This window comes from Bos indicus, chromosome 21, assembly GCF_029378745.1.
Source record: "Bos indicus isolate NIAB-ARS_2022 breed Sahiwal x Tharparkar chromosome 21, NIAB-ARS_B.indTharparkar_mat_pri_1.0, whole genome shotgun sequence".
NCBI lineage: Eukaryota > Metazoa > Chordata > Mammalia > Artiodactyla > Bovidae > Bos > Bos indicus.
Window position 1 is genome coordinate 68,711,136 of NC_091780.1, and position 137,157 is coordinate 68,848,292.

The following is a 137,157-nucleotide window of genomic DNA, read 5'->3' on the forward strand; positions in this document are numbered from 1 at the left end:
TGGAGCCTGCAGCCTCCCTGCTGGGCGAGTCCCTGGTGGCCAGCAGCTGCTCCCCCAGTCAGTGGGCTCAGCGAGGAGCAGGGAGGCGCTGGGGTGCAGAGCCAGCATTCAGAGAGGCGAGGCTGAGCCAGGACCAGAGGCCTGCCCCGGGGTGGACTGAGGGGTGGTGCCATCTGCCCCCGGAAAGCCAGCTGCCCTGGGGCCACGGCTGTCTCCCAGCCTCTCCCCACCCCTCAGGGGACATCAGTGTGAGGGTGAGACGGCCCGATCACATTCACTTAGGAGAACAGCCGAATCCTGGTTTGCTGACCTCTGGCCTGTGCCCGTGGTCCGCAGACTTGTGCCGGCATTCCCGACCCCTACAATCAGTGCGCGGACTGTCGGGGCCCCTTCCCGGGATTTCTGAGACAGGCGTCTGGGAAGCTTGCGTTCCCGGGGTCCAGGAGAGGCTCTAGGCCTGGACCGCGCTGGGAGAATGCTCTGGAAGAGCCTACGAGAGTGGAGGGGGCGGGAGCGGGTCAACCGGGTGGTGGGGGCCCTGGGCGGGGCACACAGGGCTTTCAGGTCTCACGGCACCCTCCCCCAGCTGGCATGCTGGGCAAGGGGGAGGGCATGTAAGGGGTGAGCTCCTGTGAGTGAAGGGTGAGCGGGGTGCTTGTGTCGTGAGGCGTGTCTGGGGGGAGCCCTGTGGGCATCTGATGAGTCACCGTGTGATAAGACAGACAGATGGCGCGTGGCAAGGCGGGGTAGGGTGAAGGGATAGGTGTGTGGTGGGATGGACATGCAGCAGCCAGAAAAAAAGAAATAACCATAAAGGAAATCAGTCCTGAATATTCATTGGAAGGACTGATGCTGAAGCTGAAACTCCAATACTTTGGCCACCTGATGCAAAGAACTGACTCATTGGAAAAGACCCTGATGCTGGGAAAGACTGAAGGAAAGAGGAGAAGGGGACGACAGAGGATGAGATGGTTGGATGGCATCACCGACTCGATGGACATGAGTTTGACCAAGCTTCAGGGGTTGGTGATGGACGGGAGGCCTGGCATGCTGCAGTCCCTGGGGTCACAAAGAGTCGGACATGACTGAGTGACTGAACTGAACTGAGGATGGGTCCTAATGCAGTCTGTGTATTTTTTAATGTTATTTGTTTATTTTGGGCTGTGCATGGTCTTCACTGCTGCTGGGGCTGGTTTCGGAGCACAGGCGTCTCATCACAGTGGCTGCTCTTCTCGCAGAGCGCCGGTCTAGGCGTGCGGGCTTCGGTGGCTGGGGCTCCTGGTCTCCAGAGCGCAGACCTGGCAGCCGCAGTGCACACACTTAGGTGCTCTGTGGCAGGTAGGAGCCTCCCAAATCAGGATCAAACCCACGTTTCCTGCCTTGACTGGTGGATTCTTGATCACTGAGCCACCAGGGAAACCCCTGACTGGCATGTCCTTAAGAAGAGGAAGTTTATGCGCACAGAAGGAAAAAAGAGATGCGTGTGCACAGAGACCCTCCTGAAGTCTACCACCGTCCCTCATGTCTCCCCTAAACTGGGGAGACGGTCATTCAGACCTGAGATTTGATTCTTACATGTATCATAAGATGAATTATGTTAGAAGAGGAATCAGGTATAAAAACCCAATATTCAATATCATAACACCAGTATCATAATACCAGTGCCCCCGCGGGAAGCAGTTAGAGCGCATTTAGGGCCACTTGCTTCTATACAATGGATTTTCTCATCGTGAAGACTTCTGAACCAGACAAGCTAATGGTGTGATTATTGTCATTCAAAGCTTGCTGAGTAAATTTTGTTAAAGCCCCTGTGGTTAATCAACCTTGAATATTCAGTGGAAGGACTAATGTTGAATCTGAAGCTCCAGTACTCTGGCCACCTGATATGAAGAGCTGACTCATTGGAAAAGACCCTGATGCTGGGAAAGATTGAAGGTGGGAGGAGAAGGGGACGACAGAGGATGAGATGGTTGGATGGCATCACCGACACAATGGACATGAGTCTGAGCAAATCCGGGAGATGGTGAAGGACAGGGAAGCCCGGAGTGCTGCAGTCCACAGGGTCGCAAAGGGTCAGACACGACTGAGCGACTGAGCAAAATGCCAAGTGAAGGAACGAAAACTGCCACCTAATGGTCATACCATGGGAAAACCGATTAAGCCCAGTGTGCTCACATTACAGGCAGATTGGCAGGGACTGATTCCAAAACTACCCATAGGTGACCTTGAACCCGAGGGAGAAATACATCTGGTTCCTAAGCAAAAGTGTGAACAATAATCAAAGTAACCGGTACACACGCCTGGTTGAGCGTCATGGGCCAGGTCTCCACTTCAGGTGTTGCTGTCTTCTCGTCCTGGTCTGGAGGCGCCGGTCCTGGTTAGTTGAAGTGGGGCGTCAGAAACAGGAGTTGCGGTTCATTCAAGAGAGGAAGACGGGTAGATTCCTTCCAACCTGGCGCCTTTGTCTGATGCCTTTTCCAGCAAGCATCATCTCCTGATTGCAGGTCATAGGGCCTCTAGACTTCATCCAAAGATAGACTGCTGTGGCATGCTTCATGTATTTTTATTTATTTACTTGGCTGCTCTGGATCTCAGCTGCAGCACACGGGGTCGTTACTTGCAGCACGGGAACTCTTAGTTGTGGCATGAAGGATCTAGTTCCTTGGTCAGGAATTGAACCTGGGCCCCCTGCACTGGGAGTGTGCAGTCTTGGCCACTGGGCCACCAGGAAAGTCCCCTGATTGGCAAATTTAAGAACATCATGTAGAACCTAATTTCTTTCCTCAATAGGATACATGACCAGTCCAGTGAACAAAAATATCTTTAGCTTTTCTGTAGTAAGAAGATAAGAGTGGGTAAACTTAGACTTATTATCAATGAATGTTCCAGTATCTTGTTTAGAAATTATATTCAATGAATTCCCACCGTTTATCTTAATTTAGCAGTTTCGAGTTACCAACAATCTGGAGGAACTATTTTTGATCGTCCGTTATGTTATTTTTCTTGCTGTCAAATTTTGCAACAGGAATAAAATCTTCATTGATTTTTAGGTATAATAAAAGTTTTATACTTAATGTTGATGACCCTAAAGATATGCCTGTATTAATTATACCAACAAGCCTAAACTTGGTTTCATTCATTAAAAATCAATCCTGGATAATTGCGACGGTTGGACGGCATCACTGGCTCAGTGCACGTGAGTCTGAGCACATCCGGAGATGGAGAGGGACGGGGAAGCCTGGCGTGCTGCAGTCCGTGGGGTCGCAGCGCCGGACACAGCCCTGTGACCCAACAGCAGTGCGTGTGATCCTGAAGTGCACTTGAGCTTGGTTTCTATTTCTGAGCACTTGCAGAGCTGCTCGATTCCCTTGAAGTCACTTAAACACAGTGCTCTTACGGGCTGGGCTCGGCAGTACCGCGCACCGACAGCACACACACGCATACGGAGACAACACGCAGACACAGACCCTCAGCTCCCATTCCAGAACGGCAGCCGTGAACCAGGCGCAGCAGTACGAGATCCCACAAGTACGCACAATACAGGGAATACAGCCGACATTTTATAATGACTGGCAGTCAAAAAATAATCAGTCGATCTAGGAAAGAAAAGAAATTTTTCTTCAAGCCAAATTTAAGGATTATAACTCAGGAAGAGCATTTCAGAGAGCTCTGCGCGCTGTTCCTCCCGGTTAGAAGCCAAGGCACAGAAATAGAAACTGTTTGAGACAGAAGTTGTTGTTCAGTCACTCAGTCGTTGTTGTCTGAGTCTTTGCGATCCCATGGACACCAGGCACGCCAGGCTTCCTGGTCCTTCACCAGAAGGCTGTACGTCAAATGATGTATTATTGAAACAGTTTACAGTATCCTATCTAGGCATCATCCTGATGGGTGGCATGACCCCCCCTTACAAGATCAAGAAGGAATGAAATCATTTAAGGAGTTGTCTTGCTGATGCAATATCACGGTAATCCAAGTCTATGCCCCAGCCAGTAATGCTGAAAAAGCTGAAGTTGAACAGTTCTATGAAGACCTACAAGACCTTTTAGAACTAACACCCCCCAAAAGATGTCCTTTTCCTTATAGGGGACTGGAATTCAAAAGTAGGAAGTCAAGAAACACCTGGGGTAACAAGCAAATTTGGCCTTGGAGTACACAATGAAGCAAGGCAAAGGCTAATAGAGTTTTGCCAAGAGAACACACTGGTCATAGCAAACACCCTCTTCCAACAACACAAGAGAGACTCTGCACATGGACATCACCAGATGGTCAACACCGAAATCAGATTGATTATATTCTTTGCAGCTGAAGATGGAGAAGCTCTATACAATCAGCAAAAACAAGACTGGGAGCTGACTGTGGCTCAGACCATGAACTCCTTATTGCCAAATTCAGACTTAAATTGAAGAAAGTGGGGAAAACCACTAGACCATTCAGGTATGACCTAAATCAAATCCCTTATGATTATACAGTGGAAGTGACAAATAGATTGAAGGGACTAGATCTGATAGATAGAGTGCCTGATGAACTATGGATGGAGGTTCGTGACATTATACAGGAAACAGGGATCAAGACCATCCCCGTGGAAAAGAAATGCAGAAAAGCAAAATGGCTGGCTGGGGAGGGCTTACAAATAGCTGTGAAAAGAAGAGAAGCGAAAAACAAAGGAGAAAAGGAAAGATATAGGCATCTGAATGCAGAGTTCCAAAGAATAGCAAGGAGAGATAAGAAAGCCTTCCTCAGCAATCAATGCAAAGAAATAGAGGAAAACAATAGAATGGGGAAGACTAGAGATTTCTTCCAGAAAATTAGAGATACCAAGGGAACATTTCACACAAAGATGGGCTAAATAAAGGACAGAAATGGTATGGATCTAACAGAAGCAGAAGATATTAAGAAGAGGTGGCAAGAATACACAGAAGAGCTGTACAAAAAAGATCTTCATGACCCAGATAATCAAGATGGTGTGATCACTCACCTAGAGCCAGACATTCAGGAGTGTGAAGGCAAGTGGGCCTTAGGAAGTATCACCAGGAACAAAGCTAGTGGAAGTGATGGAATTCCAGTTGAGCTATTTCAAATCCTGAAAGCTGATGCTGTGAAAGTGCTGCACTCAATATGCCAGCAAATTTGGAAAACTCAGCAGTGGCCACAGGACTGGAAAAGGTCAGTTTTCATTCCAATCCCAAAGAAAGGCAATGCCAAAGAATGCTCAAACTACTGCACAATTGCACTCATCTCACATGCTAGTAAAGTAATGCTCAAAATTCTCCAAAAAAAAAAAAAAAAAAAAAAGCCAGGCTTCAGCAATACGTGAACCGTGAACTTCCAGACATTCAAGCTTGTTTTAGAAAAGGCAGAGGAACCAGAGATCAAATTGCCAACATCCGCTGGATCATCAAAAAAACAAGAGTTCCAGAAAAACATCTATTTCTGCTTTATTGACTATGCCAAAGCCTTTGACTGTGTGGATCACAAGAAACTGTGGAAAATTCTGAAAGAGATGGGAATACCAGACCACCTGACCTGCCTCTTGAGAAACCTATATGCAGGTCAGGAAGCAACAGTTAGAACTGGACATGGAACAACAGACTGGTTCCAAATAGGAAAAGGAGTTCGTCAAGGCTGTATATTGTCACCCTGCTTATTTAACTTATATGCAGAGTACATCATGAGAAACGCTGGGCTGGAAGAAACACAAGCTGGAATCAAGATTGCCGGGAGAAATATCAATAACCTCAGATATGCAGATGACACCACCCTTATGGCAGAAAGTGAAGAAGAACTAAAAATCCTCTTGATGAAAATGAAAGAGGAGAGTGAAAAAGTTGGCTTAAAGCTCAACATTCAGAAAACGAAGATCATGGCATCCGGTCCCATTACTTCATGGCAAATAGATGGGGAAACAGTGGAAACAGTGGCTGACTTTATTTTGGGGGGCTCCAAAATCACTGCAGATTGGTGATTGCAGCCATGAAATTAAAAGACGCTTACTCCTTGGAAGGAAAGTTATGACCAACCTAAACAGCATATGAAAAAGCAGAGACATTACTTTGCTAACAAAGGTCCATCTAGTCAAGGCTATGGTTTTTCCAGTAGTCATGTATGGATGTGAGAGTTGGACTATAAAGAAAGCTGAGTGCCGAAGAATTGATGCTTTTGAACTGTGCTGTTGGAGAAGACTCTTGAGAGTCCCTTGGACTGCAAGGAGATCCAACCAGTCCATCCTGAAGGAGATCAGTCCTGGGTATTCATTGGAAGGACTGATCCTAAAGCTGAAACTCCAATACTTTGGCCACCTGATGGGAAGAGCTGACTCATTTGAAAAGACCCTGATGCTGGGAAAGATTGAGGGCAGGAGGAGAAGGGGACAACAGAGGATGAGATGGTTGGATGGCTTCACCGACTCAATGGACATGAGTTTGGGTGGACTCTGGGAGTTGGTGATGGACAGGGAGGCCTGGCGTGCTGCAGCCCATGGGGTCCAAAGAGTCGGACACGACTGAATGACTGAATGAACTGAACTTGTTGATGCTGGGAGGACGTTGGTCTTCCTGCCATGGCAGAAGTCTTGATGCCCAGCAGGGCCCTCTGGGGCTCCCAGGCTCAGAGGCCTTTTTGTCCCCCATTTCTTACAGGCAAGACTCCAGCTTCCCTGACCTTCCCTTTGTTCCAAACAGCAGATTCTAATAGTTGCTAATCAGGGAAGGAGCAGCCATGAAACCACCTGCTGCTGCTGCTGCTGCTGAGTCACTTCAGTCGTGTCCGACTCTGTGTGACCCTATAGACGGCAGCCCACCAGACTCCCCTGTCCCTGGGATTCTCCAGGCAAGAACACTGGAGTGGGTTGCCATTTCCTTCTCCAATGCATGAAAGTGAAAAGTGAAAGTGAACTTGCTCAGTCGTGTCCGACTCCTCGCGACCCCATGGACTGCAGCCTACCAGGCTCCTCTGTCCATGGGATTTTCCACCTGAGGCAAGATTAAAGGGCCAGAGAAGTTCATTCAGATTAGGAGACTCACCACCTGAGACCTTGCACACACCTTGTCAGCAACCCGACCCTTCTGAAGCTTTGCAGAAGGAAGAATGAAGACTGTTACCGCCTTGATCCTCGTCACATACCCCTTTGTTGCTGTTAATGCTATGTCCTGTTAGACTCTTCGCAACCCACTGCACTGCAGCCTTCCAGGCTCCCCTGGCCTTCACTATCTCCATGGGTTTGCTCACACTCATGTTCATAGAGTCAGTGATGCCATCCAACCATCTCATCCTCTGTCGTCCCCTTCTCCTCCTGCCCTCACTCTTTCCCAGCATCAGGGTCTTTTCCAATGAGTCAGGTGGAAAAACTATTAGAGCTTCACATCAGGTGGCCAAAGTATTAGAGCTTCAGCTTCAGCATCAGTCCTTCCAATGAATATTCAGGGTTGATTTCCTTCAGGATAGACTGATTTGATCTCCTTGCTGTCCAAGGGACTCTCAAGAGTCTTCTCCAGCACCACAATTTGAAAACACCAATTCTTCAGCACTCGGCCTTCTTTATGGTCCAACTCACATCCATACATGACTACTAGAAAAACCATAGTTTTGACTGACTATCGGTACCTTTGTCAGCAAAGTGATGGCTCTGCTTCTTAATATGCTGTCTAGGTTTGTCATAGCTTTTCTTTCAAGGAACAGCATCTTTTAATTTCCTGGCTGCAGTCACCATCTGCAGTGATTTTGTTGTTTTTGTTCAGTTCATCAGTCGTGTCCGACTCTCTGCGATCTCATGGACTGCAGCGTTCTAGGCTTCCCTGTCCTTCATCTCCCAGAGGAGTTTGTTCAAACTCGTGTCCATTGAATCAGTGATGCCATCCTACCATCTCATCCTCTGTTGCCCCCTTCTCCTCTTGCCTTCACTCTTTCCCAGCATCAGGGTCTTTTCCAATGAGTTTGCTCTTCACAAACTCATTGGCCATCTCTGATGGCCAGCGTATTGGAGCTTCATTTTGGAGTCCAAGAAAATAAACTCTGTCACTGCTTCCACTTTTTCTCCTTCTATTTGCCATGAAGTGATGTGATAGGATAGGATGCCAAGATCTTAGTTTTCTTAAAGTTGAGTTTCAAGACGGCTTTTTCACTCTCCTTTTTTACCCTCATCAAGAGGCTCTTTAGTTCCTCTTCACTTTCTGCCTTAAGGGTGGTGCATACATAAGATAAAGACAAAGTTGCCCACCCCCAAAACCTGTCAGTTACAAGAGGGATTGGATTTAAACTGGGGTTCTGGCAGATGGAACAAGTCAACATCACTTGTTTAGATGGTTAGGCCCTTTTTGCTATTATACAGGGAGAAGACACTTAAGATTTGTATTTGTCTGTGGTTCAGAAGGCAAGAAGCAACTCACTGCAGTACTCTCGCCTGGAAAATCCCATGCACGGAGGAGCCTGGTAGGCTGCAGTCCATGGGGTTGCTAAGAGTCGGACGCGACTGAGCGACTTCACTTTCACTTTTCACTTTCATGCATTGGAGAAGGAAATGGCAACCCACTCCAGTGTTCTTGCCTGGAGAATCCCAGGGACAGAGGAGCCTGGTGGGCTGCGGTCTATGGGGTTGCACAGAGTCAGACACGACTGAATCGACTTAGCAGTAGCAGCTGTAGCAGTGGTTCAGACGGTAAAGAATCTGCCTCTAGTGCAGGAGACGGGGCTCAATCCCTGGGTTGGGAAGATCCCCCGGAGAAGGGAATGGCAACCCACTCCAGTATTCTTGCCTGGAGAATTCCACGGACAGAGGAGCCTGGTGGTCTATAGTCCTATGCGTTGCAAAGAATCAGACCTGAATGACTAATGCTGACAAGTCAAGTTCCAAATTAACCAAACTTTTGTTTTGTCTTAGGATAGGAGTTGGGCTTCCCTGGTGGCTCAGAATCTGCCTGCAATCCAGGAGACCAGAGTTCAATCCCTGAATGGGAAGATCCCCTGGAGAAGGGAAGGGTGGAATTTGCATTTTTAAAAGAGGGCCTAGATAAGGGTTCCTAGAACGGACCAAGTAGAACATTTACATCTGAAAGACAGAGGAGGAGAAAAGCAAGACTCTCCCAAGAAGACTTTGATCCCTTAAGGCCAGACTTTTTTTTCCTCACTCTGTCTGGCCATAAAATAGAAATTTTATCTCATCACTTCCAGGAATCAGAATCAAATCCAGAAGGGCTCTCTCTGGAGAGGAATCAGTTTTCCACCAAACCACGCTGTGGTTCTCCGCCCCTGTGTGGGTCCCCCACAGGCCTTGGTGTGCTGCCCCCAGGGAGGGCTACACAGACTGACTCCACCTGCGGAGAGTTCTTCCTGATTCTCCCTATCCTCCTCCTCCATCTCCTGGACCAAAAGGCTAGTGTGTGTGTGAGTGTGTGTGTGTGTGTGTGAGTGTGAGTGTGTGTGTGTGTGTTCACACTCCGTTGTGTCTGACTCTTTGCAACCCCCAGGACTGTAGCCCGCCAGACTCCTCTGTCCTCGGGATTTCCCAGGCAAGAATAATGGAGCAGGTTGCCATTTCCTTCTCCAGGGGATCTTCCCAACTCAGGGATGAAACCCATGACTCTGGAGATTCCAGCCTTGGCAGGCAAGTTCTTTACCACCAGCGCCCCCTGGGAAGCTGGGACTGCGAAGGGTGGGCTCTATTTAGCCCTGGAGGGGGTCCCCTCGGGCTTCTGGACAGTGTGAGTGGACCAGCTGGGGTCTCTGCCTGCCCTGCCTTCCAGGGCAGAAGACCCCAGGCATGGTCTACGGTGCTGGGTCGGGGGAGCGCCAGGGCCTGTGGGGAGGACTACCCGCCCTCCGCTCGGGGGTCCTCGGGCGCCACCGTCGGTGAGGCCCATGGCCTTCGTGCCACAAGCTACAGCGACTCAAAACGCCCCGGGCCACTGGGGCCGCTGGGACCTGTCCCCAGTACCTCCCCCTTGGGGGCCTGCCCCGCCACTCCCCTGCGGGGACAGGTACAGGCCCGACCCTGCGGCGAGTGCCCGCCCCCCAGGCCCCGCCCCGCCGGCCCGCCAGTCCCCTCGGAGCCTGGGTGGCGGGCATGGCGCGCGCGGCGGGGCCGGAGCGGCGGCTCCTGGCCGTCTACACCGGCGGCACCATCGGCATGCGGAGCGAGCGCGGCGGTGAGTGGGGCGGGCGCCCGGCTCGGGGTGGGGGGCGAGGTGGGGGTCGTGCTCCCGCCGGCCGGCATTTGACCCGTCCTGACCCCCGCTCCGGTGGGCACCCAGCGCCTCCCCCTCGCTGCCGCCGGCTCCTCTCTGCCCGAGCCTGGGGGGCGTCGCTCCTGTCGGACCCTGTCCCTGCACAGATGGGCTGGTGGGCAGGTGTTCAAGGGCTGTCCGGGCCTCTCACTCCGGACACCAGGGGCTGCAGGGCGACCCCGGCCACTCCCTGCTGTCCCTGGCCGGCCTGCCGGCTCTGGGCAGTGCTCACTGGCACCAGGAGACCTGGCGGAGACCTGGGGGTCGCGTTCCCTCTCCCCTACCCTGGGGCTCTGACAGGATTTGGGTCAGGGAGGGGTGACTGCTGGGCGGGGGAGGGCCTGAGTGGGGGGGCGCCGGGCCTGCATGACCCGGGGGCAGGGGTGCCCCCAGGCCGGGCAGAGCGCCCAGGGAGCCTGCAGGGGTGGGCAGGGCACCGCACTCACCCCTGGAGTGTTGTAGCGTGGCCTCCACGTGGGCCCCGGGTCCTGGCTGTGGGGGTGCTTTCCCTCCAGGAGGGGCCCAGACAGCCCTTCAGCCTCAGCCTGGAACCTTGCCCCGCACTCTGGAGCGGGGGCGCTGGCCCTCTTCCGCCTACGTCCCGCGGGCCCCCTCCCCAGCCCTCGGCTGCTCCCTGTGCCCCCAGGTCCCCCGCGGGCCTCACTCCTGGGGCCGCCCCACCCTGCCCTGGGGTGTCCTCCTACTTGGAGCTCTCCCAGCTCCCCAGGGCCCTCCCCTTCCCTCAGAACCAGCTGTGCCCCGCCACAACCCCCAGGGCCAACAGAGCATCCTCCGTGCCCCCCACCCCCGCCACCACGCAGTTCCCCTGAAGCAGCTACTCAGATGCCACGGGCAACTGCTTCCCGTCCTCTGTCCCTGTTAATGCCTCCCTCCCCAAGCCCCGCCAGTTCACAGATGGTTCCAGGCACCATCTATGCTGGGCCCCAGGGCTCAGACCCCCAGAGAGCCCTGTCCAGGGGGGCTTTCCACATCCCTCCGTACCCTGGGGGTCACTCCTCCTGGGCTGCAGGGCTGGGGCAGAGAGAGGGGAGCGGGCAGGCTCTGCCGGCGTCCTCAGATGGCCCTGACCCATCCAGGTCGCTGCCCAACCCCCCAGGCTTGGCACTTGGCCAGCTGTGATGCCTGTGATCCCATTGAGCTCAGCTCATGGGTGTCGAGGGTCCGGGTTGAAGGGACTAGGGGGACTCTGCCCGTGACCCCATCTGCACTGCGTTCTGTGCCCCCCATCACCGCCCCCGCCACCCGGACGCCCACGGCTCACTCCCACAGGCCCTGCATTTGCCAAAGAGCTGACAAATCCCCTTGTCTGGAAGGGGCTCTAGAAAAATGGAGTGTGGTGGCAGTGACTTCCAGGCAAGCCCGTCTCCCAAGATCCCGCAGGGCAGCGCCCCCGAGCCGGGAAGGAGCTGGTGGGGGAAGAAGGGCAAAGGGGGCGCGTGGAGGACGCAGGCCTGGGGCGTGGGGACCCCGCTCCGAGCCCCGCTGGAGGCCGGGCGCCCAGCTGCTCCAGGCCCTGCCTGCCTGGGGATTCCGGTTGGGTTGCGGGGTCAATAATTAACCCGCCTGGCTCTGCGGGTGCGGGCCACCGGCTCCTGTGGCTGTTTGGATTCTCACTGTTGGGAGCATTTCAAGCGCCTGCTGGTAAACAGTGGCCTGCCAGGCACGCGAGCCCTGCCAAAGGTCAGGATGCTGAGGGGAGGGCAAGGCCGCGGCGGCTGGGGACAGCCCTCACCCTCCCCCTCTCTGAGATCAGAGATGATGTCACTGGTCAAGGGGCATCGTGAACCTGAGATCAGTTGATGAGGCAAGCCCAGGGTCAGCAGCACCCCGGCCGGAGACCCCGACGCCCCGGGCACCCTCTGTGGGCCCGGCTCCTGGCGGGCGGAGCCTCGGGGTCTGCGGGGGCCAGGACGTCCAGGAGGCCACAGGAGGAGGCCAGCCTGATCCTGAGAGGCAGTGCCCACGGCTTCTCCTGCCCTTGGCCTGGACGCCCTTCCCGGAACAGGCTGCCGTGCGCCTGTCCTTGGGGCAGACCGGCCCTTACGGGGGAACCTGTCTGTGGGGCCGCTGCCCGTGACCAGCTCCCCGCCTGTACAGCAGGGAGACGAGGCCCAGTGCGGCTGCTTCTGCTTGCGGAGGGCCTGAAGCTTGGGGGCCCTTGTTAAGAAAAAGAATCTGAATCAGAATTAGATGTGAAAGCAGGTGTTTGCTTACTAGTTGTTTTGTTTTTGCTGCGCTGCGCGGCAGATGGGATCTTAGTCCCCTGACCAGGAATCGAACCTGCGCCCCCTGCGGGGGAAGTCTTAACCTTTGGACAGCCAGGGAAGTCTCCCAACACCCAACCCCCTCCCCGCTTTTTTTTTTTTTTTGGTAACAGGTGTTTACTTCGATTGATGAAGGAAATAATTTCCCGTTCTTAAAAGCCAATAATATTACAAAATCCAAAAATATATTTTTTATTTGTTGACTTCCTGACACTCTCACCGCTGTTTCCCCCACACCTTTGGCTGCTTTGTATGATGATGTGTCCGCAGAGTTTTGCCCCGGGAGAATAGAATGGAAGCAGAGGATGGCCTCCTCTCGGGCCATCCCGCTGGCCCTGGGGTGGGGTGTTCCCAGAAGTCAGGGCCCCCCGCGCCCACCCCCGCCCACTGCTGGCCCTGGAGTGGGATGTTCCCGGAAGTCAGGGCCCCCTCCCTCCCCCGCGCCCACCCCCGCCGAGTCCGCCCGCAATGGCCTGGCCCTGGAGTGGGATGTTCCCGGAAGTCAGGGCCCCCCGCGCCCACCCCCCCGAGTCCGCCAGCAGTGGCCTGGCTCTGGGGTGGTAGTGACCATGCGCACCACCCGCCCCATTCGTGGATCCTCAGATTTCCACGGCCATCCCCAAAGGCCACCCACTGCAGAGGAGCTGGCACAGACAGTGGTGGGGGAGCTTCCTGCACCTGCCCTGACCCGAGACCCCAAACCAGGGCCTCAGACAGCAGGAGGGCCCTCTGGAGACCTCCCCAATCCAGGCCAGCTCTGCTCTATCCTTCCTCCGCCCTCCCCTCTGGGCGTCAAGCCCTCTCACAAGGACGCAGGTGGAGGCCAGGAGCCAGCATCATCTCCTGAACTCACGCCCACAGAGGGTTGTCTCTCGGTCCTGGGGCTCAGGTGGGGACATCCACGGACCATCTTGTCCCCTGCTGCAGGGGGGTAGGCAGCCCTGGGCCTCCCTCAACGCCCAGGTCTGAAGTCGGGGCCTCCCCCCAGCAGCAGGGCCGGTGAGTCCAGAGCTTTGTGCAGCAGCTGCGTGTCCCGGCCAGCCTCCAGCATCTTGGGAGGGTGGCTGGCCGGCGGTCTCACACTGATGTTCCCTGAGCCACGTTGCTTCTGCAGCAAAGTGTATGGAGCCCCCACGGGGGCTTCCTGGGTGGAAGACGGGGTGGCTATTCCAGGTGCCCCTTCCCCAAGGTATCCTTCTCTGGCTGGGGAGACAGCACCCTGAACTCTGAGGCCGTGCTCCCTGCGGGGCTGGCAGGAGCTGGGCCTGGGGTTTAGCAGGTGGACGTGTGGAGAGGGCGCTGGGGCAGGAAGCCCAGCCCAGAGTCTGTGGCTTCTGGCCCCCAAACATTGCTGGTTTGGTTCCCTGGGTTTGTTCAGATTTGTTCCTCGGTGGGCGAGGCCAGGGAAGCCGAGCCCTGCCCCGAGCTGCAGGGTGGGGACCGGGCATCAGTGAGCTGGGGGCGGGGTGGGGGGGCGGGTCTGATGCTGGGCCCACGACCCCAAGGAAAGGAGCGCATGGCCGGACTCACATCTGGGGAGAGATCCTGGCCGCCAGCCTGAGGAGGAGACACATGCCCAAGAAGGGGCTGGGGTGGGTGGGTGGGGTGAGGGTGGGGGGTGCGGGCGGGGCAGCTGTCGGGCTCCGCAGAGGGGAAGAGGCACAGGCCAGGTCAGAGAGATTCAGTGTCAGGACCCACCGGCCGTTGCGGGGTCCCCCAGCCGGGGGTATGGGCTGGGAAGGCTCCTGGTTGTTACTGGCATGAACTTGAGTTCTGCCAGCCGCCGGGTGAGCCTGGACCAGACCTGCTCCAGCACCTCCAGGAAGATCACAACCCCCAACCCCCGAACTCACCCCACACCCCACCTCCAGACTGAGATAATGAAGGGTGCTGTTTAAGCTGCTAAGCTTGGGGCACTTGTTGCACAGCAGCAGGAGGCCGATACACCTGGCAGAGGGCGGAGGCTGGGAGCCAGGTCTCCACCACCGTGCCCGTTGCCCCTGGTCCTGGAGGTCTTAGGCGTTTCAGCCAAAGAAGCTTTTCTGGAGTGGGCGGGGGGCGGGGGGCGTGTTGTCCTTGCTGCTGCGTCCGGGTGTCCAGCACGGCCAGGCATGTGGGCGATGCCCAGCAGAACCTCAGTGAGGAGGACTCAGCCTACCTGCCCCAGGTCGCAGAGCTTGCAGGGAGCAGGATGGGACAAGAGGCCAGGGCCTGGATGCAAATATTCCTTTGGGAGCCTCTGCTGAGGAAGAGGTTTGTTTCCAGGAGACACTTGGGGCTTCTTAGGCTTTTCTTAGGACATGTGCCGTTTCTGCCCAGTGCCTCCTTAGACGCGTGCTTCTGGCCAGGGAAGGAGAAGGGGTAACCTGGGTGAGTGTGGCAAGGGAGCCAGGACCTGGACATCAAGGAGGGCTTCCTGGAGGTGGTGCCCTGTGCCTGGAGGCGGAGCATCTGCAGGGTGAGAAGGGGTGCGGAGCAGAGGCAGAAGCCTGTGTCCTGGGCAGAATGGTGCGGATATTCTGGGAAGTCGGGGAGAGGGGTGCTGTGTGTGTGTGTGTTGTGAGCCTCGCTGGGGCCTTGGGCTCGTCTGGAGGTGGAGGTGTTAGCCAGGACGCGGCCGGAGCCCCTGGCGGACCCCTGGGCTGTCTGGGGGAGAGCGGTGGCCCAGGCTCCGGGCAGTGGTCCGTACTTGCCAGGGCCCTGGGACGGCTGCAGCCTGAGCCCCCAGTCTGACTCCCTCAGGGCCAGAGCTCACCCGCAGCGCCCAGCCCCCGTCCTGCTCGGCGCCTGGCCCCCAGCGAGGAGCAGCTGGGGGGCCCTGGTGGTGGCTGCCAGCCCCTGACCCCCACCCGCCTCCCTGCAGTGCTCGTCCCCGGGAGGGGCCTGGCCGCAGTTCTGAAGATGCTGCCCATGTTCCATGACGAGGAGCACGCCCGGGCCCGCGGCCTCCCCGAGGACACCCTGGTGCTGCCGTGAGTGGGCGCTCCCCTGGGTCCTGGGCACGGACGACAGCCAGCTGTCATGGGGTGGGGGGGTCACCCTGAGCCTGGCCCCTACCAGGCCGGCTTAGCAGGCTGTGGCTTCTTGGGGTGTCCACAGCGAGTTGCTGGAGGGCACAGCCCCGCTTTGGTGGCTTTAGAACTGACTGCAGTCCCCTTTAAAGTCCCTCAGGGGAGGCAGGGGCTGGCCCTGGGGTCCCCCCACCCCCAGAAAGGTCCTGCTTCCCAGGTCAGGGCCCAGCCTGCCCGGTGCTCTTCCCTGCTGGGTGCTGACCCCTCCTGCCAGTGGCCCTGCTCCTGGGGGTGTCCTGGTTCACTTCCTGCCTTGGAGCAGCCCTTCCCGGGGACCATAGTCCTTGTTCCTGCAGCCTCAGGCGGAAGCAGGGGCCGTGGAGGTGCAGGGCCCAAGGCCACGGCCCTGGGTGCCCGACTGGGCGGAGGGAACTGGGCTGCCGATGGAGGGGGTGCTGAGTGAGAGCCTGCCGTCCGCACCCCCTCAGGCCGGCCAGCCCCGACCAGAGGGTCATCTACACAGTGCTGGAGTGCCAGCCCCTCTTTGACTCCAGTGACATGACCATCACCGAGTGGGTGCAGATCGCCCAGACCATCGAGGTGACCAGGGAGTGTGGGGAGGGCTGGGGGGAGGGAGCGGGGGCCTGGCAGTGAAGGTGGGTCTGGGAGGAGGCGCATGGGGGGTCCCACCTCAGCGGTGCAGCCCCACGACCCTCTTTCCTGCACCCTGGAGGGGCGCGTCGAGGCCCACGCCCACCTGTCCGTTGAGGAAGTGGCCCAGGTGGCTCTCAATTTGAAAACGTAGCTTGTCCCAGTCTGTGTCCTGCGCGGAGACGTGAGACACCTCTGCGGACTGACAGCTCCATGCCTGGCCCACTCTGCTCTGTCTGCCCCAAGCCCACCCTGGAGTGCAGTCTTAGTGGGTTTAGGGCTCATGGTTTAGAGCACCGAGCAGACATCTTACCTGCAGAGTGTCCCACCCGCATCAGCTCTCCTCTCCATCCTCCCACCCCACCAGCGCCAGCCCCAGCTACTGCCTCCCGGGGTGGGGGCCCTCCTGGCCCATTTCTTACCTTCCCCCCTTAAGAAACCCTGCTCCCCAGAGAGAGGCTTGTCACTGAGGCACCCTTCCTGGCAGCCGGGGGCTGGCCCCAGGGGCGCCAGGCCTGGCCCCTGTCTCTGGATGTTTGCAGCTGTGTCTGGGGCAGTCTCCCTGGTCTCTGGCCAGCAGCACCCACAGTTGGGGCCTGATGGCTTTTCTGAGCATCTAGGACTGCTGTTCAGTTCAGTTCAGTTCAGTCGTTCAGTCGTGTCCGACTCTTTGTGACCCCATGAACCGCAGCACACCAGGCCTCCCTGTCCTTCACCAACTCCCGGAGTTCACGCAAACCCATGTCCATCAAGTCGGTGATGCCATCCAACCATCTCATCCTCTGTCGTCCCCTTCTCCTCCCGCCTTCAATCTTTTCCAGCATCAGGGTCTTTTCCAATGAGTCAGTTCTTCGCATCAGGTGGGCAAAGTGTTGGAGTTTCAGCTTCAGCATCAGTCCCTGCAGTGAATTTTCAGCACTGATTCCTTTAGGATGAACTGGTTGGACCTCCTTGCAGTCCAAGGGACTCTCAAGAGTCTTTTCCAACCACTGTTCAAAAGCAGCAATTCTTCGTCCTGCTGTCCAGCCACACGCAATTTCCTGGTCTGGCCAGCAGAGGGCGGGCCAGTCCACCACGTGTCTCTGCTCCCATGCAGCTCCGAGCCCCGCCTGGCTTGGTCTCTTGATGGGCTTCAAGAGAGGTCCCGGGGCCCCATGGTTCCGGGTGCTGTGCTCCTCGCAACCACAGCCCAGGCCAACTGCCTCCTGAGGCCTTGGCTGCTCCCACGGAGGTGGTGGCTGGGGGGTGTCCCTGCAGAGCTGGCCTGCGTGCCAGGGGGGCCTTCTGACTCCCTGGAGGGGCTGTGCCCATGCCTGCTGTCCGCACCCTGCCCACCTCCGACATCTCATCTTCCAGTGCGGGCTGTGCCTTGTGTCTGTTGCTTGTGCGCATGGCCTGGCCCTCCCACTGGACCGAGAGGCTGGTGGGCTTCCTCGCCCCACAGCCCCTGCTGCCCTCAGGGGCAGTGGTCATTCAGCAAGGGGCCCTCCGGAGCACTGAGCTGGGCCCGGCACTTTCGTCCAGCTGACGGTGTGCTCAGGAGCCCAGGTCGGGCATTGCTCGGGGAATCTTTCCACCCCGGCATCAACGTGCCTGGAGACCCCCGCCAAGATCTCTCGGGGCCAAGGGGTGTCACTAGGAGACCCCCAGGGGTTCAGGGGAGGAGGCTGTCCTGGAAGAGAGCAGAGCACAGGGCAGGGGCTCCGTTCCCTGTGGGCCTCCCCGGCTGGCAGTGACTGGGGCCCGCCCGCGCGTCCCTGAGTTCCGCCAGCTGTGTGTGGGGGCACCAGCACCTGCTCCCAGGAGCTGGGCCGCCTGAGCTGGCCGCCGCCCCTGCAGAGCCACTACGCGCGGTACGACGGCTTTGTGGTCATCCACGGCACTGACACCATGGCCTTCGCCGCCTCCGTGCTCTCCTTCGTGCTGGAGAACCTGCAGAAAACCGTCATCCTCACCGGGGCCCAGGTACCTCCCCGGGCGCCCGCTGGGCAGAGGCCGCGTGGATCGGGGCCTTCCCAGGCCACAGGGTCATTGAGAGGGCAGGTGGGTCCCTGGCTCCATGCCCGGTCCTGCGGGTCCTGGTGGTTCCGCTTGGCCAGTGCCCAATCAGCGCCGGGCTCCTGCCTGCTGCCAGCCTGCGGCCCTGCTTTGTCTTCTCCTCCCCCCACTCTGGCCCCGGTGGGACGCTCCTGCTATCGCCAGGGCAGATGAGGCGCAGAAGCCGGGCAGCCGGCCCACGTCCACAGGCCCTATGAGCACCCAGGACAGTGGCTCAGCCCAGGGTGGTTCCATTGGAGGCCTTGGGGGCCCCTCCCCAGCCGACCCCTCTGCCCATGCCGTGGCAGTCCAGCCCTTTTCTGCCTTCCTGGTAGATGTGGGGGAGCTGGGTACAGGCCAGCCACTGCTGGGGCACCGGCCCCACAGCAGATCTGGGGCAGGTCTGTGACCCGGTGCTTGGAGGCCCCGCCTGAAGCTGCTTGCCCTCGCCTGCACCTGCGGTCAGCCCCCAGCTCCCCTCTGCCTGCCCGGCCCAGGCACTGGCTTGGGCAGTGTGAGGGCCTGGCCTCGGTGCCCTGGGGGCCAGGGGGCTGGGCTGAGCAGTGACGGGTCCCAGGGCATCGTGTGCTGCCTGAGCCTGGGGACTGGCCAGCACCCGGCAGGGGGCACGGGGGTCTGGGGGGAGCAGAGGGGGCTGGGCCGGGCTGGAGGAGCACGGTCAGCAGGTGCAGCCCCTAGGGGCAGCACCCGCCGGCCTGAGCCTGCCCCAGCCTCTCCCCAGGTGCCCATCCACGCCCTGTGGAATGACGGCCGGGAGAACCTGCTGGGCGCCCTGCTGCTGGCCGGCCAGTACGTGATCCCCGAGGTACCGCCTCCTCCTGTGGGCGGGGCGGGGTCTGGGGTGCAGCGCGGGGTGGGGGCTGGCGCCTGCCCTGGGGGATGCAGGTGAGGGGGCCGGCAGGGCTAAAGCTCCGTGTTTCACCTTGAGCATGAGCTACACCCTCACCATAGAGAAAATGGGAAAGCAGCGGGCAGCGGGAGCCTGTGCCCGCGCCCCACCCCAGACACCTGCGGCTGGCGGCGCGGGGGGCTTTCCTGGGCTCTGCGTGTGTGTGATGTACGTCTATCTAACCTGTCCCGTGCTGAGGACGTGGTGTATGTGTCCATCTACATCACGTACACGTGAACGTGTGTGAGCTTCCGTAGAAACAGGCCATTCGGGGCGTGGTTTTGGGACCCCCTCTGGTGCCTCTGCACCTTGCTCTGCCACAGACACATTTCCCAGACCCTCCCTCACGTCTCAGGGGAGGGGAGGAACCTGGGAGGCGGGCCGCTGTGGGGAGGAGCTTCACGAGTACCATTCAGAGGCCCCGCCCCGGAACAGCTCCAGAGTTGGGTGGGGGTGCCTGGTGGGTGAGGCGAAGCTTGGGGGCGGCCCGGGCTCCCCGTGCTGAGCTGCGGCCCCTCCCGCCCCGCAGGTCTGCCTGTTCTTCCAGAATCAGCTGTTTCGGGGCAACCGGGTGACCAAAGTGGACGCGCGCAGGTTCGCGGCCTTCTGCTCCCCCAACCTGCCGCCTCTGGCCACCGTGGGCGCTGACGTCACGAGTAAGCAAGCAGGGCCCACAGCGGGGCGTCCGCCTGGGGTCGTGTCCTGCCGTAGCTGCTGTGGGGCCTGTGGGCGGCCCTGGGTTGGGGAGCGCAGCCCTCAACTCTGTGGAGAACCCGGGGTGGGGGGCCGCTCAGAATAGGGACATCCCCAGGTCACCCTGGCTCAGAGCCAGGCTGTGTGGGGGCCAGCCTCTTGGGTGCCCCGCCCCAGCCACGGGGCCCCAGGCCCAGGAGTCCCTCAGTGGCCTCGTGGGGACGTGGTTCCAGTGGAGTGACCGCATCCTGGGGACTTTCAGGGGAGTCTCTGCCCCAGCACCCCCTCCTGGGACTGTCTGATGCCTCCAGCTGTGGGTGGGTCCTGAGAACTCCCCCTGAGGCCCCCACGCTTGCCCTGGGGAGGAGAGGATCTCTGCCAGGTGGCTGTGGGCCACAGCGGGTGGGGCGGGGAGACCACTGGGTCAGAACCGCACACCGAGAAGGAAGGGACATGCCGGGAGGGGTTGCGGCCCGAGTCCTGAGTCCATTCCGGGGTCTTAGCCTGCATTTCCCTCCCCCTGCCCACCCACCCTGCTTGTCCGCATGCCCTGGGGGTTGGGGAGGCCCAGAACACGTCTGTGTGTCTGAGGTGTGTGTAGCGTGGCTGGGGTCTGGGGGTCAGGCAGGGGGCACGTGCTTGCTGAGGGGGAGAGTCAGGAAGGCTTCCTGGAGGAGGTGGCGCGTGGGCTAGTGCTGGTGCATGGATCCGCCTCCGGGCTGTGCTGAGTGGTGGCGCTCAGCCCCTCCTGCCTCAGTGCCAACCAGCTGAGGAAGGAAGAATGGGCACGAAGGTGGGGCGGCCGCTGTGCAGGCCTGCCTGCCCCGTGGGGCTGAGTCACTCCTGGTCTGGGGCTCAGAGGGGAGCTTCCGGGACGTGGCCCGCTAAAGGGTGCAGAGGAGTTCACCCTGGATCCTGGGCCTTTGCTGGGGCCACGCCAAGCCCACGCCGGCCTCGAAGCACAGGGCACGCTGGTGCAAGTGGCTGGGTAGGTGAGTGGCTGATGCTGGCCCTGAGGGGTGAGACGTGGACCCCCCACGCCTGTGATCCCGGGAGGAGCGTGTCCTCCGGCCCGGTGCAAGGGTGCCCATGTGGTGTCAAGGGCCCCAGGCCAGTCCCAGTACAGGTGCTGAGAAACGCCAGGCTTTGCCCAGGCCAGGCCCGGTGGAGCCCCTCACTGCTTCCTGCTGCATTTCCCGGCCCTCTGTGAGGCCAGGGCTCAGGAGGGGCTGAGCTGTGCCGGGAGGGGAGCACGGGGTTCTTTCCCCACGCTGGTCCCGACACCCCCCCGCCAAGTGGCCACGGCACATGTGGTCACCCGGGTCTCCAGGAGCCCTAGGTCCTCTCAGAGCAGAAACCCCGGCCCTGAGGAGGGGGAGTCAGGCCTCCAGGCTGTGGCCAGTGGGGCCCCGGTGGCTGCAGGGGACTCGGAACCACCGTCCCCCAGTACACCGGGTTTGGCCGCATCGACCTGAGGCCACGGTCAGGACTGAGCGGGACCCCGCCCGGCCGCGGTGGGCCTCACACCGCCTCCCTTCCCTCTCGGCCCCTCTGCACGTGGGGCAGCGTCCCTCGGTGTTTGGCAGGCCCAAGTGGAAGGACTCGGGGTCCCGTGGGCTCTCAGGGTATGGGCTAGTCGCGTGGTGGGTGTGGGCCCTCTTTGTCTCCGCAAACCCTCCTCTGCAGCCAGAACTCCTGGGCCCGGCCCTAAAGTAAAGGACAGCACTCCCTGCTGCTGCCGCCGCCACCCTTCTTCTGAGCCCCCCCCCCAGCCCCCCCCAACACTCAGCTCCCTCCTCTCCCACCCCCAGCCCCCCCAACACTCAGCTCCCTCCTCTCCCACCCCCAGCCCCCCCAACACTCAGCTCCCTCCTCTCCCACCCCCAGCTCCCCCAACACTCAGCTCCCTCCTCTCCCACCCCCAGCTCCCCCCCACTCCCAGCTCTCTGTGAAAGGGCAGCGTGTCTCTGGAATATTCCTTGGTTTATTATCACCTATTACTTTTGATTTGCAAAGATGGGCACAATAAAGGACAGAAATGGTATGGACCTAACAGAAGCAGAAGATATTAAGAGGTGGCAAGAATACACAGAAGAACTCTACACGACCCAGATAATCACGATGGTGTGATCGTCCACCTAGAGCCAGACATCCTGGAAGGTGAAGTCAAGTGGGCCTTAGGAAGCATCACTATGAACAAAGCTAGTGGAGGTGATGGCATTCCAGTTGAGCTATTTCAAATCCTAAAAGATGATGATGTTAAAATGTTACACTCAATATGTTAGCAATTTTGGAAAATTCAGCAGTGGCCACAGGACTGGAAAAGGTCAGTTTTCATTCCAATCCCAAAGAAAAGCAATGCCAAAGAATGATCAAACTACCGCACAATTGCACTCATCTCACACGCTAGCAAAGTAATGCTCAAAATTCTCCAAGTCAGCCTTCAACAGTACATGAACCAAGAACTTTCACAGGTTCAAGCTGGATTTAGAAAAGGCAGAGGAACTAGAGATCAAATTGCCAACATCTGGTGGATCATTGAAAAGGTAAGAGAGTTCCAGAAAAACATCTACTTCTGCTTTATTGACTATGCTGAAGCCTTTGACTGTGTGGGTCACAATAAACTGTGGAAAATTCTGAAAGAGATGGGAATACCAGAACACCTGACCTGCCTCTTGAGAAATCTGTATGCAGGTCAAGAAGCAACAGAACCGGACATGGAACAACGGACTGGTTGTTCCCCATTGGTTCCAAGTGGGGAAAGGAGTTCGTCAAGGCTGTCTATTGTCACCCTGCTTATTTAACTTCTATGCAGAGCACATCATGTGAAATGCTTATTTAACTTCTATGCAGAGTACATCATGTGAAATGCTGGGCTGGCTGAAGCACAGGCTGGAATCAAGATTGCCGGGAGAAATATCAATAACCTCAGATATGCAGATGACACCACCCTTATGGCAGAGATTGAAGAGGAACTAAAGAGCCTCTTGAAGAAAGTGAAAGAGGAGAGTGAAAAAGCTGGCTTAAAACTCAACATTCAAAAAACAAGGATCATGGCATCCAGTCCCAATCCCTCCATGGCAAATAGATGGCGAAACAATGGAAACAGTGACAGACTTTATTTTGGGGGGCTCCAAAATCACTGCAGATGGTGACTGCAGCCATGAAATTAAAAGATGCTTGCTCCTTGGAAGGAAAGTTATGACCAACCTAGGTAACATATTAAAAAGCAGAGACATTACTTTGCCAACAAAGGTCCATCTAGTCAAAGCTATGGTTTTTCCAGTAGTCATATATGGGTTGGAGAGTTGGACTATAAAGAAAGCTGAGCACCGATGAATTGATGCTTTCGAGCTGTGGTGTTGGGAGAAGACTCTTGAGGGTCCCTTGGACTGCAAGGAGACCCAACCAGTCCATCCTAAAGGAAATCAGTCCTGAATGTTCATTGGAAGCACTGATACTGAAGCTGAAACTCCAATACTTCGGCCACCTGAAGCGAAGAACCGACTCATTGGGAAAGACCCTGATGCTGGGAAAGACTGAAGGCGGGAGGAGAAGGGGACGACAGAGGATGAGATGGTTGGATGGCATCACCGACTCGATGGACACGAGTTTGAGCAAATCCGGGAGTAGTTGGTGATGGACAGGGAGGCCTGGCGTGCTGCAGTCTATGGGGTGGCAAAGAGTCGGACACGACTGAGCGACTGAACTGACTGAGCATTCCTCTGGTGGAAACAGCAGGAGGCAGGCAGGCTTACACCTGCCACAGGACGGGCTGTTGGAGGAGCCCTGGTGGGGGTCCTGGAGCCCCTATTCCCCTCTGAGTTCTGCACCTGACTCTGGGCAGCCTCTCAAGCCCCTTCCCGCTCTGGGCCTGGTTTCCCTGGGCTGGATGAAGGGGTCTCCTTGGCACCTGCTTCCTCCACAGCCTCTCGAGGGGTCTTGGCACCCACCCTCTGCCTGCTTGAGGGGCCAAGAGGATGGATGGGACTCGGGCTCAATGCCATGCTCCTGAGGGTCAGAGGCCAGGCCTGCTGCCCAGACCTCCGCCCCTGTGCCCCGCCCGTGGGCGCAGCAGGAGGGCGGGGCGGCTCCGGCGATGTGGCCCCTACAGAGCTGCCGTCTCTAGGTCCATGGCGAGCCTGAAGGCCTGGGGGTTCTCTGGGTGGCGGGCACTGACCCCCAGGCACTGCTGCTCCACTCTCCTCGGGGCTCAGGAGCCGGAAACCTGCCCTGGGTGTGGGGAGCGGGCCGGGCTCAGGTTACTCCTGAGACTTTGGGGTGAATGAGATGGAGGTTTCCCCAGAGGTTTGGGATCCTGAAGACTCACTCGTTCATTCATGGACCTGCTGGGCTCCGGGCCCAGCGGGCGCCCTGCAAGGGGCCCGTGAGTTTGGCTGGTCAGAGGCTGCTGCCCAGACTGCTCGTGGGACCTGGGACCCCGGATCCTGGGGCCCCGCGCCCTGCCCGCTTGCCATTGCAGCAGCCGTGCCCTCGTCTGGGAGGCCCTACCCCCGAGCCACCCCCCCAACTCCCCTGCAGGGTCCTCCTGCCCCCTGGATCCCATCCCATCCCTGGGCTGGCTCAGGCTGGGTTGCGCCCATTGGCTGAGCGAGCTGAAGGGGGGCAGGGGAGGGGGCTTCAGAGGCGCCCGGGGGAGGCGGGGCCTGGCTGTGGCCCCAGATAGCCTAATTCTACTCTTGGTCCGTCTGTCCCCGCAGTCAGCCAGGAGCTGGTGCGCAGAGTCCGCGGGCAGGGCCGGCTGGTGGTGCACAGCAGCATGGAGCGGAACGTGGGCCTGCTGCGCCTCTACCCCGGGATCCCCGCCTCCCTGGTAGGGACCCCGCCTCCCTGGTGGCACCCCAGCGCTTCACTCCATGGGGGCTATTGGGCCGTCAGGGCAGGAACAGCATCGTCCAGCAGTGGGCCCCAGACTCCAGTCTGCTGGTTCCTGGGAGCTGCCAGGAATAGGTGAACTTTTACCTTTGGCTTCTACCTGGAGAGGAGGCGGGAGCTGATGGTGGTTCTGATGAGGGCTGAAGGCTCTGGGAAGACCCTTCAGAGTCCCTTGGACAGCAAGGAGATCCAACCAGTACATCCTCAAGGAAATCAGTTCTGAATATTCATTGGAAGGACTGCTGCTGAAGCTGAAACTCCAATATCTTGGCCACCTGATGTGAAGAGCTGACTCATTGGAAAAGGCCCTGATGCTGGGAAAGATTGAAGGCGGGAGGAGACGGGGACGATAGAGGATGAGATAGCTGAATGGCATCACTGACTCGATGGACATGAGTTTGAACAAGCTCCAGGAGTTGGTGAAGGACTGGGAGGCCTGGTGTGCTGCAGTCCATGGGGTCGCAAAGAATCGGACATGATTGAGCGACTGGGCTGAACTGAAGGCTCTGATGGGGACACAGCCAGGGGGCTGGACCCTTAGCACAGGCCAACAGCTCAGCCTCAGCGTGCCCTGAGCTCAGTGTGTCCAGCTGCAGCGCCCGTCCCCGCCCGCCGGCTTGCTGGGAGCATCACCTGTCGTGTGTCAGAGCTTCGGGCCGGATGGAGGGCCAGGAGGGCGGTGGGTGGCCCAGCTGGGGTGGGATCCCTGCCCTCGTTGGGGCCCTTGACGGCCCCTTCTCATGTCCGGCCGGCTCCCTGTGACCTCTGACCTGTCTCCACAGTGTTCATGGCCCTAATGCTCAGGAGGGGACGGGGGTCACTCAGGGAAGATGTGAAGGGGAGCGAGGTGGACAGCCCCCGCTGCCCGTGTTTGGTGGAAGCGAGTCCCCGCCTCCCGCCCCCACAGGTCCGGGCCTTCCTGCAGCCCCCCATGAAGGGCATGGTCATGGAGACCTTCGGCTCCGGGAACGGGCCCACCAAGCCCGACCTGCTTCAGGAGCTGCGGGCGGCGGCCGAGCGTGGCCTGATCATCGTCAACTGCACCCACTGCCTCCAGGGTGCCGTCACCTCCGACTACGGAGCCGGCATGGTGGGCGCAGGGGGTGCCAGGGCCTGGGGCGGGGGCAGGGGCGAGCCCTGGCCACCCGCCTCCTTCACGGTCCACCCGCACCCCCGCCCCTCCAGGCCTTGAGCGGCTCTGGGACCGTGTCAGGCTTCGACATGACGTCTGAGGCAGCACTGGCCAAGCTGTCCTATGTGCTGGGCCTGCCGGGGCTGAGCCTGGATGGCAGGAAGGAGGTGTGTGTGCCTCCAGCGGGGACCGCGCCCCTCGGCTCGAGTGTGGTGGGTGGGCCCAGCCCGGGGAGTATGTGCCTGGGCTTTGCGGGGGGCTGGAAGTGGCCTCCCCGTCACCTCCCCCAAGCCCCACACCGCCCCACACTCTCTTGGGGAGCCCCACACCCCACACTCTTTCTTGGGGAGCCCCAGGTCCGCCCTGCTTTCAGGGTATCCCCACCCCAGTGCTTCCCCGGCTGGCCCCTCCGGCTGGGCAGAGGCCACCAGGGCCCAGGGAGACCCTAAGCTGGAGGCTGGAGGGTGGGCTGAGCTGCTGTGGGGACCTGGCTGGGTCAGGCTCTGGGCCCCAGGACGGAGCCTGATGGAGGCATTTCAGGTCTGGGGGCACCCTCTGCTGGGGGCTGGGGGTGCCTGGCCCGCCTGGTGGGTCTGGACTGCTGGGTCCAGGCTCTGGTGAGCTGCCCGGCTCTTTCTGTGTGTATCCCCCTTCCCCGCCCCATGTGCCCCAGCTGCTGGCCAGGGACCTGCGTGGGGAGATGACGCCGCCCACTGTGGACGAGCCCCGGCCCTCTCTGCGGGGTGGTGTGCTGGGGCGCGGGGTCGCCCAGCTCCTCAGTCTGAGACAGGTGCAGCGTGGGTAGGGGCCCCGGGGGACGGGAGTGGAACAACCCCAGGCACAGCCTGCTTCTGAGCCAAGGGCGGGGGGCAGGCAGGGCTCAGGGCAGCAGCCAGGGAGGCTGGCAGGGATTCGCCGGCGGGCATCCAGAGGGGTCTGGAAGGGGCTGGGTGGTCCAGAGGGGCGCTTGCAGCGTGTACGCAGCGTGCAGACCATGGCGCTCACCTGGTGGAACAGCCCAGGGCCGGCAGGGTCAGCTGGGGCGAGAGGGCGGTCTGCTCCAAGGTCTCCCCAGAGGAGGGGCCAGACCGGGGCCCCTTCCCTTCTCCGCCAGGGTGCCTGGGCCTGGGAAGGAGCTGAGGGCTGGCTTTTGGGCCTGGGTTGTGGGACTCAAGCTGAGCCAGGCTCCCGGCGGTGACTGGGACCTCCTGGTGACCCCCCTCACCGCCCTGCCTCTGGGCAAAGTGTACAGACCCGGTACGGGGGCGCCGCATCTGGTTGCTGCCCCGGGGCCCACCGTGGGCCTCAGTGTCCCCCCTGTGGAGTGAGCGTGGGGACAGGACTGTCCGGGAGGGCGGTGGGGGAATGGGCAGCAGCCACGTGTGTACGGCGGGGGCCTCGGGGAGGGGGCAGGGGTCCGAGGTGCTGCTGCCTGCCTCTGCAGGAGGCCGATGAGGTGTGGGACGCCCTGGTGCCCAGCCTGGCCTGTGCCGCGGCCTACGTGGGTGACCTGGAGGCCCTGCAGGTGCTGGTAGAGCTGGTGAGTCTCTCATCCACCCTTGGGGACCAGCCTGGCCACACAGGGCCCGGGGGTGGGCTGGATCTCCTTTCCCGGGGTCTGCTCCCCTTACTGCAGTCGACGGGGCCTCGTGGCTCTGCTGGGATGTCCCTTCCCCGTGGCCTTTCCTCGGTGGGTGACGGGCCCCTATGTCCCCCCAGGGCAGTGACCGGAGCCTGGAGGACTTCAGTGGCCAAACCCCACTGCATGCGGCCGCCCGGGCTGGCCAGGCTGGGGCCGTCACCATGCTGCTGCAGAGAGGGCTGGACGTGAACGCCCGGGACAAGGGCGGCCTCAGCCCCCTGCTGCTGGCCGTGGGGGGCAGGTATTTGACGGCGGGCACTGTGGTGGGGGTGCAGGCACGGGCGCTGCCCGGGGCCTGGCCTGGACAGAGCTGCCTCCGGGGGGCCTTCGGTGTGCCCGTGGTCACATGGCTTCCCCAGGCAGAGCCGGGGGGCACCGAAGACACCTGCTTCCCGGAGCCTCACCCCTTCCGGCCTGGGCCCTCGGTACCAACAGTGACCCTGCCAGTCGTGGGCAGGGCCCAGACTGGGAGGACTCCTCGGGGCAGGGTGGTTAGGGAGGGCTTCCTGGAGGTGACTTCTGAGCTGAGCACTCCAGGTCCAGCAAGACCCTGGCAGGGAATTTCTAACAAGAAAAGCAGAAGAGGCCTCGTGTGTTCCCTGCACCCTCTGCCTGAAGGGCTGGCACAAGGGCGAAGGGGGAAGCCCTCCGCCCAGCACTGGGGCGAAGCAGGCTGCAGAGCAGCTTGCATAGTGCCAGGTGGGCAGGGTGGGCACAGGTGCCCTAGGGAGTGAACTCAGCATGCCTGATATTCGGGGGGTGGTCCCCCAAGCTGGCCCTGTCTGACAAACCCTGGCTTTTTAAGGCAGGTCCCCAACCTGAGTGTTTCTGGGGAGGTTTCCCACCTCCCCTCCACAGGTAGAGACTTGCCGAGCCGAGTCCTTACTGAGGCCCTGGCGCCCTGAGCAGTGGGTTTGGGCACTTGATGCCCAGTTCCTTCTGAGGGTCAGAGGGCACCAAGGCCAGAGGCCAGGGCCACCCGGAGGGGTCACACGTGCTGCGGGATGGCCCCTGGCAGGGCTGGTTGTGTGAGGATTGGCACGAGCTGGAGGTCACCCCTCAGGAGCCAGGGCCTTGGGCACTGAGCCCAGCCCATGGGGCAGGCAGGGGCCAGCATGAGGGCGGAGGTGTGGGCATCCGGCTGGCGGACACACGTCCTGTGTCCTCTGCTGGGGTGGGGGTCTCCTCCCCTCCGCCCAGGCCCTCCTGGCCTCTCTCCGAGGGTCAGCCTCACCTGCTCTGCTGGCCCATGGGGACTCGCAGCGGCCGGGCACGTGGGGGGCCTGGAGGCCGCCTGGCCTCTCCCTCTAGGGGCTTAGGTCCCTCAGAGGCCGGGCAGTGCTGCCCTGCCCTCCCCTCCCTCTGTCCAGCCGCCCAGAGCTGTCACGCACATGATGCTGAACGCCTGTGTGAGTGTGCGTCTGGGAACTTTCCTTCCCGGCGTCTTTGCTGTTGAGTCGCTCAGTCGTGCCCGACTCTTGGCGACCCCATGGACTGCATGCCCGCCTTCCCTGTCCTTCACCCCCATCCTGCTTAGTCTGCCCCTGCTGATAGCTGAGCTCTGTGTGGCGTCTGTGGCAGGCCCCGCGCCCCTCCCCAGGGGCTCTCAGCCTGTGGGAACCCGGCTTGTTGCTGGGGATTTTCTGAGTCTCATGGAGACTCCAAGCCACCAACCTCTTCAGGTTGGCCCTGGGCTGGGGCGCCTTGTAGCAGCCCCCGCTTCCTGGGGGCATCAAAGGTTCTCAGAACAGGCCTGGCAGTGGGCAGAGGGGTGGGGTGCCTGTGGGGTGTGCCCGCGGCACCCAGGCCAGGCTGATTTGGCTGCAGACTCCAGGCTGCCCGTCCTGGGGTGTGGGTGGGTAGTGCGGTGAGCTCACCCCATCGTGGCCCCACCCCCTCGTCCCGGCCGCTGTCACAACACCTCCCCCACTTCCCAAACCGGTCTCACCCCCAAGAGGGCCCTGCTGTGCCCTGGGGTGGGGGGTGGCCCCACCCTGGAAGGTTCTGGGCTGGAGGGGGGGTGCCAAGCCTGTGGGACTCCCCCTCCTCCCCAGGATCCCCAGAAGTGGGGTGACTGCAGTTGATGGTCCTCCCCCGGCCCCGGCTCTCTGTTCTCCTGCCTCACTGAGCTTCACCCCCACCCTGCGAGCCCCATGGAGGCTCACCCCGCACGCGGGGCTCAGGCTAGGTGCCCCTGGACGCCTGCAGTCATCTGGGCCCCGCTGCGGGCCAGCCTGTCCCCGCGTTCTCTGTTGGTATCTCCTCACCACCCCACCCTCAAGGGCAGAGCGCGGGCCCAGTGGACTCAGTCTCTGCAGACTCCCCGAGCGTGTGCGAGCTCCACAGGGCGGTCTCCCAGGCTGGGCCTTCCCGGTACCCACAGCCGTGCCCTCGGGTGGGCCTGGGCCTTGAGCTGCTCGGCCTGGGCTGAGCCCCAGCGTGGTTCTGAGTGCGTCCCGTGAGGGTGGGCTCCCGGTCCTGGCCTGCTGGCATCTGGCAGATGCTGCCTTGGGCAGGCGGTCACCCCGCTGTTTCTCACGGCAGGCATAGGGATGTCATTGGGCTGCTGCGGGCAGCTGGGGCCTGCCTGTCCCCCCAGGAGCTGGAGGACTCGGGGACGGAGCTGTGCCGGTGAGGCTCGCAGGCGCACCTGTGCTTCCTGGGACGTGATGGGGCCTGGGGCTCCGAGGTGGAAACCAAGCACTGGGGAGGGATGGCGGGCTTGGAGGGGGAGCTTCACACGGGGAGAGCCCGCCCTGCCCTCCGTCTGCACCAGCTGGGCCCTTGGAGCCCTTGGGGGTAGGGGGTGGGCAGGCGGCAGCCCAAGGTCCTCTGCCCCCCAGGCCCTCCCTGTGGGGTGGCCTCCCCAGTGCCCACCAGCTCCTCCCACGTCCAGCCTGGGGTGCGGCGGGCCAGGCCGGAGGCCTCTAGGTAGGGAGGAAGCAAGGAGGGTCTTGGGGAAAAGGAGGTGGAGGCAGGAGAGGCCGGAGCACCAGCAGAAGCCAGGTCGGGAGGCTGGGAGCGGCACTGAAGTCAGAGCCCCCAGGGTGGGTGACCAGGGTTGCGTCTCAGGCTGAGTAGGTGGTTGGTGGAGGGTGGCTGCCTGCTCACCAGGACGAGGACCTGAAGCTCTGGCCCCCTGGGTCCCTGCAAGCCAGCCTCTCCCCAGCCCCCCTGCCTTGGTTCCAGCGAGGTCTCACCCAGCCCAGGGGGTCCCCATCCTGTACAGAGTGGGGTGCACAGACCCCACGGGTCCCCAGTCTCGGCCCCTCCCCCCTGGAGTTCAGTGTCCCCGAGTGGATGGATCCTGCTGACTTTTCAGCGATGACAGGGCTGGGGGGAGGGGGGTGTGACCTGCGGTGACGGGACCCAGGCAGGAAGGGCTTGGCTCTGGAGGGACTCCTGGGTTGACCCGGCTCAGGTGGGCCTTGACGACTCCTCAATTGACAGCCGGGGAGGCAGGTGGAGGGGCAGGGACAGGTCCCATGGGAGCAGATCATCCAACCTGAGCTGCTTGGCTGGCTTGAGGGGGCCCTTGACCAGCTCCCCAAGAAGCAACTGTGTGGGAACCAGTGCGAGAGGCCTGGGGCCAGGTCCGAGGGCTGCTGGCGGTGCGTCAGCGTGATTCACCTTAGAGACGACCCCGTGCCCTGTGGGGGAGCGCTGCTGCTGTGGGCTCCTGACTCAGAGGAAGTACTGGGGGTCGGCCCTGCCCTCCCCGCAGCCAGCTGGCACCCCTGGCGTGGCCCCCTCCCCGTGGCTCCCGGTCCTAGGCTGGGGGGGTGGTGCCTCTGAGAGCAGGGGGAAGGGAGAGGGCCGCCCCTCGGTGCCCCCACCTCTCCAGGGCAGGCAGGCCCAGATCCGCTCCTGGCCAGCCCGCTGGTCCAGAGCCCCCCACCCCGGGCCCCCATGTGACGCTCTTTCCACCACTGGGCTGCCTCTGACTTTCCTCCCGCCCCCACAGGCCCCGCCCGGGGAGAGCTATGTTGTGAAAGATGAAACTGGCAGGCGGTGCTCAGCGTGTGTGCACGTGCACCCGTGTGTGTGTGTGTGTGTGTGTGTGTGTGTGTGTGTGTGTGTGTGTACCCTCGACCTGAGTCACAGCCACCCCCACAGGTGTAGACACCAGAGTCCAGGCTGCTGGCCGGCCCCGGGGACCCTGGTCACTGCTGGGTCAGCTGTTCAGGGCTGGCTTTGCAAGAGAGCCGGTGGGCAGGTGGCCGGGCACCCAGGAGTCCGCAACGGCTCCCCCTCCTCCCCTCCCCCTCCCAGGCTGGCGTCCAGGGCAGACTGCGAGGGCCTGCGGGCGTGGGGGCAGGCAGGGGCCGACCTGAGGCAGCCCGGGTATGATGGGCGCAGCGCGCTGCACGTCGTGAGTGCCCCCGGTGCCCTCTCTGGGACCACCTCCTCCAGGAAGCCCTCCCTGACTGCGCCACCGGCTCCCCCTTCCCAAAATGCCCAACCCCTGCCCTCCTTGCAGAGGCATTCCGTATGCGGGAACCGTGGGTTGGGGAGGGGGCTATCCCTTCTCTTGTCCCAGGCCCCCCCCACCCACCAGGGTCCAGAGCTGTGGGAACAAGGAGGGGTGGAGGAGACACGGGGTCCTCGATGCATGGGTGGGAGCCCCCCCGGTGCAGGGGTGTTCAGGACCAGCCTGCTGGTCCACCCGCCTGAGGCAGCCCCCCAACACACCCCACAGGCAGAGGTAGCTGGGAACCTGGAAGTGGTGGCCCTCCTGCAGAACCTTCGGGGTGGGGCTGGTGACCAGGCTCCAGGCCCAGTAAGTCCCCTACTCGCTGTGGTCAGGTGCTGGTGGGGACGGTGTCCTGGGGGCAGGGCTCACCCTATGAGGGGAGCTGCAGTCTCTGGACGGAGGGCTTCCCAGAGGGATGGCCAAGCTCAGACCCACACTCCATCCGGCCAGGCCACCCCACAGGGCAGCTGGCCACAGCCCTGGAGGCCCGGCCATGGCCAGGAATCTCCCAAGCCTGGAGGGACCCTGCTGGGCCCGTCCTGCCCAACCTGCACCCGCCCGGACCCCAGCACCCACTGGGCCGGGTGGACGGCGCTCCCGGCTGGCTCCCTGCCCCCACCCCATCAGCTGGCCTACTGGAAGATTCTCCCTCTGGTTGGCTTTGCTCAGGTCCTTGGGTCCCTCCCTCGTGAAAGGCTGGGCCCCACTGACAGGTGCCCAGGCTTGTCTGTCTGCCCTGCCCCCATGCAGTACCTGGGCCTCCACTCCTTCTCCAGAGACCTACCTTTTCCAGGAAGTGCTGCCTGGTGTCTAACCTGAAGCTCTCCTGCTGCGGCGTGAGCTGTTCCTTCCTGTTGAGACCTGCTGGAGGGACGGAGCCACCCGGCACCCCCGGCCCTGACCCCATGCTGTACACCCCCAGCCTCTGCCCCCCGCCCCCCACCCTGCTGTGGAAACTGCTTCCCATTCTGTGTCCAGGACACAGCCTGAAGGACGTCGTTGGGGAGAGTGGCCATAAAGTCCTTCTGAGGACCGTTCTCCCCCACCAGCCTGGCTCCAGTGGGTCTGTCTGGTCCCGGGACCGTGGGGTTTTGTGTGGGGTGTCAGGCCTCAGGCTCTGCGTCAAAGGGCAGTGTTTTCGGCACCCTGGGGTGAGGGAACCACTGCCAATCCTGCCCGAGGAGGTGGCAGGGTGAGCGAGTATTGGGCCCCCACGAGGGGTGGGCAGGCCAGGCCCTCTGGCCCACACAGCCTCTGCCCCAGGCCCTCCCCTCCCAGTCCTCGTCTGGGAGCTTGGGGTCACCCCTACAGGCACACCCCACCCACGTCCGCTCTGCCAAGCACACCACACAGAGACTATCTCTCTGGTCCTCCCCGGCCCTCCTGTCTGGCTTTCACGGGGGCTTCTGCCGCCCACGGGCCCCTTGGCTGCGCTCACTCCAGGCCCACCCCAGGGAGGCAGAGAGGGCGGCCTGCGCCGGTCCTCGCTGTGACAGCCTGGGTGGGAGGCAGCTCCAAGCCTGTGGGCCAGGCGGGGCAGGCCACGGTGGGGTGCGGCTCTCCGAGGCCCGGCCAGGGCTGAAGTCAGGTGTCTGGACCCCAGGCCTCCTCTCTGGCCCTCGGTCTGGTGGGACAAGGATGCACCCTTGATCCTGGGCCGGCCCAAGGTCTCACTTCCCCATTCCAGCCCCTGAGCCCCTCCTGCTGAGCCTGAGGAACCATGGAGGCCACCCCTGGCCCGCTCTAAGCACCCACATTGTCTGTGTGGGCCCTGGGCTAGGGGCTCAGGAAGCCGCTGAGCCCAGCCCGTGGTCATGTGCTCTGTAGTTTTGGGGTAAAAGTGTGACCCCAAAGGGCTTTCCCTTGGCACCCACCACGCAGCCTTCTCTCGGTGGGGCCGGGCTGGGGGCGGCTCCACCCGCACCCCCAGGCTTCTCAGCCCGGTTCCCAGGCCCGGGCTGGCACCACGGCTGGCACCATTCCAGATCTCGCCCAGACACGGGTGTGCCTGAGCCTTGCACAACCAGGTGACACCACATGGGGAGTGTGGTGGGGCCGGGGAGCCTCTGCCCCACACTTGGCGAAGGCCGGGGGCGGGGCTTCGGGGGGCTTGGGGGGCCCTGCAGTGGCCCGGGGGCTGGAACCCCCAGAAGGCTGGGGGTGGGCAGCAGGACCACTGCACAAGAGCTTGGAGGCCCCCTTCCATGTCCCAGGGCTGGTGGCGCCCGGCACACAGCCGCTTTGACTGCTTCCAAGGGGATGGGAACAGCTCAGAGCCTTTGCTTCTCCCAGGCCCCGAGGAGCTGGGCTGTGAGAGCTGTGGTTGGATCCCCTGGTGCCTCGGTCCCTGAGCGGGAGCCGCCCTGCCCCCTAGAAATGCCCACGGAGCCTGGGGCCCCAGGGGGAGCCGCTGCGCGGGCTTCTCGACAGGTGGGTCACTGAGGGCCGGGGAGAGGCTTCCGCCTGCTGGGAGGCTGCCCACCGCTCTGCACTCCCGGTCCTGTGGGACGAGGGGGTTGCCCTGAGGGTCACCTGCCTGGGGGCACTGGCCCACCTTCCCTATTTACAGCAAGAAAGCAAGGCCCAGGCCTGTGCTCAGGGTCCCAGGCTGGCACGTGGCAGAGCTGGGCTATGAGCTTGCTGGCACCTCTTGTGGGTGGTGGGAGGTGAGGGAGGGCGGGGTACCCGTGGGAGGCGCCGGAGCCCCTCGGGGTCTCAGAGCTGCATGGCTCACGTCTGTGATTTCACTGGTGGGGCTCCAGCTCCTGACAGCGCTTCCCCAGTCACTGCGATCTCAGCGTTATCGCTGGCCAACATCTCGCTCTCATTTAGGCCATTATCCACATTTACCCAGCATCTGCCATCCTAAAATCAGGCAGGAAGTACACCCTCCCCTTTGCGGCTCACACCTCAACACCTCCTGCCGCAGGTGGGGGTCTCAGGCTGCCGCTTGTCACCGCTTCCTCCTCCGCACGCACTCATACCGGCCCCCTCTGGTGCTGCAGCAGGTGGACGGAGGGGTCCGCCCTGGACCGGGCTGGTCCCAAGCTCCTCGTCTGGGTCACACGCACGTCTCTGCCCCCAGGTTCCGCACACCCCACCCCGGTAACTGACACTCAGGCCTGTGGACTCAGCAGAGATGCCAGATGTGGAGTCCCAGCTCCACTGGGACTTCTCCGCTCTGAGATGTCAGGGCCTCTCTCTGAGCCTGGGTTTCCCCAACTGCAAATGGAAACAGTGAAACCTTGGCTGCTCCCTTCACAGGGCAGTGGTGCAGGAAAACACACACACAGCCTGTGTGAGAACGCCTGCAGGGCCCGGCCCAGCTTGGCATCTGTGTCCCGGCCTGGGACCAGTGTCCGGCTGGTAGTGTGGCCGTGGGGGCTGCCCTGGACTCAGCCCAAAGAGGATGACCACCCTCTGCCTCCCACCCATCCTGAGGACTTCAGGGGTCACCTCCCGATTTTCTCTTTCCTAAAGCTTAAGCTCCACCACTAGCTCCCAATGGACAGCTCTGCTGTAAGGGAGTCTCTGGAGGCTGGCTAACCCCAACCTCCCCAGGTAACTCAAGTGGTCAGGCCTGAGCGCAGCGGGGAGGGGGGTGATAGGGGGAGGGGCAGTGCTGGGGTGGGGAGGGGGGCGATGGGGGGAGGGGCAGTGCTGGGGTGGGGTTGGGGGTGGAGCGGTGTGTGCCGGCTCTTGGCGGGTGTGGAGCAGAGCAGAGCAGAGCGAGGACTGTGCCCCACACCCCCCCGCACAGGGTGGGGTGTGTGGCGTCAGGATGAGGCCCCCCGACGTGAGCTTGGAGGAGGGCGGGGCTCTGGGAGGAGACCCACGGGGTCTGAGAACCAGAAACCTGCCTGCGCGTCCTCGCCCGCCCTCTGGTTTCACTTTCCTTTCGTTCGCCTCCTCCCCCTCCCACGACGCTCGCTTTGAAGTGAGAGGGACACTGTTGGGCGTGTCCAGCCCGGCCCTCCCGCCACCCATGAGCCGGACCGGCCGGGACCTCTGGCGGCTCCAGTCCTCACCTGGGCGCCAACTCGGCCCAGGGTCTCCCCACCCTCCCCGCCGTGAGCCGAGCGCCCCGGGTCCCTGGCAGGACGGTGCCGCTGTGGGCTCCCCCCACCTCGGCCCGGGCGGAGCGCGGACCCCAGGAACGCCGGGGGCGCCGGGCGGGGCCGGGAGGCCGGTGAGTCAGGGCCACCCCCGCGTGGGCGCGCCGAGCAGGTACCCGCGCCGCGGACGACCAGCAGCGCGACCTGCGGGCCCAGGAGCCGCCCCGCCCGGAAAAACCGGTCGGGCCGGCGCGGCGCGAGCGCATTCCGGCGGCGGGGGAGGGCGGCTGCCCCGCTTAAAAGGCGCCGCCGCGCTGGCCGCCGCCACACGGACGCACCGCCGGGCTTCGTGGAGGGGGCGCGCCGCCGGGACGGCTGGGCTCGCGGGGCTCGGCGGCCGCGGGCGGGCGGGGGGCTGGGTCCGGCGGCCGCGCTTCCCCGGCACGTCGTGGCTCGGGACCGAGCTCCGGGGCGGCGGGGCTCCTGTCTACAGAGCGCGGCGGACGAGGATCGCGCGCTGGGTCCAGTGGTTCTTAACAGTTCAACAGTTCTGTAGCGCAATTGTGAAATGTTTAGGACCACTAGACCCGGCGGGCCTGGCGCCGGCGACAACGACGGGGCGCCCCACGCGCGGCCCGGGAGCGCGGGCATGGGCAGGGCCGCGCCGGGACTGCCGAGGAGGAGCCCGCGGACCCGGCGCCGCGCACCTCGGGCCGGCCGTTCCCTGCGCGCCGCGCCCCGCAGACCCCGAGGCCGGGCCCCGGGCCGACAGCCGCAGGAGGCGGCCGGGCGCGGCGGCGCCGAGCGCAGGGGACGGCCGGGATGGGCTCGGGTGCGGGGAACGCCAGGCCCACGCTCCTGGCGCGTTGCCGGCGCAGAGACGCCACCACCGCCCGCCAGTGCCCCGGGGGCTCCCACCCTCTCGAAACTCCGCCGGCTTCCCAGGGCGGCCCTGGCGGTGGCCCCGCGGGATGGAGGCGCGCTCCTCGCCTCGGGCCTCCCGGGAGTTGGTGATGCGGCGGCCGCGCCCTCGGGCTGGGGGCAGAGGGTCGTGGGCTCGCGAGGGGAGAGCTGGAGCCTTCGCTTCGCAGGGGACCGTGGGGGTCGAGCGCAGGGGCCGATGAGACCGTGGGGAATGAATGAAGGACCCCGCCGAGGAACTCGGGCTCGCTGGGGTTGGGGGGAAGCTGGGAGCCCGCGCTCCAGGTAGGGGTCAGGCCCGCGGACTCGATGGGCCGGGCTGCCCGGGCCACAGCGTCACCCCCGCAGCCTCAGGCTCCGCTCTGCAGTGGGACCCGGGAGCGCCGCCCGTGATCCCCGGGGGCGGGGGCGCTGGGAGGGGCTCAGGGAAGTGCCGTCCATTCCCACCTCGCGCCAAGGGCGACGCTGCTCCTCCCCAGGATGACTGACCTGCTCCGGAGCCTGCCTGGCCCGGGTCTGGCCACACCCTCTGGGAAGGAAAGGTCCCTGCCGCCCGGCCCCCTTGGAGGGGAAACGCCGCAGGGCGGCCTGGCTGCTGGGTCCCACAGGCCTGGGTTTGGGGCCAGCGTCGCACCGAGCTGCCAGGTAGCTTAAGGGCCAGTCACGGCTCATGAGTCTGGTGGTGGCTAGGGGGCGGTCGGCCGGAGAGGCGGTGCGGAGGGAGAGAGTGGGCTGCGAAGGATGCGGCCCCAGCCCGGGCGGTGGACCCCTCGGCGGCCTGGGGGAGGGGGCCGTGTTCCCTGGAGGCGTGTCCAGCTGCCAGAGGGCTCCTTCCCCCTTTTACCCAGCAACCCCCGCTGCAACCGCCGCTGGGCCGGGTCGGGTGCTCCAGGCTCTGAGGGGCCCAGAGGGTTTGGGCCGCGGTCCTGCCGCAGCCCTCAGGCCGCCAGCGCCGCTCTGCGGTGGTTCCCTTCCACCATGCTCCTGGGCGGTCCACGCCACCCCCCAGCAGCCCAGGGACAGCGCCCCCCGCGCCTCCCCGAGCTGGGCTTCCCCAGTCTGTGGCTTGGCATCATTTTGTACAATGTGAACATGTATGCATCGCAGATCGATGACAATAAACTTTTGTCCTAAAGCGTCCCCGTGTCCGGCCGTCCTCTCTCCCCCGCTGCTCACTCATCTCAGCCTCCCCGTCTTCCTTCCGACCCCAGAGGAGGAGGAAGGGGGACAGTCCCCTTGGGCCTGGCTGCCAGCCTCTCCTTGCCTCAGACACTGCTGTCTCATCCAGCCCCTCTTGGGGGGGCGGGGAGAAGGGCCACCTCCTGAAACCTTCCCCTGCCCCCCTGCCCCACCTTCTGCCATCTCAGGGAGCAGGCTGGGGAGAGGACTTGGTCTTGGGGCCCAGGTTTCGGGTGCTTCCAGCTCACCCCATCCTGGCCCCCTGGCCAGCGGCTGCCATGCCCAGCCTGGCCGGGCTCCTGCTCTGGGGAGGGGCAAGCTTGGGGGGCTTAGGGGCTGAAGTGATGGAAGCCCCTCCTCTGCTGTCCCCTGCATCCCGGCCCAGACTGAGAATCGGCCATGGTACAGCCTATAGCTGTACAGCAAGACTCAGCCCTGCCGCCCATGAGCAAGGGACCCTGGCACGCCCTCTTCCCCTCAGGGAGCCCATTTCTTCCTCTTGCAGAGGGGGGTCTAGTACTCACCTCGCAGGGGCTTGCTGGAGGGGCCGTGCCCCGAGCGGTGATGCGGGCCAGTTAGACCTCATCCCAGGACCTGTAATACCTGGTTGGTGGCGGGGAGGAGCTGGGGGAGGATGTAGGTGGCAGTGGGGTGGGTCTCATCACAGGCCCCCTCAGCCCCTGGGCTTCCTGAGGACAGGCTCCTCCTCGTGACAAGCCTGTCCTTGCCGGCAGACGGTTCCCCCACCCCATGCCCGGGTCAGGCCTCTCCTCTCTGGCTGCTGTCTCTGGCGAGTGGCGCTCAGGGGCCCCAGGACCCATTCTCTTTAGCAGAGGAAACCCCTGGCTGCATGGGGCCCCTGAGCTGCTAGTGGGGGCTCTGGCCTGCCCCTACTCTTTCCCACTTCCAGTGGAACCAGCCCTCCAAGGTGCTGAGCCCACCCTGGCCTTGCAGGCAGGACCACCTGGGCCAGAGCAGAGCATCCTGGATGAGGCTGGCCAACCTGTCAAGGTTTGCCTGGGACTGTCCAGTTTTAACACTAGAAATCTCATGTTCTGGGAACCCTCTTTGTTCCGGGCAAACTGGGACCTGATCACCCTACCCTGGACTGGCTCAGGGGACCTGCCACCCTGGGTCCTTGGACCACGTATCAACTTTTCTTTCCCACAAGAGAAATTAACCTTCTGTCTTTTTAAAGCTGCTGTTCTTTTGGTCTCTATTAAAGTAGCTAAACCGATCTTCTGAGTGAGTGGTTCTCCAGGTTGCCCTGTGGCTGTCACCAGGAGGGGTGGCAAAGACCCCCAGACCAGGCTCAGAGGGGTGGGGTGGGCACCTCGCGTCACCCTGGCCAAGCCCCCAGCCAATTCTGATCCCGGCCCGAGGCTGAGGATCACCAGCTTAGGTGGTAGATCTCGGCAAGAGAAAAGAAGTGAGCGGAGACAGACCCCTGAACCTGTGGCTTTTGGCGATGTCTGGAGCCTCTAATCCCCAGGGCAGCAAGAGCCCAGAATAGGCACAGCCTGTCAGCCCCTCTGTCCCCAGCGTCCCTACTGCACTGGCAACCTCCTGGGGGCCTCCCACCAGGCTGCAAGAGTCTAACTCCAAGTGCCTGTGAGGTTGAGAGGGGGAGGGACACTTTACACGCTTGGTGACTTGGTGAATGTCCACTCTGGGAGGACTTGGGGGCCGCTGTGACGGGCTGTCAGAGCACCTGCTGGGGTCTGTAGAGGCTTCGGGGGGCACGGATGGGGCACGTGTCCAAGTGAGTTTTCTTCAAGCCCTCCAGTTGTGGATCACCCTCTCTTTCACTTCTCCAGTTTTTAGAGGTATACTTAAGGTATAGTAAAAAGTGCAACAGGTGTTTAAAGTGCACAATCTGATGACTTCTGCCATATGCCTACATCCGTGAAACCCTCACCCTTAACAAGATAAGGAGCAGACCCACCACCCAACGGGTTTTGCCTGGCCCTTAGCAATTCCTTCCTCCCTTCCCCAGCATCCCTAAGCCCCCTCTCTCACCCCAGCCCGCTCTGACGTTTTCTTTCTTGGAAGGTGTTCAAATGCAAATGCAGTATCTTTAATGGACATAAGACTATTCAGGTTATCTGTTTCTTCTGGAGTGAGTTTTATCAGTTTGTATCTTTCAAGAAATCTGCTTATTTAATCTAAGTTGTCAGATTTTTTGGTGTAAAGTTAAGTGTGACGCTCCATTATTATTCTTTCGGCATCTGTAGAATCTGTAGCAAAGTTCCATCTTCCCTTCTTTTCAAAAAATTTTTTTAAATTTATCTTTTGGCCATGCCTTGTGGCATGTGAGATCTCAGTTCTCTGACCGGGGATGGAACCCAAGCCCTCTGCAGTGGCGCTTCAGAGTCCTAACCACAGGACCACCAGGGAAGCAGCCCCTCTCCTCCTAATATCGATGATTTGTGTTCTCTCGGTCTGCTAGAGCTTTGTTGTTATATTGATCGTCTCGAAGAAGCCATTTGTCCCCGCTTCTATTTGCTGTAGGTTTCGTTTGTTCTGCTTTTCTCGCTTCTTAAGGTGGTGTCTATAGGCCACTCTTAGGATGATCCAAAGTTGCCTGAGACTCCGCTCACCGTTCAGTCTTATTTTCTTGGTTTCATTTTGGGTAGTTTCTATTTCTAGCTAAATATTGTTTCTTCTGAACCGTCCAATTGGCTGTTAATTCTGTCAGTGTAATTGTCATCCTAGTTAGTCAGTTCAGTCGCTCAGTCGTGTCCAACTCTGTGACCCCATCAACTGCAGCACACAGGCCTCCCTGTCCATCACCGTCTCCTGGAGCTTGCTCAGACTCATGTCCATTGAGTCAGTGATGCCATCCAACCAGCTCATCCTCTGTCATCCCCTTCTCCTCCTGCCCTCAATGTTTCCCAACACCTGGGTCTTTTCCAATGAGCCAGTTCTTGGCATCAGGTGGCCAAAGTATTGGAGTTTGAGCTTCAGCATCAGTCCTTCCAATGAACACCCAGGACTGATCTCTAGGATGGACTGGTTGGATCTCCTTGCAGTCCAAGGGACTCTCAAGAGTCTTCTCCAACACCACAGTTCAAAAGCATCAGTTCTTCGGCGCTCATCTTTCTTTATAGTCCAACCTCACATCCATACACGACCACTGGAAAAACCATAGCCTTGATAAGACAGACCTTTGTTGGCAAAGTGATGTCTCTGCTTTTTAATGTTTGTCATCCTGGACGTTAGATTCTCCATCTGTGGAGTTTGATGGAGTCTGTTTAATAGTGTCCATATTGCTGCTTAATGCATTCAAGCATTCCTAGATCTTCTTGAACATATTGAAATAAAGTTACAAAAATAGTTTTAAAGTTCTTGTCAACGGATTTTATCATCTGCATCATTGCTGAGTCTGTTTCTTTTTGTGTTTGTGTGGTATTTATTGGGCTTCCCTGGTGGCTCAGATGGTAAAGAATCTGCCTGCAATACTGGAGATTTATTTATTGAAGTAGAGTTGATTTGCAGTATTGTGTTAGTTTCAGGTGTACAGTAAAGTGATTCAGTTTATATATATATATATATATATATATATATTCTTTTCCAGATTCTTTTGGATTATATATAGGTTATTACAAGAGATATTAAATATAGTTCCCCGTATCATACAATAAATCCTTGTTGTTTATCTATTCCATACAGAATGTATCTGTTAATCCTAAACTTCTCGTTTATCCCCACTTTCTCCTTTGTAACCATGAGTTTGTTTTCTATGTCTGTGAGTCTGTGTCTGCTTTCTAAATAAGTTAACTTGTACTCTTTTTTTCAGATTTAAGATTTTGGATACCACACTTACGTGATATCATATAATATCTATCTTTGTCTGACATACTTCACTTAGTATGACAATCTCAAGGCCCATCTATGTTGCTGCAGATGCTACTCTTTTATTCTTCTTTATGGCTGAGTAGTATCCCTTTATATATATTATGTATAACACACACACACATCTTAATCCAGCCATTTGTCGATAGGTACATTGCCTCCATGTCTTGGCTACTGTGAATAGGCTTCTGTGAACATTTGGGTGCGTGTATCTTTTCAAATTAGAGTTTTCACCTTTTCCGGATATATGCCCAGGAGCGTGATTGCGGGATCATATGATGTTGGGTTGGCCAAAAGTTCGTTTGTAAGATGTTACAGAAAAACCCAAATGAACTTTTTGGCCAACCCAATAGCTTTAGTTTTAGTTTTTTAAAGGAACTCCATAGCGGCTGCATCGGTTTACATTCCATAGACGGTGTAGGAGGGTTCTCTGGGCCTGTTTCTACTGACTGATTTTTCTCCTCATTTTACAGTTTTCTATTTCTTTTCAAGCCTGGTCATTTTTGATTGGCTGCCAAACATCGTGGCTTTCACGGTTGGGTGCTGGATGGGTTTGTAACTTACAGAAGTTGTGAGCCTTGTTTGGGGATGCGGTTGAGCTACTAGTAGAGAGCTCTGATTCTTCCGAGTGTGGCTTTCAGTTTTGTAGGTAGGATCCGTTAAACGTTTATTCTGTCTCCCCAGCAGTGAAGCAACCCCCTTCTGAGTCCTCTGCTGCGCGTCTTGCAAATGACTGAGGCTGTTCATTCTGCTTGGTGGGAACGCACACCATTTCCAGCATATTTAAAAGACTTTTTTTTTTTTTAATTATGGGAAAATATACAATAAGTAAAGTTTATTCCTTTAACCATTTTTTAAACATATAGTTCTGTGGCATTAAGTACACTCACGTGACTGTGGAAACATCACTGTCCTCCATCTCCAGAACCTTTTCATCTTGTAAAGCTGAGACTCTGTCTCTGTCAAACAACAGTGTCCTGTCTCCCCTCCTCCCAGCACTCAGCACCACCCTTCTTCTTTCTGTCTGTAAGAACTACGACAGTTACCCCAAATGAGCAGAACTGTACAGTATTTCTCTCTTCTGTGACTGGCTTATTTCACTGAACAAAAGTCCTCAAGGTTCATCCGTATTACAGCAGGTGCCAGAATGTCCTTCATTTATTTAAGGCTGAACAATGCTCCTCTGGGGCTTCCCATGTGGCGAAATGGTGAAGAGTCCACCTGCCAGTGGGCTCGATCCCTGGGTCCGGAAGATCTCCTGGAGGAGGACACGGCAACCCACTCCAATATTCTTGCCTGGAAAATCCCATGGACTGGCGGGCGACAGTCCGTGGGTTGCAAAGAGTCCAACATGACTGAGAGACTGGGCACACGTGCATGCGCGTGTGTGCGCGTGCACACACACACACACACACACACACGGGGTTCCACTGTGTGACTGGACCACAGCCTGCTGATCCGTTCCTCCCGGCCACTGTGAGCGACGCTGCTGTGGACGCGATTCGCATGTGTCTGTTTCAGCTTTAGGCCGTCCTTTCTTGCACGCAATGAGGGGCTCTTGGCTAGAGGCTCAGGGGTCTCCGTTGCCCACCAGGGCCATGGAGGTTCTGGCAGCTCTCCTCTCCGAGACTCTGCCCTGTAGCCTTGACTTCCCCAGGCTTCCGACAGGACCCCTCTTTCCAGCGATGCCCGGGAGCTCCTCCTGGGCCTTCTTCCTGTGCGGATGCCAGTCAGCCCTTGCTGGGCAGTGGGCGGGGCCGGGGCAGGTCCAGGGATCCCTGTCCTGGCGAGCCTGAGACAACATGTCCCGTGAACTGTTGTTTCATCTATGTTCTCCCTTTAAGGACGTTTCTTGTGGAGGTGTGAATCTGGTCCCTGATGCTTTATCTTGGCTCAAAATTACCCCCTCCTCTGGTTTCCCCAAGAACACCAGCTCAAATCTCCCCCTGCAACTGCTGACACTCTGCCACGGTCCTTTCCCAAAAATGCTTCTGGCTGTCCCTGAGGGATGACAGGTTATTTCAGACACACCCCAGCGGTCTCCAACCTGCCCTCACCTGGAGCTCCATCTCTTCTGGGCTCCTCCTGCTGACCACCCCCGATGCTGGATTCTGCCGGCTCAGGCTGGAGCCTGGAGGACTCCATCACAGATAACCTAAATCCACATGTGGGTCATCACACATACACACAACTTCTCTGAGGGCCTGACCTCAGCAGAAGCATGTGAGATGGCCACCCCCAGGAGTAGCTCCTTGGGGGTGAGGCTGTCTAAGTGGCAGAGCCAGCTCAGTCCTGGGAGAGGGGACTCTCCAGGTACTTGGTTTTCCTCCCTCCAAGATTCAGCCTTTCTTTAGCTCTGGGCTAAATCTCCACCATGCCTGAAGAGTGCCTTGGGAGGACACCCCAGCATACAGGCCCAAGTGACATGCCATGGGCAAGGTGACACTTGGCCATTTTGCAAAAGCTTTTATTTGTTTGTTTGGCCACGCAGTGCAGCATGCAGAACCTAAGTTACCTGACCAGGGACCAAACCCATGCCACCTGCGTTGAGAACGTGGAGCCTTAACCGCGGGACCACCAGGCAAGCACCTTCCTCGTTTTGGACACATTCAGATAAGGACTTAAGCTTCTTTGACGTCCCTTTGGCCTCAGCCCACGGGTGGTGACAGAAAGCCCTCCACTGCTTTCGGTGTAGTTTCCTTTGGGGTTTTCCTCTAGAGTTGTTCAGAAGTGTGTTTTCACTTCCATTTACATTTCTAAATTAGAAATGAACCTCAAGCATTTATATAATTTAAAAAGTCAAATAATAATTATCAATGTAAAGCTTGTTAGGAAAAAACAGGAGCCTCCTAACCTACATATTCTTTCCCCACGTTAACATGCTGTTGCCCAGTCACTCATTCATGTCTGACTCCTTGGCATGGTATGCACCGTGCCAGGCTCCTCTGTCTGTGGGATTTCCCAGCAAGAAAACGGGGTGGGTTACCATTTCCTTCTCCAGGGGTTCGTCCCAAGCCAGGGATCAAACCCCTGTCTTCTACTTGGCAGGTGGGTTCTTTACCACTGAACCACCTTGGAGGTCCCAAGTTAGCATGCTATGTCACCATTCCTTTCTGCTACAGCTTTCTAATTAAAAATAATTGCCTCTTTTATTATTATTATTTCCTCATTTTTAAAATTTGCATAGTTTTCTATGCAATAGTGAATAACTCCATCCTCTGTGATGAAAGTTTAAATCTTTCCTAAATGTGTCCAAATACATTACATAATTTATTTCCCTCCCTCCCTCCATTCTCTTTAAGGCCTTCTTGTAGATGCTGTGAATGCCTGCTCCAATCTGGATCCTCACGACTCAACTGACACCTGTAAACCTCTGTTCACCATCCTGGAAATGCCTTTTATCTCTTTCCTGGGTTGGGGTCCCACTTCCCTGATCCTATGTTCCCTTTATCCTTAGTTTAGCTCCTTATTTGTGGGGGAGTCCATCTGCCGGGAACTTGAGAAAGGGGAAAATCAAGTTTTTTTTTGTTTTTATTCTACTTTTTCTGGGGTCTTTATTCTACTTTTCCTCTCAGTTGATAGTTTAGCTGGGTATAGAAATCTATATAGGGAATTATCTTTCCTCAGAGTTTTGGAAACTTTGCTCCATTCTCTCTGGATTTCCACTGCTGCTGCTGAGAAGTTGGAGGCCAATCTGCAACTTGTTTGCCGTGTGGGTCCCTCCCACAAGCTTTTAGTATCTTGTGGTTTTTCCTGGTGTTGTTTTGAAATTTCACAAAGATGTTGATCTTTCTTTCTTTCTATCTTGGAAGCCATCAAATCCTCAGTCTTTAGTTCTGTTTTTCGTTTTTCATTATTTCCTTACCATACTTTTTCTGTTCTTTTTCCCCCTGCAATTACTATTATTCAGACATTGAACTTCTCACCTCAACCCTGAAATTTTTTTCTTTTTCCCCACTCTTATTTTTCTATTTCTTTTCCCTCTACTTTCTGGGCTGTTTCCTTGACTTTATCTTTCAGTCTTTCTTTTGAATTTTGTCTCATATTCTTATTTTCCAAGTGCTTCATTTTCTGTTATCTGAATTTCATCTGTACTTTAGCTCATGGAACTTGGCGTCTTTTCTGCTTTCTCTGAGGAACCCCCATGCCACACCCAGGTGGGCCGTGGGGATGGGGCTCCTGAGGCATGCACTTGACGTGGTCCGTGGTGCTGCCTGGACCCCAGGGTCTGGGGGTACGCTCCTTCAGTGTCCCTGTCTTTATTCATTCAGCACACCAGCTCGTGATGTTTTCATTCCCAGTATATGTGATACATCCCACTGTACACACACACACACACACACACACAGCCTGTACTCACAAGGCCACCACCTTTGTGTCCAGTCCTGGTTTCTACAGATCCAGTGCTGAGCTGGACTCTGCCCAGGTGATGTCCCAGGGCTCTTTGTGTGGGACAGTCACCCAGACGGGTTCCTCAGGAAGCAGCAAGCCCTTTTCTGGCACGTCGGCACAGCGGGGATTCGCCTGCACTAGGGGGTTCCCAGAGCTTTGCGGCTTTCACCCTGACCCCCGGGTCCCTCTGCCTCGGTCATTGCCTGCCCTCGAGCTAGAGGCTGAGCCCGGGTCTCTGCGGGTTGGGGGGAGAGGGAGCAAGAACTGGGGGAGGGGGAAGAGAGAGTTGGGGGTTGGGGGAGGCCTGGGGGGTTGGCAGGTCTTAGTGGGCAGGCCTTAGTGAGCAGCAGGTGGGCAGGGGACACCAGAAGGCACCCGGAGGGGAGGGCTCGGGACTGGCATCTCTCACTCTCTGGGATGCTGCGGCTCCTCTTGGGGCCTCAGTTATCCCGTCTGCGTAAGAGGGAAACCAGTTTCTTAAATGCAAGTCTTTTTCATCAGAGACTGTGGCCAAGGGGCGCCATCTGCTGGCCATAAGTGGTAGTGTCCCTGTTGCATCCGTGGCTGTGCCTTCGCAGGGGATTCCCAGAGTCCCTTGGTTTCCCAGAGTTCTGCTTTCTCCTGTCTGACCCCACCAACCCAGGGAGCCCGGGAAGCGGGGCTCTGCTCCTGCTACCTGGTGACCTTTCGGGCTGATTTCCCGTCTCCCTTACACATTCACTGACACCCGGGAGTCGGTGACACTTGTGCCGCGGGTGGCAGGAATGCCAGGACTGGGCCTGCCTAGGCTGGAAGCCTTCCTGGAAGAGGTGGCATCTGCTTGTGACCCGAAGCTGGAGTTGGCCAGCTGTGAAGGGGAAATCTAGGCAAAGAGGACAAAAGAAGCAAAGGAGCTGAGCCCCGAAGAGGAGGAGGAGGTCCTGGCTGGGTGCCTGTGGGCTCACTGGCTGAGGGGCTGCCACTTTAAGGGGGGCACCGTGGAAGGGCTCAGGATTTCTAGCAGGGCTGGGAGCCCTGGCTGGCTGGGATGGTGGGCCAGAGTGCACCTGTCACAGTGAGGCCACTGGTTACAGGTTTTAGGGACCACTCAGTGTCACGCACACCCCCTCTCAGGAGCTGGAGAGGTGCAGACAGATCAGAAAGGCTTCCATCTGGGCCAGGATGTGCCCTCAGGCTGGTCAACTCAGGGCTGGGCTGGGTGGGTCTGGTCAAATCATCCCAGGGTCAGTGTCTGGCCCTGTGGCCTTGTTCTGGATGGGGTGGGAGGGAGGGAGGAGCCAGTGAGGGGCCAGTGAGGAGGCCAGAGCAGGCATGCAGGCAGGGAGCTGGCAGGGGCTGCAGCTAGGTGGGGGTGGATTGTTGTTCAGTTGCTCAGTCATGTCTGACTCCTTGTGACCCCATGGACTGCAGCACGCCAGGCTTCCCCATCCTTCACTGTCTCCTGGAGCTTGCTCAAACTCATGTCCACTGAGTCGGTGATGCCATCCAACCATTTCATCCTCTGTCGTCCTCTTCTCCTCCTGTCCTCCTCTTTCCCAGCATCAGGGTCTTTTCCGATGAGTCGGCTCTTTGCATCAGGTGGCCCAAGTGTTGGAGCTTCAGTGTGAGTCCTTCCAATGAATCTAATGGGGATTATAGGCCATAAACAAAATAAACAAGAAACATTCACAGTAAGCACGGTAGGTGCTGAGGAGGAAAATTAGAGCACTGGAGTGCTGGGGAAAGCTGGGAGGGGTTGGGGATTTAGGTAGGGTGGGTAAGGAGGGTTTTGCTGTGAAGATGACCTTCCAGAAAAGAGAGAGAGCAGAGTGGATGTCTGGGGACCAGTGTCCCCTGTGGCAGGAACAGCAGAGTGAGCCCCAGAAGGGGTGTGCCCAGTGACAGCCAGGAGTCTGTGGGATGCGGGGGCTCCCGGAGCACGGGAAGGAAGCAAAGGTTGTGAGCAGAGGCAGTGTGAGCTCACTCACCTGCTAAAAGCCCCTCCTGGCTGCTGAGTTGAGACCAGATCCAAGGGGATGGCAGTGGTCACAGAGCCTCCAGAGAGAGGCCTCTGCAATAAACGTGAGCGTGGCTGAGAGGGGGCCTGGGCAGCGCAGGCTGGGAAAAGCAGTCCGACTCTGGACATTCTGTCAAGGGGGCAGGAAGAGGAAATGCTGATGGATAGGACCCAAGGGTGGTGAGAGCCAGCAAGAGTCAAGGACAGCTCCAGGGTGATTGAACCGAGTGAATGAATGAGCAGGTGGGGATGGAAACCAACACCCAGGACCCCACCCCCACCCCCCCGCCTTGTCTGCTGCCCTTCCCTGAGCCCACCCCACCTGACTTGTAGAGAGAGTGGAGGGGCGGTTCTGGGTCAGCTGGAGCCTCTCTGCTGGTGCTGGCCGAGGTGCTGAACCCACCGTGCCGGAGGGGGTCCCTTTGCTCTGGGCCCGAGGCTCCTCCTGGCCTGGGGTGCTGGGCAGGGGTGCAGGGCGGAGGGTGGGCAGGGGGCAGGGGCTGGCCCCTGTGAGGGTCCTTGTTCTTCAGGGAGCCAGCCTCACCCTGCTGTTCTCGCTCTCCTACTGCTTGACTGCCTTATCCTGCCGTCCACTCTGGCGGGGTGCGGGTGGGGTGGGAGAGGTGACCACCCTCACCTCCTCTTCTGACCGCAGGAGGGGAGCCCCCAGGCCAAGGTCCTGTCCTGCCCCACACAGCGGCACTACTGAGGCCGGGCCCCAGGGGGAAGAGGTTCCCTGAACACATTCTCAATCCAGACTACCTGAGGCCAGGCCCCAAGGGAAGGGGTTCCCTGAACACAATCTCAATCCAGACTACCTGGGATGCATTCTGGCAACTTCACGCTCTGCCTGTTTCCTCTCCTGCGTGGTAGGGGTTGAAACAACGCCCGCTTCTAGAGTTGTTGTGAGAATAAGATGAGTGCCTCCCCCCTCACCCCGAACCCTGTCACACACTCAGCCACCCCAGGAGAACTGGCAAAAAGGCTGACTTGCTCCCAACCCGAAGCCTACCCCACCCAACCCCGGGAGCTGAGGAGGAGGAGGAGGGGCAAAGCCTGGCCAGGGGCCCCTGTCCTGAGCTGAGGTGGGCTTCTCTCACGGACACAATGGGGCTGTCATCATGAGCTGTCCCCTGGAGGCAAAGTTCCCGCTCCAGACACGAGCCCAGCCTTCTGGAGGGGCGCTGACGGGGAGCCTGGGGAGCTGACCAGACGTGGGGAGGCTAGGAGGGTTGCAAGCCCCCTTTTCCTCCCCCACCTTGCCCGTGGAAGGGGGAGGAGGGGCTGCTCCGTGCTGAGTGTGGTTCTAGGTCTCAGACCTCAGAGCATTTTATGTCTGGCAGCGTAGGCACTCCAGCCCCTCCTGACCTCTTGATTAAATACCCAAACTCATGGCTAAAAACTGGATGAGAGTTAAGGCCACATGACCTCTCCCTGGCCCACCCTCTCCTCCGCACTGAAGCAGCAACTCCCACCTGTGTGCAGCATCTCCCCCAGGAAAGGCCCGGGCTTTTATGGGTGCTGGCACACGGGGCATCTTTCCAGGAGCCCCGGTCTCTGACCTGTGTCCACTTTCACCAGGGATCAGCTGTTAGGGTTTGTTGCCCACTGCCCCACTGGTCCAGTTTCCCACCATCACAGAGAAGCGGCTGCAGGTGTTCATCTTCTGAAGTGCAATGTGGATGCTGGGCAGGGTGCCTGCCCAGCTCTCAGATTGCTGGCTGGAAGGGCTTGGCCCCTCTTTGAAAGGCTGGCTGGGGGTGGACTGGAAACCCCTGGCAGGAGCTTGGGTGGCATGTGCGCTGTGTGTGTGTATGGGGGGGTTCCAATGTCCCCAGCAGCTCATGGTGGCAGTGGTATGGTGAGCTTGGGTTCCCCATATCCAGTTCAGGAATCTGACCACTGCAGCCTCGTGTCCTCCCGCCTTCCTGAAATATTGCCACGTGGGGTCTGATTGGAAGCTGAGTCCCGCAATTAATCCTGTCAGAGCTCTGCTCAATTGCAGGGGTTTTTCTCTTTTGCTCCCTTGGCCTAGATTTCCCTGGGGACAGCTCTGACTGGCCGCGGCGTGCTTGGTAAATTAAATGTTAAAAAAATCCCCAAGATGGCTTTAATCAATCCGCCGAGGTGGTGGTGGCCGCCTCCCAGAAGAGCAGGGCTCACTGGAGGAAGCCCCCTCAGGCTCAGGGTGCTGGAGGACAGGGGAGGCCGGACAGTCCTCTGCAGAGCCTGTCCGAGTGGGAGGGAGGAGGCTGGGAGGTCCCTGGGGTGGCCTTCTGGAGCAGAGAGGAGGGGACTGAGGGGGCTGAGGGGGGAGAGTAGGGGGAGAGGGGGGATAGTGGCCCCCTTTCCGGCTTGTCCCGATCTCTGCCCCAGGCCAGGGTTGGCCTCAAGGACAGGGAGGCGGGCAGCTCCCCCTGGGGGTCTCGCCTGACCCGAGGCCCCAGTGGGGCAGAGCAGTGGTCATGCAGTCCTGTGTCCGGCAGATAAGGCGTTTATGGCAAGCCCATCGGTGTAGTCAGGTGGAGATAAAGTCTTCCGTCTGCCACTAGGAATGTCAGCGGTGGAACTCCGGGAAGCAGGAGGGTCTCCTGGCAGAGGAAGAGTGGGGGGTGAGAGATTCATGGTCCTTCCCAGGGCACAGAGGGGGCTGCGAGGCTGGCCGGGCGACACGTCAGGCCCACAGCACGTCTGCGCCTCTGGAAGGTCCCGGCGCTGAGACCTCCAGGCCCTCGGCGCTTCGTTCCTCTCTCTGCGCCTGCTTATCTTCCAGGTCCTGTTCAGGTTCATCTCCCCCTGGCGGGGTCCCTAATACCCCCCTCCCTTGCCTTAACTCCCAAAGACCTCCCCGTGGGCCTAACTTATTTAGTCTACCCTGTCCCTGGGACGCCATCCTCCCCAGGCAGGTGTCCCGCAGCCCGGCCTGCACCCCTAGGGGCTGCCCCGCCAGCTTGCGAGGCTGGGGGCTGCGCATAGTAGGAGCGCGGGATTCGGCCCGAGTTGTATCCCGGTAGAATCCACCCCCTGCTCCCAGAGGGTCCTGCTACTGACTCCGACCCTTGGTCGCGCCCGGCGAAGAGCAGGGATCCTCCAGCCAGTGGTGAGTCTCAGGATCGGCCGGAGGGGCCCAGGTCAAGGGCAGAGAAGGCTGCAGATGGGTGCGGAATCAGGATCCCTGGAGTGGAGGCACTCTGGGGTCCTGGCGGGGCGGGCTTTAGGAGTCCGTAGGCTCAGGCTGGGGTGTGGGATGGAGGGCTTCCAAGGAGGGACCCCGGACAGGGTAGCTGTGGGCAGAGGAGGGGTCGCAAGGTCACTGGGCTCCCTACACGTGGCCAAGGACTGGGGACCCAAGGTGCGGGGTCCCCTGGGCGGATTGGAGGTCGGTTTGGCGGAATCCCGCTTGGCGCGGCCTCGCGGTCGCTGTGCTTCGCAGTCAGAGCAGCGGGTAGGAGGCGCGTGAAGCAGAGGGGTGCAGACCCAGGCCAGGTCCTGGCCCCCATCCTCCGCCCCATGGCCTGCAGGGTTTTCGCCCCCCGCCCGGCTCCTCGAGTCTGCGTGTCCGGGAGTCTAGCTCGCCGCGCGGGCGAAGGGGGCGCTGTCGGTGCGGGCGGGAGGGGCCGGAGCGCGGGGGCGCGCGGCACGGAGCGAGCGCAGGGGCGGCGGGCGCGGGCCGCCGAGGACTGGGGACACGGCGGGCGGTCCCGTGCGGAGCGCGGCGGCGGCGGGAGCGCGGCTAGTGAGCGCGCGGGCGGGGAGGAGGCGGCGGCTGCAGCCGCGGGAGGAGCTCGGGCCAGCTCCCCGCGCTGCGCTCCCCGCGCTCGGCTCCTCCATGGCGCTGCCGGGGCCGCCCGAGCCGCCCCGCGGCGCGCCCCGCAAGGTGCCCAGCCTGCTGGAGATGGGGGCGCTCTGCCTGGACTCGGAGATCATCCTGGGGTTCACCAGCCACCTCCTGCGGCGCCGAACCAAGGTGAGGGCCAGGCGGCGGACCCCCGCTAGCGGCAGCGGCGCCGTCCCGCGACTTCGCGGCCCGGCTCCCGCGGCTCGCGGTGCTGGAAAGAGGTGGCAGGTTCTGAGCAGCGTCCAGCAGGCCGGGCTGCACTTTCCCGCGTCAGGGCTGATCTGTCTCCGCTCAGCGGGACCGTCGGCGTCCCACCGCGCGCCTTGCTGGGGAGGGCGAGGCAGAGGGCCGGGAGTCTCGTGGCTGATCCTGAGTCCCGAGGTGGTCCAGATTCCTCGGGGCTGAGTCTGATCACTCCTGAGAACCCGCGTGCAGGGTGCGAGCGTGTGCTTCTGGAAGCGTCGCAACCGTGCGGACAAAGTTGCGGGCGTGGCCGGTCCCGGACACAGGACCGGGGCTCCTGCGCCGACGTGTTTCTGGAGGAGCAGGTGGGGAGTGTGCCCGTAGGTGTGCTACGGACAGCCGCGCTTCCCGGGCCTGCGTGTGTGTGTGTCCGTGTCCCGGAGCAGTTGCGGGGCGGGGGATGCGGACGGGGTGCTGACGCCCCTTGTCCTTTACGAGGCTTAGAGGATCTGGGAAAGGGGATCTTCCGCCGCCAGGCAGGGTGGAAACGGGCTGGACGGCGTGGGACCGTGGAGTGAGAGTGGGGAGCCTCTGTCCACTTTGTGCGCCCCCCACCGCGTTGCAGGCCATTAAAGACTCGGAGAGGCGGGAGGGGCATGATCACCGCGCTCCTCTATTTTGGGGGAGTGAGGCCCGTTCAAGCGACAGGGAGGGTGGGGGCAAAACATAAAGGAGGAGTCGCTTTGAGAGGCTCAGGAGAGGCGGGGAGCGGGTGGAATCTGTGTGATAGTCTCCCTGCGTGCCCGTCAGCGCGCAGCGGCTGGGGTCTCCACCAGGACCACGGTTTTCCTAGGGGCGCCTCTCCGCCCGGGACGCGTGGCGCGCGGTCGGTCTCCCCGGAGCCTGGCGGCGGAGGTGGCGCGGCGACCAGCAGGGGGCGCCCGCGTCACGAGCAGCCGGGCGGCGACGCCCGCCGACCCGGACCCCGGGCTTCGGGCGGATCCAGACCCCGGACGCCGCGCAGCCCGCCGTCTCGGAGAGCGGCGACCCCGAGGCCCGAGCCAGAGCGGGAGCAACTGGTCGCCGGAGCAGGGCGGGGGGTGGGGGGCGACCTCCCAGCCGGAGACAAACAGGCAATTAATTCCGCAGCTAAGTTCCCATCTGCCAGGCCGGCTGACAACAGGTCCCGCGCGCACCCCCGGGGCCACCTCCTCCCGCTTCCCGGGCGCACGGCGCGCACACTAGCCTTCTTGCACGCGCGCGGCTGCGAAGCCCCGCGTGCTCTCTGCCGACACGCCTAGACACAGCAGATGCACCGGCGTGAGCGGCGCATGTTCCGGGGCGCAGACCGCGGCGACCCTCACCCACGCGCGACAGACCCAGACGCAGAGTGCCCTGGATTTTCGGGGGAAAGCGATCGGGAGTCCGGGAGCCGGGGCTTGTCCCCTTCCACTTCGATGTGTGACCTTGGGCAAGATTTTCCCCACGGCGGTCTCAGTTTCCCCGCTTGTAAAGTGATGAGTGGGTTGGTGTCTCCCAAGGAGACCCCAGTGTCCTGGGAGCCGAACGGCCAGGCGCGCGCGCGCGCGTATACCGGGTATCTCACCGCGGGCCCCCAGCGCCCCTCCCTGGGACTGAGACTCGCCTAACAGGTTGAGGGGCCTCGGAGCGGGTGGGGCCGCGCCGTGATGCGGGACCCCTTCCCCCACGCGCTGCGGAGCGAAAGCCTGAGCGGCGGGGGCGGAGGCGGGGGGGGGGTCGCGCTCCCGGAGCCCCGCCCCTCCCCGCCCCGGAGTCCCCGGCCCCGCCCCGGCCCCGCCCTCGCCTCCGTGCGCGCCCGCCGCCGCCGCATCTGCGGAGCTCTGTTCTCCACTCGCCCGCGCCGCGAACTTCGGAGCCACCGGACGGGCCATGGGGGCATCTCTGGGCCGGATCACGTAGCCGCGGCGCCCCTGGAGAGCCGGGGTGGCCCCGAAGCGCCCGCCCAGCCCTTCCTGCGTCCGGGCCATGGGCAGCCGCGGCGGCCCCCTGTGCGCTGCGCAACCCGCGGTACGCGCTGAGGGCCCGAGAGGAAGGCGGGCGACTGCGGGCCTCCGGGCGGTGCGGGACCGATCTCGGGACCCCGAGGATGCTGGCGGGCGGGCGGGCGGGGGGCGCGCGGCGTCCCCTGGGGGCGGGGCCTGGAGCACGGCGCGGGTGGCGCCGGGCCTCCTGCTGGCTTGGGGGCAGCCCCATCAGGACTTCCTGGGATGGAAGAACGCGGTGGGCTGCAGGTCGGCGCCCAGCGCTCCTAACTTTTGTCGAGCGCGTCGCTCTCGGGCTGGGGCGCTCTGAGGTCTGGAGTTACCGGGCCTGGGTCCTTGGGGTGGCCCCGCCCAGCGGCTCAGCTCACTGTCCCCTTTCCCCCCCGCAGGTGGCCGAGGGCGGCCCGGCCCGCGAGCCTCTGCAGCTGCTGGAAGTGTCCCCCCGCAAGAGGCTGACCGCCGGGCCGGAGCAGGACCCATGCGGCAGCCGCCCTGCGCCCGAGGGCGCCGGGCCGGGCGCAGAGCAAGGCCACTCGGCCGGTGGAGGCGGATGGTGCCGTCACTGCCACACGAAGCTCGCCGAGCTCAAGCGACAGGCCTGGAAGCTGGTCAGCGGGCCTGGGACACCCCTCCGGGTAAGTGACTCTTCCTCGGGCCGGTCCCCAGGGCAGGGCCCATGCTGGAACTTGGGAGACTCGCGTGCTGGAGGCAGGCGCAAAGCTTCACCGTGGATTTTTGGCCAATCTCCTGCCTCCTCGGTTTCCGTCTGTAACACCCCTGGGGGGCTTCATCCTCAGAGGGTCCTACGGTCTGATTGGAGGGGGCTTGGGCCGGGTTCCCGCTGCAGACAGGCAGCTGGAACCGTCTGTGTGTGGGAGGGGGAGGGGAGAGAGGGAGGTGGCGAGGCCTCCACCCTGGGCGGGACAGCTCCTGCCCTGCCTGCAGAAGAGGTCACCCCGTGCGTTGTTGCCCTTGGGGCACCTGGGCCCCCAGCCAAGTGTCTGGAAACTGCACACCTGGGGCAGGAGGGCTTGGAAGGCCGGGGGTGGGCCCCCCGCTGTGAGGGGGGCCGACGCTGCTCCTTTCCTGCTTCGTGGGTGAGAGCCGTGTGAGGGACACACTCTGGGCCGCTGCCACTGGAGGCCATGGTCAACCGAGTGCTCCCCCAGTCTCCGGTCCAGCTGCCAAGGTGTTTGCCAGGGGCCTGGGCCCTGCTGAGATCTGCAGCCAATGGGCTCGCCCTGGTCTTGGAAGGAACGGGGACCATTGTTCCAGGAACAATGCGCCCTGGAAGTTTCCACAGCCTGGGAAGGTGGGGGGGTGGGGGTCTCCAGAGGAAGCCCTTCCCGCCTGACCTGCAGCCTTTCTGAAAGCTGTCCTGGGAAGTAAGGCCGAATAATCCCCATTGAATCTAAATATAGTTCTCCAAGGAGGCCCTTCGGTCTTGGGCGAGACCCTGGCCTCCTGGAGTCCAACTGTGTTCCCTGTAGTGTGGGCGTGGGCAGGGGGCAGGAGGGGAACGTGAGTCTGGTGTGTGTCCGGGGCACCCTTTCTCGGTGGTCAGGGGAGGGAGGGGCCTGTGGCCTGGCCTGGGTTGGGGCTGGAACCTCCCACGTCTGCTGCTCTGAGCTGGGGGTACAGTCTAGCCAAGTTCTGTGCCCCGGATGGCCTGAGTTTGCTTAAGAACACACCACCTTCAGGCCCCAGGAGAGCATGTTTGCGGATATACGCTGGGGGCCTGTCAGAGCCACAGGGCCATCTTGCTCCCCCATTAGGGGCAGACGAGGCCATAGAGAGGAGGGGCTTTATTGACGGAGCCGGGCTTTGCCTGGTGGTGCTGGACGTGCGGCTGGCAGGTTGCAGGTGGGCAGCTGATCCTGGTGGCGAGAGCTCCAAGTCACACCAGTCGCTGGTGGACTCAGGGTCCCTCACCTGGGAGCCTCAGCGGTCTCTTCCTGCAGACGAGCTCATCAGGAAAGGCCCCAATCACCCGGAGTGCTCACTTCCACCTCCCGTGGCCTCTCTAAGTTTGAGTTTGGCGACAGGTACCCCTCAGTGCCAGCTGAGGGCTCACCCACTTCCCCAGCTGTCCCTGGCAGCCAGCAGACCGAGGTCCTAAGCTCGGTTCCTCTCTATGGCCCCCTCCCCCCCATTTCCTCCTTTGTCAGATGGGGGTAGCCTCCAGCGGCCTTTCTTGGGGTGCTGTTCAATCTGGGGGTGCTGTGCCCGGGGGAGGGAAGGCCCTGTTGTTCTCTGTTTCTCTGGAGGGTTTGCAGGTGGGCCCAAGGGGGCTGCAGGCTCTCCAGCGGAGCCTCCCGGGCCCAGCGACGGGCGGTTGGGTCTCGGCGGGTGTCCTTGTCCTGGGTGAACAGGCCTCTCCTGGCCTGCCCAGAGCTTCCCTTGGGGCAGCGGGGCAGGTGGTGCCTGGATGGCTGCATCCGCTTTCGGCGTGGGAGGGATGGCGGGCATCCCTGGGTGATGGCTGGGCGGCTGGAGGGCTGGGTGACCGGCTCTGGCTGAGCACCTGTGGGTCCTCCCAGGAGTCTGGCCCCAGGGTCCAGGGGCACTGAGCTCTGCTCAGAAGCTGAGGCGCTGGAATGCAGAGGTGGTTCCTAGAATTCTCCTGGGGGGCCCTTTCTTGCTTCTGGTCGTGAGGAGTTGAGCTTTGTGGGGACAGCGCTCAGCAGTTCACAGAGAGCTTTGTTGGCTGTCATCTCACCCAGTCTCACGCTCGGGGCATCTGGGGATGCCCAGGGCAGGAGGTGGCTTGCTGGGCTGCCGGGGCAGGGGGTCAGTGAGGGTGCAGCTGGGACCCCCACCTGGCCCAGAGGCCCTCGCCTCAGGGGTCCCTGCTGGGTCTCAGGTGTGGACAGAGGCTGATCTTTCCGCCAGCCCGCAGCCACCCCATCCTCTGCCCTCGGAATCCCGGCCAGGGCTTGACCCCTCGCTGGCTTCTCATACACCCTCCTGCCAGTAGACGGACCGCTCCCTGCTGTGGGACTTCGGGCAGGTTCCCTGAGAGCTCATGGCCTCAATTTCCCTCTCTGTACCGGGACCGATACTTTGGCCACCTGATGCAAAGACCTGACTCATTGGGAAAGACCCTGATGCTGGGAAAGATAGAAGGAGGGAGGAGAAGGCGGAGGCAGAAGATGAGATGGTTGGATGACATCACCGACTCAATGGACATGAGTTTGAGCAAGCTCCGGGAGATGGTGAGGGACAGGGAGGGCTGGCATGCTGCAGTCCATGGGGTTGCAAAGAGTCGGACACGACTGAGCGACTGAAGAACAGTGCCCAGGACCACCTTTACACCCCTTCCCCAGGTGTGAGGGGCCATATCTGGCATACGTGTGCCCGCATGCCTTGGCCCTGGCTGCTCTTCCTGGGATGTGGGCTCAGGGTCATTCTGTGTCCGGGTCTTTGGTGCCCACTGGAGGTGGGTGGCGGTTGAGGCCTGCCCAGCTGTTGGGTGCCCTGGGTGGAGAGCTCGCGTCTCCCTGGCTGCCTGTGCCCCCTTCTCCTCTGCGTGCCTCAGTTTCTCCATCTGGGCAGTGACTGTAACTGAGGTTCCCGTCCAGGGACCTCCTCCCCAGGGTGGATAGGACGTGTCTCCTGTCCCCTCTGAGCCTCAGTGCCCCTGAGGACACAGGGGAGGGAACACTCTCTGCCTGCCCAGGTTGGAGCCCACCCAGAGGCTGTCCCGCCTGAACCCAGACGGGAGGCGGGCCTGGCGGGAAGGGGCGAGGCTGGGGCCCCTGGGCCTCTACGGAGGCGCCTCTCCTCTCACAGGTCCCAGGCCTCGTTTCTGAGTGACCCCTGGGGCCCTGCAGGGCCCAGAGCCTGTGGTTTGGATTGGACTGTCCCGTGGTCTCCCTGGGCTGCTCCTCCCCAGTGCCCCCACCTCCCTGGGCACTGCTCTGTTCTCCCTGCCCCTGCCTCTGAGTGGCCTCTGCTGGGGGCTCCCAGCGCCCCCCGCCCTGCAACCAGGGCCCGAAGCTGGGCCTTCCTCCTCAGCTGCAGCCTCGTGCCCTCCAGCTTAGCACTGGCCGCTCTGTGTCCGGGTCAGAACCGAGGCCCCGTCCTCCCTGGCAAATTGGTCCCTGGGTTCCCGCAGACCACTTTCATCATCCCTGCTTCCCACCACCCCCCTTTCCTTCGCGTGGCCGCTGTGTGGTCTCTGCGGCCAGTGTCGCTTTCCCAGGCCGGGCGCTGTGTCAGAGCAGGCACGGGGCCGGGTCCCCCAGAGAAGTTTGCTGAATGACGGAGGGCCCCGACTGTCCCTCCCACGCCAGCTCGGTTCGCCTGGAGGGCTGCTGAGCTGGACTCTGGGCCCGGCCCCGCCCCGATGAGCGCCCCAGGGAGGACAGCAGGCCCCGGCTGCTGGGGGGGCAGGGCTCCTGCTGCCACCCAGATGCGCCATGCCGAGGGGACGACTCGGGAACCATGACTTCCATGTGTCAGTATCGGCGCTGAATGGATTATCGCCCCGATGGGGGAAAGGGATCAACCCTCCTTTCATGCTCGTGACTCTCTCACTCACCCGGGCAGGGGGGTTCTTGTCCTCCCCGGCCCTGTGAATTCCAGAACCACCGCCCAGCCCTGCGGGCCCAGCAGTGCTTCATGTTTTCCCCGAGCTGGACGTCGAGTCTGAAGGCTGCCAAAGAGGCTGTGGGCTCTCCCGTGCACGGCCCGGGGTGACGTGGCCAGGTTTCTAAGATTGGTGGCCGGGAGACCCTTCCACCTCTGTCCGGGAAGACCCATCCACCCTGGACAGCGTTCCATGCTGGCTTGGGGGTGGCGGGCCTCTGTGTGCCCTGTCCCCATGGCCCCAGCTGTGACCACGCTGACGTCTGGTGGTGGGCTCCGAAGCGGGCCGGGGCTAGGCCGAGCTGATGCTGAGTGTCTGTGGTCAGATCCCTGGATCCGGCCCCCCGTGCTGTCTGAAGCCTGCGGAGCCCCACCAGCTTCCAGGGGCTCCCCGGGGCGGGGCGCCTGCTGTCAGCAGCTGAACCGGGTGTTGGCAGGCCCCAGAGCAGCGGGGCGGTGCTCCCTGGGGGTGGCGGCCGGGCATCCTCCCAGCTGGCAAGGGCCTGGTGATTCAGCTGGGGAGGGCGCAGGCCGTGGGACCTGGAGGCTCCTGGCCACTCCGGGGCCCGAGCCTGGGCCGCCCCTGCTCCCTGGATGAATGGCAGTCTGGCTGGTGTCTCCTGCTGTCTCTGGGGGCTTCCTTGGGCCCCATGATGGAATGACGGGCTCCGTGTGTCCGTCCTTTGTCCTTGCTGGTCTGGGGTTAGGGGGTGAGGCCAGGCTGTGGGGGGAGGGACTGAGCTTTGGGTCATGAGCACCTGCCCTCTGAAGCAGGGATGGGGCTTCGGGGCTGGGGTCTGGTGAGGTGGCTTTGCGTCTTGCAGGAGGGAGCTTCCTGAGGAGAGTCCAGCTGCGGTCAGTGGTGGGGCAGCAGGGGAGTGTGTGGTGGTGACTCACTGCCCCTCTGCTGAGCCGGGGAGCCAGGGGTCAGCCCGGCCTCTCAGCTGCTCAGAGCCTCGCTGGGGGCTTGTGTTGGTCTGAGATGGGGATCGGGGTGAGTGTATTCTTGCCCACAGAATTTCATGGACAGAGGGGCCAGGCAGGCTACAGTCCACAGGGTCACAAAGAGTGGGGCACGGCTTGGGGGCTGACACTGTCACTGGGGCCTCTTCAAGGCCCCATCAGATGTCCTGAAGGAATCTTGAATCTGGAAGTCAGAAGAGCTGGTTCTTGTCTTAAATGGTGAGCGAAATCTGGTTTTCTTTTTCCTTTGCCTGCCAGGAAGCTCACAGCAATGTCCTCTTCAGCTTCTGCCCGTCACGTGGGCTCTTTCTTACTTGTCTGTCAGAACCGGTCGCTCCTGCTTGTTCTAACATGAATGGTCATTAGCCACGTGGTTTTTCTTCCAATTCATGCCGAGTAGTTCCTGGAAGCCACTGCAGTTTGTGTGGAAGGAGAAGCAGGGTGTGAGTAAATAAACAGGATAGGAGCGGGGGGCCCGGCGTCCCTCAGGGGGTGCCGGCCCAGTGTCCCTCAGGTAGGAGCGGGCCCGGCGTCCCTCAGGTAGGAGCAGGCCTGGCAGATGCCCACCCGGTGTCCACTCATCTGTTCCCTGGGGCCGGGGACCTTGGGCGGTGGTGGTCAGGGCCAGGTGGGCTCCTGTCAAGCTTCTGGAAGCAGCCAGGCTGGGAGGCCTGGCCTCCGGGAGCTGCCCCCGGCGTCCACCCCAGAGCCCTGACCTCCGTGGTTCCCCTTCCTGCTGGGTGGACGCGGGGCTGACGAGACACTTTCCTGGTCTGTGGTGTGGCTGCTCCCGGGCAGGCCCTCCCCGTCTGGGGACAGCGTCCTTGGCCGAGGAGCCCTCTGGCCCCTCCGGGTGAGGGGGCGATTTTGCTTCTGGTCTTGTGCCCGAGGGATCGTGTGGACTGGGGGGTTCCTGGCCCTTTGGGGGCTCCCTGGCCTCATCTGGTCTGGTCCCTGCCCCGGGTAGCTTCCCTGGCTTCAGCCGTGGGGGCTGGACTGGCCCAGGGATGGTGGACTTAGAGTCCTCCACGGCACAGTGCCCGCTGCCCAGCACCTGCCGCGCCCGCCTCGGGAGGGGGCTGTCCCGGCCCTGCCATGCCCACTCCCCTCTGACCCCACGTGATGGGTGCGGGCCTGCGCTGTTTCTGGGTGGAGCCTGCCAGGCCGGGGGCCTGCCCCAGGCCTGCTCCTTCCTAACGGTCCCGTCCTAGGCGCCCTGGCCCTGTTCGCCCCCCACGGCCTCAGTGCAAGGCCGCCCCCAACTTTGCCTCCTGGAACCCTCCCGCCAGCCCCACATGCCTGGCCTTTTCGAAACCAAGCCAAGGGACTGTCCGGAAGCCCTCTCAGCTTGATCCGCTCGGTGGCTGCCCTTGACCCAGACACAGACCCCCTGGTCTCCTCCCTGGGGCCCCTGTCCTTGGCCCCGTCCCTTCTCGTGTGGCCCACCCTCTAGGTCTCAGGTCTGCTTCCCAAGCTGTGTGGCCTGGCCTCAGGGTCTCAGTGTCTCTGAGCCTCCGTCTGTAAAGCAGCCACGGGTAGGGTGGTTCCCAGGTGGTGGTGCCTGGGAGGCTAGTCATCCTGGAGCCCCGAGGGCACTCTCCAGCCAGGGCAGGTGGCCCATGGGAGGCCCGGGCTGCTGGGTGTCAATGTGATGCCAGTCGTCCTGCCGGGCACCTGTCCTCCCTGCTAGGTGGCTGGTGGGAAGGGTCGGGTGCCCAGCCATGGCTCTCAGACCCCCCAAGTGGTGTTGTGGGGCCCGGGCCGTGGCTGGGCTTGTGGGGGGGCAGCACACCCCATCCTGGGTGGGTCTGGGCAGCCCGTGGAGGTGCTCTATTGCCTGGTGGTCCAGATGAGGAGACTGACGTCCATCGCAGTGCCGGAGCCCAGGGTGGATGGTTGGACTGAAGGCCATGTCCAGCTGTGCTCCAGGCACCCTGCCCACTGTGCCCCCGCCCCCAACAGCCGGGGTCCTGACGGAGCTGCTTCTCCGTCACCCTTGCCCATCTGGACCCTCCTGCCCGTCTGGCCTCTTGCCCCCGGGGCACCCGCCGGGTGGAGGACAGGGAGGCCATTGAGGGGAGGAGGTCTCAATGAGCTAGTGTGTACCCCGAGCTGCCCAGCTGGCCGGCGCCTGGCACAGGGCCTTGGGGATGGGTGCCGGGCAGTGCTGGGTGGGCCAGGCTGTGCCCGCCCTGGCTCCCCTCCAGCGCCAACTCAGGGCCTCAGAACTGCAGGCTTGCAGGTCGGGGTGGCAAAGGGAGGCTCAGGTCTCCCCTGGGCCTCAGCGGGTGGCAGGGCCCTGGGCTGGGGGCGGGCCCCTGGTGAGGCACCCCGCGGTGGGAGGACCCGGGATGGCTGAGGCAGGTGGCTGGAAAGCTGAGCCCCCGACCCCAGCCCAGCCCGCCCGGCTGCTCGGGACCTGGGCACGCCCTCGACAGCAGCACCGGGGGCCTGGGATCCCGGGACCTGGGCACGTCCTCGACAGCAGCACCGGGGCCTGGGATCCCTTCCTGGACCTGTTGTCAACTCGGGAAACGGGGGCCGCACGGGGTCACGGCCCAGCTGCTTTGTTTGCGGAGGGAAGGGGGGTGGGCAGGAGGGGCCTGTGGCCGACGGGCTGTGCCCGGTGCCCGCTCGCGGAGCCTGACCAAGCGGCGGCCTCAGGCGCTCATCCAGACCCGGCCTCTGGGCCCTGGGCCTTCTGGTTGCCCCGCCAGTGGGGGCTGGGCCCCCTTTTAAAACCCAGCGTGATGGGGGCTCAACAGGGTGGTCTCACAGCCCTGAGTCCTGGGGCTTTTCTGACCTGATCCCCCACCCCTTCCCATGGGGCGCTCATGGGGGCGGGGGGGCAGTTGCTGGTCACTCCCATCCACCTTCTGGGTGGGCCTGGCCGGCCTGGGCGGGGGCAGCCCGTCCTGGCAGTGGTGGTGGGGCAGCGTGACCACCCCCTGAGGCTCCCTCACAGGAGAGAATGGAAGGATTACTTAAAGCAGCTTGGAGACCCTGGAAACAAGATGAAGGATGGAGAGGCATCATTTTTAAGTGGGGGGAACTCCCCGAAAGCCAGGCAGCGTGCAAGGGTGGGTTATACTATGCTAAATTGAATCAAATGAAGAAAAACATTTTCCACATGCAAGTAAAGTATCTGTTTAATTAGACCATAAGGAGGAAATTAACAGTAATATTTTGTGGTGGGGTAATTACTGTCTTTCTGAAGGCACGGGGCTCCTGAGGGGAGGGGTGGGTGCCTTGGCTGGGCCTTTCAGGGTGGGGGGTGTTAAAATTGTGCAACTTGAGGCTGTGACCCCTCGAGGGCCTGGGCGCAGGGTGCTGCCCTGAGCTGTCCCAGGGCTGGGGGAGGAGACCAGGCCCAGGAGGGTGGGCCGCCCCTCCCGCCTGCCCCCAGCTCCCGCTGTGCTGGGCTCTGCTGGGACAGGGGTGTGGCTGAGGACGAGGGAGGGCTTTTGTCTCTCTGGGGGCTGCCCAGGGTCAGCACCTCGCCTTCCTGTGTCCGGGAGGCCCATCTTGGGAGTGGCCAGTGCCAGCCCCCAGGAGAAGCCCCCTCTTGGAGTCCCCGAGCCCCAGGCCAGGGTTCTGGGGGCAGGGGGTCTGCTCTAGGTCGGTCCCGCCCGAGGCTCGCTGGTCCGCAGGGGTGGTCTCCAGGGGTGGGCTGTGGGTCCGAGTGAGCGGAAGGCAGTGACTGTCCCGGGATGCTCAGCAGCCCAGCTTCCGCCCGAGCCGCCCTCTGGCACCCATGGCGGCCCAGCCCACGCTGCCTGGCCTCGGTGAAGGGCTCAGGGCCCCCTGCTCTCTGCGTGGTCATCCCAGATGGGCCTCTCCTCCTCGCTGGTGTCGCGTGTGTTACAGGGCTTGGAGCGGTGGGCCTGCCCCACACTGGGAGCCCCCCGAGGACTGGGGGGCTCAGTGGGCCCTATGCAGTGATGGTGGTGAGGGTCTCCTAGGGGAGTGGGCTTGGCTGCTGGTGCTGGAAGAGGGGCTTGGCCCCTCACGGGGGCTTTGGCCACGGGATGGGGCCTGAGTAAGGTGCGGCCGGCCCTCCTGGGAATTCCGGGGAGACCATCTGTGGTCTGGGGGGTTTCCACAAGCGCAGAAGCCCCTGCAGTTGGCTTGGCAAGCCAGCCTAACGTGGAGGGGGCACCAGGGTGTGCTCCCTGGGGGCCGGGCTCCCCAAGGCAGGCAGAGGCCCTAGAACAATGGGCGGCTGGGCCTGGGGCAGGCGGGGCGGGGCCGCCTTTCAAGTCGGGTTAATGGCTGTAGCAGGCGGCCCTCCCTTCCCCTCGCCAGCCCACCATTAGCCGCCTCCCGCTGAGTGGAAAAACCAGAGTCATCAGAGTCAGGTCTGGAAAAAACGGGCAGGGGGGTGGTGGGGGGACAGTGACAGCCGCGGCCTGTCTGAGCCCCGTGTGGCTTGGGGATGGGGCGTCTGGCTTCCATCTGTGGCCCATGGACAACCTGAGTGAAGTCCCCGAAGCGTTTCCGGGGCCCCACGGGGGAGCTGGGGGGCGGGGGTGTCTGTTAATTGGGACCAGGCCCGTCAGGCACTTCAGAGGCTCTGGGGCCCGCCAGCCCCAGCCAGAGCAAAGCCAGGCCTTCCGGAACGGCCCGTGGATCAGGCAGCTGGCGAGGCCGGCCTGGCCAGGTCAGCCCTCCTGCGACCTGGTCCCGGCAGGGCTGGGGGGAGCGTTCTAAGGGGACAGCTCTGCGGCCCAGCCTGCAGGGAGTGTGGGCGGCACAGGCTCAGCTCGTTTCGTCGAGCTTTTTGGATACAGCGTTTTTGCACAAACCTGTGGCCACCCTGCGTTGAGGAAGTCTATCTGCGCAGCTTTCCTGACGACTTTGTTTTCTAATTCACGTTGGTTTTCAGTCTTGGATTGTTTTTTTAGACTTGATGCTGTTGCACACCGAAGAACCTGCGGTAGAGTGTGAACATAAAGCTTGTGAAATTGGGAAACTAAAAAAGTCACCTGATTCAATTTATTTCAGTCCTCACTCTATCACAGTGATGTGGACCGAACCGGAACTGTTTCTGAGTCTACCTGTTCTGGGGACACAGAGGAGGGCGATCGCCAGCTAATGCTGGACCAGAGACTGTCCCCTCGTGGCGAGGCCACCCGACCTCAGCTGTCACCCCCGTGAAGCCCTCCCAGGGGTCTGTGGACACTGGTCTGGCCGGTCGCAGGTCAGGCTCGGGGGGTCCCAGCTGGGGTGACTGAGGCACCCCCGTTTGCACGGTGCCATCGGCCTTTGCATCCGAGGGTTTGAGGAGGTCATAGCCCCTTTTGTGGCCAACCGGGCAGCCGGACTGCAGCCAGAGCCTGTATGATCAGGGACGGGGAGGCCCCCGTTCTGCAGACTGGGGGTGACAGGGAGGGCTGTCAGGTGACAGGGAGGAGCTGCCGGAGTGGAGACCCTGGCCCGCGTGTGGGTTTGCAATGTCAGCTGGTGGTGGGAACGTCCTGGGTGGTCACGGAGGGAGTGTCCCGACCCTGCGCGTGGTTGGGGCTCGTCCCTGGGGAAGGACACCAATGCTGAGGGGCTGGCCCCGGTGCAGACGCTGAGCCCTGTGGGACTGCCCCCGGGAAGGGGCTGAGGCAGAGCCCGGTGGGCTCTTGAGGCGCTGAGCCTGGGCCCCGGGAGTGGGACTCTTACTAGCTTCCCTCCAGTGAGGCTCCTTCTGAGAACTGGCTCCCTCCTCCTCGTATTTTTTCTTCCAGAGATGTCACCTCCTGCAGGAATCCCTCCCTGACCCTCCAGGCTAGGTGAGGGCCTCCGCTGGGCTCCCCAGCTCCTGTTCTTGGGCTCCTGATACTAGGCTTGCAGTTACAGGGAGACCCAGGTGTCCCCTTCGGTGCAGGGCAGGGGGCGGGCGGGCTGCAGGGGCCACGTCCACACCTGTGGTGAAGCGTGGCGGCCGTCTCTTCGGCCTCCTGCCAGCCATGCCCAGCCTCGGTCCTCCTGTGGGCCTGGAATTGCCCACTCGGTCCTGTAGACCAGGGCCAGAGAAGGCGCAGAGGCAGGAGAGGCGTCCAACCCCACAGCCCCACGTCCATGGCCTTCGGAATAGGTTTGCTTCCAGCTGGGGCCCTGGCACCGGCTGCCCCCAGCCTGCTGTGGCCGCCCCGCTTCTGCCAGCCCTCTGGCTGCTGCTTAGGCACGCGGCCTTGGCTGTTGGAGGTGGATCGTCTGGGATCCTCTGGATGCCTCGTTAGCCAAAAGTGGGACGGTCATGACCGGGGAGGAGGTGGGCAGCTGTCACGGGCACTGAGGGCGTCTCGAGCCCCGATGATTGCTTTCTGGTGGGTTTGGAGGACAGCGCTACTCGAGGCTTATCAGCCAGTTGTGGATGCTGCGGCGGCTGCTGTGGACCTGAGCACTGGGTGATGGGTCCTGGCGGCCGGACCCTGACTGCCTCCGTCTCTTGTTCCCCCAAGGACCCCTGCCTCTCGGCTCTGCTTCTGGACAAGCTGCCCGCGTGTCGCCCGGAGGCTGAGCGCCGCTGTGATGTCTGTGCCACACACCTGACCCAGCTCACGCAGGAGGCCCTGCAGCTGTTTCAGGCGCCCGCCAGCCGTGAGGACCCCAACGCCCCGCACGGAGGCCCCAGCCTCACGCCCCCCGGCCCCAGCACAGTCCCCAGCCCGAGGGATGGACCGGCGCTGGCGGGCCCTGCGGGGAGGCAGTCGGGCCGGGCGGGGCCCGACAGGAGGAAGGGGCTGGCCTGGCCGTCCGGGCCCAGCGTCCAGGTGTCGGTGGCACCCGCCGGCCTGGGCGGGGCCCTGAGCACGGTCACCATCCAGGCCCAGCAGTGCCTGGAGGGCATGTGGAGCGTCTCCAGGGTCAACAGCTTCCTGCCGCCAACGTGCCTGGTGAGTGCCCTGCGTCCGGTGGGCTGGGGGCCCCCGGGACACCGGGCAGGGCTGGACTCCGCTGGGCTGAGTGCCCAGGTGCGAATGGGGGCCCCTCGGTGTGGTTTCCGTGAGGGCAGGGGGGCTGTGCGTGTTGGTGGAGGCCCCAGACCGTCCCACGGCGCACATCAGGTGTGCGGGCAAGGTCACGTGGGCAGGGCCCGCTCCCACCCCCTGGAGCCTCGCTCCTGCCCCGCGCAGCGCACCTCCGAGGTGGTCCGGTCACCCTGAGACCCTCTGTGGCACCGGGGCTTGGCGGAAGGGCCTGCAGGCTCCTGGGAGGAGGTCAGGCCGCCATCTAGCATCTCCCCTGGTCCCGCCCCGTCCAGGCCTCTGCTGCTTGGAGCACAGGCGTCCCTGGGGTCACACCTGCCCCGTGGACAGGCGCCAGAACTGAGAGAGTCAGGGGGGCTGACCCGGGGCCTGGCCTCCTCTTTTTCCCCGGCGTCCTCTGACCCTGGGATGCTCCCCTGCTCCCGCCTTCCAGGGCTCCCCACCTAGGGCCGCCCAATTGTCACCCACAGCCATGGAATGGCCTCGTGGAACCAGCTCTGGGCACCAGGGGGACTGCGTGTGCTCAGGGGGGCCCCCAAGGTCTGAGGAGACCCCAGCTCTGGAGGGTGGAGCTGGGTCCTCAGCCCCGTGGGTCACAGGGCTTTGCTGGTGGGGGTGTCTCCCCAGTGTCTCCAGGACCCCCAGTTTCCCATCTAGGAGGAGGGGGTACCAGGATGGGGGGCGGGCAGGAGAGGATGGGTTGCAGGACAGGGATGCTGGGGGGTTGGTTTGGGTTTGGTGGTACACGGGGCCAGCTGAGGGCCGGGAGGGCCTTTCCCCAGAGGGCTCCTTGCTTCATAACGGGGTGGGGGTGCCTCAGCTGCACGGCTACTCAGCTGGGGGCTGAGACCCAGGGCCCAACAGACCCTTGTAAAACGGACAAAGTAGGACGAGCTCTCCCAGCGGAGGGCAGGGTCCATGCGGGGGCCTGGAGGCCTCATCAGGAGACAGCGCTGAGGGTGGTCTGGCCAGCCCCACACGGGTGTCTGTGGCTGTGTCTCTGCCCCGCCCCGTGGAGCCCTGGGGATAGGAGGTCAGATCCGAAGTGGCCGGGACAACTTCCCAGTTGCCCGAGTGGGCTGCACCATCTTGCCAGTGGGTGTCTCTGAAATAGCATCAGGCAGACACCTCCTGGGGTCCTTATGTCCCCCGAGGGGCTGTGGAGGGTGGAGGCCCTGGAAAGGCCCCCAACTCTTGGGACCAAATCCCATACAGCCCCCGCTGCAGGGCAGACCCTGGCCGGCCCCACCTCTGGGCTGGCTGGCCCCTCTGAAGGCGCTGAGCTGTGCTGACCAGACATTGCCCCCTTCCCTGTGGCCTTTGACAAGATCCTGCCGGAGCTGGGAGCGGGCCCCTGGGCACTCACTGCTGGGGCCAGTCTGTCTGAGGCTGCCCTGTCCTGGGGCCTGGCCCTTGGTAGCTGGGGGCACAGGGGGCTTCCAGGAAGAGCTTCTGGTTCTGAGCTAGCCTTTGGCTGGTGTGACGGTGCACCCTGGATGTGGCCTCGCTGTGCCTGACTCCTCCATTTGCTGAGGCCTGGGTCCAGACCAGGGAGAGGGAGGCAGCCTCTCTGTGCTGTCCCGTGGTGTCTGCTGGCCGAGAGTGGGGCTGCCCGGGAGGAGTGTGCCGCGAGAGCTCCAGAGAGCTGGGCGGCTTCCTGGAGGAGGTGGTATTGAGCTGGGTGTGGGGTAAGTGTCGGAGATGGTGGGCCCGCCAGAGGTGTGTGAGAACAGCCAGGGGGCTCCTTATCTGGGGAGGGAGCTGAGCGTGGTCTCGCAGGTAGAGAGAGACCCCAGGAGGCAGAGGCGCGTGTGAGCTGGCAGAGGGAGAAGGCGGGTGGCATAGCCCCGCTGGCGCGTGTGAGCTGGCAGAGGGAGAAGGCGGGTGGCACAGCCCGCTGGTGGTCTGTTTGCCTCTCTGTGCCTGGTGCCGGGGGGGCGGGGGTGGTCACTGGGCTCTTGCTGGGCAGCCCTCCTGGTGGCCTGCACATCATAAAATGTGAGCGTTTAAGGCTCGCTCTTGGTTTTATGTGTGCATTGATTGCGTTCAGGGTGGGTGGGAATGGATTTATAATTAGACAACAGTCCTGGCGATCAATAGAGAGATTATTAGAACCATAAATAGAACTTTAGGACTGAGATGAGGTAATTTCCCCTGAACCCGGGCATTGATCATTAGAGGTGGCCCTGGAGTGTTAAAACACTGGGTGTTAGGCTGTAGAATTAAATACTTCTGGAGGGACGTGCTGTGAATCCCGGCCACAGCCCATCAGGCGCAACCCCCCACCCCCCACCCCGGCGTGACTGTCTCCAGGAGGACGTGGGTCTGGGCCGGCCAGGTGGGCAGTGAGGGTCTGGCGTGTTCTGGGTGCCTGCCCCGTGGACTGCCGGGGGTTCTTCTGTGCACATGGCCGTCTAGAGGGCCCCATGTCGGCCAGCCACGCTGTGATCGCGACTGTAGCCCACGCCCCCGTCTGCAGCACAGAACTCTGCCCTGTCAGGGTCATCCACTCCTGGAAAGTGTCCTGTGATGATTCCTGGTGGCGGGGGCCGCCCATGGGGACAGTTGGGCAGTTGCTTTCCAGGAGCTTTGCCACTCTGGGGGTTGGAGGTGCCCGTGGGCTGCCCCCACCCCGAGATGCTCTGCCCCAGCCGGCCGCACGGGGACACAGCTGTGAACCGTGGGGTCTCCCCGAGGAGCGCAGGGTCCCTTCAGGTGTTCGTTCACAGGACACCTGCGGTCCCTTTGCAGCCAGATGCCTGGAGATTGTGGCTTTGGCCTCCTGACCCCGCAAGTCGGCTAGCATAGCCTGGGGCTATGAGGTAGCATAGCCTGGGGCCACTGAGGGTGTGGCTGAGTAAGACGGTGAAATGTGCAGCCACCTCCGTTCCCTGCCAGGGAGTCTTCCGCAAACCTTCTGTAGTCTTGTAGACATGGGCCAGGCCCCACCCAGGGTCCGGGGGAAGAGGACTTGGAGCGGAGGGTTCGCAGCCAGCCACGGGGCCTGGAGCAGTGCAGGCGCTACAGGAGGGCTTCCTGGAGGAAGTGCTGCTCTGAGTGGGAGGTGAGGTCGTTCCTGGTGGAGCGAGGACTCCCTTCTGTCCGTGGAGGTAGGCTGGCACTGGCTTGGGGACCTTGCTCCTGCTGCCCCCGTGCCAGCCGGCTTGCCGCCCCCACTTCCCATGAACCCTGGCCAGGTCCCTGGTGGGTGCCCACCTGTCCGTGGGGATGTGGTGGGGACGGTGTGGGGTAGGGGGAGCTCTGACCTGGCCAACCGTCACGGGTGCCCCCTCTGAGCCTCAGTTTACCCACCCGAGGAGTAGAGTTTGGACTAGATGCCCCCGCACTTCCACGTGAGGCTGCTTCTGTGACATGGGGGAGGGACAGTCTGAGCCTGGGGCCCCGGGGTGACCAGGCAGGGCTCTGAGGGGGGCCCCGGTGCCCAGCGCAGGCCCCGTGCCCCCTGCAGGGCCAGGTGCAGCTCTGTGCCCCTTGGCCGGCCCTTGCTCTGCCCTCCCCACCTTTCGGCCTGAAAAAGCCCCTGAGGGAGCTGGGGAACGTTGTCTTTCCTGGGCCCCGATCTTGCCGATGTGGAGTTCAGGCCCGGAGGGCTCCTGAGGAGTGGGTTAACTTGGTGTTTCCCAAACGGTGCTTGGTGGAACCCCGGCGCCCGGTGGCGGGCACCCTGCAGAGACGGCGGGCCCCCCTCACGCTCTCCTCTCTTCACACTTTTCTTTCGTTGCTGCCCTGGCGCCTCCATCACGCTTTCTGTTCGGCCACCCGCCCGCCCCGGCCCCCTGTCTCCTGTCCCCATGTGTGTGTGGTCTCCCCCTCCGCCCTACCTGCCACCCTCCCCTGCCCCCCACCCCCCCGGCTTCTTTTGGCGCGTCCGGGCTCTGCTTCCGGCAGGAACTGGCAGCGGCCTCCCGGTGGCCGGAGCCGGGTGTCGGCAACTCACCGGCCGGCGGAGCCGCGGCGCGTGCGGGACCCCTGACAGGTCAGTGTGGGGCCCAGCCGGCCGCAGGCATGCCGCGTGGCTTGCACCATTGCCCGTGGGGCCGGACGTTCTGGCTGGAGGCACAGATGCAGGCGTGGGAGGTGGGCTGGCTCGGGCCCCACAGGGGTGAGTGGAGGGACCCTCGGGGGCCGTGGCTGCCATCCAGGTGGTCGTGCGGGGCAGCGTGGCGGGGCGGGCCTGGGCTGCTGGGTGGAGTGCACACCTCGGGCTGCTTGGAGCAGCGGGTAGCAGGGTGCTGTGGGGGGTGAGCCTCGGGAGCCCCCAACCAGACTCGGCCCAGGCCCTGGGGATGCCGCAGCTTTTAACATTAGTCTGGTTCTCCACCACTCTGCTCGACGGAGGCGTTTAGAGCTGTCAAGGGGAGCACGTCTGTTAGGTGACAGAAGGGACTGACGTTTGAGGCCAGGACGTGCTGCATGGAGCCCTGGGGGGCTGCAGGGGGGCCAGGCTGTGCCCAGGCCGCTGGTGCCTCGGTTGCCCTGTCACTCATTTGCCTTGAGCCCCAGCACCGCTTGGAGGAGGAGAAACAGTACCCAGTGGCCCAGGTCTGGGCCTGGCTGACCCCTCCTCGGGAATGTTCCCCAGGAGCGGGTATCCCTCTGTGCCTGCAGGCTCCTCCCCCTGGGCCATGGGGCTCACCTCCTGGCTGTGGGCCCTGCGTGTCTCGTGCCAGGCTGTGCATGCCTGGAGGGCAGGTGTATTGAACAGCTGCTGTGTGCTGGGCAGGGTACCAGGGATGTGGAGGCGACCAGGCAGGCACAGAGGCTTCCTCTGGGCCTCTGGATTCCTGGCATGTGCTAGGTGCTCGTGCAAGCTGGGGGTGCTAGGGGAATGCAGTGCTGAGTAGCTGAGCGCGGCCCGGTTTCTCTGTGAGCGGGCAGCCCTGGGTAGACCGGGAGAAGCAGGGGGAGGTCTCAGGGCTGCGGGAGGCCAGGGCAGGCACAGGGAGTGGCCTAGAGGAGAGGGCTGGCTGTTTTGGGTTCTGAGGGATGCATAGGAGTTCCTGCCCTGTAGGCAGGTGGCAGGGCGTGGTGCACCAGCACAGGGCCTGGTGGGGGCCTGGGCCGTTCCAGGTTGGGACCTGTCCTCGCAGCCTTGGGGGAGCTGCTGGTGCTGTGGGGGTGAGGGTGGGGTGCTGGGCTTCCTTCCAGCCCAAGCTCTGGGGCTCCCTTTGAACTTCCTTTGCAGACGTGGTTTTGCTGTGTCCCAGGGGAGGTGTTGGGAGCTGGTGCTGACCGTGGGCTGGGGGTGGTGGTGAGACCCTCCACCCTGGTGAGGGGTGTCCTGTGGGGAGGCGGCTGGACTTCCTGCTGGGACGTTCCTCCTGAGGCCTGTGGGGGCTTATTCTGCTGAAGCGTCACCTTGGTCTGTGGCCGTGTCACTTGGGAGACCCCGAGGACGCTGCGCCCTCTAGAGTGTGGCTGCTACCTGGGCTCCTCACCCGCAGGGTCACCAGACAGACCCCTGTCCTCTGCCAGGCCGAGCAGAGAGGACGCCTCGGACGATGGTTGTGATTGCACTCAGGGCCAAGTGTAGCCAGGAGCCCCCCGGACCAGGCCTTGGTGCCTGGGGAGCCCTAGAGGCTGGGGCCCTTGGGGAGGGGCTGGGGCTGGAGTGGCCGGGCTGAGGCAGGGCGCTTCCCTTCCCTGCCAGGGGGCCATGTCCACCCACCCTCCGAGGCCAGGTCCCGCTGGGGGGTCCAGCGCCCGACACATGTGCATAAACGTAATATACGGTGGCCAGGTCTCCAGTTGGCCAGCGCCGTCCTGGGGAGCGGTTAATTACATTTGTGCTGTGTTACGAGGCTGTCTCCCTTTCTGGAATTTATTTTAGCTAATTAGTTGGAAATGCCAGAGTAGTATTTCAGATGATGGGAAGATCATACATTATCATACACGGGGCAATTAGTGCCCCTGACAAATATTTATTGTGGTTTTTTTCTCTAAGCGTGCCTCTGGGTGCCCCAAGCCGGCCGACCCAGGGGTGGCGGAGGGTCCCTGTCCATCTGCCTGACCATGTGGTCCCTGCGATTCTGGAGTTTGAAGTGGAGGGGGGATGTCAGGCCTCCGGGCGGGGGCCACCTGTGCCCACCTCTTCTCCATAGGGCTCCAAGCTGGCGGTCCTGTGTGTGTGGGGTTCAGGGAGCATGCTGGTCTCCAGGGACCAGGGGTCTGCCCCCCTGGCTCCCCGGTGAGGGGAGGGCGCCCGAGCCTCACGCCGGCTCTTCCTTCTCTCCAGGCTGAAGCAGCGGTGGCCGCTGTGGCGGTGGCAGACACGGTCCGGGACGGGCCCCCTCCCGTGGGCTCCAATGGTGCGTCGAAGACGTGGGGCCTGGTCACACCCACCCCGGGCACCCCCCCGGGGGGCTCCACGGGCCCGTCAGCTGCAGCCTCCTTCTTCCTCAGGTACGTACTCCTGGGGGCTTGTGCCTGGCCTGGGGGTGGCCTGTCGGAGGCCCCTCGGGCTCTGAGCCTGGCGGCCTACGGGCCTCTCCGGGGAGGGCTGTGGCCTGCCTGCCGTCCAGCCGAGCGGAGGGGGGTTCTCCGGGCCTCCTGGGGCACTGTGTCAACTGCATGTCCGGAGGCCTCTTGCCCAGCACGGGGTGCAGCCGAGGGCAGGGTTCCCCGCTCTCCACCCCGCCCAGCTGGGTGGTCTCAGGCAGGTTGCATCTGGTCTCTGGTGCTCTGTGCCTCGGTTTCTTCGTTTATCAGGTGGCGCTTCCCGGGAGGCGTCGTGAGCTGATGGCGGGAGGACCTCAGCCGCGGCCGGTGGACATCCCCAGGTGGTCCTGGGCCAGTGCCGGCGGCAGGGGGTGGGTGGCATGGACGGGAGGCAGGGGCAGGCAGGCCTCGAGGCAGCGGCCCGAGGGAGCGTCCCTGGGCCACTGGGGAGGTTGGCGTGAGCTGGGGCGGGTGTCCTGGGGGGACTCCTGTTGCCCTGGGGCCCCCGGCACATCACCTCACTGGTGGTGCCCTTGGGTGCCAAGCGCCCCCTGCGGTTGGGGCTCCCGGGGTGTGATGGTGGCTATGAGTCACGATGGCTGGCCCCGCACGTCACTGTCCCATCAGCAGCCCCTGCGGGTGTGATAAGCTCATCCTTGTATCGCAGGAGCCGGCGTCTTATCAGCGCGGCCTGGGGCTGTGGGGCTGACTGGGAAGTGGGGGGCGTGGTGGGGGCGCTGGGCCAGTGGGCACACGTGCGGGCCCACAGCCCCAGGTGGGTACCAGGAGCCGGGCAGGGCCTTCTGCTGTGGGGTGGGTAGGGCCTGCCTCGCGGGCCCAGGAGCCCCGTGAAGGGGACAGAGGGCCGATCTGGACGCCTGGGGATCCCGGCCCCGGTGGTCTCTGCGGTCTCTGCCCCGGCCTTTGGGGCAGCGGTCACGCCCTGCCAGGCCGCGCTTGCTGGAGGATTGCCAGCCTGAGGGCCCCTGGGGAGGAAGGCCAGTCCTGGGGATCTGGGGCCACCCTGGCTCCTTAGCGACCCAGGGCCTGTGGGATGGGGCGCTCCTTTTGTCTCCAGCGAGCGAGGCTGCCTCCGCTGACCTTGGGAAGTTACCATAGAAACAAGCGTGGGGGCTGGGGGCTGGGGCGGGGGGCATTGCTGGCAGTCCTTACTGCCAGCCTGTGGGACACCCCTGCTCGCAGCGGCTTCCTGAGGGTCGTGGGCCCAGTCCGGGGTGGTGTTGCAGCTGGGAGCACCGCCCCGGCTTGCGCCTGGTTTGGTCCCGAGGCCCTCTGCGCGTTGAGGGTGTGGATGCTTCACCGTCAGCCTGAGAGGGGTGCTCTCAGTTTTGCGTGCCCCTCTTTGTTCTGTGTCGGGGAGGCGCTTGTCCGGAGTCCCTCGGAGGTGAGGAGCTCCTGGACCCCCGGGCAGAGGGGCCTCAGGAATGAGCTGAGGGTACATTCTGTGACCCGTCACTGGGCCCCCAGGGGACAAAGCTGACCCTGAACCTGTACCCTGCCACTTGGAAGTTTCCGATTGGTAGGGGGCAGGGTGGCAGCATGCCGTCTTTGAAGGGGCCACGCAGTATCACCCGCGCTCTGAGGGCACAGAGGTGGGCTTTCAGGGTTGAGTAGGAGCCTGGTGTCTGCCCAGTGGAGGCAGAATAGGGTGGGCTCAGCGGTCAGGGGTCCCTGAGCACCCCCTGGGGGCCGGCACACTAGCCTTGGGCTTTCCTGGGTCTTCCTGAGAGCCCCTTAGCCGCTGTGGGTGAGCCACGGCAGAGGGTGATTCTGGGGGGCGGCTTGGGGACCAGGCCTGTGGGACACGGGGCACGGATGAGGCCTGGCGCCCTGCACGCCCCTCTGAGCCTGGGTGGGCAGCTCGGTCATGACTTGGGCACGGCAGCTGCAGTGGCGACCGAGGGCTCCGCATGCCAGCCCCCCCACCCCAGGGCCCTGCACAGGCCGCCTCTGCAATTACGTTTCTCTGGGGGCTCTGGTGACCTTGACGCCCCTTTAAAGTCCCTCCCCCCCCAACGCTGTGTAACGTCCTCCTGTCTCTGCAGTCTCCCCACCCCCACACCCTCCTCTGGGCCTTTCTTGGGTGGGATGCCGGGGCGGGGCGGTCCCCTCCCAGACCCCTGAGGCTAGAGGTGGGATACAGTGGGGTCACCCCCTGGACCCATGAAGCTCGACGGCATGGGAAGGACAGCTGTGAGCCCCCTCGGCGGGGCAGTGGTGGGCTCCCTCTGGGCGGCGCTCCCAGGCACCCCCAACCTGCTCCACGACAGCTTCAGGGGCGCCCCTCCCTCACGGCTGCCTGGATGGTCAGGCCACAGGACGTCAGGCTGGTACCCGGCAGGGGCCCGGGGTGGGATGGGTGCTGCCCAGAGGCCCCCGGCCAGTGGGGCTCCGCAGAGAGGTGTCCCTCACCCGCAGGGCTGGCAAGGAGCCTGGGAGCCTCGGGGTGAAAGCCCCAGGTGACAGGAGAATGCACGGCAAGGGTCAGGGCGCTGGGGCCGTGGGCCTCAGCCTCGGGCGCTCCAGCGCCCCCTTAGCCGCCCTGCACCGGTGAACCCTGAGGGCCCCTCCGGGGGTGGGGCAGGCCAGGCATGCGGGGCGTGGCCCGGTCCTCCCGCCTCCTGGCGGCCCAGGTCGGACTGGTAACTGAGCCCCACTCACATCCACACGGGCCCTGTGTCTCCTCGGGGTGAGTAAAGGCCTCACCGTCAAGGCCAACTGCCTGTGAAATTACCTTCTTGTTTGGAAGAGGCAATTTTTCTTTGTAAAAAGGCAAATATTTTCCTTTCTGTTCACGTGAATCAGCGAGCAGGGCCTGCGAGCCTTGGAAAGGGCTCTGGGATTCGGTGAGAGGGCTGGGGGCTCAGGGCGATGCTTGGAGGGCTGGGGCCCTCCCTCCCCCCCTCCCCCCCCCCCCTCTTTCTCTCACCCGTTCTCTCACGCCTGCTCTCATGGCCCCATCCTCAGCTTTCCCTGGGTCCTAGGCCTGGGCCAACACCTGCCCTGCAGAGCCCCCTCGGGGTGGGGCACAGCTGTGTAAGCTCAGGGCAGAGCGGGGCTCCCGTGTAGCAGGAGGCACAGGGTTCAGGGAAGCCAAGTGTGGGGGCATCAGGGCAGGCTTCCTGGGGGAGGTATCCTCTGAGGATGAGAATTGTGGGTGCAGGAAGTCTTCCTTCACAACCGGACCATGCGGAGGCACCCACACGGCCCCCGTGGGTCCCACCTGAGTCCCCCCGCCCACTGTCCGCAGCAGAGCAGTGGGTGTTCGTAGTCCTGAGTGTGGGGTCTCCTCCCCCATCCCCACTGCCCAGAAACCAGGTCTGTGCCCCTAGCGGGCTGGCTCCTGCAGAGACGCCCCCCACCCACCCCAGGCCATGTGAGCTGAGACACGGTCCCCAGTGGCTGACGGGCTCGTCCTGGGTGTGAAGGGCCCTGGATTTCATCAAAGGGGAGCGTGCTGTCCCGGGGCGCTCTGAGTCACCCCCGGTGAGCTGAGCCTGTAGGAGCGGAGACCTGGAGGGCCGGCAGGCTGGGGCACAGCCTCTTGGCTCCCTGCGGGGGCTGACCCAGAGCAGGCAGGGAGGAGGGGGCACCAGAGTTCCATCGGACCACGGGGCAGAGACGCTGGCCAGGGACATTCCAGCCTCCCGGGACTTGTGGGGCCGCAGATGGCTGAGGGTCCAGTGTCTGTCTCGTGGTGAGACCTGGGCGTGTCCCGTGGGGATGGACACCTCCCAGGGTGCTGCCAGAGTCCTGGAGGTGTGGGGGCGGGGCTGAGTGAGGCCCGCGCTGGAACCTGGGCTCCCGAGAGGGTCACGGAGGGGGCAGGTGCCCCAGCAGGCCGGTGTTGGGGTGGGGCTGAGTGAGGCCCGCGCCGGAACCTGGGCTCCCGAGAGGGTCACGGAGGGGCAGGTGCCCCAGCAGGCCGAGCCCTGCCTGCTGCTTGTGGGCTCCACTGCCGGATGGTGTTCGGCCTCCCCCAGCGCCTCACCCGTCCTCCTGGTCTCCACGAGCCCTCAAGCCTCAGGGGTGCGGATTCTGGATGTGCCCCCAGCCTTGGAGGAGGGGGCCAGGCTGGTTCTGGGAGGAGCAGGGAGCTGGCTGTGGCGGGGCGGGGGACTCTTCTCAGCCTTGGGCGTCTGCCGATCTATCTGGTCACCCTGAGGGCCCGGCCGGAGCCCCCCAGGCAGGCTGGTTCTGGGCGGTCCTCGTGATGCCCTTCCCTGACGTCCAGGCCGCAGGGCCCTGGCGCCCACGTGGAGGCGAGCCGACCCCACTGGTGCACATCTGTGGCCCCCTGTCGTGTCCAGGCAGGCTGGGGGCCAGCCCACCTGCCCTGGTTGTCCCCGGGCAGGGCCTGGGGCAGGGCTGCCCGCTGCACTGCAAGCCTCTGGGTCAGGCGGTTGCGTCTTGCCGTCGGGGCGGTGGGTGGGGAGCTGTGGCCTCACTTAGGGTGGCCGGGGTCCAGTGCAGCAGGCTGGGCTGGGGAGGGGGCAGGGCGGGAGGAGCCCCGAGAGCTGAGCTGGACGGGCCCCCTGCCCGGTGCCCTGGCACCCACTCGGCCCAGTCCAGCTGCCTCCACAGACGGTCGTGCTGGGGTTCCGTGCGGCCCCGTCCTGCCTTCTGAGTCCTTTGGCTTCTCGCTCTGTGCCTGCGGACACTCTCAGCCTCCATCCTGCCCCGGGTGTGATGCGTGTGTGGGGAGGGGGCAGCGGGAGGGGGACGCGGGACTCCGCTGTCCAGGAGGCTTCTGGTTTAGGACACACGGGCTCAGGTGGAAACCGGGGCTATGTCTGTTCGTGGCCGGAGAAGCCGCGGCCCTCCCTGGCTGAGGGTGCCGGCCCGCTCACACGCCCCGGGCCCTCCCCGCCCCGTGCGCACCGGCCGCCCCACCACGCTATTAAGGAGCCGCCACGCACCGTAGATTACTTTTATTTTCCTGGATGACACTGCGCTAGGAGGAAAGCTGTCCCTGGGGTCTCTTAAAAGACAACTCCTATTAAAGATGAGAGGAGTTAAGCAAAACGCCAGTAGCTCCACTGAGTGGGAGGCTGACTGAGGGGCCACGCTGCCCGCAGTGTGGGGCCTCCTGTCGGGACCTTTGGAGGCTGACGGGGGGACTAGGGCCGGGGCTGTGGGACGAGGAGGGTGTGTGTGGCAGGAGCAGGCCGGGGAGCCGGGCTGGGCGGGTTCTTCAGCCCTGAGCCTGGATGCGCCCTGGTCTCTGGTCCCTTTTGCTGGGAGGTGAGGGTGGGGAGGTGGGGGGGTGCTGGGGAGGCGGGTGGGGGTGACTGATGGAGGCGGGGGAGGTGCTGGGGAGGCGGGTAGGGGTGGCTGATGGAGGTGGGGGGGTGCTGGAGAGGTTGGGGGGTGCTGGGGAGGTGGGTGGGGGTGGCTGACGGAGGCGGCGGGGGGTGCTGGGGAGGTTGGGGGGTGCTGGGGAGGTGGGTGGGGGTGGCTGACGGAGGCCGGGGACGTCTGGACCCAGGCCCAGCATATGTGCGTCCTCTGTTGCCTGGTGTCACCGTGAACGCATTAGATCATCAGGGCCGCTCACAAGGGCCCCTGTGGGGGGTCACGTCCTCCCACGTTAGAGGTGGGGAGACTGAGGCACCACGTGCGGTCACACGGCCTGTGAGTGACAGAGCCCAGCGGCTGAGTTGGGGGAGGACAGTGGAAAAAAGAGGATGTGCTTGGTGCGGGGTGCAGGAGGGGCCGGGTTTCGTGTCTGCCTGGGCCCGGTCGCCTGGCCTGAATGGGCCAAGCTGCCAGGGGCTGGACGTGGCTGGTGAGCTGGCCTCTGCGTGGCTGGTGGGAAATGAAGTGTGGGCCGAGCAGCTGCTTGCAGGGCGGGGCAGGCGTCAGGGCAGCACTGAATGCCCTGCCCCCTTGTTCCCCCCAGGGCCGCCCAGAAGCTCAGCCTGGCCTCCAAGCGCAAGAAACCCCCGCCACCGCCGCCCCCCGCCCCGCGCCGGGCCTCCACCTACCCCACGGACTTCAGCGGGGTCCTGCAACTGTGGCCGCCCCCTGCACCCCCTTGCCTGCTCAGGGCCACCTCCAAGGCCAAGGACAACCCCAGCAGTGTTGGAAAGGTAGGCCCCACCCCGAGTCAGTGGTGACCCTGGGGTGGGACAAGGCTGGGCTGTCTGGGCACAAGCGGGGTGGGGGAGTGGGCGGTGAGAGACCCTGCTGCCTTCTCCGGGGTTGGACCAGGGGGGTCCGTGTCCAGATGGGCTGACTGAGGCCGGGCCGCCTGGACACTCCAGACGGCGGCGGGGAGCCTGGGGGACTGGGTGGGGGGGCAATACGGGAATTGGTTGGGGGGGTCCCAGGAGCACTGGCCACTCCTGGAGTAGGGTGGGGCGACCAAGGCTTCCTGGTACTCAGAGCTGGGGTCTGACTCCAGGAACCCCCGTGCCTTGTCTCTCAGGCAGGGCGGGGGCACGGCTGGGGCCCCTCGGCTTGCCAGAGTCCGGGCAAAGCCCCGCCGCATCCTGACACGATAACTGGGGACCCCACAGCGTGAAGGGCCCTGCCCGTCGCAGCCGGCCGGCTCTCAGCTCCTGTCCCTTCTGCTGAGACGGTTTCTGTCCGGGCCCCGCCTGGGCTGCTCGTGACTGCCCCCGGGCCCGGGTCCGGCTGCGTGAGCACATTAGTGCGGGGGGCTCTGGGCGTTGCAGGCGGGGAGCCCGAGCCGCAGAGGGCCTCAGGGGGAGGGCGGGACCCTGACCCTGAGGATGGACCCCTTCAGCCCCCTCTGAGCCTCCCACCCAGGCCCTGGGCCCGGCCTCTGCAGCCCCTAGAGGCCCACACCCCTGGGCTCAGTCCATCCTGCTGCCTAGGTCGCGCCCCAGGGGGCTTCTGCTCTGGGTCTGGAGAGGGAACTGGCCGTGGGGAAGGGCCTTTAAACACTATGGGCCTGGCTCTGACCTGGGCCTGTTGCTGGACCCTGGGCCCTGGGCCCATCCCGGTGGGGCCGGGTGGCTGGAGGGTTGAGGAGCCTAAGGCACAGACCTGGCTTTCTCGTTGCTGGCCTGTGTTACTTGGGATGCACAGGCCTCCCCCTCCCCCGGGGGACCAGCCCCCCCAAGTATTCCAGGGCAGGCCCCTGCCCCCGCTTTCTGGCAGACCCCCACCCCCGGAGGCAGGAAGCCTGTGGCCACTGTCCTAGCCCTCTCCCCACTCCCCTCCCCCACCAGGCCCCCCTCCCTGCCTCCCTGGACGATGTTATTTGCACGAATATCACATAGTCAGAAATGCCTCCTGAAAGGCATTTAATATTGTCAGAGAAAAGAAGTTAGATTACACTCGATTCTTGACATTAATGTGCCACTTAAGATAATTCATCATTGTGCGGAATTACAGAAGACGGTCCCTCCCCCCACGCCCGCCCGGGGCCCCCTCTTAGGAGTGGAAGCCCGTTTTTATGCAAAATGTATTTGTTCCCTACCTGGCAGCTACTCAGCGGGTGCTTTGCAATAGCTGAACATTTAGGGGGAGACGTGCTTGTCTGGCGAGGAGACCCTGTCATTTCCCCTGGTAACGAAAGGCCCTCACAGACCAGGACCCAGCCATGGGGCTGGCCCGGGGGTGGGGACCCCAGCGGGGCAGCCCAGTCAGGCTTTTCCCCGCCGGGAACACGCTCCAATCTGCAGAACCCATTTGGCTCCTGAAGTGGCCTGGAGTTCACGCTGAAAAAAAATTGCCAAAAATTACTGGGAAGTGCACATTTTCGTCTGCTTGGCAGCGGCGTTTGGAAATGACATAGTTTTGTTCGTGTCGTCAGGGAATAAAAGAATCGCTTCTCGCCTAATGAGCCCGGGTTGGAGGAGCTCAGTAGAGGGGTTCTCTCCCCGCGTCTCCCCCAGGACCGCCTCTCCTTAGCAGAGCGCTCTGCATGTCAATTTGCCACGTGCCGAAGGGGTATCGGTGGCGCCTTGCACGAACTACCCGCGGTAAACCAATTTTGCCGGCGTTATGTATCTGTCACTTACAATTAAATCCGTGAAAAATACTGGCTCTGAGATGAGCCTGGTAATTTGATTTACACTGTGGTGGAGAAATCGGAGGTTTCAGTGGAGGCCTGTGTCCTCCTGCAGAAGCCGGGGTCTAATGCTTTCTCCTGGGGGGTGGGGGGCTCACCTGGGGTGGCTCGCCCGGCAGCTCCGGGCCCCTTTCGGCCCGGGGTCTGTGTTCTCCCTGCAGGTTTTGGGGTGTCTGCAGTGCAGCTTACTCTGGGCTCTTGCATCTTAAGTTTCTGGGTCCCCCGCCCCCAGGCTTCTGTTTGCCTGGGGGCCTTGGGGCTCGGGGTCCAGCTCCGGAAGCTGGGCGTAAAGGCAGATGGGCAGCATGGGTGAGCTTTGCATTTGTTTTGGGTTTGGGGGACACAGAGGCAGAGGCTGCCGGGCGGCCTGCTGGGCCCTGAGCTCAGCCGAGCCTGTCCCGCCCGGTCACCCCTGCCTCGGTCTCCCCATCAAGTCCCCTGAGAATCCCCATCTCCTCCTGGATCAGCCTGCCCTCTTCCTCCCGGTCCTGTGCTGACCGGCTTGCCTCTGGGTCCTGCCTGGTCCTGGGTGTGAGTCTGGCCTCCGGCGGCTCTGGGGTCGGAAGTACCGGAGCCCGTTTCTCCCGGGGGCGGCACAGGCCTCGGCCTGTCCCGCGTCGTGGTCTGTCCTTCCATTCCCCGCGCTCTCGCTGCCCACCCTGGGCCGCGGGCCGGGGAGGATGTGCTCAGGGCCCAGAAGGCCTCTGGCCTGGGGCTGGGAGCTGGCTGGAAGGGCTCCCTGGAGGAGGTGAGGCTGGACCGAGATTGGGGGTGGGGCGTGGCCCACGCCCTCCCTCTGCCCTGCATCCGTGCACCGCCGTCTCTCCTTGGGGCTGCACCTTGCTGTGTGCAGAGCCTGCCCGAGGTCGGGAGTTGGGGGTGTGGGGAGGGCCTTGGTCAGGGGCAGCCTCTGTCCACCCATGGTGTGGGAGCAGGGGGTGGGAGCACTCCCGAGGCTCTGATGGGGGCCCTGTGGGAGAGCCCGGGTCTTGCTTCCACTGCCCCCTCTCCCCTTCTCGCTCCACCCTCAGATTTGGGGATCGGGATTTCAGGGGACCCGCTCGCAGGCTGTGTGATGCAGGTGGGACAGTTGACCTCTCTAAGTGGGTTTCCTCCCTTCTCAAGCCTGCGCAGGCCTGGGGGAGAGGAGTCCCTGTAATGGCTGGTGAGACCGGGGAGCTGGCAGAGCTGGCGGGGAGCCCATGCAGGTGACTCTGCTCTTGAAGGCCCGGGTCTTGGGGCTTACTCCCCTGGTCCTGGCTCTGCATCGGGGCCAGCGAGAGGGTGTGAGGACCCCCGAGTCGCGGGGTTGCCCTCTGGGTCCCCTCCTCGTCTTCTCTCTCTGCCCACAGGAGCAGCTGGGGTGTGCTTCCTCTGTCCGCCCTGTGCCCCCCTTCACGGGCTCCCTGATCTGTGCTGGCGTGCTCCTCCCACCAGGCCTCACTGCCTCCCTGCCTCGCTGACCTCATGTGGGACGTGCTCCCGCCTGGGGCTGGGGCGCGGATGCCGCATTCCTCCAGTGGGGACCCCGTGCCGGCCAGGCCCACTGTCCCGACTCGCGCGAGGCTGCCCCTGCCCTGTAATTAGCGCTGCTCAGAGGCCCGCTCCGCCCGCCTCCCCAGGTGAAGGTCATGCTGCGGATCTGGCCTGAGCAGGGGGCCCAGCGCTCGGCCGAGTCCACGTCCTTTCTCAAGGTGGACCCTCGCAAGAAGCAGGTGACCCTCTATGACCCGGCCACCAGGCCCCCGGGCAGCACGGGCCCCCGACGTGCCCCTACAGCTGCCGTCCCCAAGATGTTCGCCTTCGACGCGGTCTTCCCCCAGGACTCGGAGCAGGTGAGGTGGCGGGGTGGCCTTGGGTGGGGCGGGTTGGCAGCGCAGGACGATGGGAGATGGTCAGACCTGCACCCCTTCTCGTGCAGGGTGGGCAGGAGATGATGAGAGGAGGCCCGGGTGCAGGGGCTTGGGTGCGGCTGGCAGACCGTCTGTGTTTCCCCTTCCCCGCTGGCCTCCCCACTCTCATGTGTACCCACTAGCTCCTGGGCTGCTTCTCAGGCCGTTTCCAGAGCCCGCCCTCCGAAGCTGTCCGTGCAGAGCCTGTTTTCCCCGGGATGCTCCTCTGTGTGTCCTGTGCGTGCCGTGATCATGTGTGTCGTGTGGTGTGTGTCCGCTGTGATCACACGTGTGCTGTGATGTGTGCCTGCCATGATCACATGTGCGGTGTGTGTGTGCTCTCTGTGATCACACGTGTGGTGTGGTGCGGTGTGGTGTGTACTCTCTGTGAACACGTCTGTGGTGTGGTATGTGCCCGCCATGATCACACATGTGCTGTGATATGTGCCCGCTGTGGTCACGTGTGCATTGTGGTGTGTGCCCGTCGTGAACACATGTGCTGTGGTGTGTGCCCGCTGTGATCATGCGTGTGCTGTGGTATGTGCCCATTGTGATCACACATGCGGTGTGGTGTGTGCTGTGAACATGTGTGTGGTTTGAAGTGTGTGCTCACTGTGATCATGCATGTGGTGTGATGTGTACCCGCTGTGATCACATGTGTGCTGTGGTGTGTGCCTGCCGTGGTCACGTGTGCAGTGTGGTGTGTGCCTGCCGTGAACATGTGTGGTGTGTGTGCCCACTGTGATCACGTGCATGCTGTGGTATGTGCCCATCGTGATCACACGTGTGGTGTGGTGTGTACCCGGTGTGATCACACGTGTGCTGTGGTGTGTGCCCGCTGTGATCACACGTGTGGTGTGGTGTGTGCCCATCGTGATCACACGTGTGCTGTGGTGTGTGCTCTCTGTGAACATGTGTGTGGTGTGTGTGCTCACTGTGATCACGCGTGTGGTGTGCCATGTGCCCGGTGTGGCCACAGTGGCAGTGTGACTTCTGTGTGTGCACACTGTGTGCCTGTCAGCTGTGTCTGTCGGCTCACGCTGCGAATGTATGTGTGTTTGTGTCCGGTCCGTGTGTGTTGTGTGTCCACGTGGAGATCTCTGTGTCCTTGGTCCTGGTGACCTCCCGGCCACCTCGTGGACTCACTGTCCATGTGTGATGCGATGGAAGAGGCAGGAGGCAGGGAGGCAGCCTGACTCTGTGCCCCTCCCGCAGGCCGAGGTCTGCTCGGGGACCGTGGCCGACGTGCTCCAGTCGGTGGTGGGTGGGGCTGATGGCTGCATTTTCTCCTTTGGCCACGCAAGCCTCGGTAAGTGCCCCTGACCACCCGCTCTGCGATCTCTGAAGGCCATTTCGGGGGTGGGGGGGGCGGGGCTGGGCCTGTCCCCTGCGGGCAGTGGGAGAGGAAACCCAGACTACAGGCCTGGACATCAGGTGCCCAGTGGAGCAGGTGAGAGCGGGCCTCCAGGGTGCCGGCCCGGCTAGCTCTGAGGACCCATCCACCGGCCCACAGGCAAGTCCTACACCATGATCGGGAGGGACAGCTCGCCGCAGAGCCTGGGCGTCGTGCCCTGCGCCATCTCTTGGCTCTTCAGGCTCATGGACGAGCGCAGGGAGAGGACGGGCGCGCGCTTCTCCGTCCGCGTCTCGGCCGTGGAGGTGTGCAGCCGGGGCCAGAGCCTGCGGGACCTGCTGGCCGAGGTGGCCTCCGGCAGCCTGCAGGACACCCAGTCCCCGGGCGTGTACCTGCGGGAGGACCTGGCGTGCGGGGCACAGGTACCCTGACCGCACCGCGGGGCGGGGCTGCGGGCTGGGGCGGAGGCGGGGCAGCAGGCTAGGGGGCGGGGCCGCGGGCTGGGGCGGAGGCGGGGCCGCAGGCTGGGGGGCGGGGCCGTGGACTGGGGGGCGGGGCCGCGGGCTGGGGCGGAGGCGGGGCCGCGGGCTGGGGGGCGGGGCCGCGGGCTGGGGGGCGGGGCGCCGTGGGGACAGCTCGGCCCCAAGTAACTCTGGTGCCTACCCCACTGTCCGTCCATCCGTCCGTCCTCAGCTCCAGAACCAGAGTGAGCTGCGGGCACCCACGGCTGAGAAGGCGGCCTTCTACCTGGACGCGGCACTGGCCGCCCGCGAGGACGCCCGGGGAGGCTCCCACGTGCTCTTCACGCTGCACGTGTACCAGTACCGCGTGGAGAAGTGCGGCAGAGGCGGAAGTAGGTGGCCGCGTGCCTGCGTCGTGGGGTCGGGCGCCCTGGGTCTGGGGGCCCTGGGGCTGAGCCTTCACCTCCCACCCTGTGGTTTCAGTGTCTGGAGGCCGCAGCCGCCTGCACCTCATTGACCTGGGCAGCTGTGAAGAGGCCCCCGGGGGCCCCCCATCACTGTCGTTGTCGGCCTTGGGCAGCGTCATCCTGGCGCTGGTTAGCGGAGCCAAGCACGTGCCCTGCAGGTACGTGCGGGCTCCTGGGTGGGCCTGGGGAACTGGCTCAGCCCACGTCAGGCGTGTCCTCTGTGCCCATGGTCCCTGATCCCTCTGTCCTTTCTTCCTCATTGTGTGACCGGCTTTGCTACCCAAGGACTGGCAGGGAGTCCTGCTGCCCAGGGCCCGGGGGGCAGAGGTGGGTGTCAGACCCGACCCCAGGGCCCCAGGCACGGCCCATGTCCAGCTAGAGGCCCTCCTCCCTCCCTCCAGCCCTGTAGCAGCCCCCAAGCCCAGTGGTCCCCCGGCACCCCTCCCAGGCCCTCTGCCTCTGAGCCTCACCCCCCCGGCCCCCAGGGAGCACAGGCTTACTGCACTGCTGCGGGAGACCCTGGCCACCGCCAACTGCCGCACCACCATGATTGCCCACGTGTCCGATGCTCCAGCCCGCCACGCTGAGACGCTCAGCACCGTGCAGCTGGCTGCCCGTGTCCACCGCCTGCGCAGGAAGAAGGTCAAGGTTGGTTTCGCCTCCTGGGCCCCTGCCTGCATGGCGGTGATGCTGGCGCTCCTCCTGCCCAAGAGGAGGCCGGGTCCGTGCCCATGGTCGCCCCCAGGAGAACTGGAGCGGCTCATGTTGGGGGCTGTGGTGGCCTGGTCTCTGTTTACCTGGCCCCGGGGAGGCATGTGGCCAGGGCAGCCTACTGGACCACCGTGGCCTGTACCCTCCCAGGTCTGGTCCTACAGGGCACGCCCTGGGGCCCTCACTGGGTCTGGAGGATGGAGTTGGGGTGCCCTGAGGCCCGGGCCCTGGGTCTGAATCCTGGGTTTACAGTTGACGCTGTGTGTGCCTAGGGCGTATCCTCGCCTCCCTGCGACTCAGCTTACCACTTTCTGGGATGTTGCTGAGGAGGTCCGGTTGTGTTGGGGACCTGAGACCTTGCTGGGGGCAGGGACAAGTCTGGTGGCCATGCCATCACTTCTGTCCCTTGAGTGTGGCGCGTGCGGCTGGGGGTGCTGGGGGAGAGGGGCAGGCGGGACGACGCTCAGGGGGGCCCTGCTGTGTCCCCAGTACGCATCCAGCTCCTCCGGTGGGGACAGCTCATGTGAGGAAGGCCGTGCCCGTCGCCCCCCGCACCTGCGCCCCTTCCATCCACGCGCCGTGGCCCCGGACCCCGACCACCTGGCCGCCAGCTCTCCCGGCGACCCCGACTACTCCTCAAGCAGTGAGCAGTCCTGTGACACGGTCATCTACGTGGGGCCTGGCGGGACGGCGCTGTCGGACCGTGAGCTCACGGACAGCGAGGGCCCGCCTGACTTCGTGCCCATCATCCCCGCGCTGAGCCGCCCCCGCCCCACCCCGGGCCCGCGGGAGGCCGACCACTTCCGCTGCAGCACCTTCGCGGAGCTGCAGGAGCGGCTGGGCTGCATTCCCGGCACCGAGGGCCACCCTGGGGCCCAGGCCGGCCCAGCCCGCACGGGCAGGAAGCCCTCGCCGCCTGAGGCCGCGGCCCCCAGGACGCCCGTGGGCGCTCCACTGGCTGCCAGCACGCCTCGCGGCAGCCCCAGCCCAGACACTCATCGGGGTGCCCCGGAGCCCCCCAAGGCCAACGCTGACCAGAGAGAGGAGGGCACCACCAGGCCTGAGCTGCCCACTCTGCCAGATAAGACCACGTCGGGTGGAGGCGGGAGGCCGCTGCCCAACCTGGCCCCACCCCCGCCTTGGCAGCCGGAAGCTGGCGGGGCCTCTGAGGAGCTTGGCGGGGGTGACGGGGGTGCGATACGGACGCCCCCTGTGGGCAGGAGTGGGCAGGCCGAGCGCCCCTGCCCGCCTGCACGCGGCCACCGGCTGGAGCGGGGCCTGCTGACCACCACAGTAACCCTGCAGCAGCCCGTGGAGCTGAACGGGGAGGACGAGCTGGTGTTCACGCTGGTGGAAGAGCTGTCGCTGGGGTGCCTCGCCGGCCCCGGGCGCCCCTCCAGCCTGGCCAGCCTCGGCAGTGACTGCTCCCTGCAGGCCCTGGCCTCGGGCTCGAGGCCAGTGAGCATCATCAGCAGCATCAATGACGAGTTCGACGCATACACCTCACCACCCCCCGGCGGGGCCCTGGACGGGGCGGCCTGGGCGGGCGGCAGCCAGAGCTCGTCTGGCAGCTCCTGGCTCAGCGAGGTCAGCATGTGCACGGCGGACAGCCTTGGCCCCACGCCAGCGGGCCCCCCGGACCCCGTCGGCTCTGAGGTGCCGGCAGGGCCCCCCTTGCTGGGCTCCTCCATCCTGGACGGTGGGTCTCCGGAGGACAGTGGCCTTCAGCGCTCAGAGCATGGCAGATTGGACAGTCCCTTGCCTGCCCGGGGTCCTTGTCCCGCGGAGGAGGCTGTGGCAGCCCCCGGCCGACCCGGCCAGGAGCCATCTGCTGTGTTGCCCCGGGGGCCGGCCTCCGCACAGACCCTCCACTCCAGCCTGCCCCGCACACCGAGGACTACCTCCACGGCCGGTCGCGTGGGCTGCCCCCGCCTGGCTGCGGGCCCACCTGGCCCCGGAGGCCTCTTCGAGGACCCTTGGCTGCTCCGGGCTGATGACTGTGGCCCGCCACCCCTGGCTTCAGCCGGCAGGGCCCCCAGCCCAGCCCCGACGCTGGCTTGTGGCCGCAGGGTGGTGGATGGCTGTGAGGTGGGCCGTGTGGCCCACAGGCCAGAAGTCGTGGCCCCGATCCCACCCCTGCGGAGGGGGGCCACCACGCTGGGGGTGAGCACGCCCTCCGCCTCCTTTGGGGATGCACCGGCGGAGGCAGCGGCTTGCCTGGGCAGCCCCAAGGCCACCCCCGCCAGCAAGAAGAGCGCAGCTCCCAAGGGGGGCTTCTGTGCGAGGCCTGGCGGTGTGGCCCCCCCAGCGCCCCCCGTGCGCAAATCCAGTCTGGAGCACAAGACCGGCCCCGGGCCGTCCTCTCCGCAGGCCGGAAGCCCGGCTTGGCCCGGGTCTGCTGCCTTCCTCCGAGGGGACGGGGAGGCCAGGCCTGGTGGCCGGGCTGACCACTCCATCCCCAGGGCCACGTCCAGCCTGAAGGCCCGGACTGGCAAGGCAGAGACAGCGTGCCGACCTGCCACCCATGGATCTCTGGAGCGCTGTGAGGGCCTGGCACATGGCAGCAGCAAGGCCAGGGAAGCCCCCGGCCGGCCTGCCCGCGCTGTGCCCCGGCTGGGTGTCCCACCCACCAGCCCCACGCCTGGGCCCGTGCCTGCCTGTAGGAGCAGCCCCGCCAAGGGCGCGGGGGCCCCCAAGCCCCCCAGCAGCGGGACCAAGGGCCGCAGTGTAGTGGCTGGCGGGCCCCGGGCCCTGGGCTCTTCGGCGAAGCCACTGGCCCCCACGGTGGGGAAGGCCCCTTGCGGCCCCGTGACGGGCCCCAGGGCAGCCCCGCGGGTGGCGCCGGGTGTCGGGGCCAAGGCCAGCCGGGGCACCATCATGGGCACCAAGCAGGCGCTCCGGGCCACCCACAGCCGCGTGCACGAGCTGGCGGCTGGGGGCACCCGCGGCCGGGGCGGCCCCTCCTGGGGTTCTGCCGACTCGGACAGCGGCAACGACAGCGGCGTGAACGTTTCGGAGGAGCGGCCACCCGCCAGCCCAGCGCTGCCCTCGCCGTACAGCAAGGTGACGGCGCCCCGGCGGCCTCAGCGCTACAGCAGCGGCCACGGCAGCGACAACAGCAGCGTGCTGAGCGGGGAGCTGCCGCCCGCCATGGGCCGCACGGCGCTCTTCTATCACAGCGGCGGCAGCAGCGGCTACGAGAGCGTGCTGCGGGACAGCGAGGCCACGGGCAGCACCTCCTCGGCCCCCGACTCCATGAGCGACAGCGGGGCCGCCTCCCCGGGCGCCCGCTCCCGCAGCCTCAAGTCCCCCAAGAAGAGGGCCACAGGTGGGTGTCCGTCTCGGCCACGGGCCACCCTGCACCGCAGGGCGCCCCCTTGGTGGATCCCAGGTGTAAGCAGCCCCTTGTCGTGGTCCGGGTGTGGGTTGGGAATGAATTTCCAGATGTGAGGCAGAAGGAAAGAAGAATAAAGTTCATTAGAACGGGAGACGCTGTTAGAACAGCAGGCCAGCTCAAGGGAGAACCGACGACGAGCAGGGGTCCTTATTCCGCTTTTATACCCAGGATACAGGGAGTGGGATAGGGGTCCTGCGGGTCGTCTGCTGATTGGATGAGGCATGGGTAGGGCAGACACCTCCCTACGGGCCAGGAGGGGAGACAGGCTGTACTGCTCCATTAACAGTGACACCGCCCGGGACGGAAGGGCGATGAGGGTCTGGTATTTCGGTTCCTGCGTTCCCAGACCCTCCTGGGTTTCATCTGCCCTTCCGTCTGTGGGTCACCACACCCTTGACGGGTTCAGACGCAGGCCGAAGGGATAGGCGTGCCCTGCCCTCTGCGGTTTGTAAACGCACCCCGTGTGTGTCCTTCTCTGCCCCCCTGTGCTGCCCCCAGGCTGGTCCCCGTCCTGTCAGAGTGGGCTGGCGAGGGTGGGCCCCCCGAGGTTACCCTGCCGAGGCGTGCGGGGCTGGGAGAGGACGGGGGGCTACCAAGTCCGCTGGCTGTCTGGAAGCCCCATGTCCGTCCCCTGGACCCCCGTCTCTGCGGACCCAGCTAGGGTGGGCTGTTCCTCAGGCTGAGTGTGGCTGGGGGATTTGGGCACTGGTGGACGCTTTCCAGGGCATTGTGAGTGAGGCACGCGCGCTCTGAACCAAGAAGGTGCATGGGAAAGCCGGAGGCTGGCGGAGGTGGTAGAGAGGGGCGTCCTGGGGGCGTGGGGGTGCCAGTGTGGGCCTGGCTTCGGGGTCTGTCCGGGGGCAGTGGGAGTAGAGACGCCTGTGAGTTAGGAGGCTGTGCAGCCTGTTAGGGTGTTCAAGGGTGACCGCCAGAGGTCAAGGGTTGTGGCCTTGAGGATGTGCCGTGCGAGGAGGCTGGTGTGTGGCTGTCCAGGAGGGAGGTGCTGGGGGGCGGCTGGAGTCCTATCTGTTCCAAAACCTGTCAGGGTTTCTGGCCAGCACTAGGCTGAGCATTTTGGGACTGGGCCCCTGTGGGCTCTGCCCGTCAGAGCCGTGGCCAGGCTGGGGGCTGGGGGGTCTGGCCTCTGCACGCCCAGCGCCCGGCTGTCTGTTCAGGTCTGCAGCGGCGACGGCTGATCCAGGCCCCCATGCCCGACACCGCCGCCCTGGGCCGCAAGCCCAGCCTCCCGGGGCAGTGGGTGGACCTGCCCCCGCCCCTGGCCGGCACGCTGAAGGAGCCCTTCGAGATCAAGGTGTACGAGATTGACGACGTGGAGCGGCTGCAGCGGCGCCGTGTGCCCCCCAGGGAGGGCCCGGCAGAGGTGGGGACAGCGGGGGTGTGGCTGGGAGGGCAGGGGGGCTTCTCGGTGCTGCTGGCAGCCCGCCAACCTCACCTTCCCCTCTTGTCTGCAGCCCTCCCAGAGCTTGGAAAAGGTAGGAACAGCCCCGCTGGTCCTGAGCCCCTGGCAGTGGAGGGGGTCCTGTGGCCACCTCCCTTGTGCCCTGGAATTGCGCTTGGTTGGGGGGGGCCTTCCCACAGCTATGGCGCTCATCCTGGGCCTGGGTTCCAGGAGGCCTTGGGGGCCCATGGTCTGAGCCCCACGGGGGTGGGGAGTGGGGCGGTAAGGGAGGGGCAGGGCCTAACCACTGCCCACCTCGGCAGCCCCACTGTGCGCCTGTCCAGGCCTGGGGTGTGGAACCGGGCTCGGGTCAAGGCTGGGGTGCCGGAACCCTAGGGAGCAGGCCGTCGTCCATGCCTGAGCCCCTCCATGCCCCACCCCCATGCTCAGGGCCCGGTGTGCGTCAGTGCCAGGCTGCGGCTGGCCGAGCGCAGGCTGCAGCGGCTGCAGGAGGTGCAGGCGAAGCGGGAGCTGTTGCGCGGGGAGCTGGCTGAGACCCAGGGCCGGCTGATGCTGGAGCCCGGCCGCTGGCTGGAGCAGTGTGAGTCTTCCAGCCCCGCCCAGGGACCCCGGACTGCCAGCCCTGCCCAGCACCCCGGTCCAACCATTTCACCCCAGGCCCAGGGGGCGGCGGGGTACCCGGAGGCTGGGAGGGGGAGGGGCGACGCCTCGGCCCCGCGGGGACCCGGGCCTGACCAGCTCTCCGCTCCCCCCGACCCCTGCAGTCGAGGTGGACCCGGGGCTGGAGCCCGAGTCGGCTGAGTACCTGGTGGCCCTGGAGCGCGCCACCGCCGCCCTGGAGCAGTGCGTGAACCTGTGCAAGGCCCACGTCATGATGGTCACCTGCTTCGACATCAGCGCGGCCGCCCCCGCCACCGCCCCGGGGCCCCAGGAGGTGGACGTCTGAGGCTGGGCCACGGGCCCCTGGCGTCGGGGGCTCGTGGATGGGACCTGGGATGGAGCGAGGATGTGCTGGGGGTCGGAGGGAGGAGGATGTGTAGGGTCCCTTGCGGGACAGGGCAGGAGGGGGGGCGTCTTGGAGGCGAGGGAGCGTGCCCGCGGGCGGAGGAGCGAGTATGCAGGACTCGGGAGGACTGTGACGCAAGTGCCTTTAAACTTGGACTGGGTTTCTCTCCTTTCTGCATTTGGTGCTAAGAACTCGGGCCACCAGCACACAGCGGCCCCCGGGCAGTGCCTGTGGCTTTCCAGGGGCCGCCGGACTGGCTGTCGGATCGGATCGCGCCTTGTGTACAGCTAAGCGATTTCCGTGCGGCAGAGCGGCCCTGGGCTCGCCAGGCTCTCTGCTTTAGGTTCAGGGTTACTTTTCCTTCACAGCCGTTTCCTCTCAACAGAGCCGGCCTTAGGGGTCTGCAGACTCCGTGTGTGTTCTCTCTGCTGATCTCGGATGGAGCCTGGAGCGGGTGGGTCTTCTGGGTGGGGTGGCTGACTCTCTGTCCCCTGGACCTGCTCTGTCCTGACGTCACCAGGAGGGCAGCGCCCAAGGGCTGAACTGAAGGCATCTGGCGCCTTCTTCCACGGCAGGAATTCTTACCAAACCACAAGCAAAAAAACAAAACAGACCAACCCACACACACAGATTGGGGGATGAGGGTCTTGTAAAGGTGCTGTCAGGTTCGTATTTTTGTATCATTTTGCCTACAAACGCGGTATTTGCAGTGGGAACTTGAAGATAAATGATCTATGTTTTTATGATTTTCTATGGAAGGTGTTCCTGCGGCCGGGCTCTTGCCGGGGTGGGGAGGTCCCTGGGCAGGGCGAGGGTCCTTGGGAGGCCAAATGCAGACCGGGATGAGCCTGCTAACAGGAGCGGGACGTTCCTGTCACGATGGGTTCTTTTTTTCTGACCGTTGTGGATTTTCTAGGGTCGTCGGAACTTTTGTACAAACATGTAGATAACAGCTTGCTGCGGTTTTTATTTGTGAATAAAAGATGCGTCCCTTGTTCACGAGGCTCCTGAGTCCACCTGGCGGGCCGTCCTCCGAGGGTTCCGGGGCGAGGCGGGGCAAGGAGGCTGCGGGGGGCACCTTCCATCCACAAACCCCACAGTGGGGGCCAGCCGTCGGCAAGAGGGTGTGGATGGGGAGGAGGCCCTGCTGCAAGCCCGGGGCTCCAGCCCCTATCTGCGCTCTGTCCCTGCTCCCAGCCCCTTTGTCTGCAGTCGCCCAGCCCAGCTCAGCTCCCGGGGGGCTTGGCCGACAGGAAACAGCGCTTTCTGGGGATCCCTGGCCTCTTCCCAGAGGCTGTGTTAGCTGGGAACCCTGGCAGTGGGGAGGAGGAGCCCCTCTGGGACACCCAAGCTCCTTCCTTTGCCCCCCACCTCTGCACCCCATCTGCTTTTCCAGAATACAAACCCCTGAACACTCCACGGGGTCAGGGTCCAGGACCGCCTGAGCCGGCAGGAGCCCCTCACCCAGCACCGTCACCCTCCCCTCTCCTGTGCTCAGGCCTCCTGCCCCGTGGCCCTGGGTGCTCCCGGGCGGCCGCGCTCATCTCCTCTGGATGCCCCCACCCCATGCACCCACGCGGGCACCTGGAGGCCCCTCCCAGCCCACTGGGCCTCTCGCGGATGCTATGCCTGGGACCCCCACTCCAGCCGGCCAGTGTGGGGCCCACTGCTCGGTGGCCTCGCTGTCCCGGGGTGCAGCCCCCGACCGGGGAATCCTGTGTGTGCTCTCCGCCTGTCTCCCGCGTCGGGGGGCCCCCGGGGGTGTGGTGAGCGACTCACTGTTGCTCCCCTCATCGGACGCAGGGCTGGGCCCCCTGGGCCTCGGGGCACAAGCCGAACAGACGCGTGAGCCCCGTGATCGCGGCCGCTCCCAGAGGAGGGTCCAGCGGCCCTGAGCTCTCCAGAGTGCAGGCCCCTCCCCATCCTTAAGCGGGCCTGGTCCTTCCTGTGGACCCCGGTCCACCGCAGGGGCGCCCGTACCAAGCCCCTGCCCCAGGCTGCCTCCTCGCTCTCTGCAGTCAATGGCACTGGGACCCCTGGGATGGGGGTCACATGTTGGCCGGGAGGTAGGGGGACTCTGGACACCCACCCCCTCCACTCCCTGCAGGTGTCTATTCTGGGGTCAGGTCTGGTTCCCAGAGGGACCCAGGCAGGCACCTCCCAAGCTGCTTCTCCATCACTGAATTTGGGGGTCGCGGGAGAACTCACGGTGATGTGGGGGCCTTGCTGGGTAGACCCCTTCCTTGTGCACAAGTCCCTCCTCCCCACCCCCCTCCCTCAGTCACTGAGGGGCCCAGAGCCTGCTTTACACCAAGACCACCCCCCGCCCCAACCCTCTACCCCAGCACCCGTCCTGGGCGGGGTCCTCTGTGGAGCCAGCTGGGGCTGGGGCAGGTGACCTTCAGGGCCAGTGGAGCCCACTTCCCACAGTCCGAGGGAGGCTCGGGAGGCGGTGCCTGCCTTTCCCGGGAGAGGGGCGCCCCTCATCCTGGGGCCAGCCCAGGAGCCTGGGCAGCCTTTCATCTGGTCATCAAAGCCCTGTCATTACAGGCAGGGAGCAGCTGAGGACGAGACGCCCATTTTATGGATGGGAAGGCAGAGCCGCCTGGACCCAGCCGCCCCCGGAAGGCTGTGGGCACCCGGCTCGTTCAACACCCGGGGAAGCCGAGACCCCGGGCGGGCGGGGTTGCTCAGGTGTCCCCTCCTGGGAAAGGAGGCAGGGCTGGGAAGAGGGCCGTTCCCACTGGAGGCGGGGATCAGCCAGGCCTTGGAGCCAGGCCCCCCAGGGAGGTGTCTCTCACCGCCTCCGAGGCCGGCCTGGCGCACCTCCAGCAGGCTCCCCGGGCGAGGCGCCTGCCCGACTCACCCCGCCAGTCCAGGCGTGCTCCACACGCCCTACCCGCAAGTGGAGGAGGAGCCGGGCGCGGGTCGCGCCGGGCCGGTGACAGGGTCACGGGGCTCAGTGGGCCCAGTGCCTGGCTCGGAACAGGCCGGAGCCAGGGAGGGTGGACGGGTGGGGGCAGGAATTGAGCTCTGGGCCTGAGCCCCCAGGAGCATCCTGCCTCCTTCCTGGGCTGTGTCTGGACCCAGGGGCCCGGCGACCCCGCTCAGGGTCAGAGGCTGGGAGAAGAGTCTGGAGAGTGAGCCTCTGAGCCCCGCCCGGTGCTCACCCACAGGAGCCCTGGAGCAGGGGGCAGTGGCGGGGATGGTGGTGGGGCAGGGTCAGAGGTGGGGTACGGGCAGACGGCCTCCTGGAGCCCAGATCGCAGGGGCCTCCTCTGCCCGTGGGGCCGTCTGTCTCCTGGGCTCCGGCCCCAGGGAGGCCAGCAGTGAGGCCTTGTCCCTTCCTGGCCCTGACCCCCGGGAAACGGGGCTGAAGTCACGGCAGCAGCCTCCATGCGGCTCCCACTGGGCCTGAGGGCGGCGGTCTGGGGGACCTGGGGCCCTAGATAGGCAGCAGGAGGTCTCCGCCCAGTGCCCACCGGCCTGCTCCCCACCTCGTGCTCTCCTGAGGTCTGGGGCGGGAGGGCGGGAGGGCGGGGCCCTCTGTTGGTGCAGTTGGTGCGTTTGTGTCTGGGTGTCAGTGCTCCCCCTGGTGCCCCCCAGCGCCAACGCCTGCCCAGCCTCCTGCTGCGCAGGGCCACCCAGGGGTGCAGGCCACCCAGTGGTGCACGGCACTCACGTGGGGTCCCTGGCCGTGTGGTCCCAGGGGGTCCTGCAGCCCTGGGTGGGGGAGGGTTTGTCTCGGCTGGGAAGGGGGCGCCCGGAAGCCCCCAGGGGCTGGAGTCTGCTCCCAGCAAACAGGAAGCTCAAAGGGTGATCTGTCCATCCTGACATTGTGTTTACCAAGGCAGGATCCAGACCCGTTTCCACACAGGAAGCCTGGGAGGCTGGGAGGGGGCCGGGAAGGAATTCCCTGGGCTGGCCAAGAAGCTGGGCTTCCTGTGGGTCTGTGGAGTGCCGGCTGGGGGAGGGTCAGCCACGAGCTGAGAGGGGCCCTCCGCACCGCCCCTGGGCGGGGGGTGGGGGTGGGGGTGCCCGGGAGGCCTTGTGTTTCAGGACGCTGAGGCCCAGGGACTATTATTTCCCCACCAGGTGGGGAAGGGGCCCAGGGGCATTGCGTCTCCCCATCCCCAGAGTTCAGCACGGCCTGGCCTGGGGCAGGTGGGCTCGCGGGGACTTCGGGAGGTCTCAGGGGAGGGCCATCCAGATGAGGTGGGGCCCCGGCGGGGGCTTCCCTCCAGGCCCAGCACCCTGCCTGAGGGCCACCCCCTCTGCACTCCTCTCCCCCTGGGGCGGTCAGACGTGTGCTCAGCCACTCAGTTGTGTCCGACTCTGTGACCCCATGGACTGTAGCCCGCCAGGCCCCTCTGTCCATGGGATTGTCTAGGCAAGAATGCTGGAGTGGGCTGCCATGCCCTCCTCCAGGGGATCGTCCTGACTCAGGGATCGAGCACCATCAGTGCTCGGCTCAGCCTTCCAGACAAAGGCGGCCTGGAGTGGGCTGCCATGCCCTCCTCCAGGGGATCGTCCTGACTCAGGGATCGAGCACCATCAGTGCTCGGCTCAGCCTTCCAGACGAAGGCGGCCTGGCATCCGGCCGGGACCCCCTCCCTGCGCCTGTCTCTGTACCACCAGGAACAGCCCCACAGACGCAAGCGCAGAGCTTTACTATGTGCCGAGCACCCAGCTGCACCCGACCTTAGCCTCTCTCAGTCCTGTATTTGTTTCAGAATCATCTTCGAAAATAAACCTAATCTTCGGTTTATAGCAAAATTTGAAAGCTAGAGCAGAGACTTCCCATACACCCGACACTCCTCTCACGCTGACACCTCACGCCAGAGTGCTGGCTCATAATCATTAGTGACTGGAGTCCGTACTTGGTTCAGATTTCCCCGCATGTCCTTTTTCTGGTCCAGGGTCCCGCCCAGGATACAGGGTGGAAGGACGAGAGCACCTCCATAAATTACTGTCCTGCACGAGGGGGCGGGCTCTTCTCCCCCGCTGGTTTACACCATCACTCCCGTCTATAGGAGTGGACTTGAGGATATTTGTTTTATACGCTGGGCTGCACCCCAATACTACTGAATTTTGTGACTAAAATCCTCCATCTTTGGCCCCTGGGAGCCCTTGTGTTTGGCCGGAGCCATGTTTAAGGTCCTCGACGGTTGCCTGGAGGCCCCTGTACCCTCCCCGCGTGGTCCGGTCTGGACCGGGGGGCCCACCAGCCATCTAGGGGCAACTCTGGGCCCCCCTCCACCCAGCCTGGGCTTTCTGCTGACTCTGTTGGTGGCCACACTTGACAATCCATCTGCGGGCCCCGTCCGGGTCACTAGGAACCTCCGGGGCACTGGGGAAGGGAGGCTGTGATCTCTGAGTGTCCAGGTCGGGGGAGCAGTCGACGTTGGCCCTCTCCTGGGGCTCCCCAGTTGGGGAGAGCTTCCAGGCTCAGGGGCTGTGCCGGGGAGGCAGCCACGGAGACCTGGGAGTGGTGATGGGGTCCCTGGGGCCTGTCTGAGGCTGGGTCCATCCCCCACGTGGCTGCAGCCCCTGCCAGGCTCTGGGTCTCACCGGGAACTCAGTGGCTGTCCGTCGGGGAGGGGCACCCAGGAGCCTGTCTGCCGGCTGGAGGGCTTGGGGCTGCATCAACGTCCGCGATGATGCCTGTCTAATTGCTGCTGTGACCTGGCTGCCCGGCTCGGCCCTGGGGCTGGCGAAGGTGCAGTGACGTCCCTGAGAACTCACAGGGCGGCTCCAGGGTGAGGTCACCCTATACCTGCCTGCATGCTGTCGTCACTTGGGGAATGTGAGGTCAGCCGCCCACCCCTGGGCAGCCATCAGCCACCTGGTCTGCACGTCCCCACCCCATTCCTGCCCAGTCACCTCCAGGGGCAGCCGTTTGCCCCCACCCCCAACCCAGAGGAGGGCAGCCTCCCCCATCTGTACTGACTCCCACTTTTCTCAGCCATCTGGGAAAGTGCGGTCCAAGTGAGTAACGTTCAGCTGTCCTCAGAAGACGGCCCCGGTGCTCCACCGAGAGAAAAGTCCCGACGTGGGGGCTGCCAGTCAGCCAAGCAACACCGGGACCGGACCGCCGGCTGCCCCTCTTCTGCTTTGGTTTCCCCTCCCGTGGAAGGAGGAGCCACTGCGGGCTGTGTCTGAGCCGCCCCGACAGTACACACAGCCTCCTTGGTTTGGAATAAATCTCTCCCGTTTCTCCAGCAGCCGAGACGTGCAGCCGTATTTCTTGCGGCCTCGGTGGCCGTCTGCCGAGGCTGATCTGCCTGGCAGAGGGGTGATGTTCTAAATCCAGCGCCTGCTGCTGATTTGTGGGCCTGCCTGTGCTGGCCCGGGGCTCGCTGGCATCTTTACGAGGCGGGATGAGCCTCAGCTGAGAACTTGGGACAGGACGGGGGTGATCTACAGCCCGAGCCGGCCCTGCCCATCCGCTCACCGTCCCCACTGTGTCCTCTGAGCCGGGCCCGGATCAGCTGCCGTCTGGGCCCCAGACTGAGGGTGAGAAGAGGCTGGTGCTTGCTCCAGGGACCTTGAAATTTGGCTTCAGGAAGGAATTCTCCCGGGACACAGTCTTTGGTGAGGACTTTCCGAGCCCTGTGTGTCCAGCTCCGTGTGTCCAGCCGTGTGTCCGGGGCTGAACCCAGGGGAGCAGATTTTGAAGACCCAGATCCAACAGCAGGGGACCGGGCTTCCTGGGCGTGGGGGCAGCAGAGGTCTGTGGGGGTCTGGCCTGGAGCCTGGGGGCCTGAGGAGGGCGTCCTGAGCAGTGCTTCCCAGGGACGCCGATGCCACAGGTGGGCTCTGACACTGCGCCTGGGTGTGAACCCCAGCTCTGCACCTGGGGTCTCACTATCTCCAAGACGGAGATGTGGCCAGGCGAGGATCATGGGGGCTCCACCTGCACAATTGTTCACGTGTGTCAGCAAGCACCAGCGCCCGAGAGGGTCCTGGACTCACGGTCCTGCCCCCAACCCTGCCACCTGAGGAGTGCAGCCTCGTGGAAAGCTGGGCACTCCCCGAGACCCCCAGGGGTAGGGCTGGGGTATCGCTCCCCGCCCCCCCGACCCCGAGAACCTTCTGCCTCCTTCCCAGAGCAAAGGGCCCGCTCCAGTCTGTGGAGGCTCACCTTTGGGTGATTTGATTTGCCCAAAAGTGGACACAGTTCTAACGAAGCGCTGAGCGGGAGCCAGTCCTAAGTGGATGCGCAGAGGCGGGGCCTGGCGCATGTGGGCGGGGCCTGGAGCATGTAGGCGGGGCTTGGCGCCTGTGGGAAGGGCTAAAGGCTGGGAGGTGGGTCCCGCGTGTCTGCCTCTGACAAGTGGACGAGGAGTGCCCGGCCTGGGACGGGGAACCGCTCGGGGGACTGTCCCCAGGACACCCTAGTTCCCAACTGTGACGCCACCTACTGGTCCCTGTGTGACCGCCCATCAGTGACATTCCAGCAGGACACGTTTGGAATCCTCTGAGCCTCCACACCACCTGCCCACCCCCCGCCCCCCGGGCTCCCACGGAGCCCCTAGCATCCACCCTGTACAACAACCTCAGCCCTGCGGGGGACCTGGCCGGCCATCTGCCTGGACCAGCTGCAGGGAAGGTCCCTGCCCGGCACCCACTCTATCCCCAGGCCTGCTGGCCACTCCTGACTGCGAGACCACCCTCTGCCTGCAGTGTGGCCCATATCTGGGATCCTGCAGATGGGGGGGCGGGGACCCTGCGCTTGCCTCTGTGAGAGATGGTCTGCCAGGGTCTCTTTCTGGCTGAGCCTGAGACTTTGCTTGGGAGGGAGACAGGCTCAGCCAACACGCTCACCCCCCGAGCCTGTCACAGAAGGCTGGTCTGTGTGTGCGCTGGCGGGCATCGCTCCCACGCCAGGGAGCACAGTGCTGCCCCTGACTCCGGAGCAGGACAGAGCCAGGCTGGCCTGGTTCCTGCCCTTCCTGCCGTGTGGGAGGCAACTTCACCTCTCTGAGCCTCAGTCTGCTCTCTGGGGAAGTAAAGAGGATACGCAGCCTGGCCCTCAGGACGGCAACAAGGGACCCGGGAGCACTCAGCCCCCCAGGGTCTGACCTTCCCGGCTGACACCTCTGGGCCCTGCCAGGGCTTCGGGGCGAAGCTCAGGCAGCCATGGGCGCCCCGACACCTGCTTCTCGGTTGGAGTTTCTGGGGCCTTCTGGGGGTTTCTGGGCTTTCTGGAAGCCAGGCAGGACTGTTCCTTTCAGGAACGTATGCCTAGATGTTCATGTGTCTTGCAAACGTCCGAACCCTGAACAGGTCCCCTTGGAGGGGGGCACCGGGCAGTGGGAGGCCTGGGATCTGGACTGTTCTGGGCTGTGTCATGGGCTGGGCAGGGGGGTGCTGAGGTTCCCTCTGGGCCTCCTGAGCGTCAGCTGGGGGCTACTGTCCTCAGGCCCTTTGGCCCTGGAGACCCCAGCCTGAGGGAGACCCTGAAATCGTGCCTCCTAGTCCCTAGATCCTAGGGCCTCGGAGCAGCAGAGCAGACGGCTGTGACCTGCCTGCCTGGCAGGTACCCCTCCTCCGAGTCCCAGGTCCTAGGGAGCACAGCAAGTTCCCATTGGCTTGGGGCTCCTCCCACCCCCTCCTCCTCCACCATCCGGAAGGGAATTGGAGGTCCGGGAGGCAGTGGCCGTGGTGCGGGTGGGCTGGTGCCCCTGCCAGGCCTGGGAGGGCAAGGCCGGCCTCACGCTCCCGCCTGTGGACCCCTGTGAGAGCCGAGGCTGGGCCCTTCCACACACGCTTTACTGCCTCCCTGCAGATGCCCTGTGACTCCAAGGGCCTGCTCTGAAGACCTCAGTTAGCTTCATGCAGCGGCATGGGCGGGGGCAGGTTCCCAGGGATGGTGGATGTGTGAGGGGAACTAGGGTGTCTGGGGGACAGTTCCAGGGGTCCCAGGCTCCCCCCATGGGCCTCGACAGGCAGTGTGGGCTGGGAATCAGGAAGGTTGTGAGCCCTGGGAGGAGGGCCCGGACTCAGCCAGTCCTGCGGCAGGGCCCCGGGGTGGGGGGGTGGCTGGGCGGGGAGGTGGCCGCCGGCCGAGCGTGGCCTGAGCATCCCAGTGTTTACTTAGTTCACATTATGCTGATTTGATGGGGAGATTTAGTCCCGGGGGAAACGCGTGTCAGACCATGCGATTTGTTAATAAGCCGGAAAGGGAATAGCTGGTGGGAAGCACGCCCCCCCAGAAGGACAGATGTGTTATTTGGTATGCAGGCACACATGCACGCACGCACGTGTGGAGTTTCTGCCCCTGAGCTCTGTGCTCAGGGCTCTTGGAATCCCCCCCAGGAGCCCGGCCTCTTTCCCCTCCTGCCCTGGTCCTGGTGGGACAGCTGGCCGCCGGCTGAGGGGCTCTGCAGTGACCTCCGATCAGTGAGCGTGCAACCCTGGGGCAGAGGGTGGGTGGGCTGAGGGTCCCAAACTTGGCATGGCTGGATGCCTGGGGCTGTAGGGATGAAGGGTCCATGCAGGGTCTGGGGCAAGCAGGTAGCAGGAGGGCCCCTGAGCTGCTGAGGGGAAGGGGGCCGAGGTGGGGTTCCACGCTGCAGAGGGGTGGGCAGGGGTCCTGGCTCCTGGCAGCCAAAGCCGAGGTGAGGAAGCTCTTCGGGGGAACCTTCCTTCCCCCCAGTCACCGCCCCCGCCTCTCCCGGGGGGCCACTGGATCGGCAGGCAAGTCCTGGCACCCTTCCTCTCTGGAGGCCCGGGGGCTGGGAGGAGCAGGGGTCAGGGAGGCTGCAGAAGACGGCGCTCCAGCCTCCGTCTGGCTGGCTGAGTCGGTACTGTCTGGAAGGCATGCACCTTTTAAAACATGAGTATTCCTCCATCCTCTATCCAGGCTTGTTTCTCCAGAAGCGTTTGTCTCTGGAACGCGGGTGGCTCCATGGGCAGAGAGGGGCCGGGCTCCAGGGAGGACTCCCCACTGCCCACCCTCCCCAAGCTTCTGAAGTTCTTGTTGCTTTCCCAGGGTCTGGTGGGGACTGGGGCGTGGGGGTCAGCTCAGAACGGCAGAGTCTGGACACCTTCTTCAGCAAGGGGAGGGCAACTGCGGCCAGGGGGTGGGGGTGCGGGGGGCCGGGGTTGCCCAGGCAGTTAGAGGGGTCAGGACTGGCTCCCAGGCCCCTGGGTCTCTGTCCCCTCTCTTATCCGTCCTGCCTGGCCCCCAGCCCTTGCCCGCTGCCTCTCGCCCCCTCTGTCCTTTGTTGCCGGCTGGTTTAGAACCCTCCCAAGGGGTGGCCACCTGCCCAGCCCCTGGCCGGCCCTCTGCGGGTGCTGTGAGTGAGGACGGGTCCTGGCACTTAGAGCACAGAGTGGCTGCTCCCCGGGAGGCCCCCGTCTGTCCCTGGGCCCCGGGAATGGGGCCGGGGAGGAGGGGCGCGTGGGAGGGGGATGGGGGACGGCTCTGGCTCAGGCCGCTTCCCTCCCGGCCTCCCACGGAGCCAGCCTCCTCTCGCCCTGCTCTCTGGCCTCCCTGCCTCCCTCTCAACCCCCAGCAGAACCCCTCCTGGAACGGGGCCTCAGGGAGCAGGGGAGGGTCTCGCACCCCTGACTGGCAGGCCCCTGTGTCCCCCAACCCAGTGCTGGGTCAGGACAGACTGCCTCGCAGGGAGGGAGGTGTAGGTGAGGGGGTCATCCCTTTAGGTGGGTGATGGAAGCTTCTAGAAGCTTTTCATCTACTTCAGTCCTCCACCCTGAGCTCTGCTCAAACTGCTGACTCTATCCCGGCTGCTCCCCAGTGGGGCCCAAGCTCTGACCTGTAGGAATGAGAACTTCTGCCTCTGGGTGTGGGAGCCTGTGCCTGTGATGGTCTGGGGGTCTGGGGCTCAGGGTCTTGGGCCTGAGGGCCTGGGTGAAGGGGGGTCTGGGGTTATAGGGGTCTGGGATAGGGGGGCAATGAGGTTCCAGGTGTCTCAGGGTTTGTGAACTGAGGGGGGCAGATTTAGGGGCGTCTGGGGTCCGAGGGTGTAGCTCAGGGCCTTGGGCTCTTTGGTCTCCCTTGTACCTTGAGTTTTGTACAAGGATTTTCTCTTAGAAGCTTCTATTGGCCACCACTGACCGTGGGCTGGCACCCAGCTGGCCATGCAAGGGCGGTGGCCTCCAGGGGCCCTGGCCTTGCAGTCTAGAGTCCTGGGCAGCCTGGCCCAAAGCCCCCGAAAGGCGGTGCCAGTGGGCCTGCATGAAGGCAGCAGGCATGGGGCTCAGGGGAGGGGCAGGGAAGCTTCTAGGCTGGAACAGGTGGAGCTGGCTGGAGGGGCAGGGTCAGGACTGGGGCAGCTCGGCCACTGTGCTAATGCTCAGCTGCGGCCACCTTGGAATTCTCCACTCCTGGTCCTGGGGGAGGGAGGACCCACCTGTTCCCTGCCTGAACCCCGGTCCCTCCTCTCCTGCCCTGTCCCCTGCCCCTGAGCCAGGCCCAGAGCTGACCCAGCAGACGCTGTGATGTCTAGAGGGTGGGCTCCAGTCCCAGACGTGTCATCAAACACAGCTGTGTGACCTAGGAAAGCGCCCTGACCTCTCTGACCGTCCTCTGTGATGAAGTGAGGACACTGACCCTTCGGTCTTAGCGCTGGCTCTGATCTGTGACCTCAGCCCTCGAGGCCTTGGTTTTCCCATCAAGGCCCTGGGGACCCTGAGACAGTGGGGCGGGGAGGCCCCTGGACTGGGGCCCACACGCCGGGCTGTGTCTGCCCCTGGAATGTGTCAGGTAGAGCCGCAGGCCACTGTGGGGGAGCAGAGGGCCTCCTCTGCTTGGCCAGGGCTCTGCCCCTGCTCCCCTGAGACCTGGCAGTCCCGGGGGGCTGGCCCAGGGGCCGGGTTCCCATCGGTTCCATGATTCCCCGGGGCAGCTCGGCCTCCGGAGCTGAGCTCACTGGGGGACTTGAGCCCCAGCCGATACTGCAGGAGGCCAGGGATGGGGGCTGTGATGGTGGAGGGGGTGGTCCCGCTGTGAGCAGTGGGAGGTGGGGAAGCAGGGTGGGGAGAGAGCCCTACCCTGGCTTCTTCCAGGCCCTCTCCTCCAGGAAGCCCCCAACCCCAGCCTGGCCTGGGTCCTCTCCCCACACCTTCCTGCCTGCCCCTGGTAGGTGGGGCGTGTAAGTCAGGTGAGGAGGGGCCCCCTTACTTGTGGGCTCACCCAGGTGGCCTCTCTGCTGTGGGTGCCAATATATGGGGTGTGAACAGGGAGCAAGGCAATTAGACTTGCAAATGGACCCACAGCCCAGAAGCGGGGGCCCAGGGTGAGACTGGTCCTCCTAGTGGAGGTGGCACCCCATTGCAAGGCAGGCAGGCGGGGTGTTCAGGGGAGAGGGGCTGTGGGGTGGTGAGACTGCGGTGGGGGGCCCTCTTTCAGGGCTGCCCCCTCGCCGAGGTCACAGGCTGCAGATGAAGGCACCGCACGGGGCCGCTGCCCCTGATGTCTGGGCCTCTCCTCCTGGACGCTCCCGACTCCCGGCCCTGTGGGTGTCCTTGCCCAGTCTTGCAGTGACCCTCCTGCCTCTCCCCCTCCCCCTGGACCACCTTGTCCCGCCTGGTGACTTCACGTCCCCCGATCTGTGATTCTGACACCCTCCACCCCCTCCCCGTGCCCCCTCAGACTCCCCAGACCTGCAGGATCAAACCCAGGGCTTCCTCTTCCCTCAGCCTGCCCTCGCCCCTTACCCTGCCCCCCCCTGCACTGTGTCAACTCCATCCTCCCCCCAGAATCTGGGGTGACCTGGGCTCACTCTGCCCCTAAGGCCCCTGCCCCCACCCACGGCCACACCTGCCCTGCCCCTGGCCCCCAGACATGGCGGCGGGTGGGGTGGGAGAGACCCCGGTGTCTCGGCTCACAACGTGGCATCTCACAGAGAGAGAACACGTATTTCCCGTGAAGTCCGACCGGCTCTTGTCGGCCTCCTTTCGGTCGTCGCTGCGATTGCTGATCGGCTGCTCATCGTGGACCGGCCGGGTGGGCCTAGAGTGGATTTCGTGGTCTGTCTGACAACTTCCTCAGGGACGCCCCTGAGGGTCTCCTGCTCTTTCAAGGAAACAGACATTTGCTCGGTTATCAGCTCAGCCCCCTGGGGGGCCTCTGGCCAAGGGGGATGCCACGCGCTGTGCAGGGAGTGGTCAAGGTCCGGCTAAGGCTGGGGCAGGTCGGGAAGAACCATTCAGAGACCCCACCTCTGCCCCACACGCCTGATCAATGTGGGGGTGAGGCTGTGTTGCGGGGAGAGGTGCCTATCGCCTGTCTCACCGCTGCCCAGGCTGAGCGCCCATGCGTCCAGAAGCAGAAGGTACAGTCCTGCAGGTGACCTGCCGTCAGCCAGGTGACCTAGGCTAGGAGAGAAGCAGAGAGCATAGGTGGGGCACTCAGGGGAAGGGGAGTTCTTCCGCCTGAGGCAGAGGTAGTTGGATCCTGGGGGGCAGAGGATAGACTGGCAGGGGTGAGGGTCCTCCTGACAGCAGGGATGTCCCTGGTGAGGCGGGAAGCTCTGTTCCACCCCTACCTTGGTTGCAGGAGGAGGGGGCTCCATCGGGGGTGGCCAGGCCGAGAAGGGGCCTTGGGAGGACAGCAGCGTGCAGTCCGCTGAGCCCCTGAGACCTCATTCAGCCTTCACAGCACCCCTGCCCATGGCTCCAGCTCTGTCCTAGACACTCCACCTCGGGAGGACAGGGACGGGACCCAGCACGGAGCCGGTGTGCTGCATGCAGGGCCTCTGGGCATGGCCTTGTCCTCAGCTATTCTGGGGTAGGAGACCGGCCAAGTGGGCGGCCCTGGAGTATGGGATTGTCAGTGCTGTTTTGGGAACCTGTTTGGTCTGAATACGGCTTCCCTGGTGGCTCAGCTGGTAAAGAATTTGCCTGCGATGCAGGAGATCTGGGTTTGATTCCTGGATCGGGAAGATCCCCTGGAGAAGGGAACGGCTACCCACTCCAGTATTCTTGCCGAGAGAATTCCATGGATACAGGAGCCTGCGGACTACAGTCCATGGGGTCACAAAGGGTCGGACATGAAGGAGCGGCTCTCACTTAGTCTGGAATGTTTTAGACATTCCAGGGGACCCACAGGAGGCTTCAGAAGGAAGCTTTGGGCTGAGACCAAAATTCGTCGTTTCATTCACTCATTCACTCATTCACTCACTCATTCATTCACTCACTCACTCATTCACTCATTCATTCATTCACTCACTCATTCATTCACTCACTCACTCATTCACTCACTCATTCATTCATTCATTCACTCACTCATTCATTCTCATCCATTCATTTGACTGCTCACGCCAGGCAGGTGTGGAGGTAGAGGCCGAGCTGAGGGCTGGGTTCTCTCGGCCAATGAGAGCTGCGACATTTTCAGGGCTTTTGTGAGCCATCTGTGAAGCACATTTGTCATTGAATAATGTGGAACGGAATCACGTCCCAATCCCTGCCTTGGTGTGGAAAGCTGATAACTGCAGGCCTTAGTGCTGGTGGGGAAAGAGGCTTGGGCTGAGTGGCTGCCCCTTGCAGGAGGGCAAGAGACTGTGGGACCGTGGCTCACACGGCAGACCTAACGACCACGAGCCGAGTCTGGAGAGTCTGGTGTGGGACGTGGCCTCGTTGGTGGAACCGTGGCGGCCACAGGGTTGCCCTGGAAACTCGAGGAGCGGGGAGTCGTCCAGAGGCCAGGTGGGAATCAGAGGGCAGAGTGGGGTGTCCTCTCCTGTTGTCTTTAAACTGCACATGCACGTCCTTTACGGAGGTAAGGTTGGTGATAAGCTGTGTGCCCGTGTTGGGCAAGCTGTTTTCTTGGCGAGCCGATTGTTGGCCATTTGTTAGCACAGGTGGGGGCGGGTGGAAGGAGCTGCTTCCCAGGGTGCTTGTCACTCAGTCGTGTCCAACTCTTTGCTACACTCTGGGCCCGCCGGGCTCCTCTGTCCATGGGAGTCTCCAGGCAAGAATACTGGAGTGGGTTGCCATTCCCTTCTCCAGAGGATCTTCCCGAGCCAGGGATGGAACCCGGGTCTCCTGCACTACAGGCGAGTTCTTTACCGAGCCACCTGGAAGGTTTTGGAGGCACCAGTGCTGCTCGTGGGGAGGGTGGTAGGGATAAATCAGAGACAGGACTTGCTAAGGGGAGGGGCCCAGACACGGTGGGGGGCTGACTTTGGTGGGGTCAGGTGGGGAGGGGTGGGTGGGTGGCAGGGGCCCCAGAGACTCACTGTCTTGCATTCCCCTTGTGAAACCGAGGTGGCTCATGCCCAAAGCGCCATCCAGTTTCCCTGCAGGCCATTTCCAGCTGTCTCAATCTCCCAGCTTTTGTGGTGACAGACATCAGCCCAGCCCCCAGACGGGCGGCCTGCCCTGCCTGCCCTCGGCCGCCTCGGCCTGCCCCCGTGCTGACAGGTGCCCCGCTGAGCTTGCTGTGAGGAGCGGGACATCTGACTGAGCCTCGCGGCTGTGATGAGACATCAGGGTGCCTGTCAGTCGGGGGTGTGGCGGTGCCCTCCAAGGGGCAGCTGTCTGATGGCCCCAGGGGTCTACCTGGCCCTCTTGCCTGCAGTGGGGCCTCCCGGGGGTGAGCAGAGGGTGTGGGGTCTCTGCCTCCAGCGGCCCCCAGGAGCTCATGGCACCAGCTGAGACCCGAGCCGCAGGAGGGGCGGCAAGTAGACTGAGAGGCCGGGCTGGGCCGGGGGCCACGCTGGCCACTGATGTGGCGGGGCCTGGGGAGCTGGCCCTGAGGTCTGCTCCAGCTTCGCCCTCCACCACTGCGGGGAAATTGAAGGGTCAGAGCCTTCGATGGGCTCTTCTGTCGTTCCAATGTGGTGAGAGGGGTGGAGTTGCTGCTCCAGGGGCCCACTTCCACCTGGGTGCTCATTCGCTCATTTGATAAACATCTACGGAGCACCAGGACTCCGCGGATCACGCTCCCCGTACGCCCACCTACCCGTCTACCCAGCTACCCGCTCTTCCTCTCGTTCTGTCCAGCACTCACAGACACTCTGACCTCTCTGTTCCTTGTCCTTCAGTTCCTTGGCACGCAGCTGTGTGTCCAGCTCCCCACTCTTTTCCATATCCTCACCTATCTATTCAGCCACCCACTTATCTACCCTTCACCCTTCCATCCATCCACAGTCCACTCATCCGTCTGTCATTCATATACCCATTTATCCATCCACCCATCCATCATTCATCCATCCACCTATTATCCATCCATCCATACATCATCCATCCATCATACATCCATCCACCCATCCATCATCTAACCATCCATCCATCATCCACACACCCATCCATCATTTATCCATCCACCTATTATCCATCCATCCATCCATCATGAATCTGTCATCCACCCACCCATCCATCATCCATCCATCCATCCATCATCCATCCATCCATCCATCATCCATCCACCCATCCATCATCCACCCACCCATCCATCATCTAACCATCCATCCATCATCCACCCACCCATCCATCATTTATCCATCCACCTATTATCCATCCATCCATCCATCATCCATCTGTCATCCACCCACCCATCCATCATCCATCCATCCATCCATCATCCACCCACCCATCCATCATTTATCCACCACCTATTATCCATCCATCCATCCATCCACCATCCATCCATCATCTACCCACCCATCCATCATCCATCCATCCACCCATTATCCATCCATCCATCCATCCATCCATCCATCATCCATCCATCCACCATCCATCCATAATCCACCCACCCATCCATCCATCCATCCATCCATCATCCATCCATCCACCCACTATCCACCCACCCATCCATCCATCCATCCATCCATCATCCATCCACCCACCCATTATCCATCCATCCACCATCCATCCATCCATCCATCATCCATCCATCATCCACCCACCCATCCATCATCCATCCATCCATCCATCACCCAACCATCCATCCATCCATCTACCCATTATCCATCCATCTATCCATCATCCATCCATCATCCACCCACCCATCCATCATCCATCCATCCATCCATCACCCATCCATCCATCCATCCACCCATTATCCATCCATCTATCCATCATCCATCCATCACCCACCCACCCATCCATCATCCATCCATCCATCCATCATCCATCCATCATCCATGATCCACCCATCATCCACCCACCCATCCATCATCCACCCACCCATCCATCATCCATCCATCCACCCATTATCCATCCATCTATCCATCATCCATCCATCATCCACCCACCCATCCATCATCCATCCATCCATCCATCATCCATCCATCATCCATGATCCACCCATCATCCACCCACCCGTCCATCATCCACCCACCCATCCATCATCCATCCATCCACCCATCATCCATCCATCCATCCATCATCCATCCATCCACCCATTATCCATCCATCCATCCATCCATCATCCATCCATCATCCACCCACCCATCCATCATCCATCCACCCACCCATTATCCATCCATCCATCCATCCATCATCCATCCATCCACCCATCTATCCATCTGTCATCCATCCATTCATTCCTTCTTCTGTCCACCTGTCCACCCATCCACCCTCCCAAGTACCCACCCATTCACTTATCCAACAGCAGTTAGGGCTCCTTGGTGCTGGCCTCAGTGCTGGGAGGAGGGCACAGGCAGGAGCTGGACACCACCCCGTCCTTGGAGACTCCTCTGCCTGTAGGAGAAGCCCCTGTGGGAGGTGTGTCTGTGGGGTCTGTGCAGTTCTGAAGGTGTTCAGGCGACGTGGGTCCTGAGGGAGCTGGGGCTGAGCTCTGGCCAACCCGCCAGCAGGAGAGGGTCCTCTGTGGGGAGGTGGGTGGGCAAGGGTCCCCTAGGCACTGACTCCGTGAGTTCCTGTGAGAGTACATCATGGCCCACTTCCCACCTCCCTGACACCCAGCCCAGGGGACACGGAGAGTCAGAGAGGCCCCTGAGAAAGTGGAATTCGGGCCAGAGAGGGGAGAGCCGTGATTAAGGTCACACAGTGAGCCCAGGCCTTGGTGCCACCCTCTGCCCCTAAAGGCAAATAGCTGGATGCCACTTTCCATTCACAGCAGATGTCCCTGGTCCCCACAGGAGCCCAAGGCGGTGCCTGTGCCCTGGGCTCCCTGCCCGGCCTTCAGGACCTGCTGCTGGGTCTGTCTCACCTGACCCTGCTCCAGCCCTGCCTCTAGAAGTGTCCAGACGGTCTGCAGAGGTGGGGCTGTGCCACCCGGGCGTGTGGCCTCAGGCAAGTCTCGTGAGCTCACAAGCGTCCATTTTCTCATCTATAAACGGGACAGTGACCCAGGAGCTCAGGGCACTTGGTGCTCCTTGGAACTGACTGCATGGGTGTGTATGGGGGTAGGGGGCCCAGAAGGGCCCCTGGGATTTCAGGGGGCTCCAGAGCCCGGATGCAGGAAGCCTGGGGGCTGTGTGGCTCAGGGAGCCACTCCTGGGGGCTTGGAACCCTCTGCTGCTCCCTGGAACTGAGGGACTGAAGCCTGAAGTTTCCTGCAGGGGCTGTGGGCGGCGGGTGAGTGCACACAGGTGCCTGTGGACTTGGATGGGGCAGGTTATCTGCACTGAAGACGTCTGATCAGGAGCCTCTTTCCAGTCGGGGAGAAGCAGCGCCAGAAACAGTCATTTGTGCCGACCCAAGGACCCCCGTTTCCACTCTCCCGGTGAGGGCGCCGAGGTTCCGGGCAGGACACGTGCCCGTCCTGGACACCAGGGCTGTGGGCGTTCATGAGGCTGTGCCGGGCCCCGGCTGCCAGCACTGTGATGCCCGAGGCGGGGCGCCGAGGAGAAGGAGGCGAAACGTGGTGCCGTCTGTCTGATCGGGTGATTTGCTGTGAAGCCGGCGAGGAGCTGCGTCCTGAATCATGTCGGGGGTGTTACACATGTATCGGGGACAGACTTGTTCCTAAATTATCTTTTATGATCACCCGCGCGTCCGCGGGCGGCAGGTGTCGGCGCCTGAACCCGGCCGTTATTTGTGGCTGCGGACCAGGCGTTAATTATCGACGCGCCTGCCCACCTCCTCGCCACCTCCAGTTAAAATTCATGGTCCGGCCACTCGGCAAATATTGATTCTGACCCAAGTTGATGTTTTCCCCTTAACATTATTATAATGAGGGATAAAAATCAAATTGCCTTCCCTGAAACTCAATCATTCTCCTGTCCCGTGCCTCATCGATCTTCCTTTCCCCGGGTTTTACCATAAATTATTCTATTCAATTAAGTAAACTCACACATAATGGCATTTTGCAAACTGAATAATTTATTGACTGTGTTTGGCAAAAGGCTGCTTTGGGGTGGGCCAGGGAAGGGAGGGCATTAGGTCCCCCAGCTCTCAGAGGCCCATCTGAGCGGGGTTGGGGTGGGGGGCGTCCGGGGGTGGCTCCCTGCTCCCCGAGGGGCCTGGGGCTGCGGGGTGGACAGGACCCAGAGTGGTGTGAGTGAGGTCCCCGGGAGGCTCCGAGGAGGAGGGCTGGACCTGGGTGGGTTTCGGGAGGTGAGGGACAGGAGGGGGCATTCAGGGGCTGGGGCTGGGGTCCTGGAGGAGACCCCGGAGAGGGGCTGAGCGCTGTCACCTGGCTGTCCTCTGCCGGGACTTGGCCTCAGCCTTGTTTCTTGGTGTGAAAAATCTGTGTCCACCTTCCTCGTGTGCCCCCCAGTCCCCCGGGAGCCAAGCACCCAGCCCGGGTGGCTGAGATGTCAGATGGTTGTTCTCCCGCAGTCCTGGAGGCTGGAAGTCTGAGGTCAGGTGCCGGCAGGCCTGGTTTTTCCAGGCTTCTCTCGAGGCCTGCAGCCGGCCGTCGCCCCCCGCGTCCTCACAAGGCCTCTCTCTGCACCCCAAGCCCCTGGTGTCCCCCGTGTGTCCGCCTCTCCCCTTATAACCAGTCACATTGGTCTGGGGCCCTCCCACAGGACCTCGTTTTCGCCAAATCACCCCTTTCCAAGGCCCGCCTCCTCCTGCAGTCTCGTTCTGAGGGGCTGGGGCTCAGTTAGAACACTCAGGGAACTCGGGGGGACACTGCTCAGCTCTTGCCAGCCTCCTTGTGACCGGCCTTGGTGTCTGGGTCCACCTGGCTTCTTCCAGCCTCCAACCTCCTCAGCCACAGAAGCAGAGGAGACGGAGGTGAGGGTCCCAGCTTGTCCCTAAGGGCCTGGCTGCCCCGAGGGGCCCCCTGTCCACTCAGCTGTGTCCCACCCCAGCATCTCCTGTGTCCTGGCCCTCTGCCCTGCCGTCACAGGACGCGTGGTGGGGTCTGCCCACAGCCATGGATGCTCTGCCGGGTGGAGGACACGCAGACGGGCCCCAGGCTTCCTGAGAAGCAGCGTCCAGCCCCAGCCTGGACTATCCCTCCCGCCCCAGCCCTGGACTGTCCTCTCCCCACACCTCAGCCCCGGACAACAAGACCGTCCCCTCCCCCAGCCCCAGACCGTCCCCTCGGTGTCTCTGCTGCCTGCCCACGCCCCCTGCCCCCAGCCCCCGCCGCACAGACCCACTCACCCTGCGTCTGGGTCCTCGGGGAGCAGCAGCCTCACCTGGGCTGTGTGTCCCCACCCCCACTGCCAGCAGCCCTGCTGATTTAGCTCCAGACCAGGTATCCAGCTGCCCCTTGCACGTGTCCCCGGACACCCCTCTGTTGCAGCGTGTCCCACGGCAGCCCTCAGCCTGCCCTGCCCTTTGCCTGGGCCCCGGGGCCAGTGGAGGGTCACTGTTTACCCATGGTCCAGGGTGGGAAGCTGGGGTCCCTGGGCGCCTCCCTTTGTGATGCCCTCCACCCTCATGGCCAGGGCCGTGCCAGGGTGGCGGGAGGCAGAGACCCACCACTCAGTGAGCCCCGGTCAGGCATGAGGCTACCCTGCCCGTCGCCTGGCTCCACTCCACCCCGGAGTGGTCCCCCAACCTCAGACTCTTGTCCCTGAGATGGGGCCGGGCCTCCTCCTCCTTCCTGTCATCTGAGGCCTGCGATGGCATGGAAGGGCGCTGAGACACAGAAAGTGCTGGCGGGCAAGGAGCAGGGGCGGCGTTGGGGGCTGGCACCCCTTGGGGGGCGGCGGGTGGGGCTGGCCAGGGGGAGCCAGCCCGGCCTTTCTGGAGCCCTCTTCCTTCCCCTCTTTCCCACCCATGGCTGAGCAGGGTCTGAGGGCCCCTGCAGAACGCGGGCTGCAACCTGGGGGGCCTCACGCACCGCTGACGTGTCTCCTCCGCGGGCTGGGGAGGGGCTGGGGAGGGGAGTTGGGGGATTGAGGATAATTACAGTTAATTGCTCCTGGAACCGGCCCTGCAGAGGCTGCCCAGGAAAGCTGTTAGCACTAATCACAGGGATAATGAGCCGCGGTTGGCAGGGCTCTTTCGCTGCCATCTTTCCTGGGGGGCTCCCCTCCGAGCCTCCGTACACAGGCAGGCCTCCTCTCCCCTGCCCGCCCAAGTGTGGCCCTGGTGGGGACGGCCTGATGAGCAGGTCCTGGGGAGCAGGGGCCGAGGGGAGGCCGGGGCTCACCCCAACCCCCAGAGCCCTCAGAAACGAGGCGCAGCCTTGGAGGGCCCTGTTGCTGCTGTGGGTTGAGGGAATGATTGATTAACGGGTGAGTGAAGCTCACTTGGACAGGGAGGGTCCCAAGAGGCGGGGGCCCAGGTTTTCTAGTCTCTACATTTCGCCTGGGGCTGACCTTGAGCTCGTGGGCAAGGAGAACCCTGGACTCTGAACTCACAGTGGAGCTCAGGGCCTGGGACATTCCGGCCATGGAAGCTGCTGGTGAGAGGGGGAAGTGCCCCACTGCAGGGCGGGCCGGGGCAGGGGGCTTAGGCTGCCGAGGGGCTGGGGAGCGGGCGGGTGTCCCGGGCACGGTGGGTGGCATGTGGCCCACCATAAGCCGCTCGGGCTGAGAAATGTGTGTGAAACGCTAATTACGTAAACACTGGGCCCCTGGAGCCACACTTCTCCAGATCAGCAGGGTGGGGGCTGGAGTGGAGCCCCGAGGGGTGGGTGGGGCGGGCTGGGGGCTCCTGGCTGTCTGCACCCCTGACGGATGCCAGTGGCTCAGCCGGCCTTCATTCCTCGACGGACTCAGCTCTGAGCCGGGGCACGCCGGCCACCAGTGACGCTGACCCGAGGGGAGGTGTGCAAGGGGCTTTGGGGGTGTGCGGGCCGTGTGTGTGGCCCGGCCTAGCAGCCCAGCATGGGGGCAGCGCTGAGGTGTCCCCTGCTGCCGTCCTTTCTATCGCCGGCCTCACTTCCAGGTGGGCAGTCTCTGTGACCTCTGGCTTCAGTGCGCAGACCCAGGGCAGCGGGTACTGCCTGCCTGCGGCCTCACCTCTGCGGGTGCCTGTGGAGTTACCTGGGACAGACCCGGGGTCATGTGTGGAGTTACTCGGGACACATCCCAGATCACCCGTGGAGTCACACCCGGGACAGACCCGGGGTGACCCGTGGAGTTACCCGGGACAGACCCGGGGTGACCCGTGGAGTTACCCGGGACAGACCGGGGTGACCCGTGGAGTTACCCGGGACAGACCGGGGTGACCCGTGGAGTTACCCGGGACAGACCCGGGGTCACGTGTAGAGTTACCTGGGACAGCCCCGGGCCGGCCCTCTTGCCTGGATGGCGGCTGTAGGGAACTCTCGTCCTGTCTCTGTGTTTTGATTTTTGAAATCTTATTTATCTGTTTATTTTTGGCTGTGCTGGGTCTTCGTTGCTCTGTGGGCTTTTTCTGGTTGCGGCGTGCGTGCTCCTCTGGTGGTGGCTTCCCTTGCGGGCTCTTCATTAGCTGTAGCTCATGGGCTTAGTTGCTCTTGCACGTGGGATCCTCCCAGACCAGGGGTCGAACCTGCGTTGGCAGGCAGATTCTTTACCACAGAGCTGCCAGGGAAGCCCCTCTTCCTGCCTTTGTTTAAGGTGCCCCTGGCAAGTGCAGTCTCGGAGCTGTTCACGTGCAGAACAGTGATGGAAGAGGGCAGGAGCAAGATGCCAGGAGAGGGTCTCTGTCTGCCCCAGACTCTGGTTCCCAGGGGTGCAAAGACCACAGGGAAGGGGAGATGCTGGGCAAGCATCCTGGAACAGAAGATTTCTCCTGGGACTGCATGGCTGCCTTTTCTGTGTGTTTGGATTTCCTACCATGACCTTGAGCTGTTTTTTTTGTTTTTGTTTTTTTAAATAATGTCTATTTACTTTTGGCTGCATCAGGTCTTGGCCACAGCCTATGGTATCTTAGTTGTCACTTGCGGGCTCTGTACTGGTGGTGAGGCCTGATTTGCCGCGCAGCATGTGGGACCTTATTAATACTTCCCCGACCAGGAATCGAACCTGCTTCCCCGCATTGAAAGGTGGATTCTCAACCACTGCACCATCAGGGAAGTCCCAGCTTGAGCTGTTTTGAAACAGATGAAACAAATGAAAAGAAATTTAAGGGATTATATCTAAATATTTGATTTTAAAAAGAGGATTTCTTTTCTCATGCCCAGTAACACCTCACTTATCCCGGGCAGGCCTGGGCATAGGCAGCCTGACCAACTCAGCTCCCAGGTCGGCCCTCAGACCCACAGTTTCACCTGAGTGGTGACAGTCTTGGTGACATGTTGGGGACAGCTGACGGGAGCTTGCAGTGGCCGGCACATCTGCTCATCAGCCGAGTCGGGGTGGGGGGAGGCAGACTGGGCCCCCAGTCCCTGGGTATCTGAGCTCCAAGAACGTTCAAGGTCACTGCAAGCACAGGACACAAGAGTGGCTGGGTTTAAGCTGAGTGGTGGGCAGAGTCGCAAAGAGTCCTAATTTCCAACCAAGAGACTTAGAGGCCTGCAGTGAAGCCCGGCACTTGGGGAGCGTCTGGGCGAGGTTGCCGGCGGGAGCTGGGGTGGGGGCGTGCTCCACCTCCGGGATCCTTCCTTGTTAACTCAGTCATTCTGGGAACCACAGCACTCCAGGTTGGGGCTCAGCAGGGCCCTCCTCGTCCTATGGGTGAAAACATCCTGTCTCCCTGAGAAGGAACGTGACCTGGGGTGGGGGGCACGCTCCAACCTGCCCACCCCCTGCGTCCCTCTGAGTATCTGTTGGAGGGAGGTGAGTACTTTGAGGAAGGCTTTATATCAGGTATAAAAAGGCCCCTTGGGCTTGGAAGCTTCCTGACCCCCCAGGCAGCCCAGAGTGGGGCTCACCCGGTCCTGCCCCTCTGGCTGTGGGGAGGAGGGGGGCGTTCTGCGGGGTGGCCACTTGCTCCCAGACGATGGCCTTGGGCCACATATCTGAGCAGACCTGGATGTCCACGGGCTGTGGGTATGTTGGGGGCAGACAGATGGCAGTCTGTTTGGTCTGCCCTGTCAGAATGAGCTCCCAAAAGCACGGCTCTGACTGTGGCCCTGCCCTGCTCACACACCATCCGTGGCTCCCTAGTGCCTTGGCTGCCCGGGCTGTTTCCCGTTATTCCTCCTTTTCCTTCCCCAGCCTGGAGTTTGCTTGGCTGCTGCATAGGACAGAGGAAGCGGCCTGGGGCTGGAACAGCAGACGTCTGCGTCTCAGCCTGAGCCATTCTGTGCTGTGAGCGTTAGAACTTCAGCATGCAGTTCTGGGCACACGTTCCAGCCTACGACGCTTGGTTTGGCCAGATCGGGCAAGTAGCCCCTGAAGCACGTGACGCATCCCGCCCCCTCCTGGGCTCTAACCTTTGTCCCTGTGGAGGCAGGTGGCCGGGGGCAGCAGGCCTGCTGGGGTGGGGTCTGGGGTTGGGCTGAGGGTGGGCAGAGGCCGTGGCTTCCTGTGCAGCCACACAGACTCTGGAATTCCCTGTATCCTTCGGGAGGAAGGAGGCGAAGGACCAGCTGGCTGAGCACCGTCGGTCAAATCTGATCGGCCGTGGGGTGCCATGGCAACGGGCAGAGGGCTGGGCGGGCCAGGAGGCCCCCACGTCAGAAGCCCCTGCGGGTGTGTGGCTGGCCTGCAGGTCAGCGTGCCCAGCTACATCTTTCCTGGGCCTGGAGCTTGGAGGATGGTCCCCAGAGGAGCCCAGGATGGACTTCCAGGGCCAGGATTAAGTTGTTCACGGTAATCAAGCCCCAGCGAAGCCGTTAAGTGAATTTTGCTGGCGGATCTGTCCTGCGGGGGCTTTCCTCTCGCCGTGCCCCCTCTTAGGGGGGTCCCGTAGCTCTGCCTGCCTTTTGGTCTCCTGGGGAGGGGGGCAGGTGTCCTGGGGCTGCAGCCTGGCAGGTGATTTAGGGGAGCCTCCTGGCCAGAAAGACCATTAAGGAAAAATGGGTCTTGGACCATCTTTTGGTTTTTCCATTAAATCCTGTTCGTCTCCATTTCACAAAATGGTTTTCTAATCCTATTTGCGACATGCCTGTCAGCCACAGATAAAAACGGGACATTTGCATTGGGGAGGGGGGGCGGGGGGCAGCCGCTCCCCTAAAGATGATACTAGGTTCCTTAACATGCTTGCACTCCTGGGGTTTACGGTTTTTATGTGGAGGTTTAAACATTCAAAACCAGGTAGGGCTTTCCCCCTTCTGCTAACTATTAGAGGCAGATAACACTGAAAAGAGATTTAATTTGTCAGGTTGTCGCTCGCACTAATGGAGGATGAGTTACGTGTGTGGAGGGGAGCGTGCCGCCTCTGTCGGGTTAGCGGTGGGCATGATGACTGGGGAACAGAGGCAGGGGTCTCACGCTCTTCCCGCCCCCTCCCCCCCGTCTGCACCAGGCTTCCAGAGACCTCTGGGGTAACTCCCTTATTCAAAGCAGCGCCAGCGACACGGCCTATGAACTGCTGGCCGAGGCGTGGGCACCCCCGGGTGTCCAGCCGTCAGCCCCCGCCCCGTGTGGAGACGCTTGAGGGTGGGGACTCATGCAGGTCACACCAAGGGATGGGGTCAGGGCTGGCCCTGAGCACCCGTGCGGCCTCTGTCTCTAGGGCATGCTGGTGGGCAGGGCACTCGATCCGGGAGTGCGTCTGTGTGTGTGCGCACGCACCTGTGTGCCTGTGAAAGGTTAGGCTCTCTGTTGACCTGGGAGGGTGGCCCTACTGGGGACCGCAGCGTGGCGCTGTGGGGAGGAGGTGGGGGGTGTGTCCCTGGGACTGGGGAGGCGGCCGCGCCCTCCAGCGGGGCAGCAGTGGATCTAGGGGGAGGACTCGGCAGGACCACGGTGGGGAGAGAGATTTGGGGGTGGCTCAGATCACCTTTGAGAATGGGAACTTCAGCCTCCAGGAGGAAGGGCTTGGGGGGGGGTCACAGTGTGGGGTGGAGGCAGCAGGGAGGCGTGGCGGGGCCCCTGGACAGAGGATGAGTCTGAGGGACAGACTGGGGATGCTTACCGAGATGGCTGGGCCCCGTGGGAAGAGGGGATCTGGGGGTCCTGGGCTTCCGCCTGGAAACTGGGGGCTGGGTGCCCCTTGGGGAGCCTGGGGGCAGGGCAGGAGCCGGGATGCTCGTCTGGTGCCCCTTCCTCTCCTGGCTTCCCAGATGGAATCTGGCACCAGGACTCTAGTGGGGTCTTGTACAGAACCTGCATTCTGCTGTCGGGGTCAGACACACTGCAGCTCAGGAAGGGGCCTCGGTCTCCCCACGGATGGGGAGGGTGTGGACGCCCAGTGTCCAGGGGCCTCGGTCTCCTCACGGATGGGGAGGTGGTGGATGCCCGGTGCCTAGGACGCCTGCTGAGCCACCAGGCCCCATCTGCCCTAGGGAACCAGGCAAAGCACGAATCCATCCCCATCCCCATTTGTCAAGAGGCCCCACAGGGGCCTCTGCTCCCCACTTCCAGGACGTGGATGAGGCTGCCAGGGCCTGGATACACAGCCCTCACCCGCAGCCCCGGGCCCATGACAGACGCTCCAGCTTCACAGTCGGGGATTGGAGGCCCTGGCCCTCACCCCTCCACCTGCGCTGGGTGAGCTCCCCCAGGGGCTGGCCCATGCTGGGCCTCCAATTAGAGCCTCTTAGTGGGGTCTGGCCAGGCCCGGGCACCTGGGCACCCTCCAGGGACAGGACGAGGATTAGGGGCCCAGCCCAGCCTGGTCTTTGCTGGGGGATCAGCCGATGGGCCCTTTGTCCCGGCAGTGGGGCCCGTCTGCTCCTGAGACTCCAATTACAGCTCCCTCGGGAAGGCGGTGGCGGGTGCAACGGAGTCCTGGCCCTCTACCCTTCAAGGAGCCCCCAAACTCCTTGTCTGCAACCTCGGCTGTAGTCAGCCTGAGCCCCGCTGCAGAGCCACCAGAGCACAGAGGCATCCTGGCTAGGGCCCAGGGCCTGAGCTGGTGGTGTGTCCTGGTGGGGAGTCCAGGCCCGGGGCCTGAGCTGGTGGTTTGTCTGGTGGGGGGTCCAGGCCCCGGGGCCTGAGCTGGTGGTCTGTCTGGTGGGGGGTCCAGGCCCGGGTCCTGAGCTGGTGGTCTGTCCTGGGGGTGGGGGTCCCCAGCAGCCAGGAAGCCTGGGCTGCAGCCTCCCTTCCCTGGGTTGGCGCCCCTGCTGAGCTAGGGACTCGAAGGACCACAACCTGATGTGCTGGGCGGGGGGTTTCTCCGACGGGGTCTGGGGGTATGAGTGGCCCAGTGGGGGCGGCCGAGGCTGTGACTGCAGGTGCTAAAGGCAGGAGGGGCTATCTGAGCCCTGCTAGGCCCCCTCCCCGGCAGAGCCCAGGGGCAGGTCTGGGCTCACCACCCCTGACCCTCGCGCTGTGTAGATGGTCACCAAGGGCGGGAAGCCGGGGACCAGGGCAGCTGGGCAGGCGTGGAGAAAGGCCGGCTCAGGCCGTAGGGCCCTGCACCCTGCCCTTGCACCCCAAACACGTGGTGTTTCTGGGGTGGGGTGCCCTCAGAGAAACAGGAGGCTGAGCCCCTTCGCCTGGGCGGCTGGGCGCCGTGAGCCCCCTGGACGTGGATGTTGAGAGAGGCGGGGGGCTGGGGTGCTGTGAGGGAAGGGGGCCGTGGCACGGGCCTGGGGCTGCTCACTGGGCGGGTGGTGGTCTCACTGGACAGAGGCCCCGCGGCCCGGCTGCAGCGAGTGCGGCCTCTCTCCGGCCCCCACTGCCCCCTTCCGCCCGGAGGTGCCGGCTCACTGTCTCCCCCGGAGAAGCCCCAACCAGCTGGGGCCGACGCTCCCCTCTAACCCAGCCCCTGCTGCGGCGTCCCCCTCAGCCCCGCTGTCCGGCCGTCGCAGGGGGATCTAGCTTGCTCTATGGGAGCTCTGGGCAGAAGGGCTGGGAGGATGCAGCCTCCCCAGGACCCCCGAGGAGAGATGCCTGCCTGCCCCGCACGCCCGGCCCGCACACATGCCCGGCCCGCACACACGCCCACCCCTCTGCATGGTGGGGGCACAGCTGGCCCAGGCAGGCAGGGAGCGGGCATGGTGGCCGCAGCAGCCGGGCAGGTGTGGGGTTTATGGGGAGCCCCCCGCTGTCTCTGGCCCCCGGTGCTGACTGTCAGGGGTCTCCTTTGCCTCCTCCAGGCCTGGCACTGGCCTGGGAGTGCTGGGCGCGCCCCCTTCCCACGAAGGCAGGCTGCTCGGCGCTCCGCTATCATGTCGGTCCAACCAGCCTGGGGGCTTCTAGGGGGCATCGGGTCTGGCTAATCCCTTAATGGGATGTGCTTGTGTGTGTGTGTGTGTGTGTGTGTGTGTGTGCCGAGTGAACACACACAGGCAGACGACAGTCAAGCAGTGCCCAGGGTCACCTCCCCTCCAGGACACTCCGGCACTGTCCCCCTGCTGACCGGCACCCTGCAGTGGGTCTCAAGGCTGGACCCTGGAGTGGCTGTGAGACCAGGACGGCTCCAGGGGCACACAGATCGCAGGCCCAGGTGAAGCTGGAGGGAGGAGAGAGCGAGGCACCAGGAAGGGTCAGGAAAAGCTCCGGAGAGGGCCCCCTGAGCTGGGAGAGCCCGGGAAGGCGCCTGTGGTGGCTGTGGGCCTGCACCCCACCCTGGGCTGTCTCACTGCCCGCCGGGGGAGCCACTGGACTCACCGCCCTTGCCCAGCTCCTCCCACCTCCAGCCCCGCCCCACCAGCACCCCCGTGCCTGCTGGCCCACCCAGCTGAGAGGTCCCATTTATGGGCATTCAAGGAAGCGGCGGCTACAGGAGGCACAGCTGTCTGGGGTCCTCTGGATTCCCTCTACCCAGTGCGGGGTGGCGGCCCCCTGGTCCGTTCGACCCAGCCCAGGGGGCGGTGGACAAAAGGGGAGGAACACAGCGCTGGCCTCAGGGGACATTCAGCACGCAAGGGCTCTGTGGGTCACTGCACCGCTCGTCTCAGGGGGCCGGAGCAGCGAGGAGGCCGGGAGGGGGTGCCTGCCATGGTTAGCCTGTCCCTCCTTCTTCCCCCCCACTGGGGGTCCTGCCTTCCTTCTTTCCATCCGTCCTTCCCTCCCTCATCCATCCGTCCACAGCTCATCCTCCTTCCGTGTGTCCGGTGACCCACCCCCTGGTCCTCAAGCACCTACTCCTCCCCACTCCCATCCGTCCTCCCACCTTTATCCCTTCCAGCACAATCCCGCCCAGCTTGGGCCTAGCCTGCGGGGTCACATGGTCAGGCTGTTGTGGTCCAGAGTGCTGCGGTCTGGAGAGGAACGCCAGAGAAGACCCCAGCGCATCGTGGGGCCCAGGAGGTGGTCTCCCCTGGGAGGGCAGTGGCGCCTGGGCCAAGTGTGGAACAGTGAGTTGGGCCAGGGCACTGTGGGGCAGCGAGGGGTCCCCGGCGGGGGGACGTCCCCTTCATAGGGGAAGGCCAGCCCCTGGGCTTGGGGACCACCCCTCCTGGGGGTGTCTCCAGGCAGGGCGTGACAGGCTGTGTGGGCCCCACGGAACCCAGTGCCTCCCCGGCGATCCTCTCTGTGTCTTGTCCTGCCACTTACCCATCCTCAGGATGACGGGTAGACTCCCTCGCGGCTGTCCAGCAGGGCTGGGGGCCTGAGGCAGGTGGAGATGGACGCCCCATCCACACCGCGAGGAGGAGGGAGGTGCAGATGAGCATTTAGGGCCGGCCAGTGGGGCGCTCTGCTAGGCCAGGGGCCAGGGCAGGGAGAGATGCCCCCCACCCCTGCGCTCCTGAATATCAGGGATCAGGGGGTAGGGCTGCAGGGATAGGGGTGGTGGGTCAGCCTGTGGGCAGGCCAGGCCATGCAAGCCGCAGCCGGGCCATTTCTCTGCTCCGGACCCACAGACCTGGGTCCTGGGGCCCGCCTGGCGTGGATGATGGCCTTGCCCGTCTCAGAGTGTGGGCCTGCTGGGAGCTGGGGGCAGGCGTGGGGTGGCCCGAGCTCTGGGCCCTGGATCAAAATGACAGCAAGGCCCCCATTGCTGTGGCTGCCAGGTCACTTCTCGGGCGGCAGAGCCTGGCATGGGTGGTGTTGTCAGGATAGGCACGGGCTGGGCTGGAACAGCCCTGGGTTGACTGGACGGGGTGACTGCAGGCAGGGCCGTGTCAGCCACCCAGGGCTGTCTCGTCACAGCATGCTCCCCGTGGCCTCCGTCCGGCTTGCTGACCCGCTGCCCATGGCCTCGGAGCCTGGCTTCTCTCTCCCAGCCTCAGTCTCCCCTTCCATGCGAGTGTGAGCCTTCAGCGGGCCAGTGCGGCACGCTTCTGGGCCCTGGTGAAGCGGCCCTGACCAGGCAGGCCCGTCCTGGCCCCGTGGAGGGGATGGTCTGGCAGGCGAGAGCCGTCGGTGATGAGGGCCATGGACAGCGTCCGCCCAGCCGGCCGAGCCCCCTGAGACCAGCAGGTGTGGGCGGCGCAGAGACAGGCGGGCTTTGCTCCTCCTTGTTGGGGGGCACTGAGAGCATGGCCCCACCCGCCCCCAGGGGGAGGCAGCTGGGCAGACCCTGGGGCAGGGTGGGGGGAGCTTCCTGGGCCCCCTCCCATGGGTGTCTCCCTGGGGGGGCCCTCTGACATGGGGTCAGCCTGGAGGGGAGAGGCAGGGCCTGGGGGAGCTCTGTCACAGGCACGCTCTGGGGGCTCCTGGGCGGTACCCACTCTCACCTCCAAGCCGGTGGGACAGAGGGGCTCCGTCTTCCCTCCTGCCTCACCCCGACCATCAGACCCCTGGGCCGGGATACACAGGGGCTCAGGGACTCACTGGCCAGGATCCCACATGGGCCCTCCCTCCTCCGGGTTCTGCCCCGGTTCCTTCATTGGCAAAAAGGGTGACCACCCTGAGTCGGCCCCTCTGGGCGCCAGTGGCCTCTCTGCTTGTCTCCCTGCCTCCCCGTGTGGCCTCTGGGCCCCTTGTGAAGCGTGTGTGTGGGTCACATGGTCGCGTGGCACAGGCTGCTCTCGTGGGGCCCCTGACAGGGCGCCACAGAGGTGCTGAACCCCCAGGATGCTGATGCCAAAGGCCCGCCTTTGCTCCCTCTGGAGAGTCTGCCTCTGCAGCCGTTCACTCTCTGTCCGCCTGTCCGTCTGAGTGCGGCGGCTGGCCAGCACGCGTGACCCCGCCGCTCTATGGGGAGCAGGGTGGGAGGCTGTAGACAGCAGAATTATTCTGGGGGAACCCAGGGCATCCTGCCAGGCTGGGGCAGGGGGCTCTGAGGCCCGGCCCCTTCCCAGCCTGGTGCCATCCCCTCTAGGGGCCAGGGGGGCCCTGATGCCCTCGAGGGGTGTTCAACAGCCCCAGGAGAGGTGTCGGGCAGTGTGCCCAGATGGGTGGAGAGTGTGTTAGCTGGACTGTCAGTGGCTGGAATGGAGTGGCTAGTGGCAGTTGGCTCTGTCTGCGAGCTCCTGTCCGTCCAAGGCCACCCAGGAGGACGGGGACCCCGATCCTCCCGTTACAGCTGACGGGTCTCCATAGAAACCCAACAAGCCCTAACCGATACAAGTAAGCACTTCCCAAATGCGTGTTAATTACAGCGCTGCCAAGCCAAACGTCAAACCAAGGAATCAGTTGCCACGCACGTGATCCGAGGCAGGGCCTCTCCACTCTGACCATCAGGTCACCCTGGGATCCAGCAGGACCTCAGGACACTAGGGGTGGGCCCAGCCAGGCCTGGGGGGTGGGGCAGCGGCATCTGGAGCTCAGGGAGCAGTGGAGGGGGCCCTGGGCTCAAAGGGTGAGGAGTCTGGAATCCCGGGATTGGAAGGGTGAGCGGGCAGGTGGTGGGTGATGGGGTATGGGCTAAGGAGGGGTCAAGAGGGCCAGCCAGTCGGGGCAGGAGCGGGGAGGGGCAGGGCACCCTGGGGCCTGCAAGCGCCAAGGGGCTGGGGAATCCCTGCAGGGGCGGGGCTGGGGAGTCCCTGCAGGGGCGGAGCTTGCCTGCGGGTCAGAGCCAGGTGTCCAGGAAGGCGGCTGACCCCACGCTGGCAGGTGCAGGTCTGGGGAGCGGGTGAGGCCTGGAGGGGTTAGGGGTCTGTGGACTCAGAGGGTTTTCCTTCCTCCACGTAGAGAGACCTGGGGCCTCTCGGACGTCACCCGAGGAGCTGACTCCAGCGCTCTGGTCCCTTCTGAGCGTGGGGGGTGTGTAAGTCGCAGCCCGCACCCGTGTGCCACCCCCACCCCCTGACCAAGCCCACCGCCCCAGGCAGGAGCCTGCCTCCCACTCTCGTGGCGGACTTCTGATTCTCGGGAGACGCTCAGCAGAAAGGAGGGCCCGGTGCTGAAGGCAGAATTTATCGGGGCGAGATTGCTCCTCAACGGCTGTCAGCTTCAGACGCAGACTCTTCAGCACATAAATCCCGTGCTCCCGCCTTGCTGATCAGCCCGGCCCATCTGTCTGGAGGGCACAGGGGCACCAGGCTGAGTGGCGTCAGGGGTGCAGGGACGTGCCGATGCTACCTGCAGGGAGGCCCTGAGCCCCTGCCCCGTGCTCAGGTCTGCCGGGGCCTTGCGCCCGCTGGCCAGCAGGGCCCGAGCCGTCCGCGGGCCGCTTCTATGGGGGCCGTGTGCGTGAGTCAGCCGCCGACTCTCCGGGTGGGGCCAGGGCCCAGGGAGGGGCGGCCTCAGCGAGAACACGGACGGGTGGGTCGGAGGCCGGGCCCCCGGGTGGGGTCGATCGCTGGTCCTGCAAACGACCAGCTTGGCTGCACCAGTCAGGGATTTCGGGTCTGTGCCATCAGCAAAAGGGGCCGTGTCCTCAGGACCCAAGCTCTCAGTGCTGGGTTTAAGTTTCCCCAGAAGCCTGCCTGGAGACTCAGGGAGAGCAGTGTATTTGAAGGGTTCTGGGGTCACCAGCAGGTAAGAGGGGGCAAGATATGGGGGGAGCAAGTCAACACAGGGGGCGGGGCTGAAGAAGCCCTCAGGGGGAGGGTCGCAGGAGCTCTGAGGGCCAAGGGCTCGAGGGCTCGTGGCTGGGACGAGTGTCTACACCCAGGGACTGACTAGCGCGTGCAGGGTCCCCACTCACACCCTTAGTGTCCTGAGCACACAGCCCCCGATGGGGCGGATGCCCCACGAGCCTGCACAGGCCCCGAGGCCCGCGGCCTGCATAACAAAGCTGAGACTAAGCCAGGCCCTCAGGACCCCAGCCCCTCCAAGGACCGGACGGTCAGCTCAGGCCCGGGTGGACCCAAGTGGGGCTGGCTGGGGACAGTGGGAGGCCGGGCGGGGGTCAGAGGCATGGCTCGGGGGCGCGGGCTGGCTGTGCGCCACGCAGGCTGGGACCGGATCCCAGGTCCCGTGGTTCTAGCCTGAGGACATCTGACCCTGAGTTATTTGGCCTTATTTCTACGCATATTTTCAACAGCACAAGGTTTCCAGGACGGCCCCGTGCACCACCATCTGTGACGTGACCCTGGGGACTTGTGAATCCGCTGGCCTCAACACAGGGACATTCTCTGGGGTCGGGGGTGGGGGGTCGCAGTGGGGAGGGCATCTACCGAGTCACATGGCCTTTAAAGGCAGAGGGTTCTCCCTGGTGGGTGGCAGAGAGGGGTCAGGGGCAGGAAGCAGAAGTCCACAGATTCCTGCCACTCAGGGTGGGCAGGACCTCGGGACAAGTGACCTCTGCTTGCTGAGTGCCGCTCCCTGCCTCTGGCCGATAGCCAGCGCAGGAGCAGGGCCTCCTGCGTCCTAGGCCTCCAGGAATGGAATTCTGCCCAGACCAGAAGAAGGGGCCTGGCTGGGGGCCTTCCCAGGGGCTTTCAGGTGAGAGCTCAGCCCAGCCTGAGCACAGAGCCAGGCCAGGCTGAAACCAAGGTGTTGGCTAGACCGAGCTCCTTCCAGTCTCTGCTGCTACTTTCACGGGGCCTCCTCTGGGTGTGAGCAAATCTCCCGCCTCATCCCTCAGATAAAACACACATGCTGCATTTAGGGATCCCCCCGACCCCACCGCCAGAAAATCCAGGGCCGCCTCCCCGTCTCAAGATCCTTGATGTAACCACATTTGCAAAGACTCTTATCAAATTAGGTCACATCTCAGTTTGGGGGTTGGGATCGCCCATCTTTGGGGCTACATTCAGCCTCAAAGACAATCGAATTCCCTGATTGGTTTCCCCTGCAGGAGCGTTGAGTCAGGGTTCTGGTTTTCCTTGTAAACATCTCCATCCCCCGAAGCCTCTGTCCTTGGTGGTTTTCTGGGCCCGTCCTACATCGCGTGGGAGCTGAGGTCACGCCTTCCCAGCCCGGCTGCTCCAACCTGGAGTCCCAAGGGGTCGACAGCACTGCCGCCAAGCTTTATCCAAGCACAGCATTTTCCAGGAGAGTTTTGGCTGCCGTCAGTTTTGTTTTGTGTTAATTATTCCTAACAGTAAGCTTTGCTGTGAACGGGACAAAGCCTGTGGGGGTTGGTTTCTGGCACCGGAGCGGGGGAGAGGGTTAGGTCCTTGCTTTTCAGGCCTTCACACCCAGCCCTTCGGCACTGCCTCTTAACACCTTGGAATGAGCTGGAAGGAGTGGCTGGCAAGGCCAGTGGGCAACTGACCCCTCCTGCAGGTGGAGGAGAGGGGTGAGGTGTGGGGTGGGGCTCGTGGGGGCCTGAGGGGTCCTGGCTCCCTTCCTAAAAGCCCCCCCAACCCACCCAGCAACAGAGCCTGTTGGGCAGCAGAAGGGCCTGAGACTGGGTTTTAGGACCCGTTGGGCCAGCAGTGAGTTGGGAAAGGCCTGCCGTCAGCTGGGGACACCCCTGCCTGCAGCAGCCTGGGAGGGTGGAGAAGAGGAGTGTGGGCCCCCCTGGGGGTGCTGGAGGCCCCCCTCCAGGGCACTTGGCACATCTGACCACTGGGGCAAAGGGCTGTCTGCAGGGTGACCCCTTCCTGTCCGCGGGCATGGAGGCCCCGGGCCCCCGCTGTGAGCAGGACTGACAATTGGATTTTGATTTTCACTTGTGTGAAGCGTCAGGCTGCGGGGCAGGGCGGGGGGGTCACCGATAGCTCCAGCTGTCCCTTCTGTCAGGAATGAACAGAGGGGCCAGGGAGACCCCAGAAATTCAGGGGTCACCGATAGCTCCAGCTGCCCCTTCTGTAAGGAACGGAGGGGCCAGGGAGACCCCAGCAATTCAGTCATCCCAGCAACTAAAGCCCCTCCCTCGTCAGGTTTGGCAGGGCAGGAAAACCTTTCCTCTCTTGCTTCCAGGCAGGCTGGAGAAAGTCCTGGAGCTGGGGATGGGAAAGATGCCGTGGCGGGCGGAGGAGACCCACGGGAGCGGTCACGCGCGCATGGGGGGAACTGAGGCTGCAGCTGGTGGCTTTGACCCTGAGCAGTGGCGGGGGGGCAGGGAGGAGGGGGGCACAGAGGCCAGGCCAGATGTGAAGAGGGTGGGGGCCCGGCGGGCAGAGGGGTCTGCTGGCCTGGACCCCTGCCCCTGTAGGAGCAAGTGGGTCAGTGGACGGAACATCACTAAGAGGCAACGCTGGGCGTGGGGCCCTGGCTGAAGCAGGGGAGGTGCTGGGAAGAGCTGGCTGAAGGCGCGCTGTCAGCCTGCCCTGGCTCGCCTCCCAGGCCCGGCACGGCCACCACAGCCCAGGGGTGATGCTGAGCGGACGGCACTGGGCCAGGAGACTCCCGCCAGGAGCCCTGTTCCTGGGAAACAGAGGGCTCTGGCTAGCTGAGCAGCCGCTTCTTAAAGAGACCACTTTGGAAAGAACTGTTTTGCGTCAGAATCTCCCTGGAATGAGGGGTGGACCCGGAAGGCACAGCGCCTGGTTGAGGGTCCCTGCGGGAGGGGGGCGTTGGGGCGGGGCTGGGGTCCAGCAGACGTGGGTTTGCAGGCTGGCCCTGTCTTAGCAATCGAGGTACTGGGGAGGGCCCACCTGGCCCAGGTGTGGGGCTACCTGTGAATTAAAGGAGACCAGGGTGCCCCTTGCGGCCTTGAGGCCACGCGCCAGACGGAGTTCCAGGAGAACCTCCTCACTCCAGGAAGCTGGGGAGGGGCAGCTCTCAGCCGCCTCCCTGCTTGGGTGCCAGCCCCACCTGTCCTGGCAGCCCCGCGGAGGTTCTGGCTTCCACTCGGGAAGGAGAGGGGAAAGCTGCCGGGGCCACCTCTTCAACCAGAAGGAAGACACTTTTATCTTTCTTGAAAACGTAAGCGCCACTGGTGTTAAAGTAGATACGTAATTCAGTTCTTTGCGGCATTTTGCAAAGGAGATTTGCAAGAATATACATGTCGTCACTTATTTTTAGACGTTTACTATATGGATTGTCTTAAAGTCAGATGCTCCTATTTAAAAAAAAATCATAAAAACCGTTAGGCAGCAAAGCTGGAATGCAGATCCAAGGATGGGAGATGGCCTCTCACCCGTGGGGCTGAGGCCCCTCCTTGGGGGCTGGCTTGGGGAAGCAGCAGCTTCTCCGAGCCCGGGAGCAGCGGCTGGACAGCGGGGCCGCTGGACGGTCTGTCTGTGTCCAGACCCCTTCCTTTGGTGCCGGGACCCTTAGGCCTGCTGGGCCCAAGGCCCCGTCCACGGCAGGCTGGCACCGGGGGTCTCCTCCCAGTGCCCCGGCCTGCCTTGGTCCCCTCATTATCTCAGCCCTGCCTGGGAAGATCAATGCCTGATTTGCATAGCTGTCCCCTCTCTCCTTTCATCAATATTTAATGACAGGCCGCGGGACGCTGTTGGTGGCAGAGCCTCCTGCGGCCCCTTCTAACGTGACAGCACCAGAGGTCTTGGCAGGTGTCCGAGCTCACAGGTCATCTCTTTGCCGCGGTGGCCGGGGGGGTGGGGGGCCTGGGACATGGTGATGAATTTTAACAAAGCACCTGGTGGCCTCACGGTTAGGGGCCTGCTGATGTCTGGGTGGGCTCCAGATGGGAGGCGGGGCGGGGCCTCCTCTCGGTGCGGGGCTCCGTGGTCGGGGGGGCAGGGATGGGGCGCATCTCTTGGAGAGAGTCAGCAGGAAGGACCGTTTCACGTGGCTCAGCAGCTGCCCGGCAGCCCCCGCTCACCTGCCCCCTGCAGGTGTCACCCCTCCCTCGGCAATGGCATCACAGCACTGCCCCTCTGTCCCCCCAGAACTGCAGCCTCTGTGAGAGAAGCCGGCCCAGCCCGCATCCCCGAGTCGGAGGTGGGGGCTGGAGACCCTGGGCTGTCGGTAAAGAAGGCAGCCTGGGGACAGAAGCCAAAGACGGGCCTGCGGGCCTGGATAAATGGGGTTGACAAGGCGAGCGGCCAGGGGCGGGCAATCTGTGGCTGCTGCCTGTCCCTGGGCCTGGTTTCCAGGGCCATAAATAACTCAGCCCCCTGGCAGGTGGGCACATGGAGCCCTGTGTGCGTGGACGGCGGCTGCTCCTCCAGTACATGGGGGCCCCGGGGAGGCAGCGGGAGGGGGCGGTGGCCGCAGCCCCGTGTGGTGTTTGGCTTTGGGGCCAGGTGGACTGGACAGGCCTGGCCCACTCCTCGGGAGGGAGGGTCCCCTCGCAGGCGGTGGCCCTGAGCCTCCGGGCCTTCTCGGGCGCTGCCCTCACGGGAGGGGCTGCCCCGGGCTGGTGACACGAAGCCCACCTCACTCTCATTGGCTCAGGCCAGCGGGAGCCTCTGCGTGGCACCCTTAGAGGCAGGGGCCTGGGCCACGCGGTGGGGGGCCTGCCGGGGCTCCCCATCCCTGTCTGGGCCACAGGCTCCTCCCCAGGGAGGACAGGGTGAGGCCTCTCTGTGGGTGGTCCTCCGGAGGGACTGGCAAGGACAGGATGTCGGCCGGGAGCTCCCCGCCCTTTGAAGCCGGTTCCAGTCTGAGGGCTGATACAGCAGGGTCGTGGGCTCCCCTCGGGGCTCACGTGGCAGAGGCCAGGCTACACAGTGCTCCGTGCCTCAGTGCTCCCACCTGCAGATGCGGCCAAGGCGTCCTGGGGGCCCGCTCGGTTGGGCCAGCCGGGTGGCTTGGGGCCTGGCTCTGATTACTGCACATAGAGCCGCCTCCGGGCCTGCGGAGAAGCCTCGGCTCTGAGTCCTGACGGAGGAGATAAAAATGATGAAATGTGTGTTCTCTGACACGGAAGCCAGACTCCCGTGTTCGAGGTAATTGGAAAAAGCCCTTCCCGCTGTCCTCGGAGAGTGGGTTACAGACCTGCCCCCGGCCTCTGCCCAGCCCACCCCACCTTGGGCAGCCGCTGGGCTAAGCTGGCGTGCAGCCCCCCGGGAAAGCTAGGGAGCTTGGGGGACCGGGGTGGGGGTGCCGGCAGGGCCTGTGGTGGCTTCCAGGGGCCCCCCCGCCGGCCACAGATGTGCCTGCGTGAGCTGGGGGCTGCGGGCGTCCTCCGGCCGCGGGGGCAGTGCTCCCTGTCCTCAGACCTCGGCAGCGCAGGGGGGATGTCGGGTGAAATAGAGGTTAACGTTTTCATGAAACCAGCTGGATTTCCGTTGACTGGAGTGGGATGCCTGTGCTCCGGGCCGCGGCCCCGCCCCCGCACCTCACCTCCCCTCCCGGGAGGCCGCTGCCCCCACCCCGAGGGCCCTTCCTCCTCTGATGAGTGAAGGACTCCCCAACGGTCACTTTACAGCCGCACTGTAGTCAGAGCAAGACACAAACCCCCAACTCCCCGTGGTGACAACTTTGCGTGTGTGCCTGTGTGCACGTGTGTGCATGTGTGTGCACGTGTGTGCATGTGCATGTGTTTATCTGGGTGTATGCGTGTGTGTTTGTATGTATGCACATGCGCGTTTGTATGTGCATATGTATTTATCTAGGTGTATATGTGTGTGCTCTTGCCTGGAAAATCCATGGACGGAGGAGCCTGGTAGGCTGCAGGCCATGGGGTTGCTAAGAGTCGGATACGACTGAGCGACTTCACTTTCACTTCTCACTTTCATGCATTGGAGAAGGAAATGGCAACCCACTCCAGTGTTCTTGCCTGGAGAATCCCAGGGATGGGAAGCCTGGTGGGCTGCGGTCTATGGGGTCGCAGAGTCGGACGCGACTGAAGCGACTTAGCAGCAGCAGCAGCAGGTGTGTGTGCATGTGTCTTTGTACGCGTGTATGTGCCTGCATGTGTTTTTGTCTGTGTGTATGTGTATGTGTTTGCATGTATGTATATGCTTGGTTTTGTGTGCATGCATGTGTTTGTACATGCATTTGTATCTGTGTATGTGTGTTGTGTGTATTGTGTTTTTGTATGTGTGCACGCGTGTGTCTGTGTATTTATATATACATATATGCATGCACGTGCTTGCATGTGTGTGTACGTATGTGTGTCCACATGTGTATGGCTATGCCTGTGTGTATATGTATGTGTGTTGTATTTTTGTATGTATATGCACGCGTGTAGTATATGTGTGTACACATGTGTATATATGTTCTTGTGTTATGTTTTGTGTGTGTGTGCACATATGTGTGTCTACATGTGTGTGTATGTGTGTGTGTGTCATCTGGTGGACGAGCCCCCTGTCTTTGGGTCTCAGCCTGTTTCTGTGAACTCTCATCTCCCAGGAGACTCTGGGGTCTGGTATCTGGGGAATCCCTCCAAAAAGATTTATGGATCTTCTTCCCTGGCTGTTCCCTCACCCTAGCAGGTAGCTTGGTGGGGGTTAGATCTGATTCGGTCCAGGAGCTTGGTGAAGGGAGATCTGGGCTGGGGGCTGTAGTGCAGAGGCTGGATGGCACTTTGGACGGCGTGAGCTTGCTGGTTACCAGAGCATGTGGCCCAAGGTGACCCCAGGGGTGAGATGCCCAGGAGGGGCTCTGAAGACAGTGAGCCTGGCCCTGGCTCTGTCCACAGACATGGCCACTTGCCTGGCACACGCTCCCTCAACTGAGCCCTCCTGGCTGGCAAGATGGGCTTCTTAACCCCATCTTGTGGGTGAGCGATGCCCCGTCTCAGACCTACCCGGTCACATTGTGACAGCCGGCCTTGAGTCAGGGGTCTCCAGATCTGGCCTGGGTTCTCCAGGGTCTGGGGAGGAGCTTTGTCCCTGCTTAGTCCACTTAGTCTGGAGAGGCTCGGTCCACTCCCTCAGATGGTCTGGCAGGGGCCGGGCGGCTGTGACCAGTGGTGTGTGGACTCCTGGGCCAAAGAGGACACTGTGGTCCCCGTGGCTGGGGGAGCCAGAGCTGTGGACGGCAGAGGCACCTCTTTCGTGGGCACCCTGGTCATTGGATGACTCGGCCCTGGCCAGCCGGATGCAGGTTTCACCTGGAGATGCTGAGGATTTGAGCCAGGCAGGTGAAAGCAGCAGGTCCAGGTGGGCTCCCTGGGCCCAGGAGTCCCGGCCAGCCCTCTGCCAAGGGGCACCATGGTGGGGGGACACCAGAGGTGGGCTGGGCCCCACAGAGCTGTTGGGACACAACGGACGGGGGCTCCAGGAAGTGGGGGGACCCTGCAGATGGTGAAGCGGATGCCGGCCTGAACTCACCCTTCCTCAGCCCCCATCCCCACCCCAGCCTGGGGTTGAGGAGAGGACACTGGGCTTGAGTGGCCTGACCTTGCTGCGTGACCTTGGGAGAGGCTCCCAGCCTTCCTGGACCAAGCAGGACTAAGGGTGGGGGTCTGGCTGCCTGCCCTGGCCATGTTTCCTCCTGGGCCCTGAGCTCCATGGGCCATGTGGCTGGCAGGCAGGCTTGCTTCAGATCCTACCTCTGACCTGCATCCTGGGGAGTGGCTTATGCTCTCTGGAGCCTGAGGTTTCTCATCTGCAGATTGGGTTAAAAAGGCCCACAACACCAGGCCTTGGTGGTGAGCTGACATGATCACAGCAAAGCTCTGCACACCTCGTGGGTGACACAGGGCGCTCCTCTGCCTCTGCCTCTGGGATCCTGAGCTATTAGCTGAAATAACAAGGTGGCCGCCCACAAGGATGGGCTGAGCGCCCACAATAATTAACCGGGCGCCCACGAGGAAGCTCCCCGGCCCACGCTTGCTCGCAGCCCTCCTGCTGAGGCTTCACCCGCCTGCTGAGCCTCCGCGTGAATGCGTCTCTCCAGCTGCAGGGGACCCCCCGGCGCCCAGATCCCATCGCCCGCCAGGAGCCCGCTTTTCCAGGGAGAGGCCGCTGTGCCTTTAAGAGGAAGCCCGTTAAGTTAAAGATACAACTTGTCCCTGGTGTGTGCGCCTGGCCTGCCTCGGCAAACACGCGATAAATTACCATTTCCCCGGCCGCATTTCCCCGGCCGCCGGCCCCTCGGCTTCCAGACAACCGTGTCTTATTAACATTTACGTTGCATTTTGTGTGGCTAATGTTGTCTTAGAGAAATTAGGGGAGCGTATTAGTGTTTGATTTAGTGGCAGGAACCCTGGTGAACATGATGCTTTTGTTCAGACATGCGGGGGATAGGGGATGGGGGTCCCTGGCTCCTTCAGGGACCAGGGAAAGGACCGTTAGCTTGGGCTCCTCAGGCCAGACCCAGGCAGGCCGCCCCGGCTGCTGGGGTCAGTGATCTGATGAGACGGCCCCCTGGAGGGCCTGGCACGACCCTGCCATGAGGAAAGGGCTGGCCGGTGAGCGGGTCCCCGGCTCCTTGCTAAGCACCCGCGTCTGCTGGGACTTGGCTGTAGGGCGGACCTGCAGATGGCTCCGCTCTCTGTCTCCACTTGTCCACGTGCCTGCGTTATTAAGGGGGCCAGGCCAGGAAGCATGAAATTAGTTACGGTCCTGTGCGGACGTGTCCACACTGCCTGTGTGTCTCCTGTGTGCTGGGCACCAGGCCAAGAGAGGTGCATGAGACACAGTCCCGAGTCCCTGGGAACTCCCAGACTTCCGGGTGGGGGTGTACCCTGTGGGGCCTGAAGCTTGTGCGATTTGGTGGCAGCGGTGGAGTGTTTAAGGAATAAAACCAAAAATAAAGTATCACGTCAGCTCCAGGGCCTTGCAAGAGCCTATGTGAGTGAAGGGTCTGCTCTGGGCCTCTTTGAGGGGCCGTCAGAGGGGGAGGGGCCTCCTCTGTCCCGGGATGAGACCTCTGGTTGGCAGGGACAGAAGCACTCACAGTGGGTGGGGCTGAAGTCCCTGGACCAGACCTGGGCTATGAAATCCAAGGGCGGCTGGAGCCCCTGGAATGGGACAGGCAGGAGGGGCGGGGCTTCTGGGGCCACTGGGACCCGAGCCCAAAGTCTGCAGGAAGCACCTGGCCCCTCGCCTCCCAGGCTGGGCTTCGGGTCTCTTCCTAATTTGCTCCAGGTTGTGGCAAACATGTGGCTGGAGGATTCTGGACGTTACACCTTACACCTTTGGTGTAGGAGAGAGACGGGCTTTTCTCTCCCAGCTCCAGTGATCCCAGTGAAGTGCTTTGCTTGTCCCAACTTCAATCAGGTGACTCTCTCAGGGTTAATCAGCGGGGGCTGGGGTGGTAGGGCCACACCATACTAACAGTAACAGCTGTGGGCGTGGAGAACTGGGAGTAGTTCCTAGAAAGGAGTGCTGGGCTAAGAGTGACACCGGTCTCCTCTCTCACTAAGCTCAGAAGAGAGTGTGACTTAGATTTACCTGTAGGAATAACGGGCAGCTTCATAGCGGAGGGGACATCTGGACAGGGTTGTGCAGTATCAATAGGAGTTCACTAGGCACAGCTGGAAGCTGAGGAGACCCGAGGAGTGGCACGGAGATTCGGAACTGATTGGGAAGAGCAAATTGTTCAACAAGACTGGAGCGTGGATCCTGAGCCACAACGATGGGGTGCAGGTTGGAGAGCCTGGGAAAGAAGCTGGGGGCTGGGCTGAGTGGCCTTGGACTTCAGCCTAGAGATGATGGAGTTCCAGAAGGACTTGAACGGGGTGACAAGATTGGATACTTCTCGTGGCACCGAGGGGGTGGATGGAGGGAGACAGGAGACTCAGAGAGGCGGAGGGTCATGCCCCAGGTGCACTCTAGCCGGAGGGGGCACCAGCATGCCTGGCCTCTGGTCCAGCCGCCGTGCCCGTGAGTCGGGACCTCTGGGTCCCTTCCCCACCCAGGCCAGTGGCCACAGGAGTCCCCCAGCGCTCCCAGAGCCTCACTCTGCCCTCCCAGGCTGCCGTGGCGCCAAGGTTGATGTCTGGCTGGCCGACGGTGACCACGGTTGGCTCTTCTGTGTGCGGGTGTGGTGCTGGGCGCTGTAGCTCACTTGAACCCCACCCTCTGGGCAGGCGCTGCTGTCGGCCCCTTTACAGATGAGTAGATGAACTCAGCTGAAGCCCCTGAGTCTGAGCTCTGACCACAGGCTGGCCCCAGGTGTCCCTAGCAGGGGGCCCCTGATCCTGGCTGCTGGCCAGCAGCCGGGTTCTTGTCCCAGGAGTTTGACCGTGAGCTGAGACCCACGGAGAGGGGTGGGAGGTGGGGTGGGGCCCGCACTGATGCTGAGAGTGGCGGGGAGCCCCAGCCACGGAGGGACAGCCAGGGGCCCCTTCCACGATGTGCAGCCACACGTGGAGTGGCTGTGAGGGGCGCTAGGGGGCCTGGGTAGGCAGGGGTGCTCGGGCGAGGGGCTGGATGCTCCTCCCAAGGGCCCAACCCCTGCCACCCTGCGCCCACAGGCCCCACTGACTGTGGCTGGCGTGAGGAGGGGCTGGGGCTGCCCAGCCCGGGTGCCCATGCTCCCTGCTCCCTGCCCACCTTCCCACCCAGTGGGCGTGGACAGCGGCTCCTGCTGGCCTGCTGGACGGCATCTCCATTTAGACCGAAACGTGCCGAGCGGTGCTTCCTCGGTCAGTCCATGGGTGGGGCTGTAGGGGACACCGGGGGCCGCGGGGGGCCACCTGTGGGGCGTCAATAAGGCCTGGCTACAGGCTTCCCTGCTGCGTGCTGAACAGGAATGTCCACCCTGTCCCTTCTATGAGGGGGCCCCGTTCCCAGGCCCCCCCAACCCCGGCGTGCTGTGGCTCCCCCATGCTCTCGCCCATCTTTCCTGCCCAATCAACCTGCTAATCCCAAGCATTACCTAGTGGGGAGCTAACCGAGTTCTGCGGGGCGGGTGGCATAAATTACTGGGCGGCTGTGGCTCCGGCGGGGGCTGTGATTTATTTGCTTTGCGGCGATGTAGTCGCGGCCTTGGCTGTGCGCTGTTTACCGTGTTTGATCGGCTTCCAGCTCGCCTGTCTGGGAGTGTTTGTTGAGATGTTCTTTCGAGCCCGGGTGACTCCCGACACAGGTGGGCATCGATTGGCCTGGAGTCCTGCAGCTCTGCCTCCTCCCTGCCCCCCGCTTGCGACCACTGCCTGGGGCTTGCAGGGCGCATCTCCAGGTGTGGGGGCCTCAGAGGCAAATGGAGCTGCACACTGACCCTGCTGTGGGGCACACACTGGCTGGCAGGCTGCAAGTGCCTCGTGTGAATGCGGTGTGTGTGTGAATGTGTGTGTGGCTGTGGTGTGTGTGATTGTGGTGTGTGTGTGTGATTGTGGTGTGTGTGTGTGAATGCAGTGTGTGTGTGTGTGTGGTGTGTGTGTGGCTGTGGTGTGTGTGATTGTGGTGTGTGTGTGATTGTGGTGTGTGTGTGAATGCGGTGTGTGTGTGGATGTGGTGTGTGTGGGTGTGGTGTGTGTGTGTGAATGCAGTGTGTGTGTGAATGCGGTGTGTGTGTGAATGCGGTGTGTGTGTGGATGTGGTGTGTGTGGGTGTGGTGTGTGTGTGTGAATGCAGTGTGTGTGTGAATGCGGTGTGTGTGTGGATGTGGTGTGTGTGTGGCTGTGGTGTGTGTGGGTGTGGTGTGTGTGGATGTCGTGTGTGTGACTGTGGTGTGTGTGTGTGAATGTCATGTGTGTG

General features: G+C 63.1%; 2 protein-coding genes across 7 annotated transcripts; both read left to right on the forward strand.

The window, feature by feature from the left end:
• Positions 1-10,031: 10,031 nt before the first annotated feature.
• ASPG (asparaginase) lies at positions 10,032-32,993 on the forward strand. Of its 6 annotated transcripts, none has more exons than XM_070775836.1 (16): positions 10,032-10,136; positions 15,363-15,471; positions 15,999-16,110; positions 18,001-18,126; positions 18,941-19,024; positions 19,638-19,764; positions 24,523-24,635; positions 25,605-25,787; positions 25,883-25,996; positions 26,503-26,619; positions 27,274-27,369; positions 27,549-27,712; positions 30,016-30,102; positions 31,744-31,843; positions 32,171-32,251; positions 32,696-32,993. In XM_070775836.1, exons 1-16 carry the CDS (start codon positions 10,055-10,057, stop codon positions 32,762-32,764), a joined length of 1,764 nt encoding a protein of 587 aa, XP_070631937.1. In that variant the 5' UTR covers positions 10,032-10,054; the 3' UTR covers positions 32,765-32,993. The 6 variants fall into 6 exon arrangements, with proteins under 6 accessions (XP_070631937.1, XP_070631938.1, XP_070631939.1 ...); XM_070775837.1 differs by having other exon boundaries at positions 32,739-32,993; XM_070775838.1 differs by lacking the exon at positions 30,016-30,102.
• Positions 32,994-54,194: 21,201 nt separating this feature from the next.
• Positions 54,195-93,150, forward strand: KIF26A (kinesin family member 26A). The gene is made up of 16 exons (XM_070775842.1): positions 54,195-54,413; positions 54,778-55,023; positions 66,394-66,828; positions 73,178-73,344; positions 79,304-79,493; positions 83,068-83,280; positions 84,553-84,646; positions 84,851-85,113; positions 85,385-85,544; positions 85,636-85,777; positions 86,105-86,267; positions 86,820-89,658; positions 90,903-91,108; positions 91,200-91,220; positions 91,577-91,727; positions 91,912-93,150. Exons 1-16 carry the CDS (start codon positions 54,372-54,374, stop codon positions 92,091-92,093), a joined length of 5,514 nt encoding a protein of 1,837 aa, XP_070631943.1. The 5' UTR covers positions 54,195-54,371; the 3' UTR covers positions 92,094-93,150.
• Positions 93,151-137,157: the final 44,007 nt, after the last annotated feature.

Coding starts and splice junctions, on each gene's coding strand:
- ASPG (XM_070775836.1), top strand. CDS start 10,055: ATGGCGCGCGCGGCGGGGCCGGAGCGGCGGCTCCTGGCCGTCTACACC. Junction 19,765..24,522: donor CGTGGGCGCTGACGTCACGA/GTAAGCAAGCAG, acceptor CTGTCCCCGCAG/TCAGCCAGGAGCTGGTGCGC. Junction 31,844..32,170: donor GGCGCAGCGCGCTGCACGTC/GTGAGTGCCCCC, acceptor CACACCCCACAG/GCAGAGGTAGCTGGGAACCT.
- KIF26A (XM_070775842.1), top strand. CDS start 54,372: ATGGGCAGCCGCGGCGGCCCCCTGTGCGCTGCGCAACCCGCG. Junction 85,114..85,384: donor ACCTGGCGTGCGGGGCACAG/GTACCCTGACCG, acceptor GTCCGTCCTCAG/CTCCAGAACCAGAGTGAGCT. Junction 85,778..86,104: donor GCCAAGCACGTGCCCTGCAG/GTACGTGCGGGC, acceptor CCCGGCCCCCAG/GGAGCACAGGCTTACTGCAC.